The sequence below is a fragment of the Strix uralensis genome, chromosome 1 (assembly GCF_047716275.1).
Source record: "Strix uralensis isolate ZFMK-TIS-50842 chromosome 1, bStrUra1, whole genome shotgun sequence".
Taxonomy (NCBI): domain Eukaryota; kingdom Metazoa; phylum Chordata; class Aves; order Strigiformes; family Strigidae; genus Strix; species Strix uralensis.
Window position 1 is genome coordinate 123135436 of NC_133972.1, and position 106951 is coordinate 123242386.

Consider the following 106951-nt stretch of genomic DNA (forward strand, 5'->3'; position numbering starts at 1 on the left):
AAAAAATTCCAGCAGCATACAATCAGAGTTAGGCTCAACCAGTGAGGATTCTCTTTAAAAAGAGATCATATAAAGCAAGTGACTATTTAAATGCCTTAAACCGAAATAAAAGACTAGAAAGTGCAGATACATTTTAAATATATATACACACAAAAAAGCATCTGTACTTTCTATTCTTGTATTTTATACATATATGTGTGTATATAAAAACATATGTATTTAAAAACTTGGTGGATAGGACCATTTGATTCCAGGTGTAGCTATATAGCAGTAGTGGTAGGTTCTGCTGGTGAAGAGGTTATGGGATGTGCCTAAAAAGAAAACTAGAAAAATGTGATTAACTGTAACACTAAATAACACAAAATCCTCTTAAGTTGAAATCACAGGCCTTGCAGAAAAATAGATGTATCACTAGGCACTGTCCCCATCATACCTGCTTACTTACTTGTTTTGCTTTAGCATTTCACAGGGATATATCCTAAAACTAGCAAAGGCATAAAGCCAAATAGCAATGAAAATCTTTAGTCATTCTCATATATACTAACACATGCTGACAATAAATGTTTACACACCCTAACAGTTCATTTCTTGGAGTGGGTAGTCAAAGAATCCATGCCGAGGTAAGTCTAGTTTCATGAAAATTAGAAAACTGAAGAAAATTAACAGCTGCTGCCAAAAAGATGGAATTCTTGCAGGTATCTTAAAAATTGTTTTAAGACAAGTATTACATGCTCTGAATAAATATTTATTCATCAGAAAAAAGTTTTTGACAAAGTAATGTATGTGGCTGTTTTTAACTTAGAGAGAACCTTTACAAAGTAGAAGTTATGTCCACAAAAAAAAAAGGAGGCACATTTTAACTCATCAAATGTAAAATTTGCTATGAAGTAGACTGTATGAAAAACTTTCTAAAGAGTTAATTATAAATCATATTTTTAAGAACTACCAGATAGAGCAGACTTTACAGTAAGTTGGTAGGTAAATGATCAAACAATAATGGGGACATTTAAAGGTAAAGTGAGAAGAAAAGTTAGGATTTTTGCACTGATGTTCATTATGAAAGTGCCTAAGAACCTTTTGTTGCAGGGCGGGTGGGCGGAGCTGTTGTAAACCCTAAATGACAGAAAAGGTCAGGGAAGTGAGCATCAGCAAGCTGCCAGAACTGGAGCCTGCTCCCATGGATTTGAAAGTGAGAGAAGAAACTGCAACCTCCCTCTCTGTAGCATGGAACTTGTCACTTCAAGCAGCTTTGATGATCAAGGAGTGCAAAGTGACAATTCTGCCATCAGACTTTTAAAAAAGACTCCAAGATCAGTGAACCTGCAGCCTGATGAGTTTTGTGGAGTAGTGGAAATGGTGAGTTAATTGATAGTATAACAAACAAGTTTTTCAGACATATGGATAAGTATAATGTAAAAAGTCAACACTTTTTAAAGGCAAGTTGTTCTGATGGTCTTTAAGACTCTTGAAGGTGTCAAAGCATGATTCATCTGACAGCTCATACTAGAAGTGACCTGTCGTGATATAAAAGGAAAAGCTCTCCTAGATTATGGCTGTTTAAAGGTACATAAACCACCATAGTGGGTGGAAATTATAGTAGAGTTCTGCTAGGACCTGATTCATTCACCCTATTTATAAGTGTTTTGAGAAGGGGTGGAGAACAAAGTAGAAAGTTGGTTAAATTATTCACTGCGCAAGTAGAACTGACATATACAAAATAAGGGGAGACTTTTCAAAGCAGAATTCAATCTGAAAAGGAGGCACAGAAGAAGAGGTGTGATAGATGGCCATAAACTCATGAAGTGTGGAAGCAGTAAAGGGGCAGCAGGTTTAGTTACAAGCATAAAGGAGCTGTTGCTGTCCATGAGGATATTACTACTCCACTAGAGGACAGTAAGGAACTGTTTTTACACTTAAAATGATGTAAGAGATACCCTTTCCTCTTTAGTCAGCCAATTTTTTAAAACTTCAGTTGCTTTTAAAATTTTAGATCTTTTGCCTAGCTGTTTTAATACCATAAAAATTATTTCACTATGGAGAACCAGACTTTATCTTGACAAGTAAGAGGTAAATCTTAAAAATTTAGAAACAAGAATAGAAACAGACTATTATTTCCCTTCTGAAGTAAGAGAAATTTCTAAAGAAATACAGAGATCTGAGCAACTTTTGTGTACTAAAAAAGATGACTGAAATTTATAAATTTTAGAAATTCAGTTGAAGATTTCTATTTGCAGTAATTTCTAATTGCATTTTCTAATTACAGCTTACATTATTGTAAGAGTTTGGTAAAAATATAGGTAAGAGGAAATGGAAAGAGGGAGCCAGTCAAACCCAGCAAGGAAAGTCTGCTAAAAAAATAACTTTAAAGATTGTTACATTTAGAATTAGTATTGGCCATCTTTGCCCTCTTTATGGCATGGCAGCACATTGTGATGATGGGCAGCTGCGTTGTCAGAGCAGTGGACTGTGTTCTTTGAGCTGTTTTTTGAGTGGGGAATTTTAGATAAAAAAACAAGCTGTAGTAGTTTTGTGTCTTTGGAGGAGATTGGGACAATTGACTAAAACCAATGTTTATGAGCTAAGGATTTGTATACTTTCTTACATGAAGCCAATACTCATAAGCTGAGAGAAGGGATGAAATTTCAAGTGTATTCAGGGGTGAGCATCCAACTGGGAATCTTTGACTAGCAGTGCCTGTTGAGTCATACCTCTACCATCTGGCACTCCTGCCAGTTTCCTCTTCTTGTCTGTGACAGTGTCTTCAGATTCAGCTGTGTCCACACACAGCTGCCTCTTCTCATGTTATGAAATAAGGGAAAACAGCATAATTGATGCTAGGATTTGTGCATCTTTCTTAAGAAATATGTAGATATGATACCACATTAGCCATGACTGGGAGAACTTGAAGGCTTGACGTTTGCATAGTAATAACCCCCAAAGACATGGTAATATCTAAAAACTCATCCATTTGACATCAAAAATGACCCCAACTGGAATGGGTTGAAGTGGTTTCTGAAAGTAGCTTTGCTTAACTCAGATCCAAGGTAATGCTCAGGGCTTCTGGACTACTGGAGTACAGGGTATTGGCCCTGTATTCCTAATGATTCTTAGCATATGTTCAAGTTTGTGATGTTCAGACACTGACATGGGCCCAACAATTGTACAGCCTTCAAGTCAGGGGCCTAGTGTCAGTCTCAAAAACAAAGCTGGCATGTTGATGGCTTTAGCACATCCAGAGTGCTATCTGTTCAGTCTGCAAACTGATCTCAGCCTGAGAAGCAAACCTTTGTTCATAAACTGTTCCTTGGGCTGCTTGAAGCGCGGAAGTCAGACAGATTGTTGTTAAAATGTCCACAGGCAAGCTGTGTTTCCTGCACTGCCTGTGAGGCCAACTTGGTCATTAGTTGCTTTTAATTAGTTGTGCTTTTGAACTTCGCCTTTCTCACACAGAAAGGGTGAATGGCTTGTCCCTAATGAAGCAGGAGGAAAACAATGTCTGCCTGCTGATTAATGGAAACTCCTGTCAAACAAACAAAAAAAAAAAAGTAAGAACAAAATTACAGTCAGGGGAAGAGCAGAGGAGAGAGGGGAAGAGAGTGGTGAGATACTAGTTGTTGATACCTCATGAGGTATCAGTGGACTCTTCTTTTTAGAAATAATCAACATTAAAATCAGCCTGGCCTTGTCAGCCCTAATCCTCAAAGAAATTCAGATAAATCAGTTGTGGAGAACGTGGAAGAACAAACTGATGATAACTATCTCTTGCCTGTCTTAGTGCAGAAAGACTGCTCGGTCTGAACAGATTGAATCTTTGCTTTGTTCCTGCACAGAGTGAGCGTAAAATTTCCAGCAGTGTTCTCTGCGTACTGGTGAATGTTTTCCTCAGAATTCCTCGTGCTTATTTAGCCTGCGCTTTGTGTGTAGTCTTGGAGGACAATTTATCTTCCTATATGTCAGTACATGGAAAAATTATATGCTGTAGAGGATATAAACAGTGTTGTCTTTTGTGAATTATTTTACAGGTTACAAAGTGATGGGTCAGCACAGGTTGGGTTGCTGTGTCTTAGAACAAGAATGTGCTATAAAAATATACAATCCATTTTGACCATCAAGTTTGAAATTATGAGTGCTGTAAGTATAGATAAATCTCCCGTGGTGGTTATATTAATATGAGATTTTTCCTGGGTTACAACTGTCTTCTGTCTCCCACTCTTTTTAATCTGCTTCTCCTTGTTAGAGTACTTTCAGGATACACATGTGGCTAGGCATTTGGCATCCTGGGCACAGTGCTTGAGGTGCAAGCATCATCCTAGCAGAGCCACATGCACTCCCAGGTGGCTGGGAGGAGTTATTGCATCATTGTGACAAGAGGCACTGGGAGTCTCCAGTCAAGGACAGTGACGTCTGTCTCCCACGCTTGGCAATGGTGGGAGATAACCCTGCCCAGCAGGAACTTTGAGGAGGACGTTTGGAGACCACTTGCCCTTGGGTGGTTTTTATCTGTGTTCCAGCTGCAGTCATGAACAAGGCTAATCAGAGTCTCATTTATAGCCAAGGCTCCTTTTTTAGCATCTTGTTAGGAAAATTAGTTGGAAATTAAGGTCAACAAGGGAGAAAAGTTTTTCATTACAGACAGGAAAGCTGATTTAAGCTAAAAGCATGTATTTATTGGGAAGGCATCCTGTGTTACCAGATCAGAACAGTAACATTTGGTACATGCTTTCTACACTGATAAGTGGCTACTCTTGGAACTAGCCAATGCGCAAGTTTTAAATACAACTTGGTTACACACATGAGATATTCAGACAGGAAAATATCCCCAGAAATAATGGTAGGAAGAGTCCCATGTCTACCTCTGTTTCAACCATTTCTTCTCTGAAGATACCACTTCTGTGTGGTAATGGCAATATTAATACTACTGTACCAGAATAAATATAACTTTAACCACAATTTGGAAATACAGAAGATCTCACTTTTTTCCCCTTCTTTTTTCTGAGTAGTTTATGTAGAACTTCCTTGATGTTCTTACCTAGGACTGTAAACTTCAGAGTAGAGATCAGTTAGGTCTTTGATTTTTTTTATGTTTGCTATTCACCAACTTTAGTAACTGTTTTGAATTAATTCATTTTTACTTATTTAATACCTGATGTTGTTTCTACTTAGCCAACAGTTTCATGCAGAGAAGGCTTTAAAAAACCCATAGTGTTAAAAAAGACAAGACCTTTATACGCCTGTACTCCAAAGATGGTAGAAATAGTCAGGAGACTATGCTGTGGATCAGACACATGTGAAACAACAAGCAGAAGAGACAAAATTCAGATCCAGTCATCAGCTCAAATTCATGTGGTGCTAAAAGCCACCCAATTCCTTCACAGTCAAAATTACCAACTTCATGGGGTTTTTTTAGAACAGTTTTAAATAAAGTGAGAATAAAATAAGGCTAGATAAGAAAGAAATAACGATTTGGGGCCCTTTGGGAATCTGTTATATGTGCTTTACTTGTGCCCTTGGGTAAATCAGTTGTGGGAAAAGATAAAGAGATTAAACACAGTCTTTGAAATGACATTCCTAATGACTCACCATTTCAGAGAGCTTGGGAATATAAGCTGCAATTTAAAAGAAACATAAAATGAAAAAAAAAAGCTAACATTATCTTGGATAATGCGTATCAGATAATAAGTTGATCTTCTTTTAATATTGAACAGATGTCGTAGAAGAGGCAATTATTTTAATTCAAATTTTCTTTTACTTAAGCCAATTTGCAAAAATACAGGTACTCTATCACACAAGTGTAAGGATGAATATAATTAGAACCAAGACACTAATAGTTGCAAATCAGAAAAGCTGATTTCCTATTTCTATTCCATGGAAACATCCAGTATCTCAAATTGTAGTAGTGTTCCACTTTGGAACAAAAAGCCAAAATTTTCCACAAAATTGCATCGAAAAGAATTGGTTTTGAAATATTAGACCTTTTGAAGTGTTTCGCTCTGTCCTAATGCAATTCAATTTATATAATTTTTGTCAAATTAACAGAAGCAGGCAAGAAACTCAAACTCATCATGACAACCCTCTCTGAAATCACTGTGCTCTTTATATGCATTTCTAAAGTATTTTCCTTGCTGGGTATCGGCTGAATACTTTTCAGTTTGCTAACCTGCCAAATACACTCTATTAATTGCTAATAAATTGTTAAACACCTGGCAAATCATTCAGACAAACCAGTGGGACTTTTGAAGTTTAGTCCTAGTAATTTGACACTTCAGCAATGAAAAAAAAAATATAAAAAGTTATGAGGAATATGTTTTTAGTCATACTTCCATCTGCTTCTCTCTTGCTCTGTAATAGATAAGCACATGAAATCATCGGAAATACGACTGTCTTTTTCTCAAGCCCGTGTTGAAAGAGTTAACTGTTTAAGGGGGGGGGTGGTGTCAAAAAGACCTTTTTATTCCTCAACCTCTGAGTATCGACACAGTATTTTCTTAGTGATTCTTGAAAGGTATTATGCATTACTGAGAAAGGAATTGCGTGTATGTCTCATGTGCTCCATCTTCTGCCTTAGTTAACAGAGAACACTGAGCCAGGAAAGTCTTTGGTTAGTGGTTCTTACTGGTAAGCCACTCCACAACTGCACTCATCAAGACTTTGTTAAGGCTCTTCTCCATGCCAAGAATAAGTAAAGGAGGCTTTTGTGAAAATTTTGCCAGGACGTTAGATGACCAAACACTTCTAACATAGCATTATGGAAACTAAGATTTCATAAGTCATTAAATGTGATCAATACTTTTTCAAAAAGCCAGGTATGTGCTGTGGAGACTCGTGGTCTCCAGGCTGTGGCAGCTGTTTAAAGTTGCTGCATATATGATCTCCTCACAGAAAGAGGTTAATTCACAAAGGCATTTATGTTCCTTAAAGCAAATGTGAACTAGCACTGAAACAAATATTTTAAAAATATATTTCCCTTTGTGATGAAAACTATTTCCAATTCAATATATAAAAAATGGATTTCATGGGCTTTCTCAGAAGAAAACTTCTGCAGAATGTGTTTATCCTAGGACTGAACTGGGAAGGACATGAGAATATGAACACTTAAGGCATTTATTACCAAGAGACCACAAATGGTTATTCCAAATGGGTATGTAAACTTGACATGACCTACTTTAGGCGCTCTCACCCATGCCTCCATAACCCATGGTAGCTCTTTTTACACCAGTCAAAGACACCCACAAGCTGTAGTAAGCACTGAGTCATTCTCCTAGAGGGGACTGCCTTCAACATACAGTTACGAGACTCACAGGAGTCTCCCAAAAACAAACACTTCTTTCTGCCATCTAATTGGCTAGCTAGAGGTAGCACCCTGCTTTAATCTGCTCGACTCTTCCAAGTCCTAGATGTACATACCTTTTTCAGGAACAAAACTGATGCTTGCCTGCCAAGGGCCATCATCACATTCCTTTTGGTAAAATATTTTCCTCAGCAATTTCCCATCTCTCTCACAATTCTGGATTCAGGCTTTCGGTTCAGACTATCTTGAAATGTTTTCAAAAGGGGATCTTCTTTCAAAGGGCAAGAGACTCAAGATGCTCTGAAATGTGATGGGAGTTCAGCAGTTAGAAAGCCAGGTGCTGTAATTCACATCCCATGGCAGAAAGCTTGGTTGTAGGTTGGGGCACGGGCAGAGGGCAACCCACGTGGAGGGAGTTTTGTGTGAAAGTATTCTGTTTCCCCAGAGTTTGAGAAGCATGTTAACAAGGATGGCCAAGACTGTTTTGTCAGATCCTGGCCTATTCTACAGCTACTTTTAAAACTCACCAGTCTGGATTAACCTACTCTGGTGATTTTCCTTGAGCTGTCATACAACTGGTGGCCATTGAATCAAATACTTCAAATTGGCTTACTGTATTTTAAATCTTAGTCGCCTCTTTTTCTGTATTTTTTATCGTTCAGGCAGAGGGTACTGCATCTTTTTTATATATTTATGCTGTATACTAATCAAGAATAAATCATGCGAGTGGAAAAACATTAGGAACAGAGCATAGAAAAATAAAATAAAGTGATTATGTCTGTATCTGCTGTCCCTGCAGACTTTAAGCAGAATATCTGCTGCTCTGCACATCTCTCATTCTTTTGAAAGGTAAAAAAAAGCTACAACATAAAAGACCTGAGATTTCTTGGCCATGGCTGACGCCAAAGGGGAAAATTTTCCAGGGAGGATTTCCGAACTGCCCACTCACTAGCCTATTAATTTTTTAAGGCTTTGGGATAATAGTGACTTATTTATTGCTCAGAAGTGGCCTGCATGTAACTTTATATCAAGGAAGTTTGATGAATTTTCAACAGGTGAAATTCCAGGATTTTCCTGGCCTACTGACAGCCCTTCTGAGCTCTTTTCTCTTTTGCTACTTACATGTGTGCATTTAGGTATTTCGGTTGTATTTGCAGACCGTTCCACTTTCCCATTTTCACTGCTGCAATGCTCTCGAGGGTCGTGATCTCACTGCCAAGCCCACAGTTGTTGCATCGCTAAAGCTCCAGCCCCTACAATCAAATGATTGTATAAATTTCTGCTTTTATTTAAGCAAAGCTTTCAAAATAATCTGAGAGGGCAAAATTTTCTGCATGTCAGACCTAGTGTTGTTATGTGACAAAAGGCTCCCCCGCCTCCTCCCCGAGCACTGTGGAGACAAGATAGCAGCTGGGGAGACCCTAATAACCTCACTGGGGACATGAGTCCCTCCCTGCCCTTTGTGGGGCTGTCCCAGGGGAGCCTCAGCCCCGTGGGCCAGGGGTGACATCCATCAGGGTGAGACAACGGGAGAGGCTTCTCCTGAGCACCTCACAGACTGAGGTGGGGTGGGACATTATGGGATGCAGGGGAACAGCATCTTGGGATTGCACAGATTTATAGGATGTAATGGGGAGGAACCAAAAGTGGTGAAAGGGAGGGATCATGGTAGTTTGGGGACTAACGAGTGTGGGAAAATTAGGGGATAAAAGAGGCCAGTGCATGTCAACAGCAGCTGGTCAGTACACTTGTCTGGCCATGCCCTCCATCATCACTGCCATCTGTCCTGTCTGCTCATTAAACTCCATTTCTAACTTTAATTTCCCTGGGTGGGAAGGTCCCTACTGTTGTTGGCGGGCAAGTGGGATAGGTGGCTTGGGAGCTCGGTATCAAAGCAGAGGTAACCCCAAGCCAGACGTGTGTGTGTCCCTACCTGTGAGACAGCTGGAGGAGTTGTTTATTGGCAGGGTCAGAGGGGGTCCAGGCCGAGCGTGGGGGACGACTGTGGGGTCTGGGGTCCACTGTGAGACCCTTCTGCACATGCGCGTGTGTGTGTGTGCCTGTGCAAAGGGGGATGTGAGCATCCAGGGCCAGCGGCTGGGTAGACTGAATGTCCATGGCAGGTTACTGGAGGGGTCCATAGCCTCTGTGTGTGTGTGTGTACATAAGCACGGGGGTCTGTGTGCCTGCAACTGTAGAGGGGCTGGGGCCCTTGGGGGCTCATGTGCCCCCCAGGTGCCAGCAGCTACTATATAGACTAGATGTAGGAGGACAGCTTGCTGTCCACCTGATGTGTATGTATGTATTTCCCACTGATGGACCTTCATCCTGATCAGACACAGAAGGGGTCAGGACTAAAGCTCTTCGTGCTGCGTTTTCTGGGTTGTGCTGTGTGGCCACATGTATACTGGTTTTGTGTGTGTGTCTATTGGGAATTCTCGCTCAGCCTGGCTACAGGTTGTCCTCGCCTGTTGGGCAGCTGGATCCAGCAACCCCCAGCAAATAAAGCTTCCTGAACATCAAACTGAAGTCCCCATGTCTGAGGCTCTGCTCTGCTGAAAGCAGTGGGAATGAGTAAGTGACCTAAATTCTAATATTAAATGAGGTTTAGACTGTTGGGATTTTTAAATGAAGGATTTCCCTTAAACAGAGAAGTCTTTCAGACATGTGGGGTCTGCCTGTCTCTGCTGGTGGCTGCTCGGGGATCTGTAGGGGCAAGTCATTTCTGACCGCTGCACTGGCACCTCTAACTCAGCCCCTATGCAAAACTAAGAGAAAGAAACTACGGAGGGAGAAACTTTGAGTTGCAACTAGCGCAGGGGCTGCAACTTCTCCCATCGGATTTCACTAGTGCAGGGCAATGCCTCCAGGATGGCCATGCCTGTGCGTTTCATTCTCTCATGCTTCGAGGGATTACACAGCTTTGAGCACAAGATCATCAGCTACATGACCTGGGGCTGCAGGTCCCTCCCACTATCCAGTTACTAGGAATTTTCCAGTAAGTGAGAGCCCATAAGGAGGTGTCAGTGATAAAAGCCAACCTGAGAAGAACCCTCTCAATGTCAGCACTGAGCACACTAATAAATCATTTAGCCCAGCACCTTCTAAATAACAGCCCCAAAGTAGAAATATTTACATAAGTTTCTTCAGCTCATGCACAGATGGTCTCCGACCACTTACGCTGTAAGAGAGCTCTCAGCATGAGCAAGAATGCCCTGAATTTCAGGGTTATGCACAGGGACAGTTTGCGTGCTTAGCTTTGGCTACTAAACAGTGCAGAATAAAGCAGAGAATATTTCCTATGAGTCTGGGAATTCCGACCTGTTTCTAAACAAGCATCTGTTTGCTCTGAGCATCAAAACCATAAACAAGCACAGGAAAAACCTTCTTGCAAAATCAGACCAATGGAAAGCTTCCAAACACTTTAAAGTTCCTGAGATCCTTTAAAATTCCTGAGTCGTGGTATCAAGCGGAAACGTGGCCTCAGCACACACCAGGATGACTGGCTGAGTTGTCTGCGATGCTGCTTGCAACAACTGATCCACTGTCCAGCGGAGTGGAGATGGCAAACTTCACATGTGATGCCTTGTGTCCTCCCACCAGGCAAAAAAAAGACACAGTGGAAGCGGGTCAGCCTTATTCACTTGTCTGCCTTTTGGTCCTAAGTGAGACATTTTCACAATGCATGAGTTGCTAAGTGTGAATAGCTGGTCCACACTCTCACTTTCCCCTGCGAAGTAGCTTTGTTAAGTAACCTTTTTTAAGCCATGCATTGATACAAGACAGTCCTGTCACACTAGATGCACGCACAGCTAGGGCTGTGACATGGTCCTGTGCTGAAGGCATGGTTGCAGCCCTAGGTTGAAAAAAAGGGTAAGAAACAAAAAAATACTTCCTGATTTCTAATGCTTTCCATAAAAGTGGCAATGGGGGGGAAAAAAAAAAAAAAAAAAAAAAAAAGGAAAAAAAAGGAGACAATAAATATGTCAGTCCAGAGAGCTGCTTTGGAGGTGTCCTTGGGGACTAGCTTGGGTTTGCCTGGTGATGTTTGCAAGCCAGGCAGTCAACATCGCTGGGCCTCCTCTTTTTCTCTGTATTGTCATCTCCCATTTGCTTCTGTCCAAGCTGTGCTCCTGCAGGTGCTTCAATAGGCAGAAAGCTCACTCGGTCAGAATCCTGCCTGCAGGATGAGGACAGGCATCCATTCCCATCTGCATCACACCATACTGACATCTGCCACCCACATGCAGCTATGACCATTGCCACCGCAAAGCAGGACCATCTCTGTCTCAGGGAGCTGTACCAGCAGGAGTGTGGAGCACATCTCAACATGATGGTCCCTCAGCAGAGACCACTTTTCAGCCCCCACTGACATTTTCAGCTCCCAGATGGATGCAAGTTAGGATTTAATTCCACCCAACAGCCTCATGATAAGAAAAAGATTAAAACTTTGAGGAACATACTAATTTAAAAGTCATAACACAGGAACAGTAGCTAATGCACCAGCTCCATGAAGTAATGTACAGAAGCATACCCAGCCCAGGACAATATTGTCAGGTGCCAGTACCACTATGTGACTTTCCTTTCAAGTCTTGTGTCCCAATCGGCAGCACTTTGCATGGTTTGGCCTCATCCCTCTTTTTTTCAAGACACCCATCTCCCTGGCTTGTGTCTGTATCCCCAATGTCCTCTTCAAAGCCAGAGCATTTCTACCTCGCATGATCTCTCTTCTCTGGGACTGGGGGAAAGGACAAGACCCATGGTCCCTCATCGCTCCCCATGCTCATACATGCAGTTCCCTCTCCTTGAGTAGGTTCCTTGAGACAGCAGAGCCACCATGAACACATGGTCAGTGGGTCACAGGAGACATGGCAGGGAAGGGAGGAAGGTGCTGTCCAGAGGCAGACAGGCACGTGTAGTTTCCAAGGAGACCAACGAAGGAGAAAGTACACAGGACTCCTGCTACCCCTTCTATGCTGCAGTCTCCTCCATCAGTTAAAGTTGCAGTGCACAGAAAGATTAGGTCAGTGGGAAAATCTGAGTTAACAAAGCGGACATCCCTGCCCTAAACCACTGATTCTTTGTCCCAGAGTTGAACAGCACTGAAAACCTGACAGCATGTGGCAACAAGCATCCCCCATTGTTACAATAAGGGGCCTTAAAGAAGAGAGGAGACATGGAGAAGCAAGCCATTTTGGGTAGTGGTGCAAAAAATGCACACTTTGGTAGAGGAGAGTGGGCTCAGCAAGGCACATGAGAAGAGTGGTTTAACCCGCAGTCTAAAGGAGGCTGAGATGCGATTTCAAATTCAGCTCTCTGGGAGAAGGAAGACTGATCCCACATCTCACCAGTTCCATGCTATGTGGCAAAGAAACTCTAAAGTGACTGAAACATCTGGGTCAAGGCAGATGTGCAGTGTCATCTATGCTTGAGCTGCAAAACCCTCTGTATTATTGGTTTTGTGTGGCAAGATTTTGGTAGCAGGGGGCTACAGGGGTGGCTTCTGTGAGAAGCTGCTAGAAGCTTCCCCCATGTCCGATAGAGCCAATGCCAGCCGGCTCCAAGATGGACCTGCCGCTGGCCAAGGCCGAGCCCATCAGCGACGGCGGAAGCGCCTCTGTGATAACATATTTAAGAAGGGGAAAAAACTGTGCAGAACAATAGCCTGGAGAGAGGACTGAGAATATGTGAGAGGAACAACTCTGCAAATACCAAGGTCAGTGAAGAAGGAAGGGGAGGAGGTGCTCCAGGTGCCAGAGCAGAGATTCCCCTGCAGCCCCTGGTGCAGACCATGGTGGGACAGGCTGTGCCCCTGCACCCATAGAGGTTAACAGTGGAGCAGAATCCACCTGCAGCCCATGGAGGACCCCACGCTAGAGCAGGTGGATGACCAAAGGAGGCTGTGACCCCATGGGAAGTCCACACTGGAGCAGGCTTCTGGCAGGACCTGTGGACCCATGGAGAGAGGAGCCCACGCTGGAACACGTTTGCTGGCAGGACTTGTGACCTCATGGGGGACCCACGCTGGAGCAGCCTGTTCCTGAAGGACTGCACCCTGTGGAAGGGACTCGCGCTGGAGCAGGGGAAGAGTGTGAGGAGTCCTCTCCCTGAGGAGGAAGGAGCGACAGAGACAACAAGTGAACTGACCACAACCCCCATTCCCCGTCCTCCTGTGCTGCTCAGGGGGAGGAGGTAGAGAAAATCAGGAGTGAAGCTGAGCCCAGGAAGAAGGGAGGTGGGATGTTTTAAGATTTAGTTTTTCTTTCTCATTACCCTACTCTGATTTGATTGGTAATAAATTAATTTCCCCAAGTCAAGTCTGTTTTGCCCGTGACGGTAATTGGTGAGTGATCTCTCCCTGTCCTTATCTTGACCCATGAGTTTTTCATTACATTTGCTCTCCCCTGTCCACCTGAGGAGGGGGAGTGATAGAACAGCTTTGGTGGGCATGTGACGTCCAGCCAAGGTCAACTCACCACAGCCTCTGACTGTGCATGACTTAAGGAAAGGAGCAAGGATCTCTCTAGCCCCCACCTAATATTCAGCCTGCTCACTCAGCAAGTAGGCATTTCTGGAGCAGGGATTTCCAAAGCATGTACCAGGGAAACAAACAGTGAAACATGCTGGGCAAAATGAGCAGTCAATACGGTGACCCAGATGCAAAATGGTCTGGCACAATCTGTTCCATGTCAGCTCACCGAGCACTGGTGCGTACTGCATGGACGGTTCTCCTGACCAAGGGCCAGATCCTGACGAAACTCCCCTCTCCCCTGTACTGAAATTTTAAAAGTCAAAGGCAGAGCTTTGAGGCTTGGTCTGTATGTCTAAAAGATAGCCAAGGGAAGAGCAGCACATCTAGTAGGGGCAGAGGTCCACTAAGCCGCAGATGTGACTTAAAGAAAGAGTATAGAAAAAGACACAGGTAAAGTATAGCGAGCCGTTCTTCCCGTGGCACAGCACTCCAGCTTCCCGCAGTTCGGGGATTTCCTACACCAGAGGTTATGTCTGGACCATCGTCTGGACATAGAGCTTACTCACACCCTCTGTGGAGGAGGGAGGCTTGTTCCCGTGTGAAATAAGCAGATATCCCAGTGGAAGTACTAATGAGCCAAAGCACCGTCTCACATATCCCAACACCAAGGGTTGGGAGCATCCTGTCACCCTGCCAAAGGGTCCCAGCTCAGAGCCAGCTGAAGCTCCGAATCAGTAACGCTATCCCTGTGCTGGGCATTAAAGGAAGTATTTCTGTATTTTCCTTTCAGACTCTGTTGAGATTGCCTCTGTGCTGTGGGGCTGCTTTAGCAATGCTTGCTCACAGCAGGCAAAATTCAAATCTTGGGTGATCTTAAGTCCCTCCTAGGTCTTGCTTTAGGTCCCATCTTTGTCAAGCAGAGGGAATGAACTGTACACACAGCAGCAACTTGAAGCCAAGGAGAAGGAGCAGGCCAGAAGAAGTTGATGGTGCCAATGTTGACTTGTGACCTACCTGGAGGTCCCAGTATGATCTTGGGAGGTGCAATGGGGTTCAGCAGTAGGGAAGAGAGGTGCTTTTCTCCCTCTAGACTACACTGCCAGCCCTATGCTTGGGGCACAGCTGCTTTCTGCCGGCTGAGCTACTGTTAAAAGCATATACTGTTTCTGTGAAAAATCCTCAGGGAAAGCAATCTTCTGCCATTACGCTGAGGAGGAGGAGGAGGAGGAGGATGCAATCCCCAAGGAAGCTCTGTGAACAGCTGAAGTCTGTGCACCAGCCTTTACTGGCCAGGTTAGGTCAGGCAGGGGAGGAAGAGGGCTTCCTACGGCTCTTTATCCCCTCGGTTTGACAGGTGCGTGGCTTCAGACAAAGACTTGGATGTATGAAGACTAAGATTTGGTTTTAATCATATCTTTCAGACAATGTAACAAAAAGATGTGAGCATATTAGTTTGAGGTATGAATACCTAATGAAGCAAATACCAACCAAAACTGAAACTGCTGTAATTAATCACTGTGTAACAGAGATTTCAGTTCATCATCACAGTACTTTTTAAAGTAGGGGGTTATCTGCATGTAAATAGTAAGAGTATTTTTTAAAAGGTAATAATCCTAGAACAATTTGATTTGCTCTAGTAACCCATTCTAGAAGTCAAATTTCTATTTATTTATAGACAACCAAAATGAAAATATTATGTCTGTTTTCATGTGGCAGGCTTAGAAAACAAAAAACAGTCACAGGAAAAGCATTTGTGATGGAAAGTTACTGTCCTCTCACTGGGACTGCTCAGTCTGTGAGAAGAGAAGGAAAGGGGAGGGGAGGGCTCTATATATATGTGTGTATATATATATATGTATATTTATTGAGAGAGAGGGAGATAGTGTGTGTGTTTATTTTCATATATATATTTATATATAGAAGTAAGAATCATAATCTCAGGAGAAACCAATATGAATATTTTTAGTTAACATGAGAAGAAATAATACTGTTTCTTAGGCTGGAAGGGAGCAATGTGTGCTCCATGAATGTGCATGTCCTTGCTGAGAGCTGAAGGCCTGGACATGAACAGTTTTGGTGAGGGCACACATGACAGACAAATCAATTCAGGCCCCGGCTCCCACCATGGTAACTCCTAGCACACGTCCCCAGGATGTAAAGGGTGGCTGGGTACAGAGAGTGTGTGTGGGGGCCCAGGTGATCCTCCAGCTTTCCTGTGGGAAGCCTCCAGGGAGGCTGTGGGCTCTATAGGAGCCTTATATGCTGCACTCTGCATTTGTGAAAAGCAATTATAAGGTCAATTACAGTATTTTTTTCTCTTTCCCTGTAGCAAAGAGCATCCCTAAGAGACAGAGTCTCATCCAAACTCCTTCGCTATGCTTCGTCCTCCATTTCCCCAGCTTTGGCTGATCTGACCCCAAACAAACACCAGTTCCGAACCCCTCCCCTCTCCATCTGCCCCGAGGCTCAGCAACTCTGTAAGAAAAGCTGTCATTGCCTTGCATCCCCCCAAAAAAATCAGAATCTAAAAATATCAGCTGGTGCTTTTATAAATAAAAAGGAAGGCCCATCGGATAAAACCCATCAGAGACCTGGCAGATGCTCGGTGCCTGTGTGTGTGCACGCACACCATGCCGCCCGCCCAGACGGACAAGCTGTGGGCAGCGAGGCAAACCTCACGTGCAGAGATGCCGGACAACTTCTGGAAAACAAAACCCTCCACCAACTATTCCAGAAAAAAAAAAAAAAGCCTTGAACAAACCAGCCCCAGGCCATTTCAGCCATCGACAAAGCTAACAAGCTAATCAAACAGAGAAATATCCCAGCAGACCTCAACTGGCTGAACAAACAAACGGAGAAACTCAGGTTCCAAAGAGCAGGGGAGCTGGGTTATGAAACGAGATTTTTGATACAAAAGGAAGCTTACAGCTATCTCTGGTGATTAGACACGGAAGAGAAAGGTCGCTCTGGGTGTCAGACCACACTTCACACACACGGAGGTTATTCAATCAATATTTGTCCTGGAATCACATGCAGCGGAAAAATTTTCAAGTGAATGGTCAGCAGAATTTAATGCTCGTATTCATTCATGTTATGCTCTTGGATGGACATGTGTTTTTAAATCTAGCACAACCTAAGCTTCAGAATCCAGCACGTTTTTAACCAAAATATAGGAAAATCTTGGAATTAAACACTGTATTTGTATATGCCTTTCAATTAAATCTTCAGCAGGATGGGGACCCCACACCTATGATTTCAGAAAGGGATCTGTGGTAGGAGGGGGATTATTTCCATCTCCAGGTGTTGGAGCTAATGGGAAAAATACTTTAGTTAAGGGTCCGGAAACACAACCCATCCACAGAAACCTCCCCAAAGCAGAAGGGAGGGATTTATACCCACCATTGTTGTGTTTCCTGGCCACACCACTGTGCTAGCTTTAGAGGTTTTATTTAGGATCACAGCAGTAACAGCAGGAAGATATAATCCTCTGATGAACAGACAGCTGTTACCCCCTGCCTTCATGAAAATGATGATCTCAGGTTGAGGACACTGTTGCCTTGAATCATCATATTTTTTTTTATCCCCTCGTGAGTTTGCCACAACAGATCATTTGCTTATGTTCATAAGGTCGTGACTCTATTTCCCCACCTAGCAAGAGTTAAAGGAAATTTGACCATGGGGGCTCTAACCATGGACTTCAGAATTTGGCTGCAAATAATGATGATTAAAACACAAAAAAAAACCCAAAACAAAACCAGACAGAACCCAACCCTCTTGCCTAGTGACCTAATGACAAAATACATGCAAGACACAGCACAACATCCAGTGCACTTCACGTTGTGATATATCTGATGGGAGGTATTCCTATAACTATCACAGGGGCAAGATGGTTCTAAGTCCTTAAAATGGTGGGGTTTTGTGACTTAAGTGAGGTATTAGTGCTCTCTAGGATTGTGTAGGGGTCAATTTCAGCTGCACAGAGGATAGCCTGGGACAGAGGAGCCCAATGCAACAGCACAGAGAGTTATAGAACAAAGGTAAACACAGAGGCAGAGTGGCTGCTTCAAGGCAGAAGCTTTGAGGGAGAAGTTTATTTTAATAGTCTAGCTGGAAATTCACTGGAAAAACAGCCCCATCAGCCATGGTCAGGAAGAGTGAGGTCAGAGATTATGTTCCTCTGGCAGTCTGTCCTGCCGAAGCACCCATGCTGCAGCACAAGACAAAGCATTGCCACGTTCCGCATTCGATGCGCTTTCTTCCTTGTGCAGCTAATGCAAAAGAAAAAAGCCTCCAAGTTGGTCACACTGTGTTAAAGATCACTTTGATGGACTTCAAACAGCCTGTTGAAATCATCCACTGCACACACAGGCCCGCGCTGCTTCCAGAGGAGATGCTGCAGGAGGGCAGAGGGATGAGCCCAGAGCACTGCCCAGGTCAGGGACTACATCCACGTCCAGGGGAAAGGCTCTTTGTCCACATGGCAGAGTGGAAAACCAGCAAACCCCACGCTAAGGGGATTTGGCATAGCACCATCCCGGTGCATTCATGGGTAAAATCGGTCCCGCTTCTCTTGCAAACCATTTCTCTTCCACCTGCGCGCCTCCTCCCCTCAGGGCAACGCTGACCCATGCCGCTGTTGTTTGGGGGAACTCCTATTCAAAACAGGTGCTAAACGGGGTTTATCCTGTGAATGCTGAACAGAACGACACGTTTCAGGTGGGGAGTTGCTCTTTCTAGGTCTCACCCACGCAAGACTATTGCATTTACGTTTTGCAACACTTGCAAGGGAATATTCAAATAGGATCAGGAAAAAAAGACTCTCCCAGAACGTGATCTGTCCCTTTCAGAGCTTTGGCCCTCAGTCTGGTGGCACTGAACATTACAGTGTCTTGCCTCACCACGTGCTGACCTCTGGCTCTGAACTGGGGCAAAACTGCACAGATTCAGGCACAATTAGAATGATGTTTCATGGGAGTCACTTAATGCTCTGTAATGTATTTCCTTAAATAGCCACACATTTGGCCTAAAATTACCTGCCTTGATGCCCTTTAAAAATATCCACTTTGGAAACAACTGCATACTGAATTTGAGCATTTGAAGTTCTGGGACAAGTGACCTTACCTGCATTTGTCACCCTCTTACCTTTATGGGCCATCATCCTCCTGCTTCTCTCTGCAGTCCAGGTATGCTTCGTACAGAGCAATAAAAACAACATATCCCTCAGCTTTCTTGTTCTGGTTGGCAAGCAAATACTAAAGGCTCAAGACCAGCAGATGGCTATTCAAACAAATTCATGTCTTATCAAGCCTACAAAGGATTAACACACTTGTGTTTTCACTGTGTGGTTCTCTTGTGAGCTATAAGGGTTGTTCTAAAGACAGAAACTGCAAATGATTGTTCCCAAGGGCACAGTATGCTTCATGATATATTATCAGATATTATATTCAGTCCACTGAAATGCTGATTAGGTATCATAGTTAGTCAGTTTAAAATTCCTGTACCTTCTCAAGAACAAAAATAGGGAGAGGTGGCAACATGTCATTGCTGTTTAGAGCAGTAGGAAACTTAAACTAGGAAATTTCTTAAGATTAGAAAGAGGAATTCCAGCACTAATTGAAGTTCTGCAATTTTTAAACTTTTCTCTATAGGCTGTTCCTCTTCACTTCTTTTGCTCACAAATATGCTTTCTACCCCCAAAAATAAACAATCACTCAGGTGAAACTGTACAGGGAGGTGGGACCCTGTGGCCCCTTGTGAGCTGCTGGGTGGTCCATAACACCAGTACCCCATAAACAGTGCAGGCAGCAGATATCTCCTGAAACAAGTTTCTCAACACCAAGTGTCAATCCTACCATATCACCACCAAGCCCTTTTTTTGGATGTTTTTACCGGTGCCACAAATCTAAAGGTGTCTTAGGCACCTTTGGGATTTCTTCTTAGGGCCATCTCACCATTGTCTGCCCTAAGGACAGGGGAAATGGCACACACAGATGGTCCCTGTGCCTTTAGCATGTTGATGTCTCACCTTGGTCACCCCCTGCACCTCAACTGAGGTACAAGGGGGGTTGTACCGATGTTAGAGCACCAGCAAGGGAAGCCAGGACTATGCCAGCAGAGACAAGACACAGATGAACCAGCACTGAGAAAAGAGCAAGAGAAGATATTTGAGCAATAGTTACAGGAGGGATAAGACCAGGACTGGAAGATACAACTCTGACATCCTTGTTTCATTTATTTCCACTAGAAAATTGGTATTTCTAGACTCATAGTACCAGATGGGACCACACTCGAGGTCTCATTTACATCTGTACCCTTGATGTACAGCACATCTGACTCCACTGAACTGCATATTTCCCCCAATTTAGAAGCTTGCCTTGAAATTCAAGTCCTAGCCTCCCCATAACTTCCAGTATGTTCATTCATTACCTGCTGGCAAAGAACTGCGGGTTAAGTTCTGCCTCCTTCATATCAATTACGGGCATAACAGCTACTTTGCTGGCAATTTTAACAGCTTGGAGTTAAAAATAAAGCACAGATACATTTGATCGGCTTCAGTCCAGGGAATGAACGCTCAAGAATATTGATTCAAAGAAGTATGAAGCTAGCTGAAGCAATCGTTGTGGTTTCTGACCGACTGGTCAGATCAATGTTTTCCTTCCCCAGAATCCCTTATTTTCAAGGCATATTCAGCAGAGCTTTGAAGTTCCAGCGTTTTCTTCTGTAAGTGTTGTTCTCCTGCTGCAAGTCAAAGTTAAGGCAACAGAAACCTCTTACAATATACAACACAAGACCTTGTTTTTCAGAGGAGATATGCATTCAAGGCAAACATTAACATAAAGCCAGATGCTAATATGCTTCCTCACAAAGAATAGTACTTTAATCCAGCAGTAGTCCCATTAAGCCTATGGGATTACTCCTGCAGTACGGTTCTTTTCAAAAGAGGTATGATCATTAGAGTGCAGCTCTGGGAAGTAACACTATGGTTGCAGGGAGGGTGCAAACAAGCTTTACTACTTACTTTACTCATTAGTCCTAACAACAGTGTGAATGTGGCTGATTGCATCTTGCCTCATTGGCACAGTAGAAAAGAACTCTTTCAATTAGTTTTGAAAATCAGCAAATTTAACCAGAATATTGTAGAATACTTGATATTTACAGAATATTTAGTTTCATGCTAAACCCCAAGTTTTTAGACAGGATTCACCTACTCTTGCTATAGAAGCCTCTTGCTTTGAGGCAGCTTGTTCCCATAGGAACACAGTCACACTGGCATCATGGAGACGGCTAAAACATTTCCAAAAAGAGCCGGCAGAATAATTCTGCTATGTATTCCTTCTACTGCTCTAGTTTGAGCATATGTATTATGTCCTATTATATCTAGCTGGAATTACATCCCTGCAGGGCAAAGTGATACATATATATATATATACATACATATATATATATACATGTGCACACACACACATTTATATATATCCATAGAACCAAAATCTTGTTAATTTCTTTTGGTGTGTATTTGAACTATTTCCTTTTTTTTTCCTGAGGGGCTGGCACAAAACCCAGCCACCTCCAAAGACACTGCAGTAAATGAGAACTAAACCATTCATTTTTACTTTGGAAGAAGGAATTACTGGTGTGTCAAACTTCCCAAAGGAGAGACCTGCAGATGCACCAAATATGTACCAACTGCCATGCTAGGAGAGCTGTACCCTCCTGCTACACTGCCATTTCTTTCAGTTTGCTTTCTGGCCCCTAAGTTTTATTTTGTAATAAATTTTAGAATGGATCTGACAGACTCTTTCCAGCTCTTATTTTTTCACAGCTTAATGGATTTAGCCTTTCCTTCAGGCTCAAGGAGGCTTGAATCTTAACCTTTTGATTTTGAATGCTGTCTCTCTTCCCTTACTTTCTTCTACACTTGAATGCTTCATTTATTTAAACAGTCTCATTGATCTCAACACGAAGATTATTACACCAAGGTACTATTCAATTTGAGCAGAGACAGCAGAAGACTTTGGATCTGTCTTGCCAGGGGATCGCCTTTCCATTTATGTAATTTCCATTTGCTGCTTACAAAACTTCCCTGCCAAAACATTCAGAGGAGGAATGTACCCTGTTTAGACCAATTTTTAGCAGCTTTAATTTCTATCAGATTATGTAAAATGTACATGTGGGCAAGTTATGGTTATTCGGGCTGGGGTTGAGCTGCTAGTTTCTCTCCCCTCCCAACATGAAGGCAAGCAGGAGGATTTGGGAAGCGCAGGTAGCAGGCCCACGTTAGCACCACGGTGGCAGCTCAGGACTTCAGGGAGCCGTGAAAGACCTCCGGAGGGCTGTGGTGGGAAGCCCACAACCTGACCCAGCCTGTGATGAGACCCCCCGGCTGGGCACACACCAGCATCGGAGATGTGCAGCCTCTGGCAGCTCAGAGATTTTTGGGGAGCAGGTGCCCACCATACCCCTCTCACCCAGCCCGCACCTGAGGCTGGTCCCATATTCCCTCACCACCAAGGCTGCTGCCATTTCACCTTCCTTCTCAGCAACTCAGTCGCTTGTGCCAGTTTTTCTGGCTGCCCTAGGACAGGGGCAGAGCTGACCTGGATGGGTTTTATTACACTGGAAATTTGCCAGCAGCAAATATTTACCTGGGAGTATTGCTCAGAGGATCCAGGCAGGACCTGTGCCCTGTCCCAGGGGCAAGGAGAAGTGGCTGCAGACCCCTCAGACCCCCGTGCAGGTGGCCCGAGGTAACAGGACACAAGGGTGCAGGCGCAGGTTTTATTTCTCCCCTTTGGTCACCTGCTTTCCACACCAGCCTGCGATGAGCACTACCTGCTGAGGATCTCCCAAAGTTAAAAGGGCTCTGAAACCTCCCCTGAAATTTCGGAGTGAACCAAGTGCGGCGCTCGCAGGATATCACATTGCATGCAGACTGAAAAATGCCATTGAGCTGAACGCTAAACCCTAGCTCCCGCTGCCAGAAAGTTTTCCGTTTGCCTCCTTCATTCCCCTTTGAGTCACATTCCCTGAACGTAATATTTTTAAGAGGAGGAAAAAAAAAATCCTTTGAACTTTTTTTTTCTTTTTCTTGGATATTAAACATTTCCAGTCAAGCTGAACTTGTAGGAGAGTCTCTGAAGTGAAACATTCCACCAGTACGTCCCTCCGGGAACTTCAGATGCTATTTATTTAATGTTTTTACTCATTGAAGACTGTGTCTGAGAAGGTGTCAACAGTGTTTTCACTCTCACTCAGCTCCTCAGTCTGACTGTCCTGTGAACTGGAGGATTTTCCTACCCTCAGCAGCCAGCAAACTGAAGGACTTGCTCACATGAATGTTTCAGAAACCTGCAGCCTGTTTTAAAATTATCCCGAGGTGATTAAAAATTAACAGACGCCATGATGAAGACGGATGTTCTTCCAGGCTTCCCTCTGAAATCTTAACGTCCAGTGATTCTGTACTTGATTCCAAAATGTCTCAAAATGGTAAAGAACAGGATAAATCACAGCTGTCACTTAATGAGAACCTTAAAAAAGCTCTTTTTAGTGACCAGTCATTCTGTTCTACTGCAGTTACAAGTTGCTTTTTATTTACACCGCTGCTTAAGATTTCCAGGCAGACAGGACATTTGCCTATTCTTCGCTTCAATAAAGACTACTTCATTTTGAACCTCATGTCTACGTTAACAATATGATACTGCAAATAAAAAAATAAAAAAAAATTCTGATTTCACTGAAGAAAACCGCAGGGAGACAAGGACAAACAGAGACAGGGGTTGTTTTCTGTACAAGTGCCCACAGTTTTTGTTTTTCAAGGGAGGGAGGAGCTATGTGGCCCTGTTCCCATTTAATCACTCCAGTAGGAGCCAGCAACAGCCACATTCCAGTTGCAGTTCCGACATGGCTACCTTCCTTGTTTTGTCTAGTTATCCCACAAGTTCAGTGAGGCATGGGAGAGCATTTTAGCAGCACCCAGTAAAACAGAGCTCCTGGTTTAGTGTAGGTCTTTAAGGGATCCGACAGCATATAGACTGAACAAACAACAGCAGCAACAAGAAAAAACCTCAAAGCCAGCTTAAGTTGAATGAGGAACTTTAAAAATTCGAGCATGCAAAAAAAAGTGAGGACGAATTCATGTTGGATACGCAAGCCCTCAGCCCCCCGTGTGTATGCATCAGACCCAAGGATGGCATCTTTTCCTCCTGCAGCAACTTCCCTCTCCACATCCGAACAGGCTGCTCCCTCCTCCGCTCCGCTTGCCTGCTCTGCACCCATGGTCTGGCAGCTCTCTCCGTGGTGCCCCTCCATTCCATCTGGGAACAGCCCTCCCAGCACTCCTCTAGGTCTTGGGACTGCATGTGCTCAGCCAGTTCAGCAAATGCAGAAGGCTGAGGTTTGCCCCATGAAGATGTATACTCAGTGGCACTTTTAGCTGATAGGCAGGAATAAGTCCCTAGCTAGCATTTGCAAGCTATGATTCAAAGGCTTAAAATTGGACAGAGGTGGGTGGATTTTGACAGGGAGGGCACCCCCTCCTCCTTCCCCAGCCCCACCTCAGAGACAGAAACCTACCTCCTGAATTCTTGTCTTGGTGTGAGGATGCAGGGGTATTTCGAAGGAAAGGTCACAAGAATTTCTAGCGTGGGCAAAGCGATGTGTTTTCCTTGGTCTTGCCCTTGGAGCTCGCGTAAACATTTTGACCAAAGTTTTCCAAGAAACGTTTGGCCTGAATTGGATCTAGCATGGATCTAGCAATGGAAAATGTTAAGTATTCTTAATAAATGGCTGTTGCCACCTGCCTCACCTAAAGGTATTGTAAGTTGGAGTAATGATACAGATTCCAGTTTTGACTTAATTAGACTGCCCTGATTTCTCCAGGAGACAAACAACTATCAAATTGGCTCTACCGCCCATATGTGCCCTACTAGCTTACTGAAGATTGCAGGAACCTTTCAATGCACACACAAACATGTCGCATGCCGCACCCCTGACATCCAAAATAACTGGCAGGTTGGGTGCCCTGACCATCCACACCTCAGCTGAACTGCAGAAACACCGTTTATCTTTGCTGAGGGCATCTGCTTCTGCACGTCCTGCCCTGCAGTCACACACACTACTCCAACCATGATGTTAGGCAGTCACAAATCTCTCCCACTTTCCCACTGCCCATTTGGTTTTACATTAACTTGGTAACGTTGGCATCTACCCTGGAACGATGCAAGCAAACAAAGTCAGGTTCTTCACAGAGAGGCAAGTGTGGATCTACACCTATTCAAGGAACACTGCTCTTCAAACAAGGTGACACTCACGTTAGTGTCAAGCTTTTACGTTTCAATTAGCAAAGGCGGTCCTCAATGAGTAAAACACTCAGGCTCCTGAAAAATCACCAATGGGAAGCACAAGTACTTAGCATTTCTGAGAATCAGGCTAAATTTACAACAGACTGAAGGTTAGGCCCTGGCACCAAAACAGGCCTTGCTATCCAGATGCAGTGTTAGTCTTTTGTAAAGAATTTGTACTGTCTTTATCCAATTTCCATTCTTAACTATGGCTCTCAGTGAAATGTGTTGAAACTCTCTCTACCTTTTTTTTCTGCCAGACACTCCTTCTAAGCAAAAGGATGATTAAATTCATATTCCAAGTCTTTCTCCAATGTTACAACTGCTTTCCTCTTTTGAAGTGCAATTCTCTTCTGAAAAGGGACTCTGGGAGGGAAAGAAAGAAGTGTTTATAAAGATTGCACATTTCTTGTTTCTCCAAAGTCTTGCACAGCAGGAGTGCTCACAGGCTACAGGAAATCTGCCTGACTGTTGGGATCTGATAGTGATATCCATGATCACCGGTAATAATGATCTCTGTTCTCAACTACAGGAGCGCAGAAGTGTTATCTCCAAACTACACCTTTGGTGAGCTTTGCATAACAGCATTACCTGACTGATCCTGACAGTCAGAAAACAAGCCTGTCAAAATTACAAGAGATAATTGCATTTACTTTTTCTTTCCCTAGTTGCCTTGGTCCTGCAGCTCTAACAAGTATCAGTGACAATAAGAAACTTGGTTTTGTCACTAAAGCAGGCAAACACTGTGCTGAGGCCACTCAAGAACTGGTCTGGTGACTCACGCTGGTGACTCAGGACCGGTTGTTCCTGCAGAGTTAACTCTCGGTATAATAGAAACCTTGCCTCTAATTCAAGTTCCAGGTGAAGTTTTCGATTCACCTGCAAAGATATTTTTAAGCTTGACTTGGCAAGCTGCTCAGAGCCCAGCTTTAGCTCAAGGTCTGTGGCCATTCAGACTGGCTCTTCACGACCTGCTGGCCACACGATCGCATTGCAGCAGGGCTGCCCTCACACTAGTTAAATCCAAGACAACATGAGGCTTCCACACTTGGATTAACTTCCTTCTGAAGGCAGGTACGCAGATGCACCGTTTCAGCAATCTCACTTCTCAGACTGGTAAACTGCGGAGCTTTCATTTTTGTCCAAACTCCCTCTGCCCTCTTCAGTCTCTTTAGAACCAGTCTCTCCACTCACCTCTGTTAATGGGCCCCCCCAGTTCCATGTTGTCTCTGAACACCCACAACTGATGAGTCCCTCTTCCAGCTCTTGGTGCACTGGGTGAAAAAGCCATCATGCTCTACCACTCCTATTACTGCTTGTCATCCAACCACTTACATAAGCCCGTGACCTCTGAAATAAAAACATTTGCTTGCACTTGGGTAGAGCTGGTTGGTTGGAAGAGAACTCGGAGAGGGAAATGATTGAAAAAACAGTCACAGAAGCAAGCTTCCAGAATATGTCTTTTTGGGTTTCCTTTAAACTTTGCTATTTCCTCTAGTCAACCACTGGTTCCCCATCAAAGAAAAAGTTTAAACTGGCAAAGTCAATTTGTTTAACATTTCCACATCTCCTCCAGCAGACAGGACTACTACAGCACATGTAATCATCTATAGTTTTGCTAAGCATGAATCAAAAGGACATAAGTAACTGGAAAAAAATCCATCCACCTTAGGTTGTGCACATTCATTTAAATTTGCTACTGAATGTATAAATAGGTCTAGAGAACCTGGTATTTCTAACATGCCAATTATCTCTGTACTGTGGTACCCCACTCATTATCAAAAATAGCTTCACTTCAGACTGAAAAAGTCATGCTTTTCTGCTTGTATGTGCCTTTCTCAAAAACGGGTTTCTTCTCATGCGCAGTGGAAGGGATGTTTTAACCCACCTTTGATGTGATTTTTGGAAAAGGCAGTCTGTGAACACACACCACCTTCAGAGGCAGCTTGTGCAATGTTAGACCATGGGCATCAGTTTAGGCTCACTAAAGTAGTTAGGCTGGTGAGCACAGACGTGCATTTTGCAAAGGCTGTGCTGGGTGACAAGGGGAACTCAGCTGAATGAGCCAGGCTAGCAGAGACCTACAATTTATCCCGACCCCTCTAATTTTGATGCAAGGAGGTTCGATAAGCTCAACCACTGAAATAAGCATTCTTGAGCTGAGAGACAGTATTGTAAAAATGAGGTGTCAAAATGCATCTGGATGCACGTGTGGAGAATGGGGGCGGGGGGTAACACTTTCCTCTGGACAGCTCTAGAGGAGCTCTAGAGCAGCTCTAGAGCAGAGGTCATGGCTCCATGTGAAATAAGGCTTACAACAGAGAGTGATTTATCCTACCACAAGAGTACTTTGTGAAAGGAGTGCACACTTCTGCACTCATAAAAATCGCCCCAAGTTAGACCAACCTCTGGAACCCCACCTGGCATTTTGGTGGTGGTTCTCTTTTCTAGACCTGTTATCTCATAAGAGGCTGGATTTGGAAAATATGCTTCAGGACTCAGTTGCCATAGCAAGCTTTTGAGCTCCAGAGAAAAATACACACTGTGGCTGCTTCCCCTCAGAAATGCAAGAGGAAAAATATCCCAGTGTATACCTTACTCGGCTGTAATGTGGGAAGCCTGAATTTCATGACCTATCTACCATCTAGTAGTAGTCCTTGGACCAGAAGTCGGCATCTAGTGAACATGCTGACTATCAGGCTACAGAGCTGCGACATTTCTCTGTGGCCCAGGAGCCCTCCTTCAAAAAGTCCTGAATTCTTTTAAAAGCGGTAGTGTCTCTAAAGGAGCACAGAGCTCCTCCACGGGCGCCGAGTACATCGTTGCCCCAACACCAGACATCCCACTGGTTTCCAGTGCAGGGACAGAGTCTCTAGTCAGAAGTGGGCATTGCCTGCCCCATCAAAGGAAGGTGGCGGGCCTGCAATTCTTCGGTCTTCCTCTCCGAAACCAAAGTTTGAAGGACACTTTGCAACCACAGGGGTACAGAGCATCCTCCCAGCAGGTGGGAGATGCCAGTTGGGCTCTTCTCTGGGGAGGTGAATCTAGCACTCAGGCCGACCCACTTCTGTCCAAATGACCCATCCCTGGTGTGCCACAGGGACAGGTACACCAGTGCCCTCTGTTAGGAAAGACAGCATCACTGTACACCCCAAGAGAGCAGTCTGAAATGAGAACGCCCATCTCAAAATAGCACTTACCTCTCTAAGAAGGCGGGATCTGGGAAACATCTCTTTCCTCCATCATTTCCCATCCCCTTGCTCCGTGCCACCTTCTCAGGATGCTGCCCGTACAGTGTCCTTACCATATAAGGAGCACACCCTAGGGACTTGGCCCCTAAAGTTCACGTTTTGACACAGTGTCAGTAAAGGCCAAACTTTCAGAAATCAATCCAAGTCAGAGCTCAATTCTGAAGTCACTGAATGCTCAAAAGGTCAATTTTGAGAGGAACGCAAACCTGGGACCGTAGCTTCCTCCAACAATAGGATCAGGTTCCCCTTTCTGATCAATCTATTTTCTTTTTATCAAATTAGTGAGCTTTTGATAATATTGTAGGGGACATTACAATATTTGTGACAGTTTGGGAAGGCTGGTAAATCATCTATCAACCATAATTGGAATATAATACAAGTCATTGTAATGCTTCATGGAGAAGGCACACACGTTGCTATCTCGCAACAACCATATGTTCTGCTGTTTGTATGTATCTGTTATCCAACCCTTACATAAGCCGTTGATGAAATTATCATCACAGGACAAGAACACTTGTGGCACGGCTGAGTCGATCAAAATAAAGTAATGAAGAAATGAAGGAGCTTTACGCTGAGGTGGGACTGGCTGCTCGCCCTCCCCAGCCGCAGCTGCAGGAGCAGGGAGCGAGCAAGCACTTGCCGTCAGCTGCACCGCAGCTATCCCTTCGGAAAAAAGACGGGAAAAACACAGATTTGGGGCTTGGGCTACATATGAGAGGGCAAACTAAGTCTGGTGCAGGGGAGAGGGAAGGGTTGGGAGGGGGCTGAGGGACAGGCTGGAGAGGGGGTTGCTGTAACGCTTTAGGGAACTCGTGAGATGTTACACGCACACGCCCGCCTTACACGGCACCAGGCCGCCTGTGCGAGCCGGGGCAAGCCAGGCTTGGGGACGCACCGGGGGCAGCCGAGAGCATCCCCGGCGCTGCCCCCCCCACTCCCCGCCTCTCCCCTCCCGCCCGCCGGGGCGCCCGCGTCTGCCCGGGGCACTGGCCCCCACCCGGGAAAAACCGCGGGGCAGCCCCCGCGGCCGCCTGTCACGGCACGGCGGCAGCCCGGGGCCGCTCCAGCAGCCGCGGGCGGGCCGGGCCGAGCCGCAGCCCGCGGGGCCAGTGCTGCCGGTGCCAGGCTCCGAGGGCCATGTGCCGCGTACTACGGGCACAGACTCCACCTTCCCCGGCTCCCGCCCGCCCCCACGCATCCAGGAAGGAAAAAAGAAGAGGAGGAGGAGGAGGAGGAGGAGGAGGAGGAGGGAAGGGGGTGAAAGGGGAAAAAAAAAAAAAAAAAAAGAGAGGTTGAAAGGAGGGAGCTCGCCGAGACCCACCCTTCTCCCTCCTCTCCCTCCTCTCCCTCCTCCTCCTCCTCCTCCTCCTCCTCCTCCGGGCTGCTGGCCGGGCTTTTGTTTTCCTCCAGCTCCCCGTTTCCCACACGTGATTGCCGTGTTATTGCACAGGGCGCTCGGCGGCGCGGCTGCACCTATAAATACGGAGCGGGCGGGCGGCGGGGGCCCGGGGCAGCGCGGTACGGCGCGGCCGGGCGGAGAGCACCCCCGCACCACCCCCATGCACCCCGGCGGGCCGACGGCACCCATGCCCCGCCGCCCGCCCGCCTAAGGGGGAGGCAGCGAGAGGCAGCGCCCGGCTCAGCGGGAGGGAGGGAGGGAAGCAGGGGAGGGGGAGCGGGAGCCGGAGCCGGCCGACAATGGCGGCGGCCGCCACCGCCGCCAGCCCCGGCAGTCCCGCCGCCGGGCCCCTGCCGCCGCCGGAGCCCTGCCCCAGGAAGGGGCCGCCGCCGCCGGGGCCGCCGCAGCCGCCGCCGGCGCGCAGCGACCCCCGCCGCAGGCAGGCCGCGCTCTCCTTCCTCACCAGCATCTCCCTCGACGGGCGGCCCCCGCCGCCGGGCAACGACGGCCCCGCCGCCAGGCCCCGGCAGGCCCCGCCGCCGCCGCCGCCGCCGCGGCTGGGCAGCCCCCCGGCGGCGCCCGCCGAGCCCCCCCGGGCGCAGGAGGAGGAGGAAGAGGAGGAGGAGGAGGACGCCTTCGCCGCGGTGCAGGTGCCGGCCGCCGCCTTCCTGGGCGCCGCGGCGGCAGGCAGCCGCGGCCGCCTCAACTCCTTCACGGCGGGGGTGCTGCCGGCGCCCTTCGGCCGCACCAGCCCCCAGGGCCCCGCCGGCGGCGGCGGAGAGCTGGGGCAGCCCGGCCCCGCCGCCGCCTTCGAGCTGCAGCGGTCCCGGTAAGCCGCGCCGCGGGGACGGCGGGTGCGCGGGATGCGCGGGCGGTGCGGGCGATGCGCGGGCGGTGGGCTTGCCCCTCGGGAAGGGCGGGCGCGGCAGCCGGGCGGCGGCGGGCACCCGTGGCGGGAGGCCCGTTAGCCGCGGGGCGGGAGCTCCGGTGGCGCGGAGCCTCCCTCCGCGGGGCCGGGGGGAGCGGCGGCACCGGCGGGGCTCGGGGGGGGGGGGCGCGCAGGGGCCGGTCTGCAGGGGTACCCGAGCTCCCGGGGGGCAGCAAGCGTTCCCGCCTGGGTGCCTGTGGCTGAAAGTTTCGCTCCTGATGGGAAAGGCAGGCGTAGGGCTGGCTGCACAGCCGCCGCCCCCCGCTGCAGCCCAGCACCCCCCGGAGCGGCTGTCACCCCCAGGTCAGGGCTGGTGGCGGCTTCAGCCCGCCCTGCTGCCTCTGCTGGGCTGGGAGCCGGCCCTCAGCCAAGAGTAAAAGGGAGAGGGCATCTTTTCCACCGATGCCCACGGATTAACGGTGTACGCGCGTGGTGTAAGCAGCGTCTCGCTACCTCCCTAAATAAGCTCTTTATCTGCAAGCACTTCGTGTTCCTCTGGGTTGTTCCTGGCCGCCGGGTGCGCTTTTGCCTTTTAATATGCTCATCTCAAACGAATAACCTCACCTGCTTGAAAGGCTGAGACTTTTGGCTGAGAAGGCGCGATCATGTAAGAATGTGCAAATGCATATAGATTAATTGCTCCACGGGTGTAAAATCATCTTCCTTCACTGCTTCAACAACATACTCGGTTATCAAAGGCAGGGGTTGGGGGGAGGAAGAGCCAGGGAAGAAGCCGGAGGAAATGACTGCTCTCCCCAAGCCCACATGGGTCGCCACTCCCACATTCCCCATTTGCCACACTCCCTTCTTGTTTCTCCCTTGGACAAATAGGTAGACCTTGAGTCACATGTTATTGCAAGGGTTTATAAGCGTAATTGAGCATAGATTGCTGTAGAAAAATCCCTTTCAAAACCAACTCGCTTGGAGAAATTGGAGATATTCCAGGAGAAAGTTGTCTTAGCTGTGTGCCCCACGGTTGGTTGTTTTTTCTTCTTCCATCTGGACTGTATTGGTGGCTTTTTTGAGACACTTTTCAGGTGCTGTGCTAGGGAGCCCCACCTTCCAAAGTAAAATGCCTACTGGTGGGACACTTACCCATCCTCGCCTAGTTATGTGTCTCTCAAAACATTTCCTGCAGCAGTGACCACCCTCTAATTGCACCGTGGATCACCAGCACAGCAATGTGACACACACACACATGCTTGTGCACATCTATGACATGGTTCTGCACACTGCTGCCCTTGCCCTTGTGAGAAGGGGGTGACCCACAGACTGTGATTTGGGAATAGCTTTCCTACTCTTGGAACTTTTTCCTTGTTGGTGACAGTGCGCTTGGCAGTACCCTCTTGGTGTTCAAGAGACTGGATTCTCCTTGGCCGTCCAGTTAGTGAGTTTATTATTCATGCAGGATTCCTATGTTACCTTTCTGGGTTCCTGAGGATCCTCCATGTTTTTCCTTGCTTGCACACTTTGATCCTGTGCTCAGTTCTGGGAAGGATGCTCTGATCTCACCTGTATTGCTTCTTCCTTCAGCCCTTCCTCTTCCCGTCATTGTTTTCCCTTGCCCCTATTTGCAACGCTGAATTTTCCCTTCCACAACTGATGCATTTTTTTGTTGTTGTTGTTGTTACATGAGAACACTGTGGAGTTTAAGGGGAAATGTAATTACTGTTTTTGTTTAAAACCTAGAAATCCAGTGTCGTGCAAGTGCCACTGTGCTGCTAGCGTGCAAACTGGCTGAATGGCTTCATGGCAAGGGAAGTCACCTAATGAAACCTTGTCAAGGTGCTCCTCCAGTCCTATAGCAGCCCTCTTTTGTGCTATGTATTTTCTTGTGGTGTAAGATACAAGGAAAGTGCTGTTTTTCTCATTCTCTTTTGTTTTCTTGAGAGCTAAATTAACTGTGGCGGAGACCTTGCATAACTTCACTGACAAGTGTGAGGTGCTCTATTGTAGCCCTTGCTTACGGCTGGTGCAGGAGAGCTCTGGGTTATGCCCCTGACTTTGCTGACTGTCATGACACTGCACATGTGCAGCCTGGGTCAGACTTTGGCCTGCCTTCAATAGATTTGTGTTTGTTCTGGAAAAGGTATGTATTTTTAAACATCAGGAACGGACAGCTGCAGCCCACAGAGGTTGTACAGTGTTTGCTCCTCATCATCTCAATGAAAAGACGTGGTAGAGGCTCTGGTTGCTGGTTTCACTCTTGGCTGCACAGAAGATAAATCGTAGGCATGCACAGGGCTGGCGTGAGCCCAAGGACAGAGGGTTCGAGCAGACCTTCCGCTGCTCTCAATGGAGAGAAAGGAGCCAAATGGCCAGCACATGGCCAGCCCTTCTCGGCACGACCGAGTGGGAATCACAGCAACTGCTCAGAGGCAGGCATTAGCTCACCTGAAGGAGGATGTGGAGAAGCAGAGAGGGAGAATCAGAGATGTTTTTTGCAGTTCATGTGTGCATCTGCTGTCTCTCCTCCCACCCTTCCACTCTCCTTGCAGCGGGCTTTAAACTGAGTTTGATGCATCGTTTGACAGACTAGTCCTCTGTGCCGAGACACGTGAGTTATGTTGTAATGTGAAACCATTTTCTATTACAGTATCAGGCAAGACAGGCTGCCTTATGTTGTTGTTTTTATTTAGTTTTCAGAAACCATTGTGAACATATAATCAGAGTTTCCTGGCTTTTTTGTTTGTGTTAGCAGTTCGTATAATTGCTTACTAGTTTATATTTAACAAGGTTATCATTAATGTGGTTTGGGTTTGTGCTCAATGTGTATTCACAAGAAACAAATGATACAAAAAAAGAACATGGAGCTTCTAGCTGTTCGGAGGCTAGTGTGTAATTACATGTAAATGGAAAAAAACCCGCTTGTTCAGAAGTCAGCTTCTTGACGCCAAAGGCTCCTGTCTAGTGGAGAAGGAATTTGTCTCAGTTTTGTGGTGAATGGGTGGCTGAGGACACAAGGCTAGTGGGAACTAGGGCCAGGTCCTGCTAGGTTTTCCTTCATGTCAAATTATAATTCATTTTAATAGCTTCATCTTAAATTAGCTCTATGGAACAAGATTTCAGCAACACTGGTGTAAAATTATTTCAGAATCTGGAGGTTAGGTGATGATCCCAGGTACTTGTTTTTATGTATGCCTAGAATTCTTGTTGCCGTAGTTTTCTTTGGGAAGAATATTGCTGTTTCCATACCTGAGATTGCCTTTTCTACATAAGGCCTTTTCCAGTGGGCCGGGTGGTTAGAAACAAGCGCATGTTTTTTTGTGTTGGTGGTTGTTTTGGGTTTTTTTTTGCTAAGGAAACAAGTCAGTGATTGGATTTGGAGTTTAAACATCGCTTACAGTTGCATTTGTCTGTGTCCCTGTGTCAGGCAGATGGGGAGGAGAATTCCTTCTGGGAGCAGCTGGTGCTGGGAAGGAAGCAGAGAGGAATATCTGCTGAGTAATCACTGGGGGAGAGGTCCACTCAAAAAGACATTGAAGTTATTGTGGTCAGAATAGATTTATCTTTAGAATTTATTGACCTACAAGACAAATCTCATTTCCTGAGTAATTCTGAAATTAATTTATGATTAGTAAAGCTTGTGAAGATTCAATTTGTTTCTACCCGTTAGGAAATTCAGAGCTGCGTATGGCCTCGGTATTCATCTTCTGGAAAGATGCAGCGAAGGGTTGATTGCAACTGGAATGGTTGATTTGCCTGGCTTTTGTAGGGCTCACAAAGTGTGATGGGTTGTTAGTGCTGGAGGAGGCCTCCAGGATGTTGCTGAGGAGCTGAATTCCACCATTTAGTTTTGTGGGGGAGGGCTGAGAGGTCAGAGCCCCGTCCTCCGCAGCTATGAGTGGGCGGGCAGTGCAGGCTCAGCCCACCACAGAAGATGCCTCCAAACTGAACACGCTGGAGACAAAAGAAGAGTCTCTCAGAAACATGTGTCTTACAGGCAGAGGCCTGAAAGAGGAGCAAAACAAAGAGCTGGGGGCACTGTCCACCCTGCGGGGTCATCCCAGCATCAGGAGTTTGCTTGTGAGCCGCTGGAAGCACATTGGACCTTTTGTGTGGAATGGAGACTCTGTTATTCACTGAACTTAAAGCCCTTCAGGCAGCCCGAGTTTCAGAATGATGTATGCAAGAATAGCGTGAAAACAGCAATTTAATGGTCTGAGAAGTGAATGGTAAGCACACATGCTGAACTAAGTCTTTTCAGAGGTGTGTGACCTTGTATACCACTGATGGTCGCTGTCTCTAAAGAAGGAGATGCTTATTGACTTCAGCTGTCACTTCAGGAGGCTAAATGGCCTTCCTCTGCCACCCTGAAGAGGGGACATTCAGCAACAGGGTTAAGACTCAGGTAATAAGGGCCATTCCACTGCTTGCACCAGCGTCCTGCTGCATCTCTTGGGGCAGGTCCCTCACAGTCCATTTTCAGCACTACAGGCCTTGTGTAAGGCGGTTGGCCCCCAAGAAGGGACTTGCAGTCCTTATGCACACAGCTTGCAAGTTCCTCCAGGCGTCCTGTGAGGGACACTGAGTGCACCTGTGCACCCATGTTCTTTATCATGAGCGTGCTGATAGGCTGGGTCCTCACAGTCACTCTGAGCTGTGCAGGAGCAGTCGCTGACTGCTGGTGGGCTTTCTGAGCTGTGCACGTGCCAGCCCCACATCACACTGACTAGCATCCATTACCGTTGGTCTCTGCCAGCCTTTTCCCTTCTTCAGGGCACAGGTTTGTGCCTTCCTCTGTTGCTTCCTTTGAAACTTGTGGAAATGTGATCATCTTCCAGATGTTAGTTGAAGTTGACCAGTGGTTCAGAAGTCACTGCAATACAATGATGCACAGACAGATGAACAGCACAGATGCATCAGCCTTGTTTCCTTAATACACAAAGCTTTTAAAAACAAATCCCACAGAAGTTTGCTCTGGCATATTTTAGGCTCTTATTATGCTACTTAGCAAGAAACTCTGGCAGATAAAAAAATGTAATATTCATCAGACAAGGGAAAAACCCTTTGCTGTCAATTCTGAAGAGGAGCTGGGACAGAACATAGCGTTCATGACTATTAGGGAATTAATTAGACACCTTCATAGAGGGACAGATGCTGAGAGGGAGCTGCATCTGCCGAAGCCGGATGGGTGAGAGGGCTCTGCCTGGGTGGGTGCTCGTTAACCCCTATGAGGCAACCTGAGCCAGTAACACATGAATAGTCGTGTTTGTGTTGGCTACCTTTGCTGGCCACCAATTCAAAGCTTTCTAGGTCCAACCCTGCCTTGGGAAGTCCTGTGGTTATACCACACAGGTGCTTAGCTGGTATGTGGTAACCCCTCATTAGCCATCAGGAGAGTGGAAGAGTAAGACATTTCAGCAGGTTTGCTTACGTGTTCGGTGCATTTCCATTACTCGATCTTTCTTTTCACCCTTTTCTTTATCAGCAAAGCTCCTGTGCAGGCAGCCAGACTGGCCCTTTTCCTTGGGAGCCTGCTACACAGCTTTCTGCTGCACAGTACTGTCTTGAAATGATGAGGATTGGTAGCAACCATGTGAGTCACCAGCCCTCCAGACCATCACAAAAACATAATTTGATGGTAGATAGATAGGATAATGACAGATCATAGTTTGATGACAGCTTTTGTATTAGAAGTATGGTTTAATCTGTAATTATTATGACTTGGAGAACTCTTCTGGTGGAGGATATAGCTTAGCTTGGAACAGTTCAAAACAGCTAAAACACAAATATGAGATTTCCAGGTGTACTCTCTGAAAGGAAGAAACACTAACCCTCTAGTAATCCTGTGGCTTCCTTGTTTCAGAGAGGTAAGTACCAAGTCCACAGGCTCTGTAGGGTTGTGAGTGTGATAGGAGGTAAAGACAAGAAGCAGAATCAAATCCTGATTTAAAAAAATTTTTTAAACATTTTTTTCACCCCTGATTTCAGCTGTTCATAGTCTCTCTGGCAGGATCTCCACTGCACGAACATAAAGGCTTATCTTCATAATTTAACCTGAAAATGCAGAAGTTTGGTTTTACATGTTGGGACTTCTGTACACTGAAACTTCAGTAGATACCAACTTATCCCATGATAAATATGGGAAATCAGACTCTATTTGAGCCATGCAAATACCCACAAAATTCATCTCCACATGTATGTTAATACCTCCAAGGATGTAATCAGTCCTTTCTGACAAATGCTGTCTTCTACACCTGTAATTGCTATTGATAGCTGTGGGGCTGCCACCAGATACCAGGCTTAGCTGTGCAGCAGGTGCAGCTTTTTATGAAAAAAGGCAACAGAGCTGGCTTTTTTCTTAACCCAACTATAAAACCCCTTGCCAGTTTGCTGTAAGAAGTATTCCTAGAAAATGGAAATGACATAATTTGGCATATGGAGAGTATCTATCTGCTGGCCTGCAGTTTGCAAATAACACGCTGAGAAATTTCAGGAATGGTATTTGATTTCGTAAGAAGGGCTTAGCAGAAGTTTTATTTGCTGCAGTGGTAGGGTAAAGAGCTTGGCAAATCAGTTAGGAGAAGAAAATTTCACCGGTGGTTGGAGAAAACACGATGTGCCAGTGGGAAACTTTTAGGACTCTCAGGGTTTGCTTTTCAGGCTTCAATATGCAGATTTAGAGTACATATTTAAGGAACTGCAAGGTTCCTTTACAGGGGCTACTGTGTTATACTCATAGCAACTGCTTTCCTGTCATGAATGCTAAATGTATTTTCTGTTCTCATGATGTATTTCAAAGTCAATGCTACTCTTGGCAATTATGTTTCAGAGTTTTTGCCTAAGGAAGGTTTTCTATCGTGGAAAATTTAGAAGTGAATGAAAAATGAAGCAAAGGCTACCTTCCTTTCTAGACTTTTTTTTTTAAAAAGCCTTTCACCCCATATATGAATATAAATGACAAGCACAGTTGTGTTTTCCTCTGTGTTGTTATAGTTTAGGCTAGCAATTCTGTGAAATTGAGGTTTGGGGGGAAAAAAGATTCATTCCCCACAACTGAAATGTGTTTTCCCCTGCTTGTCTTGTATGGCAGAAGAAGGTATGTCCTTTCTGACCCAGGATCCTGCAAAGCCTGAACCGTACATTTACATATGTATAAATTACTCAGTTAAATCAAGCGCTAATGTATAAAGTTATGTTAGTAAGTAAATCTTTGCAATATACTGTATAATATTGTTGGGATTAAAAAATAGAAAGCTAGATAACTTTATAATAATTTTTCAGACAATAACGGATTGCATTTTGGTGCTCCTACAGATAATCATATTACCAAGGTAAATATGATTAGGTTTTCAAAGCTACATGCTGTCAAGGTAAGTCAGACATAGGCACGTCAGTTGATGGACAAAGACATTGAAAAGCATAAATTTTCCTGCAGAGAAAAAAAAATATCCCCTGATTTTGTGTAACAGGAAAAATCTGTAAGTTGCCATTATGTTGGCTTCTTTCTGCACCACATCATGCAGTTGAAACTGAGCTGCATGGAACAAACAGGGATGAAGCTCTTTTCCCTTTCTCTAGGCTTTGGGTAGGATGTTGAGCACCAAGAAGTCAGTAGTGACACTCAGGTTGCAACCTGCTTTCAGGTAACTTTTTTTCAGCCATCCACATTCTGTCTGCTGTGTGTGGCCTCACCCGTGACCGTACAAGACATATCTGCACATATTTTGGGGGGGGATAGAGGGGGAAGAAGTGATACTGAGGGGACAGAGGGACAGAGAAGTGATACTGGGATGCAGTGGTGGTGCCACTGCACCCTCAACAGGTACCACCCACTAGGTGCTGTTGCTGTCCTTGGAGTTGAGATTGTGCCTTCTGCAGCATAGGAAGGCTGGTGGTGGGTCTCCGTCATCTCGCCTCTGTTGGGCCTCATTCCATTTCCCATTTCAGGATGGAGAAAGAGGCACTGCAGGTACGGTGTCAGCAACTCTGGGTAAGGAAGGTGAATGGGGAAACGTGCGGGAGGTTCCAGCATTCCTAGCATCATTTCTGGTGGGTCTGCCATGAGTGGAAAGTGCAGGGAGAGGTCCGAGCCCTCCAACAAGGTTGGATCACACAGAGTTTAATATACCAGAAGGGAAGAGGAGGAGGTGAGAGACCCCAGCTGAGCTGTCTCCCTGTCCACCAGGAGGTGTACATGCTGGCACAGTGGCATGGATTTTAATTTCATCGCAATGAAAGAGTCAACAGTTACCATTGCTTTTTACAGAGATCACTCACAGCACTGGAGCAGCCTGTTCCCCACTGCGTCTGCTAGCAGAGAAGTGGATTATAACCTCAGTGTAGTGGTGTGCCCTTTGAAGGGTGCGAGCAGCACAGCTTTGCCAGCCTACATCAGGGGGAGATTTGCTGAATTTTGGTTTTCTGGGTGCATGGTGCTGGAGGAAGGGAGAGCAGAGCCTCACCACCCCAAGAATCTAGGATGCCTTTGGCATCAGGGAGGACCATTGTGTCACTTGGAGGAAAGTCTAGTTTCATCCAATACCTCCAGCACGTGCAGGGATGGAGAAAGGGGAACCAGGAGATGAATGTCACATAAGGCCCTTTGCCTTCAGGCCTGCTTGGATCACATACATACATTTGTGTGTACACAAATACAGTCCATACCTACAGTTCAAGAAGCTCTGGTTACTCCTTGTTCACACTGGCATGTGCTAGGAACCTGCACTTCCCACCCCACTACACTCAGCCTCTCTGAAGGATGTAACATAAAGCAGAAGCTAGGTGTCAGCTATGGTCTGAAATGTGTCTTGAAAACTTCTTTTTTTTTTTTCCTCACCAACTTTATTCCTTGTGTTTTGTCTGTTATACCCCCCTACAGACAAAGCTTTTATTTTTTTGTTGCTTCTGGACTTGCGTTAGTACCTACAGATCCAAGACAAAAGGAGATTAGTTTTGTCCTTTTTCAGTCAAGGTTGCAGTCAGCTACACACAGGCAAATGCAGGGTGACAGAAGGATTGCCCACGTGTCCGTGGGGTGTGGTGGACTTGCACAGCAGAGAGTGAAGTCCTCGCTAGGTGACAGAGAGCTACATGAAAATGAAGACTCCATCTTGATATGTGGGACATGGGCAGAGTTGAGCAGGCTTGGTAGTTGGCAAGCAGACTTCGTAGTTCACCGAATTTACTGAAGTGAATGATACTGTTTCCGACTGTAAAACATGGAGGTGTTTTTTGAATAATAGAGAGGAAAAACAGCTTTCAGATGCTACAGTGCATAGTACGGTTTAATTGCTTGGGTAGGTGAGTCGCCCAGGTGCTGCAGCAGGTTATGTAAAAAGGCGTGGAGAGCTCGCCGTCTGCTATTAATAGTCTTGGAAGCGTGGTCTTTATAACACAAAGGTGTAATTACATTTTCTAAAATAGAATTCACATAACCTCCTGTTTTCAACCTGCTGTGTATCTTAGGAACCTCCTTAATTTTATGAGGCTGTTTTCTTAATTAAAGCAAAATTGGGTTTGATTTTTAATTGGTGGTGTTTACAGTTTTGTAGAATGCCATCTTTTAGCCTAACCTAATCCAGAAGAAGTGGCAGCTAAGAGGTGGTTGCTTAATAAGGCAGAATTATCTACAGCAGAACACAAAGTGCCACTGTCAAGTCCCTCCATCATGACCTTTGAGATTTGTAAAATCCGTATTTTTCCATGTGCGTGACTCGCCTCAAGATAAAATGCTTTTCTATTTTAGAAGGCACTCCAGGTACTGCAGAACTCACGAGCAGCCTCGCAAATAGCATCTCCGCACATTTGTTTTAAGGAACAGGCTTCATTGTCCAGGTTTTTTTGCTTCTGTTTGTTTTAAAGACATTATTATAAATATTGGTTTCTTGTTTGTTCATTAGTTTCCTTATTGATGTAAGGCTATTCAAGTCAAAGATAGTGCTGGGGTGGAACAGGGAGCAGAGTTTGAGCAAATGCATTTAAAAGTAAAAATGCAAATTGTATTAATTTTGCAGCACCTTTAAATAGGCACTTCCAAGGCAGTGTTTTCTGTTGCTATCCTTCTGTGTGAAGGTTGAATGTATGATGTGAACGGAAACATGTATTTTGACGCGGTGAGTTTGAGCTCACAAGCTTCCCTTCTCCTGGAAGGATGTAGCCTTGCAGCAGGAGCAAGGATTTTTTTTTTATGGTGTGGTACAGATGCTGTGCTCAGTGCTGTACAAAATGCCATTACTCCTCCATGTCCCTTAGGAGCTAAGCCCCAAGCCCACAAACTTTTGTGCAGCAGGGCACGGTGCAAGGGTGTGGGCTCTAACTGGAATTCACTCCTTTGGGGAGGATGGGGTGGGCGCAAAGAGGCTGGAGTGAAAAAGCCCTTATGAACCAGTGAGTGTTTGCAAAGGTTGAGGCATCTGAAAAGGAATGGGCTTTGAACTAATTGCAGGGTTGCTCAGGTACAAATGAGAACAGGATTAGGCCTATATGATTGGACTGGATGATCTTCAAGGTCTTTTCCAACCTAGACAATTCTGTGATTCTATCTTTTCTATTTTAGGTGTGAGGGTAATATTTCCAACCTGTCAAGCGATTCTGTATCTCGGATATCTTACTGGATAAATGAATGCGGTATCAACAGTTGAGGGTAGCACAATCTTTCGTGTAACTGGCAGTTGTTGCAGTTCTGTTTTGTACGATCCCCAGGAATATTTCAACATGGTCTTGTCTGGCTTTTTTGTGTGTGTGTCATTTACATATGTTAGAAGAAATACAGCTTTTGAGAGGCTCTTGACTTTCACATCCACTTTACCAAGATGTGGGGTTATGGTAATGAAGACTTCACTTCTCTAGTGTTTGTTCTGAATTAGATGTCTGTCTTGTGTTATTCTTGCTAAAGAGAGCAGAGCAGTTGAGCAATTCAAGCTGGGATTTCTGAAGGAGCCTCTGAACCATGAATTTTGAGGAACTCTCTGAGCTCTATTGAAAATCTCACTTTGAAAAGACAGCATGTGCTTTTCCTTTATGGGTTTTCACAAATTTTGCCTACCACACTGTCCAGACCTACTCCTATTTGTATACTTGTCCTCCCTGGTGTTTTTTGGGGGAGTGGTTAGAGTTGTTGCAGACTGTAATTGCTGTTCTGCTTTTATTGAAGTTAACAGCACACCTCTGGTTTAATCAGTGGGTCAGAGAGCTTGCTTTGTGCTGTCACATTAATAGAAATGGACAAAAATGCTTTTTATAGAACTTGAAATATGACTTCAGAGGCCACAGCCCTACTAATCCTTTGCATCTTAGGCCATGGAGGGACATGGGCCATAAGGAGCAGCAAATTGAGGTGCAGGTTGTGCTTTTGTAACACAGTGTGATTGTAATTCTCTGATTGCTCTTAAAGCTGTTGTTTCCACAAGCTCAAAAGGAGAGCAAAATTAGAATAAAAAGACATCCCAAAGGCTTGGTCAGCTCCTCACACGATGTGCCTGTGCCATGCTGTGGGGTGATGGCTGCACTCTTTCTTGTTTTGCACAAGCTGTTTAAACATCCAGTGTGCTGAAACAAAGCTAAATAAGAACCACCAGCACTATAAGTTATTTAAACCTGGAGCCTTTGCAAGAGAATTGGGCCTTCTCCATCCAGAATAGCTGTGTCTGTGTCAAGAAGCAGCATGGCCCAGCCAGAGCGGGTTGGTAAAGGCAGAAGCTTGGTGCTGAGGACCAGATGTCCATGCTGTGGATGTTCAGACCAGCTCCGGCCTGGACCTGTGGACTGGACGCCCAGCAGTAGTTGGAGGACAGGCACTGTACTCCTGCAGTGTGTCACCTGGCTTCCCACTGTCGGAGGTGAAACCTTCATGCTCCAGGGTGGCTCCATGCTGCAAAGACAAGCATGTCATCAGCGGGCATGGTCAGGAGACTCGCTTCAAAAGCATGCTTCTGAGCCAAAGTCAAACACGGTGGAGATATGCCTGTAGAGTCTCAGTTCCCTGTTCTGGGACAAAGGGATTCATATCAAGCTAATTTAAATTTCTCACACCCTTCCACTTGGGTTAATACACTTTTTGTTTGACACTGTGAATTCAGATGCCTTTCCCCTAGTCATTTCCAATGGAAATCACTGACTTTCCTCTTTCCACTGGGGGTTTTAAAAAGATTTGGTAGGGAAAACATATTTTTTTTGCTTGTTGAATCAGAGGACTAGACATCTGTTTTCTTTTTACTGGTCAGTTGTGGGTTTTCTAAATCTTCATTTCATAATGTGGTAGATTCTGTGAAAATGGATTTTTTTTTTTATTACAGTTATTCACATTAACAGACATCTTTCTCATCTGTTTAGTGGAAAAGGTGAAACAGGAAAACCGAAATTTCAAAATTCTGTATCACATGTTGATGACAGTTTGTGAGCTTGATCAACACAGAGGTCTAATGTCATACCCAGCACGGTTTTACCCTTGCTCTGTGCTGTTTTTAGACGTGAACATGCAGCAGCTGAGGAAGTAGTGGTTTCTGTTCGTGAGGTCTGGGGAGGAGGGTTCATTTGTTTAATTAAAAGAAAGAAAAAAACACACCCACTTTTATAGAAGTATAGCTAATTTCACTTCCAGTGAAAGCAGTAAGGCAAAATTTTGCCGGTAACTTCTATGTAAGTAGCCTTTGTGTTGTGTCCCACCTGAGATTTGCAAGGGGCAACCACACCAGGGTTTCGCACAGAGGTTGAGGGTTGCTCTCCTCCTCCAGTCCCACCATCTGCAGCTCCTCACATGCACGTTTGTGCTTCTCCCCTTTCCCAGCCAGATGTAGGCAGCATTTGGTGAACACATATACGCATCTATCTGCTCTGACGCATCCAAGCCCTCTCCCCTCTACATTAGACAAGCTCATTATTGTTCAGGTCTGAGGAGGCAAAGGATGACAGAAGGAAAAAAACAATACATGTTTTGTATAATTTGGGGGTTTTTTTTCTGCTGCTGTGGGGGCCATGGCCCTCGTATAGCAGCACTTAGTTCAAACTTCTTCCTCTGCAGAGGTTCACAGGGAGGAGGGAAAATGCTGCGGGTGCTTGGGCAGTCAGAGAGACAGTGGCAGAAGTGCATTTTTTGGTTCCTTTGCTGAATGGATTCTTTGTAAGGTGCTGCTCCTTCTAAAGGAAAAATAATGGCATATAAATCTCCTGTTTTCCAAATAGTGGTTAGCAGATTCTGCCCAAGAGAGGAAATCTTCTCAGTTCTCCTTATCACTCTGTCACAGGTAACTGAATGCTGCTCTGTTAGCACTTGCATTCCCCGTTTTACTCGTTGAACTTGTATAGATGGTTTCCCGCTGTCAGGATCGAGTACTCTGCCGGGAGTGCCACTGGCTGCCCCATGACAGTGCCTGTGGGAGAGCCTGAGCATCGACTGCAAACCCCTGGTCTGCTCCCCTCCCCGCTGCCACCGTCGTCTCCTCCTTACACCTTGCTCTGGAAAGCTTCACCGTGGGCACACAGATTGCTTGACTGTCCCTTTTCTTGCTGACATTGTTCTTGCAGTCTGCAAGGCTGTGTTAGTGCCTGTTGGAGCATGGTGGGATGGCTGGAGCTGTCACTGTGAAGGCTTTAGATGTGCTTGACTTCAAACAATAGCTGTATGTCCACATTATATTTGTCCTTATTAGTACAAGCAAGGATGTTTATTCTGTATTGATAGCTGTCTTTGTTCTTTATGAGGTGCAGGGGTTTTTTCCAGTTGCTAAAACACATTTTTTTCCTGTCTAAAACAGTGGTTCTATTCCCAACCTTAGTTTTTGGTTTTTCTTTTCTTTTAAAAACCTTCAAAGCATGGCATGCTTGTTGTGGTCGGGTGCAGAATTAGTTCAGATATAAAAAAGTAAGGGAAAAAATTGGGAGCCCTAGGGCCTCTTTCTCTATACCGCTTCTGACTAATATGAAAACAGAGAAATTTTTGTATGCAAACAAGTTCAAAAGTATGCTAAACAGTTTGTCTTCATACCTTGTAGTATTGTCATCAGGATACTATTTTCTGTGTATTATTTACTTACACAGATACTACTTTATATATAATTTGAAAGCTTTAAGTTACTAAATACAGGCTACAAAAGTATATGCTTCCTGAGCTCCTACTTAAAGCCAAAAGAAAGAGATGTGTATTTATAGATAATAAAATGTATTATTTGGGGAGGAATATTGTTTCTTTAATTGCCTGTCTGATATCCTCCTTGGAAGATTAAGTATTTTTGGTAGCAGCTTTGTGGTCTATACCCTGTTTGCTTAATATCTGTCATAAAATGATGTAACTTGGGCAGGTAAAACTTGAGCTTGCATTCAACTCGCTGGTCGGGTATTGTAAACGGGAAACTGTTGTATATACATAATCCCTTTAGTCAATACTGTTGTTCAAAATCCTATTTTTTTCTTCCTTTCCCCTCTCACAACAAAGCTCCTAGGTCTGCGGTGAAGTGTTTTGTGACACATTTTTGAATGGTCCTTTTGCCCTGTTTTCAGTTCTTCAATGCAAGAAGCTTTATTAGGAAACAAGAATCCCTTTCTTCTATGTCTGTGTTTTTTTAGCTTGGGGCTGTGATGTTGAATACACAGATACACACACAAGTCAGATGATCTAAGATGTGTGATATTATAAGGTTAGCTGTTTCACATGATAATTTAAAATCTGTATCGGAGTTGTAGGTCTGCATTTAATGTCTATGACATCTAAATACGTCTTAATCCTTTCTGAAAGATAGATTTTTGTGTGTTTTCACACACCCCGAAGGCTGTTCCAAAATAAATCTTCCTTGTGTTGAAAGAGGCGATTTAGTTTGAAACAAGTATTTCTAAATTAGCTTTTGCCATTGAAAAAGAGCTGTAGAAAAATAGAGCCTGCTCCTGCAAACACTTGCAGATACGTTCAGTCTTACTCTCCCAGGTAACTTGCTGCCTTTGGTTTATAAAGTCATTGCCTAACACAGCCAAAATGAGCAGTTTTGTAGTTTCATTTGAGCACGAGCCCCATCAGCCAAAGTTTCTGCAGAAGCACATCATTAGTCGTGCAGTTAGTACCTTCATTAAGAATATTGAAGTGCACGAGTTTTTGCAGGATCAGATCAAATTATTGGTATAAGTAACTTTTATCCAGTTATTAGTCTGGTATATTTTAAAATCTTGCAGAGAGTCAGCTTTCAGTGGTTGCCTTTGAGATGTTTCTGTAAATGAATGTGTGAAGTTAGTTCTTGTAATGATAAAAGCTGAATATAACTTACTGCAACCTGGGAGAATACTGGGCACTAAATCAGTAAAGTCTGTGACAAAAACTGATTCTTTTTTTCCAAAGTGGTGGCAAAATTGGATTTTTTTTCAAGGCATTTCATGCTTTATATTCCTTATATGCTTAGTCTTCTAAGGAGACACAATGAGCTGTTGTCAAAATTTTCTCCAGCTGGTTTTCTGTTTTAAGTTTTTTGTTGTCTGTCTGATGCTGCTTATAGAGCAAAGACTTTTCTGCCTGGACATGCCTCTAGGTGATTGGGGGCAATTAAAGGAATTACTGGCCCCAAAGGAGAGGCTGGCTGAAGCAAATACGCTCACAATTCCAAGATTGTGTTTCACAACCCAAAGTATCACCTTAAACTGAAGTAGCTGCTGGTTTAAGCTAGCATATAGGTCTGACTCTGCTCTTGTATAACCCCACCTTTAGGTTTTTCAGCTTTCAGAAATACATAGCTTTTCAGATTGAATGGAGTAGGAGGGCCAGATGCACTGCATCTGTTTTCAGGGACTGAAACTTCTTCCTTTTCTTTCTGCATATGCAAGTGCCTTCAGCAGAACTCAGTAATCATGTTTGAAAGGTAGCATATGCATGCACATCACACTCCTGGCTTGGGGAAATGGAGGAGCAAACAACAGATACTGTGAGCCACAGCTTAGTGGTTTTTAAGATTTTTAGCAGCTGTTTTTAAGATTTTAGCATGGTTTTTTCATGACAGTTGGAAGCACTAGCAACGTTTCTAAATCACATGATCCAATAAAGGGTTGGTCCCATGTATCTCTACATCTTTGTTGCAGAGGAAATTATTCCAATATCGCCAACTTCAAAGTCTTGCAATGTATGATAGAGGCTTTTTAAAGTTCCTGGACTGTTGGGATGAGGTGGAGATGCTCAGTCTAATTTCTTTGTAGTCTATCTTTTTGACAGAGGTCCTAACTTTCAAGATCAAAAAAAGTTTTAAAAAGATGCAGCCTTAAAGACCTACATACCAGAAGGCAAAAATAAGACTCTTTAAGGATTCACTGAAATTAATAAATTTTTAATATGTTTTAGCTTTGTATTTGTTGTTTAATCGGATAATACAGAGTCACAGGTCTCTCGTGCCTTCTGCATTTGGAGAGTTGGTGATGAATACTGAAGGCACCGTATGCATATGTAGAGTCCTTGAATATATTTTTTTATGGAGATAAGACTCTCCAAAAAATGCTGAATACCACCATGGAAGTGGTAACAACTGTCCCCGTCACAGCATTGCTTTTAGCACCTTCTGAGGCAGATGTGGGTACAGCTCAGATGGGTTGGGGCAGCTCAGGCACCTCGGTACCAAAGTGTTCCCCAGGAGCAGGACTGTCTGGTGAAGTGCCTCTCCACTGACCTTTCCTGTAACAGGAGCCAGGGTAAGGTGTATGAAACTGGAAGACATGCCAACATGCCCCAACGATCAGCAGTGTGGTTCCTGAGTTTTCAGGAGGAGCTGTAGAGAAACGCAAGGGGAACCATGCACCATGCATCCTTCAGACTGTTGAACTTTGTCCTCGCATCCTCTCCTCTCCGGTGGTATTTGTGGGAAGGGTCTGGATACAAGGACTCACTTCTCCCAGAAATCTGTGATACTGAACTCAGTCAGGAGGGACTTCTGATTTTATTTTTTTATTATTACTCTTTTTTTTCCTTCAAGGCAATTGCCTCCTGTTTCAAAAATGCCTTTCACCTGCGAACATGACCTGGTGGCACCCTTGCCTGTCTCAGCAAAACCAGCTGGCTGCTCTGGGGCATGCTAAATCCCCAACAGGTTGTTAACCTGTCGCAAGACAGGGTGTCATCTGCTGGACTGAGATGTTCAAATCCAGCTCGGAGCATTTTCAAAATTACCTGTTTTACATGAATATGAGTTTTGTAATGGTGTTTTATGGTCACACTGGGGGCAGTGCCTGCAAGTATTCATCTCTGGCTTTTGCTGAAACTAGTCCCAACAGCAGCCACTCACTTGGGTTACAGTGGCTGCGGAGCTGGCTGCTGCCCATAATCCTGTCTTTGGGGTATGAAGCCAGCCATGAAGTATCTAATTAAAATACCTGGGTCTGGATGACTTAATGATTTTTGACAATAACAGTTACTGGCAGTAGTAAAAGATCCTTGACAAACAGGAAGTGGCACTGCAAAAGTGTCACAGTGCATAGTGTTGGGATGGGACACACAGCTGCCTCTTGTATTTCTGACCCTTATTTTTAAGAATTTCTCTCCAATTGTTATAGTCTGTGAATTGGAATAACATCATGCCTCCTCCTGAATATTCATGAAACTGGGTAGTGCAGTGACCAGCTCCCCAGTCCCTGTGGAATTTGACAGGTTTAGTGGCTGTAGTAGCTCGGGAGGTTGATATTACTGAGTTTCCTGTCAGTTTGTGATTTTTTTTTTTTTTTTTAAATGTATATATGGTCTGTCAAATCATTTGTCGTGCAACCAGAGGTTAGAATGAGGTCTTCCAGAGATTAAGATAAATATTTTTAAAATTAAAGGCCTGATTCTGTGAAAAGGTGAATGGGTATTTAGTTATGCTCTGAAGTAGTTCATGGGGCTTCAAATGGGAATTAAAAATAAGAAGAGCTTGGAGTGAAGGTCGTCTCTGCACAGGACTCTGCAGCCCAGTGAAAGCTGCTCCTCTGGTGCTCCAGCTCCCCAGCAAACCTGTCAGGGACAGGGTGGGATTATTTGCAGGAGTAAAGGAGAGTAGGGCTTTCTTCCCTGTCTTTTTCCAGGACAGAAGAAAAGAAAACTCGGGTTTTACTGTACGTCTAAAGGGGAGAGCAAAGCTTTCAGAGGAAGTACAAGGTTGGGAAGGGAAAGCAGCTGTTTCCTTCTTCCTCCCACTTTCCTCTTCACTTCCCTGTCCCTCCACCATCGCTGGGAGGATCTCAGAATGCTGCAGAGATTTGGGCTCAAGACTTACTTTGTAGTGAGATGTGGATTGGGAGACTGGTTGGGGGATACGACTTCATGTAATTTTTCTGACGTTCGCATTAAGTACAGAGCTAGAGGCAGCGTTCCTGAGGCCTGCCCTGAAGAGGCAGTCGGTTGGGGTGTCAGCCTCTCTGTTGTCTCAGGAAACTGCCAATTTCATTGACGTGAAAAAGTGTCTCTTGACTGTTCTCGTTTAAGAATAGGATAGATAATTTGGTGTTCTCTGTTTCAGAGAGTCGGTGCTCTGAGTTGCTCAGAAAATTGCCGTCCTTTAGCGTGAAAACATGTGTTTTGGGGGTGTGTGAAGCGACACCGACACTGTTTGCCTGCAAGTGAAACTAAGCAGGTTGTTCAAACGATGGTTAGGTTGGTCTCCTCTCAGTTTTTTTCAAATGCTTGCGGCAAATAACTGGGAGAACTAAATTCAAAGTGGCTCCTCATGAGAGTGTTAGGACAGCTCAGGAAATACATGGTAATAGAGGAGAAATGTGTCATTTTAGTGATGCCTTGGTACAGCATCACACTGTGGCCAGATGGGCAAGAGGAGAGAAACCTTGCCACTCCTGAGTGTTTGGACCACTTTGCAAAATGCTTTGAAATGAATTTTTTTTCCTCTTCTGTCCTCCACTGGCTTGCCTGACAGCAGTGTCAGAATACCTCCTGCTCCTCCTGTGGTTACAGCCTGGAAAGTAGCTGCAGAAAGAGCTTCTATAGAATAAAATTGAGGGGTAATAGAGGATAGAGAACAGCATGGCCATGCTTCTTATGTTATCTGTGATGCCTAACAGTTTCGTCAATAGAAGAGATTTCTTCTCTGCTGTCCTTGTGTTAGTGGGGCACAAACCTACAAGCAAAAAAAATTGGATAAGTGAATATTAATGAAATCGAATGAAATCTGTCATTCATTATCGCCAGAGCAGACTCTTGGAGAATTGGGTTGCATTTTCAGTGGATTTAAATATAATTTTGCTTATGCAATCCTGTTAAACATTGTTGCATTTAGTCACTGAGAAAGTTCATTATATTTGCTATATAAAAATGACGACTTTGGGGGTGGGATTAAAGCTTTAGCGGTGGTTGCTGTCTTTCTTGTGGTCACAGCAGTGAACTGTTAAATGTGGAGAAGAGGGGGGAAGCTGTGGGTAGGCCAGATTTTCCGTCTGCCTGGAAACACAACCTTTAATGCTCTTAAGCCAAACCAGAGGAAACTCCAAGCTTTTTTTCAGGAAGCAAAATTCTTCAGAAAGGTGACATGTTCAAACAGTGGGAAATAGGGTTTTTTTCTGAATCTTTTATATCATATATGCAGATGAATATATATATGTGTGTGTGTATATAATAAGAAAAAAAATAATTTCAAAGTGAAACACTGGCTTCAGGCAAATCAAAATGCTCTGTTCCGTACAAAATCTGAGATTTTTTTGATTTTGCTGAGAATGGTGGCTAAAATGAAAACAGAAGTGTTGTGGGTTTTTGTAACTGAGTCAAAACCCTGCACCTAACGTCTAGCAGTGCCTCTGCCCCCCAATGTTGTAGTCCATGTTCCTGATTGCTGGAGCTGCTTGGCATTTTCAGCCTGAAAATCTTGCCCATAGAACTGTGTCGTGCATTTTTTTGCTGTTGCAAACCTAAGCGTGTCCCTTTGGCCTGCTCGTTTCTGTTAATGAAAGTCTGAGCTTGATGTAGGGGAGAGCAGGTCTGCCTTTGCTCGCAGCGTTGGTGCAGTGGGGTATGGTCCGAGGGGGTTGATGTGCAGACATTGTTCTGCAATGTATTTTATTCACACCAAGCAGTCTTTGCTCTTAACACGTCATTTGCTCACTCAGTTAAAACGATGTCTATAGACCGATAGCTCTAATTTGACACAAGGCACCTGGTGTATCAGTGATTAAAAATAAGAAACATTATGGCTAGTTATTGTACAACTGGCTTGAAACCACTGTATAATGATGGTACATTTCCCATCAGATTAGGTCATGAAGCAGCTTTACTGCAGCTTGGAAAATTAGGATCAAAAATAGTCCTCTGATTAAAACTTGAGCTTTTGAAAGCTCTTCAGAGGAGAAAGATGTGCAAAAGCAGATGTATGGGAGAAATTAAGCAGTCTGGATATGCATGGTTCTTGAATTTAAAGAGAATAATTGATTGAACCACTGTGCTAGCTCATTTCTCACAGCAGCCCTGTCTTAAGAAAATTAAATGAAACATCAGAATGATCTGGGAATAGGTTGCCTAAAATACAGTCCATAATGGGTCAATGTATTAACATAGTGAATTTAGTAGTTTCTGTGGGTATGGAGTTGTTCTGCATGTACCAGTGTCAGCCTGCAGTAGCAGTTGTCTTGGTTTAGATTTATTAATTTCTACTACATTTAAAAAAAATTCATACACTTTATCACGCATTTACCAGCAGTAAAATAATTTCTCTTTAAACAACATTTGCTTTCTGTTATCTTTGGGAATTGGTCTCCTCCTCCTCTGCCCTTTGCTGCAGCAGCTTGATTCCATCAACATCGGGGCATCCTGCAAGTCCCTTACATCTTGCCAGGCAGTTTTTAAACACCAGAAACAAAATTAATGTTTGAACCAATAAAGAAGAATGATTAGGTTCTCGTTTTGTTGCCGTTGTGTTGCTCACTTTTGTTTGCTTCAGGCAGAAAAGATCAACTGTGCTATCGGGTACCTAAAGACTGAATCTAGTCAGTATTGGCCACAGGCCTGTTTGGCTTCTGTATCTGTGGAGCTTGAAGGAGTGCAGCCTAAACCTGTTCCCTGTGACTGTTTTAGATGCCCACTAACTGGCTGAGTTGAAGGTGAGACCTGTAGCTGCAGTGGAGAAGGGCTTGGGGACAGATGGGAACAGCCTCCTGGGATATAGGAACAGCGAGTTTGTTGCTGCGATTTGAAGATTGTTTCAGTCTGATCCTATTGAGGACAGCAGGTCTTTTCCTCCCTCACAAAACCCAGTGAAAGCTCATCACTGTTTTTTTTCATTTGTGTGCTTGTTATCGGGATCGATTCCCGTACTTGGCGGGCTGCAGGAGACCTGCTGGCATGATGCAGAGGGTGGGTAGATGGCTGAAGCAGCACTGTGTCTTTTGGTCACAGCAAAAGCTTATTAGCATAAATGAGGCTGGTTTAAACCAATTATGAAGCCATAGTTTGCAGGAGGTCTGTGTGGGGGCTGACTTTTACTTCCTTTAATCTGTTTTGGTGTCAGGATGTTCTGTAGGTCTCTGGAGGTTAAGTTGTCCATGACGACAGTCCTTCTGCACATCAAGCCTCTAGCTGTGGTCTGTTCTGCATGTAAGGTACCAGAGTGTGATAAATCTTAATGGTGTTCACTTTTTAAAGCCTCATACCCATCTTAGACAAAATTCAGTATAGTGTGGGTTGGCACCTGTTCAACTGATGTCTGTTTACACCTGGCCCAAGCCCATTTTTGTATATTAAAAGTGATGCTGCATTGAAGTAGATGTTGCCTGTTGTCTATGACATGGACATGATTTATGGTACCTATAAAGGTGATCATGGTGAATCCCGTTGCCGCTTGCTCCCTCTGCGGCAGCTCCATTAGCCTGGACACCTACAAGGCATTTGCTCAGTCTTGGAGAGGAATGAGGAGCAGAGAATTACAGGAGAACATAAAATCAACTGATGAGACACACAAGCAGTGTGAAATACGATGTACCCCAAGCTCAAATATGACATACCCCAAGCTAGAAGGTTAGCATGATCCTCATGCCTATGCAGAAAATTGCCATGGGCTCGGCTGGAAAGCAACAGAAATGCTCCCAGCAATGAGCACGGTACCAGCTAGCCAGGGCAGTCAAATTTCCTTGCCTGTTTATCAGTGTTCCCAAGTTGAAAGGCTGATAGAAAGTGCTTCCTGATCAGCATGATAAATGGAATTTTGCATGATAATTATGTTTACAGCAGGACAGATGTACTAATAATACGTCCCCTAAAGACTTCAAATGAGCTATAAAAGAACCAAATCTCTGCTGAAAATGCTGGCAGCAGTAGTATTAATTGTGTAAGTTACAGCTGATAATTGTCTTGTTTCATTTGAATGAGGCAGTCAGCTATTAATGGCTTGTGCTCTGTAGTACCAAAACAGCAGACTGCGCAAAATCTGTCAGTCTGGATAATATAGTTATATATATTAGCAGTGCATCCTAATGGACATACTCTAGTGGCTAGGGAAGGGAAAAAGTGTTACGGTTAATTTCTAATGCTGTTTCATCTTTTATATCAAAATACTTGCTTTTGTGCCTTCAGGAAGAGAACTTATTTTTCTTATCTACAAATTGTTTGATGTAAGACAATGCCTGCAGTAAAAAAACAAACTCTCTTTGTGGTTATTGAGGATTGAAATGGAGAATGAATAATTAGCTGTCTTGTTCCACTTATCTCTTCCACACTGGTGATATGAATGAACATCTTACCCTTTATTTTATGTGCATGAAATATCCCACTGTTCTGTTACAGAGTATGCATAAGTGTGCAAGTGCATGGAGTTATACGTATATATTAGATGTGACCCGAAAACCTGTTAGAGTTAAGTTATCAAGCCTAATTTTTAAAATAACAGTAAAATGAAGTCCAAATCGGTGCTTATACTAGGTATTGTGCTAGGTTTACAGTTAAATAAAGATCTTGTAGGTAACTAACCAAATTTAAAACCCTGCTGGTCCAAACTGAATTACTTTTTGTGACATCCTAATTCATTTGCATTCCCAAAGCGTGTTTCATTTCATCTGCAGTAAGTTGAGCTGCAGATACTATCCCAGAGGAGCGCACTTCTAGCAGTCCTAACCCCCATCCTTGCTCTGGCTGATTAATCTGTAAATCCTTCAAAATTTCTCTCCCATGCTATTACATCAAAGCATCCCCAAGTAAAACATGTGAGCAGAATCCTGAGATGTGTTCCCTTAGCATGAGAAGGACTCTTTGTGCATTTCATTAGGCAATACTTTGGGGTATTTTATGGGGAAACAGGCGGTTGACTTTCTAAAGAGTGCAAGATGTGTTCATTCGTTAGCAAAAGAGAACTGATGGCCTGGAAAAACTGCCTGGAGATGCTCTGTAAAAATTGTCCTTGGTTCCTTGTAACCTTTCATCAACTTAATTCATTGCTAACGAGCTGTAAGTTCATTGCAATTCATTGCAAAGCTTTAAAATTGCCACTGAGTCAAGTGACAAAGTTGTTTTATGTTATCAAGAAAAATCCTCCAATTGATGGAGGACTAAGCAGTAGTGCAACTCTGAAAAAGGTCTTGGGCCCCTTGTCTCTAAAGGGTGTCAGTGGAAGTGCAGCAATTTTGAGAAGAGAAAGGAGGGGAGAGACCAGAAAAAACAGAAAATCTTTGTTAGTTTTCATCTGCATAGATTTTATCGTTATGCCTGCTCACCCTAGGGAAATGGTAATGTGATTGATTTGTTCCAGGCAGATAGGCAAAGCCTTAAATACGAAATATACCCATTTCTGCATTAGCTTAGTGTTTTTTCTTCCTAAAACCAAGTGCATGTATATAAACAAATGAAACACCACCAACAAAAAATACCAAAGAAAAAAAGGGCCTTGGCTAAAGAAGAGATAAATAATTTTTTGCATCTATAGTCATGGCGTTTGCCATTCAAAGGTCTGTTACTCTGCCTAAAGTTGTACTTAGCATAGCTACAGCTGTAATCACAAAACTACTGCCAGACCCTGGAAATCATTCAGACTAGGTCTGGGTATGGCACCTCAGCTTTGAGAGGACCGACTACTGCATCATGCCAGGTGTTTTTCACATCTGGTGCTGTGATTTGCTCCTGTGCTTCCCAGACATTTGGAGACAGGCACCTTGGGCAGCCAGCTTTGCTGGGAAGATTTGGAAATGTTGAGTGGCATCTTACACCCTTCTAAATGCTTTAATAAAGCTTATGGCAATCCTTTTTGACAAGGCAGATGTCTATCATCAAATGTGGGATTGTGGAAGCCATCCCTGCCTCTGCTGAGCCTACGAAGCAGAGGAAGGAGATCTGCTAACAAACTGCCCCTCCTGGGACTTTACTGTCATTTTTAGACTTTTCCCCTGCATCTCCTTAGTGTATAGGCCCCCATCTGAAGTAATGCACAGGGTATATAAACTCACCATAGGCAGCTTAATCTTTGTGTTAACAATTTGTTTGTGACGGGAAGATCTGGGTAACTCAGATCTTCGAGACTTCCTGTAAGGTTAGGGTGTGAACCTGTTCTCAATTTATCATCTCTACCAGAAGATGCATTGCAACTATATTACTAATGATTGCTTTATCTATTTTTTTTCTTATATGCGCTGTAGATTAGATCAGGTCAAGGGCTCAAGAGACATTTGAAGTGGGTCACTGTGACATTAGGGTAGGTCAGCGAACCTCTTCCCTTCATTGCATAATATGAATGCAACATATCTTCTGGGTGTGCTGGGGAGAGACTGAACATGTCAAGAATCATCACTGGAATTATTTGGTACAGCAAACAGTGTGGTTTAAGAGGGCTGCCTGCTCTTGCATCTGCCTGAGCTGCTGCCTCTGGTTCTTCCTGGCACAGCATGGCTGTACGTGGAGATAGTGAACACAGCGCTGACATGGGTGAACCAAGCCGGGAGAGCTCACCAAGTGTGTAGATGTGAAATGTGGGTCTTGTGATGCCTTCTAATAATGCTGGTCTTAAAGCAGCCCTCTAAATTGCACTTTGTTGGCCAGATGTCACTATGACATGTTTTTTTATTGCTCTGATAAGCATAGAATCATAGAATTGCTTGGGCTGGAAGGGACCTTAAAGATCCTCTAGTTCCAACCCCCCTGCCATGGACAGGGACACCTTCCACTAGACCAGGTTGCTCAAAGCCCCGTCCAACCTGGCCTTGAACACTGCCAGGGAGGGGGCATCCACAGCTTCTCTGGGCAACCTGTTCCAGTGCCTCTCCGCCCTCACAGGAAAGAATTTCTTATATCTAATCTAAATTTACCCTCTTTCAGTTTAAAACCATTACCCATTGTCCTATCACAACAGGCACCAGTAAAGAGTCCCTCCCCATCTTTCCTGTAGGCCCCCTTTAAAAGGTACTGGAAGGCCGCTATAAGGTCTCCCCAGAGCCTTCTCTTCTCCAGGCTGAACAACCCCAACTCTCTCAGCCTGTCCTTATAGAGGAGGTGCTCCAGCCCTCTGATCATCTTTGTGGCCTCCTCTGGACCCACTTGAGCAGGTCTGTGTCTTTGTTACGCTGGGGGCCCCAGAGCTGGACGCAGTACTCCAGGTGGGGTCCCACGAAAGCAGAATAGAGGGCAAGAATCACCTCCCTTGACCTGCTGGCCACACTTCTCTTGATGCAGTCCAGAATACGGTTGGCTTTCTGGGCTGTGAGCACACATTGCTGGCTCATAGTCAGTTTTTCATCCACTAATACCCCCAACTCCTTCTCTGCAGGGCTGCTCTTAATCCATTCATAGCCCAGCCTGTATTTGTGCTTGGGATTGCCCCGATGCATGTGCAGGACCTTGCACTTGGCCTTGCTGAACTTCATGAGGTTTGCACGGACCCACCTCTCAAGCCTGGTTGGCATCCCTTCCCTCCAATGTGTCGACCACAACACACAGCTTGGTGTTGTCGGCAAACTTGCTGAGGGTGCGCTTCTCCTTACTAAGTGGGAGACTGCTCGGATTACTAGAATAAGCATTATTTCTGTACATCTGATAACCCAGCACTTTGACAGTATGTGGGGAATATAAGAATATAAAAGGCTATAAATTTGGGTCCCATTCAGGTCTTCACATCCTGCTGCTTCTGGGGTAGCAGAGCAACGTGTGTTCCCTGAGTGAGTGAGTGGGGACAGTGCTCTTGGAAGAGGCTGTTCATGGTAGAGAGGAGGGAGATGCTTTCTGAGCCTGTGGCCTCTGCTGATTGCAGTGTACATTCTTCGGGAAGTATTGGTCCCAGGAAAGGTCAGTTCCGCAGCCTGAAGATGTAGGCTGCATTTGCCAAGTTAATGAAAAGTTCAGTAGGGTCACTGCTGGGTACTCTCTGTTGTGAAAACAGTCAGGAAGGCTTCTTGGCAAGCTTCTCTAAATATTAGACACTACTGTATCACGATACCTTAAGAGAGAGCAAATGATACAGCTACACAACCAAATGTTACCGGTATTATGAGGATCCCCATATTACTTGCTTACTGGGAGAAGGGAGAGTGAGGGTTCCTCACAGAGATGAGATGTCTTAAATGTCACTCTCTAAACCATGATTAGTCTTTGTACATGTACTTGTGATAAGCTGTGCCATCGTGTTTGGTTCATAGCTGGTCTTTCACCCTGTTGATCATACGAACTGAATGTTCTGAATGGAGTAAACTGGTTTCTGAAAACATTTAGGTTTTTAATAGAGATCTGTACCAGGAGAGAGCAACCTCAGGCTGGGAATGTGCCAATTACAATATGCTGTGCTGAGCAAGGGACCTCAACAGAGAGAGAAGAAAATTATCTAATCCTCTGCTACCACCTATCAGCCCAGTGCCTGGTAACAGGAAGATGCTGTGCCCAGTCACAGTGGCAGGGACAGAGGGAAAGAGGAGGTAGTTTGCTTTTCTCAGAGCAATTACGCTGGTTGGCTCCAGAATCTCTCCCTAGTGCGAAGAGCAGGGAAGAACCGAGCTCTCTCTTGCGAGCCCCAGGCCCACAAGCTCACAGGCACTTCTGCTGGACAATAAGGATCTTCCTTTACCCTAATAACTGATCTTGTTGTACTGTTTTTGACACGTGTCTCCGTTATTGCAAATATGTTTTTAAGTATAAGCAAGTGCAATATTTTAGGTAAATACATCTTTTTATACTCAAATGTCTTTGGCATTAAAACTGACTGTGCATGAACTAACTGGCAAAAAGGCATTAATCCCTGTGGATATAATAATATTTAAAATTATGGCAGTGGACTCTTCTGTGTTTCACAGATATCCAAAAGTATACCCACTATTGGATATCTAAGCTGTCCAATATTTCACTTCTCTGAACCATATGAATTGACTTGGGCTTTAGCGATGCATGGCCAGGGAAAGGAGGGCATTGACTTTTGAGTATGTAATAGGAGGGTGGGAAAAGCGCATGAGCCCGAGGGAATTTGTAGCAAACGTGCCCAGAACTAAATCCAAAGTATGCACCATTAAGCACTCTGATTGCCACCACCTGTGCCAGCATTCATCTCCCATGCATGAAATGCCTCATGCTAGCTTTCACTTCTTCAGTTTGGTCTTTGTGTCCTGCTCACTTAGGGGACTTTCTTTTTTCCATCAAAAGAACTTTATCCAGACAATTCACAGCGTCTAGGATATGTCTTTTTAGCAAGGAGATCTATCTGCCTGTTCAGATCTCTTCTAAGCCTAATGTTAAGATGTGGGATTGCAGAATATGTTTTCCCAGGTGTGCATCTGGAGGCAAGACAGGGATATGAGGTTGAGCTGTAGGTAACCTAAGAAATACCACAAATGAAATAGAGGAAGAGAAACAGGAAAAGGCAGCAGTTTTAATTGCAGAGTTATGTATGCAGACTAGAATTAAAGTATTTTTTTCAGATGACTTAGCAGTGCATGTATGTGTTTCCATGTGTTATGGTATCTACTGCATGTAGCCTTGACTTGCAAGTGAGTTTCTTAGTTAATTCCAGAACTTTGGCTGCTCTGAAATACAACCTGATGAGATTTGATACTTCAGAAACTGCTCTTGCAGTGTGGCTTACTCAAGTAATGTCCTCGGTTTAAGTGTTGATTTGTCATTTCTTTTCTTAGGAATAGGTATCCTTCGGATGTGGCTTTTAACGAGCAACGTTAATTGTGGACAGACCTAAATATTCTTTAACAGTGCAGAATTTGTCAGGCAGAAACAACACATGAAGAATCTGTTAGATTAATGTTGATCAGACAAAGGCTATTATGGTGTGGGTTTTACTGTAGAAAGAGGACATAAAAGATGGGAGAAATTGTGTGTTCTTTACAGTCCTATTATATCTGCTTTGGCAAGCGTCCTTGTTTTCATAAGGACACATGATTAATCATGTTGTTTGCTCCTTTGCTAGTTTTGAGTGTTTTTAATTAAGCTGGTGCCCATTGATATCTTACCATGATAGTATGTGTAAGGTTATGAGGTAATGGCTGAAAAATATAGCTGTGGCAATGTTTGGGCATACTCAAAATAAATCACTGTGCACAAGCGTTCTGAAAGCTATCACATTGCTGCAGAGTCAGTAAAGTGAAGACAGTGAATCTGTAAATCATTGGTTACAGATAATAGAGGATGTAGATTTTAGGTGCTTCAGGATCTGAGAGCTCTGCTGTCTTTAAATGTATCTTAACTGAATTGCAGCTGTAGCTCCTCCTCATGGCTTGGGTAGAGCCAACAGTAGGAGGATTGGATGCAGAGGCAGCTGCCTGCAGAGGGAGAATGGTAGGTTTCAAGTAAGATCCATCTTCAGTGAATTGGGAATCCAGCTGAGGAAGGTGAAAATGAAAGGGCCCCCAAAATCAACAACATGTGGTGATTGCTCTTCCATTCTCCCTAGACTCAACCCTGGTTTTTTCCTTCACTAGAGACTTCATATCAATGCCTAATTTTGAATGCATTTCCTCCCAGAATCATGTCTTCTAGCAAGACTAATAATTAATATATCAAGTTGAATTGTGCCATGCTACCCCCCCGCCCCCCCCCCCCAAAACCAGTTCTACCATACCTTCTGGTTTTCTGCATAGATGTGTGTACATACTCACACTATGCAAATGCTTTGTCAGTGAACAGCTTGCTTCTCAGCAATTGCAGTCTAAGTCCTCTGTCTTCACAGTGCTGGTACTCCTGATCTTATATTTGATATAACCAGACCCAGATGATCCCTGTGGGACACTGGGACAGAGCAGCACTAGAATTCTGTGGGCCATTTGAAGGATCATGTGTGTAAAGCTCCATAGTAATTTGTGAACAGAGCATTATGTTGCACTGGCACACTATGAAAGGTCACTATTATCATGTTTATTTCCTTCATTTTCTGACTTCTTCCTTTTTTTGTATTCTGTATTTGACATGAGTGTGATTTACGCACAAAAAATCCTACCTTTGGGATGGCAGTGTAGGTATTTTTTATGCTGAGATGTCACATGCAGACAGGTCAGCAGGCATCAATTTGAGTGCTGTGTATTTCGAAGCTTCTGCCTTGGGTATTGTGGGAGGATGAGGCTTGGAGAAGGAATTGGATGGCAATATAGGTAGGATACTCAGCGCAGGGGGGACATCTGGTTTGGGAGGAGTCTGGCATGGAGGCAGGTTCATGTCATAGCTCTCCCCTCATCCCCTTGTTTTCTGCCCATCTTCCTGCTCACCCTGGAAAGGTTGGTGGAGACCAGGGAAACATTTGGCATGGCATTATTCTCCTAATAATTGCTAGCCTAAGGTCTGAAGGTCTGTCTCCTTGCAATACGTATCCCAAGAGGAGCAGGTTGTTGGGGGTCCTGCTAGCTCAGGATTTCCATGTTGGAGACTTTCCTTCACAGCTCACGGGAGAAGGCTGTTGTCTTAAACCATGTTTGCATCCTGCCTGCCTATAGGTGACAGCTAAATAGAGGTCTCTTGGTATATTCTCTATGTGTTTGGGCTGGTCTGCTGAATTAACAAAATAACCCATTTTCAGCGTTCACCAGATGCTTTTAACTCCTGTTTTGGGCAGCCTTGCCAATACGCTGCACAGCTTGGAAGTCCTAAATGGAGTTTGATGTTCTTTGCAGAGAATGGCTCTGCTGCGTAATTATGATAGCACACAGTTAAATACCGCTTTATATCAGTTTGGGTAACTCTGGAAACTCTGTTTCCCTTAGTAATTTTCAATAGTCTCAGGGTTTGTTTTTCCTGTGTTTGCGTTCCTGTGATATTGGCAAAAGATAGGAAGAAAATGAGCTGGGACATAGGAATCCCAGTAAAAACTTCAGAGGGAGGGCGAGAGGTGACTCATTAGTGGGTCTTTCATCTGGGTTCATGCTGGGTAATGGAGTCAGGGGTCAGGAAGTGAATGGGGATTCGTACACAGATGATGTCTTGTATAATATTTCGGAAGAGTGTATTAATTGATGTCAGCTTAGCCTGGGAGTTTGGTCAGAGGCGTGCAGCTGGCAGGCTGAGGAGTCAAAGTGGCTTTTAGGTTTCCCCAGGGTGACGAAGGGTCTGGGGCTGCTGGGGACAGGGCATTGCCTGCGTCTGGCAGCGCTCTGCTGGCTGCCTGCTCCCCTGGCCCAGGAGGCAGTCAGCAGCTGCGTTTGTTTATACCCAAATCCTAACTCCAAAGGAGTTAGGGAAAAGAGTGGTAAATGTACCTTATTCAAAACTTAGAGTTGCTTGGAAGATATGTTTGTGGCCAGCATGTGCTGAAGGAATTAAAATACTGAACAGTCAGAGTTTGTTGTGGACTATAGACCAGAACTGTGTTTTTATATATATGTATACTTACTTGCAATACATATTACATGTATCTATTTATAATTTTTTTTTCCATTGTATCACCTAGAAGCCTGATCTTAGATCTCATTGAATACTCTCCTTGTTTTCTTTTTACTGTTCAAGCCATTTTAGTGCTGGAGGGAACAGTATGAAGCACAATGGAAAAGCCGCCCTAGGGTTGCTGTTCCCGTAGAGGTAGGATCAAGGTGATGCTCTGCCTGGTTTGACCTATGGGTGTTGCACATCCAGAGCATGTTTTGGTAACTCCCCAGGAAGTGTTTGCAAAGGACTAGGTTGGCTTTTGGGCAAGAGCTCCTCTTTGAGTCCGGAGCTGGCACCTTTCAGAAGGGTGGATGGATGGCAGAGAGAAACCTTCCATTTACACGTCTAGGCAGGCCCCAAGGTATCCTTACAGGTATACTGATCTCATTCCCCTGTGCTGCAAGTTTTATAATAACTTTATTTCCACTTCCCTTGTGTATATATCAAGGGTAGTCTTCCTGCTCATAGGATACAGCTTTTGTGATGAAGGCACAGTGAAAATAAGGAATTCAACATTTTCCAAGTGCCAGGAAGTCTTGTACTTTTCTGATGCTCCCAAGCCACAATATCAGAAACACAGTTGTGACCAGAAGGTAATAGCCCTGCTGTTTCTGCCCCATGGCTCTTCTTCATGAATGTTCATTTTCCCTGGCCACCTGAAGGGAGGAGGTGACCCAGTGGGCATGTGAACTACCAGCAGTCTTCAGCTGCTGAAATGTCTTTGCCCTCCCAAGTTCTCCCATCAGTGTTTAATGCAGTCAGCAGATGTTCAGATTATTATCTCTTGTGCGTCCCATCATCACTGCATCTCCGAAGGGATTCAGTTGTCCCAGACAAAGCAGAGAAGCTTGTCCTGAGGGATGCTTTTGTTCTGGGAGCCAACGGCACCCACACTAATGGCTTCAGCCGTTGTGGCTTTGTAATCTTAACAGAAGAAGGGGGGATCTACACCCACAACTTTCACAAAAATTAGGCATATTTAAAATGCAGCTTTTTATTCCTGGTTTTGTAGCTGTGCTAGAAAGTCATTACACATGGATTTATTTTTCCTTATCTGTTGGATTATCATTGGCTTCCTTCCTTCCTTCCTGGATTAATTTATCCAGTGTTCTGATTGCAGCTCCATTTTTTTATCACCTCCTGTCTATGGGGCTTAAGATTTTGTATGTTTAACATAATTGAGCTGAGTATTTTGCAGCAGTTGACAGTGAAGATAATTTTCCACCGATTGATGAGTTGGTTACAGTGAATCTTTTTGCAGCCTACTCACTTTGACTGTTTGCTGTTTTGGCTACAGACCTGCCTTATTTTATTTGTCCTTGGATTTTATTTGATTTTTTGCAACTGAGCCACATATTAATCTGACTTTGGAGGAGGGAAACAGAGACAACATTTTAGATTTTAAGAAACTTCCACAGAGATTCAGACAGCTGCTCAAAAAGAAATCCAGTATGCAAACAGTGTCATGAATATCGTAGAAAACAGCTGTTTAAATACCAGGGCATCAAATATATCTTTAGTTTCTTTCTTTGGACTGGGCTTGGAATTTGGTTGTAGGGTATTGGTTATTTCTGGGATCATGTAACAATTGCACAGGGAACAGGGAGGAAACAGAAAAAAAATATTTGAGATAGGTGCTTAAGGGAAAGTGGTATTACATGATTTAAAAAAAAATAATCCATAAGTTGCATGAGTCTGTCACTAACAATGTCTTACAGGGACTGATAGTTAGAAGTAGGAGATCATCATCTTTCCAGAGCTAAACTGCTTTCTTCAGTGTGCGTGGGAGTGGGGGGAGACAGGGATGAGTTTGGCGTACCTGGGATGTGGTAGTTAAACTAGGAGGAATTTTTTTAAGGCTTTCCCTGAACTAGGAGAAATTAACATTTTTACTGAAACATCTTTAATTTTGTTATTAAGGGCAATTGTATTTTAGTGTGTGTTAGTTGGCTGACATTTACTCTGAACAAGTTTTAAAGCATTTTATATTGAAAATGCATTGCCTAAAGACTTATCCCAAAGCCGAAATCCTGTATGAGTCACATAGTGCTATTTTGTTTTGATCTGCCTATAGATACTCTTTCTTAACACTGGAAGGATTTTCCCCTAATTATTATTGAAATAGGACATTTTTTTATTATAAAATAGGTACCAACACAGCTTTACATCAGAATGATGGTAGTGTATGATAGAGAACGGTTTGGGTTATTTCAGTGTAAGTGTCTACATATAGCAGCTGTTACAGCACATTAATCAATTTTTGAAAAATAACCCTTTTAGAAGTTGTATAGACAAGCCCTGACTGCTTGCCTGAAGAAAGATGATAAATTAATTTAAATATTAAACACCAGTTGAGGTGATTAATTTTTAATGAAAACAATGAAAAACTGGTTTCGCTTGTATTCCCTGGAACACCCTTTCAAAAGCTTTGCTTTTCCAAAATTGTTTTTTTCCCATGTGTGTGGCACAGGATGTGACTTGGTTCACAGCAGGTAGGTTCATTAGTTGGCATTTCTTGTATAATATCCAGCTGTGGAAAGCTTATAAAATACTGGTATTTAGGTCATCTTAGTTAGGCCTTGAAATAAAGATTTAAGATAAAGTGGAATAACTGCACATATTTCATTGCGGCTGAGCTTCTTCAGTGAAAAGAAAGTGCAATTCCTGGGCAGTAGGAACTGTTTTCATCAGAGTTGCTGCTGGAGATCCGCCCCACTGGTGCTCGTGTGATTGTGCAGGGAGCTGAACCGATTAATGATTTTGGGGAGATGTGGCAGGTTTCAGCTGGGTTGAGTGCTGGACCCGGTATCCTCGTCTCACTGCTACTGATGCCAGCACAAGGAGGGGATTGGGCTGGGGCAGCCCCCATTTATATCACTGCAGGGTTCTGGGTGACGCATGCTTCATTGGGGTGATTTGAGGGAGGGGGTTTTCTGCTTCCTTCCTTCCTGGATTAATTTATCCAGAGTCATGCTTACGTTCGTACTAGTTAAGAGAGCTGAGGTATCAGTGCTCTTATCCCAAGCCTGGGTGAGCAAAGAGCTTCGCCCGCTTCTTTGTGCAGACTCTCTTGCCATGTTAGGTCCTCAAAATACTGCAAAAATCACTACCAGTGAAAGTCAGTGCCAGCCCTTTTGTGCCAAGAGGGGTGGCAGCGATTCCCATCCAGCCTGTGTTGAATTCAGGGTTAGCAAGCACAAGCCAGGAGGCAGCATCCCTGGTGCTGGGTTTAAGAAGTTGTGACCAGCAAGGGAAGCCAGAGGCATCTGAACAGTCAGCAGCATTTGAAACTGCCCTGGAGCTGATGAAATGCAGTTGTGTGTATTTCTGCCAACTGATGCATCTGCCTTAATAACAGATGCAAATGTAGGCTCTTCAAACCCATCTCCACCAAGCCATTGACAATGAAGTTGAGGATGGTGTGTAACTTTGGGCGAGGAGAGACTTGGAGGAGGGTTGCAGTGGCAGCTGGAATATGCATCTGGTGTTGTACAAGTGCCTTTATGGCATCTGCCAGGCATCTAGTGGAAATACTGTGTGACTAGTTTGATAAATTTAATACAAAGAAGGTGGCAAGGTTGTACTGTTGTTTATCTCTCTTTGACTAACAACACGTAAAGTATGCTTTCGGTGTTGTAACACCACAAGATGGGAGGGTGCCATAATTTAAGTGTATTAAGGTAATGACGTATAGATATTAAAAAGCAACAGCTATCATCTGCTACATCAGCAGTGCTGGTAGTTGAAACTTCCAACTTTTGTTTATGGAACAATGTGACTGAAAATGGAGAGGGAGCTCCTCCTGATCTGAGTTTCTCCCTAGGAGAGCATCTCTGTGTCCTCCGACTGTGGATGGAGCCAAGGGAGCACCCATGGGCACAGGAGACCGATGTTTGTTCTCTTCTTCCTTGTGTATGCCAGCAAGTTCAGCACATCCTGAAATGCAGACTTTATTTTTTCTTAGCATTTTGAAGGTGTATCCTATCTTGCACCAGATCTTCTGAATTTCTAGTTTAGACAAAGCCTGAGGGAATTTAGGTTTGCATATTTTCCTAACAGGATTACGCTTCACACTTAGTTGCTCTAAAAATTGTTTGAGAGTTTTTTTCTAAGCACACGAAAAGCCGCACACACATTTAAACTGTCCTGAAATGTGTTGTGTGGAGGTTAGTGACAGAAATCTGGTGTTTGAACTAGTAGTAAACTGAATCACTGAACCTCAGGGTTATTTTGAACTGAAAAACATTTCAGTAATCAGATTTGCAGCACGGCTGCAGGAACAGTTGTAGCAGCACAACTGGAGGGGCTAGCAAATTGCAAGAAGGATTAAAAACTTCTTACACAGGCATCAGAGAAAACAATTTATTGGGATAATACAGCCCAGGAATAAATTAATGAGCACCATTCCCAGCACAGGGGTGCTTATAATGTTGTAAAGGGGAAACTTTACTTGCAGGTCAAGGAACTAAGGCAGGTCAGTGAGAAGGATATTAAGGTAACTGGGGAAAAAATAGTGGTAGTCTATGAGGACTTTTATCATTTCAGTTCACACTCATAAAATCACTGGCAGGACACTGTACACCTTGGCAGTGGCCCCTAGGAGCGATGGGTACCAACACTCCTCATGCTAGCCGGGTGCTGCAGCACAGCGCCTTTGCTCTGCTGGCCGTCGCAGCTGCTTAACACCCACCGATGAAGTCATTTTGATGATTGCCAGCTTAACTTTTCATTATGTGCCTGCAGTTGGGCTGTATCTTATACCTTTTCCTTTTTTTTGTTGTATTTTTGGTGTCTCTTGGAGCACTGGGAGCAGCTTCTCATTTTGTGATGCCCTTGGGTTGTTTGGAGGTTGTGCAGCAGCAATTGCTGCTAAAACCGAGCCTGTACTGGGGCTTCTTCCCAGCCCGCTAGAACAGACGGAAAACTTGAAATGCTAATATTTCCTTACTTCATTTCACTGAAGGTGGAGGAGGGATATGACTCGGCCATAGAAAACTGGTTTAAAACAGGACTAAACTAATCTGTGCTGCTCAGAGGGATGGTCAGAGCTCCCTTTTAAACTGCTGGTGTGTGCCCAGTGCTGCTGGCCACGTCATCTTTCATCTCTCTTCAGTCACTCCTCACAGAAGTGATGAGATGGACATCACTGAGAGTGGCATTTATTTGGTAAAAAGGGCAAGGGGCAAAGAGAAGTGCCTCTTGTGGCAGCGTGAATGACAGGCAGTCTCTGTAGATCTACATCTGCGTTATTTTATCAAAGAACTGTACTTGTAGCATTGCAAACTATACCACAGCAAATGTGGGACTGGTGTTAGGTGGGTGTTAAACCCCTGAAGGAAGGAGAACCTGAAAGCACAAACTGAGGAGGAGCTGATGGGAAGTTTCAACTTCTGTTTTGCTTGTGTGAAGCTTGTATGAAGTAAGTTTGCTTCTGGTTGGGATCAAATTGATTTAGTAGGGTAAGCAGAACACAGCAAAATTGATTAATATCCAAAGGTACGTCTCGGCTAGTGAATGGCAGTTTGTGAGCTTTACTAAATTAACAGCTCTGAGGACTTTCTCGTGCCCTCTAAACCACAGTGATGTGTTGTGTTCTGTTTTCTCTGCAGACGACGGCTGATCTCCCAGCGATCTTCTCTGGAGACTCTGGAGGACATAGAGGAAAATGCCCCACTGCGGAGGTCATTTTATTTACTCTCTCTCTGGTTACGTGTCTGTAAAGCACATACACAGACAGACTTGCTGTCCCTGTGCATGTTGGAAAGTAGCTGGGTGTTCACGTTAAAGCTGTTCTTCATAGTGGGTAAAGTGAAACCTCACGCACCCTGCAAGTTGATAGGTGACATAAATTACACGTTCCCTGGCTTTAGGTTATTAAATAAAAAAATCACTATTTAAATAAAATGTCAGGAAATAGAAAGTCAGATTTGATTAATAGGGTAGTTCAGTTGTCACTAATAGGAGTGACTAGCCTCTAACATAGTACCTTTGAAAAGTAAGTACAAGCTGGTTTAATAAAGTAAGCTTTAGAAGGCTAGTATTTTTAGTATTTTTTATGGATTTTTATCATTTGTTCTCTCAGCACTCACAATCTTATTTTGGTAACCAGTGTTACTGTCTTTCTGTGTTGGCTGGTAGGTTTGTGACTGCTACCTCACTAATAAATCTGCCCCCATCCCTGTTATATCAGCAACTTCAGTGCAGTTTTATTTCTGCATCCAGGAGGCCACAGCTTCTCTGGGGACCACAGTAATTAGTCACTAGTCAATCCTCTGGGGTGATGGAAAATGGAGCAACTGCTTAATAGTTCAGAAACGGGCTGATAAGTAATCTGACCCCAGTGCATGGTACGCTTCCAGGTCAGCTGTTTGGCAAGGCAGCAGCTTAATTTTGAATGTCTCTTTATCTTGGGACCTGTAATTCAGCTGGTTTATATTGATGTTTAGCCTATAGCCTTGTTTATCTACATGCAGATTGCCTGTCTCTCCCCACCTCAAAGCAAAGACTTAATAGCAGAGGCTGTACCAACTGGCCTACTACCAAGGCTTGATTATTTTTACCAAGCTTACTGTTGAATGCTTACCAGCATATTATGAAGCATTCTCGTAAATTATTCAAATGTGTATGGTTTGCAAGGCAGTATTTTTACTTGCTAATTTGCAGAGTTACTGGTAGAACCTCTCTATTGGTGGTATTTTCCCGTGAAGAAGCTAACAAGGCTAATTGCAACCAGAGGATGAGAGAATCCAGAGGATTTTACTAATAGTGGTAGGCAGAAATGGCAAAGTGATGGGGTCCCCCTCTCTGGGGTGTTCTCATGCAGGGTGGTGGCGTTTGAGTACAGCAGTGGGGACTGGCAGTTCTTGGTGACTTGGGACCAGTAGTCTGTGGTTTCAGTCCAACAGAAGGACCTTGCAGGGTTGGGAAGTTGCTGAACTCTGCCTATGCATAGGAGAGGATGGGAAAAATAGGTTAGGGAGGCTCAACACAGAGGGACTGTGCTGGTCCCATGTGCTGGCAGAGGATGCTTGTCCCTTCGCTCCCATGGAGGATGCAGCGGTTGCGGTCCAGCAGCCCTGGCTGTGCAGCGAGCGCAGGAGTTATCTCTGGTGCCTGTGCGCTGTGCTGCAGCTTGCAACACAACAGCACTGAGATGAAACAGAGAAGGCTTTCACATGCACTGTGGTTTCAGCTAATTAAAAAGAGCAAGGATGGAATGGGGGGGGGGGGGGGATATTGCTGTTGCTGTTTGTCTCATCTCTCCTCCCTCTGGCAATTTCTTTCTCTAACTGCAATTTAAAAAGTGCTTTCAGATGTAAAATAGATTTAAGGATTAATGTTTTGAAGAAAGATTCTTTTTTTTTTCCCCTGAGGTAATTTATTTTATTTTCAGTTGTTTTGTATGCTGTCAGGAATGTGAAAAGTAATATTTAGAGTTAAAAGCAAATAGGAATTATCCTTGCAAATGAGAGATTTTAAATCTTTCTAAAATCAAAACAAGAAAGAACTTTCCTCAATAGATCTTTTATCAATAGCTGAGGAGGATACAAAAGTGTGGGTGTCAGTGTGGGCAGGAAAATCCCATAACCAGGTTTTGTTTTAGTGTTTTGTTTTTTTTTTTTCCTCTGAAAGCTTGGGCTAAGCTGTCACGGCAGATTACAGGAAGTTCTATTTTGCTGAGGTTTTTTTATGATGTGGTTTTTTGCATGAAGGGAGGGGTGGTGGTGCCTTTTCTTATTATTATTTTAAATATTTTTTTGTATTTGAGCTGTCGCATTTCCAGACTTATTGTCTTTATTGTTCTTGCTGATTCCTAACACAGGGTGACTTGAATCATTTGTCTTGTCTTTCCTTCCTGCCTTTGTGTAGACTTCTTGGCCGTACAGCAGGGAACGGAGTACTTTTTTTCTTTCCCCCCCTCCACCCCAACTGATTTATTTTTCAGATGTCGGACACTCTCAGGATCACCCAGACCAAAGAACTTTAAGAAGGTTCATTTTATCAAGAACATGCGGCAACACGATACCAGAAACGGCAGGTACTGTACATCAAAGGCTGCTTCTGCAAAGACCATCCATGGGGCGCAGGGAGAGGGCAGGGTCAGAATCCCTGTGCAAGAGCACAGTGTGCCATTGCTGCTTAACTGAATCTATAGTAATGGGCTTTAAAATAGTCCACGAAGGTGCAGGCTGCAGTGCATGTTCCTTCCTCAGGTGAAGTATGGGTCAATGGAAGTGCTAGCCCATGGATTTTTAAGACCTTTGTTCTCCATTATACAAATAACTTGTGTAAAAGGAATATCAGTCAGAGTAAACTAGGCATAATCTGGTTGCATTTCTTTGAGGGTGGTGCCATGTGCTAAGTGTGAGAGGGGCACATGGCTGAACCTGCTGGGAACAAGTTTAGCAATGGCTGAATGACATCTCAACATCTATTAGTGGGTGTAAGGGTAGGCGTCAAGATACCTGGGCTGTCAGGGCTGCCTGTGGCAGGAGACTTACCAGACAAGTAACTCAAGAAAACAGCTTCAGGGAAAGGTATTAAGATTATCCTCAGTCTTACAAGATTATAAACGTGACAGATCCCAATCACACTGTTGTGTCCTCCTGGATGCAAAGCGCTGGTTGGTAAATGCACAGTTGGGGATGGTTCTGGCAAGGTGAGGAGTGGGATCCTTGTTGTCAGGGCAGACGCAGGCAGAGGGGCTCCCAGGGGATGTGTGAGGGGTGCAGCTGTGGCCACAGCACACCCTGAGCTGGGGCATGCACTGCCCGGATTGCAGCCATAGGCACCAGTGGGACCTATACAGCAGCAGTCGGCAGGGACTTCCCTTACTGCACAGACACGGTGCCTGTCATAGTGTTCCCATCAGCAGAATAGGTTCTTTACTGCAGTATCATCCAGCTCAGAAATGAAACTAGCTCCTCCCTGCTTACAAAAAAGACACCTGCCCTCTCTGGTTTTTCCCCAAGACAATTTCCCCACGTGCCTCATGATTTTATTCTTGTCCTTCTAAACTTGAATAGGTTTTTAATAGACTACCTGAACAGCTTGCATATAGACTAAACCATCCCACTGAGAGTTGACCCTTGCACATACCTGTTCTTATACAACTGCCGTGGGCGAGAACCACGTACGTTCCTGTGGACCAGTTTGTGCACATAGCCTGTGGTTTCCATCAAACATGGAACCAGGTCAGTAGAAATTCTGACATTACATTGAACCATTGCCCTCTCCCTGGAAGTGTTCAAGGCCAGGTTGGACGGGGCTTTGAGCAACCTGATCTAGGGGAAGGTGTCCCTGCCCATGGCAGGGGAGTTGGAACTAGATGATCTTTAAGGTCGCTTCCAACCCAAACCATTCTTTGATTCTATGAACTTCAGGTTTTATGAATAGAATTTTGGTAGGTGTTACTTGGCTTGAACAAAATTTTCCTCACATTCATTCTCACATGTACAATTAAATTAAGTGAAAGGTAGTAATCAACATAAACATTGCAGAAGGTGGCTCTGAGAGACAATGGCTTTTCAGAAACAGCTTTTGCAGCAAACAGACGCATGCAGAACTGTTGACTTAACTATTGTTTGACTAGCAGCTGATTATTGTCTTTACAACAAATACATGTGGAATCAAACACTGAAAATCAGCCCTCTAATTTTAGTCTGTTTTCTACATAAATATATGTACATTCTGGGAATTTCTTATAGCTAAAAAGACTTATTCATAAAGTATTATGCAAATTCTACAGAGAACGAGTAATTTCTGAGATGCATATATAAAATACATCCATAAACTTGATAGAAATATTACCTGTGGAAAAAATGAATAAATATTTGATTCATGAACTCTTCATCTCCTGGAAAAAAAGTATTTCTAGGATATATCCTAGCATTTTGTCTTAGTTCATATATCAGTCATTACATCTGATAATATAACTGAATGTTTTTCTTGCTAAGAAAACAGTGAGTGAGCTTCTGCTACTCAGCTGGCTTCTTATCTTTATCAGCAGACACAGTTTTTCAGAATATTTCCATAATCATAATAAAGATCCCTTTATCTAGAACACAGATACAATAAGAATAAAATACACAGTTTTGAAAATGCTTTTTGTCCTATGGACAAAGAGCCACAGCAATATTAGCTAAAAATAAAATGCAAAGTCAACATTTTGTGTCACCCCGAAGGCTAGCTAAGTCTAGCAGTAAGTAGTCTGAGTGCATACCCTGTTTTTCTGAGGAGTTTGGATGCTATTGCAGTCACTGAACTTAACAGACGTTCTGGATGAAAAGGACTTCTGGAAATTCAGGTGGATCTGCTTGATGTGTTCATCCTAAAATCAACAGAGTTTCTGAGTACCTTAAAGACCTCTAAAGCTGGTGTCCTCCCTGGTTCCCTGTGACATGGAGGAGCACAGGTAGTGCAATGGATAGAAAACCCTCCTGGGGCTCCCTCCCATGCCCAGGATGTCGTCCCAGGTGGCTCACGCATGGTCATGCAAGACACAGGTGCTGAGCCAGGCTGGAGTGGTGCTCTCTGAGCTCTCTCTGAAACCCCTGACCCTTCTTTCATGGCATGACAGCCTTTCACTTAACTTGAGGAACCCAGCTTTGAAAACGAAATCTACACAGAATGTATTTTTGAGTGGTGACTTTCATAGCTGGGCTTTAAAATAGCTAGTGCTTTCAGTAATTGTTTCACTGGCATGTGACCATGAGTGTCACAGCAAAGAAAACTGCAGTGTGGATGATAGCTCAGGGCTCCTTTCTCTGGTCCCTGCCCTTGTTTGTGGCTCTCAACCTGTAAAGTGACAAGTCCTTGTCCTGCGGCACTGAGAGCTCTTCCCCTCAGTCCTGGGGATGGCATGTACTGAGCGACCATGCTCTGGATCCAGCCATTGGCAGTCCAGCAGCAAGGCAGGACTGGCTGTGGTTGAAAAATAAAGAGTTCAGCTATTTAGCACAGAGAAAAACCACCTATACACAGACCACAGCTTATCAGCTAGCCCTTGTAAAGCTTCCTGTTGATGGTTCTGTGCACTGGTTAAACCGGTTTCTTTGGATTTGTCAGACCTGACTTATTAAAGAAGCTGGAAAATTAGGTTTGCTAGACTGTATTATCAAAGCAGTGTTGTAAAATAGCACAAAATAAATTTGCCCATTAAAAGACAAAGACAGGTCAACCCTAACGTACAAATTAGTATGGGTAGACACCAGCATGTGGTTTCACCCACTTTACTCAGCAGGTTTATTGGTCGTATCTTCCATAAATTGTGAAGCAGGTTTCCTATCTAGCAGAAACAGGGCACTGAAACAGCAACCTGAGCCAGCTGAACAAACAATTCATGGTTAGAATGGGACAAGAACATTTCTAAAGTCGTCCTCTATAGCAGATATAAAAGCAGTAAAACAATGCTCCTCTCCTACCCCCATGGCATTGCTTTCTTAATTTTTTTGTTAGTATACAGATCTAAGCCAAGGCTAAACACCACGCACAGGCTATGAAAGGGTCTCTTTTGCTGCCCTTCTGATTGTGGATATGCACACACATGCACTCTAAGAGGTTGACTATTTGCAGTGTCCTCACAGTTCATAATTACTCTCAGCCACCTTCCAGTAGTCCCAACTTGAACGTGGGAGACTCCAAAATGATGTCTGCTACCCAGACAGCATCCATGGTTTGTGTATTCACCTATGCGTTCAGGGCAGCAAAGCCCTGGTAGTCAAACATCATCAATCAAGTATGAGAAAAGGAGCTACAGTATTCTGCATGTATATAGTACATATGATGTATAGCACATTGCCTGATCTCAGCCTTTTAGTGCAACACAATCAAACCTAGACAGACACTAAAAAAACCAGACATTTTTCTTCAAGTCAAATGAATTACCGATTCTGTTGAGAGCCTTGTGCTCAGAAAATTTTTGAGGTTTCATAGCATATACCTCATTGAGGAAATTGGAAGATTAGCTTTTACAGTCTCAGACAGTTGCACATTGTCAGAGCTCTCTTGCAAAATAATGGTTGCTCTGAACCATAGTAATTAATACAACTTCTTGGTGAAATGTGAGAATTAGAGAGTGAAAACCTTTTAATGAAGTAATTTTAAACATGTCTTGGTGGCACAGGGGCAATCAGGGCATGTAAACCCACTCTGACTCAAGCTGCTTCTGATGCTGGAGATGGCTCATTCAGAGTGGCACAGGATCATAGACACCCTTGTTGAAGAGTTGAAATACAGGAAAATGCTTTTCTCCCATAAACAAGAATTCAATTTTCTTGAACAGTAACCAGCTTTCACCACACCTTTTTCTCCAAAGCATACTTGTGACAAGTTTTTGGACTTTCTGCTCCAGCAAACCATTGCAGGCCCTCAGATTTTTTTTTTGTTTGTTTTCCATGCGTATCATCAGACCTCGAAATAAAATGCAGTTTTATCCTCTCCATGATGAGCTTCTGACCACTGCCTTCCCTGCTTCTCTTCCAGTCCAGCTCCTAAGGCTATTTTGCACCAGCCTCCTCCAGCAGCTCTGCAGATGTGGCTTTGTGGCATCCTGGCAGTGGAGGCCACGGGCTCCTCTCCCGCGCTACGTAGGAGATCTTTATGTAAAGAGGGTCCCCTGGATTATGGAAAGAGAGGCAATATTTAGGTCCCAAGGGAAAGAAATCTGAAAAAAATCTAGAGGCTGATCTGGTACTTTTTATTTCCTTTCTGGTCTGATTCATTCTGATACACGCAGCCAGTTCTCTGTGGTAACTTCCTACTGTTGTCTCTGCTGTGGACATGGAAGCACCAGATTGTTTTTCTTTAAGAGCTGGTGTTTTGTTTAGGAGGTGTAGGGCATTGGTGAAAGATCTGTATTTCCAGAAGCAACCAGAGGGAGTGGGGGGAATATGCTTAGTGGGTACTGTGGTTTTCCAAATTCAGAGATGCTTTCTGATGTCAGCCTCAAAATCTGTGCCAAGTTTCATACATCAGCAAACAAGGCTTCCAGTGAACAAGCAAGCTGTTGTGAGCAGCAACCATTCAGCAATAAGCAGTGGCAAGCACAAAATTAATCATATGCCAGGTTTTGTTGCTTGTGGATTGCCTTTCTCAAATGGGAGAAATGATTCCCCCCCTGCTCTATAATTTACTGCTGCACCACAAGACCATCTTACAGGATCTGAGATATTTACCATAGGTAAGAGGTGTTAGAGCGTTCAGACAGACAATGAAATCATACTTCATCTGCTGCGGGAGAACTTTCTAATGCTGTATGCATGTTTATTATTAGAAACCGTCCTTTATTAAAGGGTAAATACCACTTTGCTTTTAAACATACTTTTAAGGAAGAAAATAGGATTGCTAAAAGAGAACAATCCAGGAGAAGGAAAATTGATCATTCTGCATTTTTCGAAGCATTACATGCAGCAGCTCTCTTGGGGATCTAAACCTTTTCCAAGAAGAATGACTAAGCTGGTCCCTTAAAGGAAACAGTGTTTTACTAACAGTGTAACTGGTATGAGACTTATAGGTGCATATGGTGGTTTTCGGACAGTAAAGAACAAAATAGCTTACTAGGGCTTGTTGTCCCGCTTTGACCAGTGTAGGACAATGGATGAAAAATTGGGGTGAAATCCTCACATACAGATCTGTGGCACACAATGTCAGAAAAATCAGTGTTGGAGAGCAAAGCAAGCAAGTGCAATAGCCCTGACAACCAGCTTAGCAGTAGGTCCTAGCATTTGGATCACAAGGGGAGATTTTTGGAAAGGTGGAACATCAGTAAATTCTAACACTAAACAGATTAGAAGATGGCACAAATTGCCGTCACCATGTCTTAAAGGAATTTGAGGGGATGCAGACTGTTGGCCAACTTTAGAGGGAAGAAGGGTCTTTTTAGTGGACATTGTACAATTGTCAGTGTCCTGAACATAATAAGGAAAGAGGGTATATTTATAAACAATCGGTTATTTATTGGCATTTTATATCTTACATCTTGATCAAGCTTCTCTTGACTTCTTGCCAATCTGCATCTCCCAAAACTATAAGAACATAGCTATAGGCAGTCCACGCAGTTTTATGGAAAGTGGATCTTGACCTCAAGGAGGTTTTGATGTTGCTTAACGATGCATCAGAGCTTGATAACTAAAGGTTTGGCTGTAAAACAGATAGGTTACTCTAAGGTATTTGATTTAATGCCACACAGGGACTTTGCAGGTGATGCAGAGATTTGGAGACTCATTAAAAAATACAAGGCGGTTGCTGTAAGTGTCCTGGTTTCTGAGATAAGCTCTGTGCAGGCAGATAATGTATGCTTTCACGTAGCCAAATCTTGAGCTACCTGCCTATAAGGAATGAAGGCAAGTCATGCTCACAGGAGGGATTCAGCCCTGATAGTTAATGACTGAGATAGATGTGGGGCTGGAGGAGAAGGGGTGAGAAGCTGTGGGATCAGTCATGCTTGAGTGTCAATGCAACATCATATCTGGGAGGGCTGATGTGATTACTGAGCACAGAGTCTGGCAGGTCGTCAGGGCTAGACACTGATCTTAAAGGTAAGACTGAAGGATAGGATATTTATATCTGCTATCTGTGCAACTGCTGAGGCCAGTGATACTGCTCAGAGACCAAGAAGGGTGATGGGGTAAAACTGGAGAAGACTCAAGGAGGAACCTGGAGAACAGTGATCTGAAAGCTTGTGATAATAGCAAACTTTGACTTCATCCATGGATCAAACTGTTTCAGGAACAGGAAGCTGAAAATCGAGGGAGTCCTTTGGTTTAGCAGAGAAAGGTCTTGACCAGCAGCTGGAAATTCTTGTCCGATAAGTGTGGACTCCACAGAGTTGTGGTGTGTTTCACCTGGGTTGGTGCTGGATTTGTCTGTTTAGCTTCAGCCATAGTGGTGAGTTGTCAGAACAGCTCCTTGTCTCTCTGGGTGGACTCCTTTCACTAGGGCTCCTTTCACTAGAAAAACATCTGTCCTGGATTTCAAGGTAGTCTGCCTAGAAAGCCTGTAGAGGGAATGGGACTCCACTACTCATTTGCTGTGTAATGTATGGCACCAGCACTTCTGTAAAGACTCAGTAGCACAATACCCTACCTGTGCAATAAAAAAGAGGAGGGAGAAATCATTCATGATGGAAGTTTTATGACTACGAATTCCTCAATGGTTACATCTGTTGCTTTGCTTATTGTGGTGGGATTTTAAAATTTTAGTCTTTGATTTCTTTTATTTTCTTTTATATTTTAGAATAGTCCTTATCAGCAGCAGAAGATCCTTCTGTAGCATATTTTCAGTGCTGCCATATCGAGACTGTACCCAAGTCGGGTATGTATATTTATACATGTACTACATAGTCTTTCTGGGCCTGCATGTAGACCTGATAATGGACAACAGCATGATGGAGGCTAATGCTTTTACATACCTGCTCTGAGAGAGATAAATGCACTTAGATGTATTTGCCTTGTGGAACATTACCAGGTTAAAACTACAGCTCTCAGTCCCCAGTTTATTTATATGTGTTGTGGTATCTTTGATTATTAAACTGGAGAAAACTACCCCCTTGAATCAATGTTCTTGAAAAATGCACTGGTTTTATTGTTTTTTCTGACTTCATTCATCTTTGACAAAACAAGTACTCTAGACAGCATAGCTTTTATTTTATAAGCAGTCAGCTTTCTCCTTCTCCGATGCAAACATGGTGCTACTGTATCTAGATTTCCAGAACTATAGAGAAATATGTCATTGAATCATATCATCAAATAACCTTTTTATTGTATATTTAGCCATTGGCCAGATCATTCAGTGAAAACAGATTATTTTGGCAATAAACCGTACAGGTTCTTAGCTGGTGTAAGCAATGTCCGTGGAGCTGCCTTGCATCCCTCGACATGCTGAGAGACTAGACCTCTGATAGAAAAGTTAATATTCAGATTGAAGCAGTTCTCCAAAGACTGAGAAAGCTTTTTGCTCGTCCACTGAAACTTCAGAAGTGGGAGAAACTGGATTTGGCTAGGAGACGTTGTTTGGCAGGCTCTGGGGCACAGCTTGCTGGGTGCCTTCAGAGGTGCAGCGCAAAGCTGGGAAGGGCAGCGCTGGTATGCGGCAGCTCTGTCCCCCCTGGGGTAGAGGAGTAAAGCGTGGCCACCGTGGCTGCTCGCTGAAGAGCTGAGAGTTGCCGGTAGTTGGGGTCAGCTCAGCGCCTGCAGGGTACAAAATCTGCAGGAATATTCAGCTGATACACTGAGGTGGGTTTGAAAGACCCACAAATCATCCAGAGTCAAATTTATCCAGTGCATAAAGGATGAATTTGTCTCATATTTTTCAGCCATCTATTTAATTCTGGAGAATGTTTTGCCATAAGCTGCTTGTCCATCAGTAATTCAAAACAAAAGGAGATTATTTTTAATGCACAAAAGAAAGGAGGCACCTTTGTAGGAGAGTTGACTTGCTCTCCTGTCTCTTACAGTAAATTTTTTCCCTTAATTAAACTGGGATGACACATCGGACAAATTCTTGACAGACTGGCAGCTTTGTTCGTTCTTCCTGGGTACACTGTCATTCATTTATGGTCATTGCCCTGTGGAAATTGCCTCTTTAGTGAAAACTGAATGTATTTTGAAATGCTGATGACTGGTTATACCTTCTAAATTACAGCAGTAACGAGCCCAGCTGCAAACCTAAATATTATTTCAGCATGTAATGTCTTGTACCATGCTTGCGCAGCAAGAACAGCATAGGATGAAAGGTAGCAAGTGCCAATACTAAACAATCTGTCCCTGTTCCCTTTGCTAAAAAGACAAGATTAAAAAAAAAATGCCCTCTGTCTTTCTTCCAGAGCATCAGAGGAAGAGAGAAACAATTCAGTGGCACCTCCTTCCAGGAACAGCTGGTGCAAAGAACAGATGAGGCAGTATAGCATAAACTGTAGCCACTCTGTTCAGGCTGCACAGTGCTTGCTTACTTAGTTGCACATTTTGGATGTGGTACCAGCAGGGAGAGACACTGGTACCCTTCTGAAGTACTGTAGTCACAGCATCGTTTAGCTTTGCTTTCTCTGAATCTCTGGATTGCTGATGTCTGTCCCTGGGCAAGATGTCCTAACTGGTTTATGTTCTGCAAACATTACTGAATAGTTTATGAAAAGAAACAAATGGTTGCAGGGAACCATGAGCACATCTGCAAGTAGACTGGAATAAGCCCTGGCAGGGGCAGGAGAGCAGGATGGACACACATGCAGGGGAGACTGTTCCATGTGGGAGGAGCACATGGTGGAGCTGGTGCTGCTTCTCCACCTCTGTTCCAACTCGCGGGCGCTGCGGCCAGCAAGGAAATCTCCAGGCACAGCTGTGTTTTGGGGAGGCTGCCAGCCCCCGTTATATTGTAGGCAACACTGAAGAGCTCTACTGTGTCGATGCTGGCAGCTAAACCGCACTAACAGATCAATTTTAAAAACCTATCTGAAAGGCAGTTCCTGCAGTCACAGCTAAACTCTGTGTACTGGGCAAGGGTCGATGGGGCAGCATCACCCCTTACCAGCGAGGTGCAAGCAGTGTACTCCAGGCTGTGGCCCTTGCTTGCCCACCCTCCTTGCTAAGGTCAAGCTAGAATAGCAAGAACCCTCCCCAGACCCCCAAACTGTAAGTGGTTGTACAAATACAAATGGAGGTCTGGGGGATGCAGGGAGGAGACCGTGGAAGTACCTTAGAGGCTGGAGTTCGAGCTGTCCCCTGAAATATGTTTCCCAAATCCCTTTCCCCAGCATCCAGGCAGCTGCCAGCTCACTGGAGTGTGGCTGGCAGCAGGCTTTTGAAGGGAAACATTGTAATGAATGGTGGGTTTTTCTACCTGCAGTTTCAGAAGGGCGATCTGGTGGTCCTTGCTAGGGCTGAGAAGGAAGGACACCATGTGCTGGGGGAATTATTTTCTCTAGTTTTCTCTGTTGCGCTGAAGATAAACAAAAAGTACAAAGCAGAGTGACATGGTGAGGAGAAAAGAAGTCATGAACAGAAGTAATTACTAGAATTTTCTGCCCTCAAAATTTTGTCAGTACCTTGTGTCTGATGGAAGCCTAATGCTTTAGCTTATAGTGCTTTTGTGCAAGGGAAAAATGGGAGAATTAAAACTAAATTGACATAGGTTTTGAGATGTGTTATGTCCTGTTGGAGTCAATGAGAGGCAGGTACTTTTCTGGATCTGGGCCATAAATTCTCCTCTCTAGGTCTGGCTGCCTTAAGATTGCCTACATCTTTGGTGGTGGCATGAAGACAAGCACAGCTTCACCTGTTTCCATGGCCCACAGTAATGGGCAGGACCAGAGCTTGCTTTTGTTCCCCCAACTAGACCCGCAGAGCAGCTGTGAGAGCAGACATAGCCAGGTGAAAGCAATGTAAGGAAGGCTGTACTGCAAGTCAGGAGCTGAAAGAGGCATTGAGCATTTTGCCTGCTGTCTTTCCTTGGCCCCCAGCATCCTGTGGTGTAACAACCCAAAGTCATCAGACCCCTACGCAGGGTTTAGTGGTGGCTGAGGGCAGTGATGAGAGGGTTGCCCTGTACTGAGACCACTCTTAACAGTGTTATTTGCCCTGTTATTAAATTAACAGACACACACACAAACTCCTGTCACCGTTACCGGTTGATCTGCAGAGGCAGGTACAACCTACAGGATCCAGCAACACTGATAATGTTGTCTGAATGCTTGGCTTTGATTATGTTTTTATGAAATACTAAGTCATTGTGTGATGCATGGGTTAGAGGTGAGGCAGTTGAAGTGCTAGTGGTGGTACTGCAGGATCAGTTGGGCAGTTGCTACTCTTTTTTTCAATGTATCAGAAATCTTCATGGCTAAAGGGTATTCATGATAGAATTTTTCTGCTGAATAAAATCTTGCTCACCTGTGAAGCATGCATTGAACCTTTTTTACCATTGTGGAGAGATACCTGTGCTTTATAAAAATTGTTTATCCTCTCCTTTCTCACCATTCACTGATGTTACACTATGGATCATGTTGACACCCCAGTATTCTTTAATAATGCTTACAAATTTGAAGTATCATATGTAATGTTATGCTAACACTATTCTGCAAGTTCCTCTTTCTTATTTAAATATAATACTCCAAAAGATGGAAGAGCTACTTTGTGAAGCATGTTGAAACTGGATTTCTGGCTCAGCATCCACTTTATATCTTTCTTGCAGTAGATGAGAATTAATACCCATCTAGTTCTGCAGATGGACAGAAGATGGGAGGTAATGATGGTTATCAGAGGTGCACCTTGTGCAACCCCTGAGCTGCTGTGGTGCACGCCTCCTTTGCCAAAGGTTGTCACGGTGGAAGCTCACAGCAAGTGGAGTTGAGCCTTGGTGCTGTTCCTCTTCCAGGACAGGGGGAGATGCCTCCGGTCACTAGCAAATAGCTGCCCCACCACACATGCACTCAGCACATGCACGTACACATGCACGCTGACCTGCTCTAGGCCCTCAGAGGGGATTCGTGCCATGGCAAACTAATGAGTGGAGCTGTTTGCAGATGGATTAAACAAGACTTGAAGGAATTATTCATTTGGAGATGGGCTTCAGCTGGTTTAAGGTGAATTGCATTTTCAGCCCTTTGAGACAGGAGCTGGGGGTCAGACACAGCGGATAGTCGCCTTTTAGCCATTAGGCAGGTCATGCTCCAGGTGCTAGGGTCACTGCACATGTTCCCAAAGAGGAACTGTTATGGCCAGGCTCTCCCTTGCAGCCAGCACAGGGAATGTGCCAGCAGGTTTCTGCCCACCCAACTCCCTGGCACGATCTGTGCAAGGGCACTCTGCAGACCCTCAGTGGGACCCCAGCCAGGATGGAGAAGGACCAGGTTCAGCTCTGCCTCCAGGTGGCTACCCTGGAAAAGGCAGATTTCATGGGCAGGGGAAGAAGGGAACCCATTCTCCATTGCTTGCCTGCTCTTGGAGCTTTTCTAGGCACCACTTCTCCTTCAGCTTCCAAGGAGATGGTACACCTCTGGCAGTCCTCATGGATGGTGTCAGAGTCGCTCCATGTGGCCTGCAGGACACAGTGACTGCTTGCAGCCAACTCTGAGAAATCCAGTTCTCATTAGTATTTTAAGGTCCCTAAGCAGTTTCAAAAAAGGCGATGGCAATGTATGTCTGTCACTGTTAGAGGTGTTATAAAGGAGGAAGAAGGTATCGTATTGTCTTTCCCCTGGGAAAAGAAGTAGTGAAGTTAGTTGAGTTTACAGTTCTGTTGTGTTTTTTTTCATTTGGCACTCATTATGGTTCATCATTTAAAAATATGTTTTTGAAAAGGGACCTTTTAATCTTGTTTTTATTAACGGTAAAAAACATTCATAGATTGAAATCATACCTATTCTGATAATATTTTATTTTGTGATGTTGTAAGAACCTTTTAAGAACTTCCAAGTTCCTGTGAAGTCCTGCCCAGAAGATGAATCTAGAGGACCTGTAAGAGGAGGAGAGCTGGTGGTGTCATGCAGATGCAGCACTGCAGCGGGCTAGTCTTACATTCAGCTCTCAGCTGCTGGGCTTACAGTGACTGACTGCCAGTGGGGTGGGAGGTGAAGAGCTACAGGACAGAAAATCCAGAGCATCAGATAGTGCATGTCCTTATAAAAGCAGCCAGTTCACCTTTTCTTTTATTCTTCATGGCATTGAATTCATTAAGTGGTTAGAAGCTTACCTGCAGCAGGCATAGATGCTGAATATTGCTGTCTTGACAAGAATATAGGTATTCATCTGACTAAACTTGCCTCCAGTTAAGGGAAATAATGCAATATGAGTAATGGAATGGATTGAAGCCCAGGAAATGGACAGTTCTTCTGAAGGAAAGCAGCAAATCATTAGATAAAAAGAATTTGTGTCCATCAGAAATGCTGCAAACCAGCTTCATGTAGTTTCTAAAGACAAATCACTGCTGAATTTAACTTTGAATTTAACTAAGTGCTGGCCAGAACACTAATGAGTTCAGTGAAGCTGAGAGCAAGAGGTTTTCAATACCATCACTCCAAATAACATGTAGCCACAACAATCAATGAGTCATTAGGCTAGGCATTCCCGATGGCCTTTGTTACCTAAACTCTGAAGTCTTTGTTCGTCTTCAGTATTTAAACTGAGTAAGAAAGTCGTATGCAAAATGAGGCAAAAAGAAGCACATTTAGGTGAGGTTGACTTGCATGCAACACCTGCTGTCAGTTATTTGGCAGGTCAGGTAACAGACATTGCAGTGAGTATGGAAAACGGGAATATTTACAGGAGAAATGAGAGCATCTAAATTGCTACAAGGATAGGAGCAGTAAGCACACAGCAAAGTGGGATACTCTGTTACATCCTTCAGATTTGTTACCAAGTTCCTTGCTGTTCTTCCCCAAAAGGTTTTTGTATGCCAGGCAATTTTGATAAAGTCATCAATCTTGAGTACTTTTCCTGAGCATTTACCATTCTGGAGGCCTGGGGAGAAGGATAACTATCTGTTTTTAGCCAGTAATAGGGAAACTGAAGTATCTCTGCTTTTCTTTATCATTGCCCATTTTCCTGCTTCTCTTAAATTGAACAAAAACCTAAAACCAAGTGCATATTAGCTTTACAGAAAGACACATAAATCCGGGGGTTTTTTTCCCACAACAGGACATTTCAAAACTAATCATCTCATGCATGAATTTTACAGACTACCGTTGCTCATTTTTGTAAATTGCCCCATTTCCTTAGATTGAAATTAAGCACTGAATCTCCAAAAGCTAATAGGTTTAAATTTTGAACTTTTACTCTGTTGGGCGAAACATCAGGACAAGAACTGACGTGCTGACACCTGAATATGTTTGGAGAGAGAAAAAGGATATTGGTCCATTAAAGCCATCTTTCCAGGAGTTTTTTCACCTCCTGTCCCTGTAAATTGCCACTGGAGTTGTTGTTTTAGCAACACTAATGGCAATTAGGATCTGAAATCTCTCGATCAATTAAAGCAGGCAGTATCAGGCAGCGGGAGATCTGCTGCTGGATTGGCTGGCAGCATGTCTTTTCCCAAGCTGTCATTGTCCCTATATACAGAGATGATAAGTAGAAATGATTTACAGTGACGGATAAGAACAGTGTCTTTTCTTGATGTGTCATGAACCACCTTTGCCTTTAGAATAAATCTTAAGAGTCAGGAATCACTAAGCCTAAAATATACTCACAAAAGGCTTACATCTCTAAATAACAATTATCAGATTCCTTTTTGCAATAAGCAGAAGGGTTTTTCATCTATCTAGAAATCTATTTAATATTTAATGGACTTCTAAATTATTCACAGGTTAAAGTGTTCAACTGTTGCTGTCATTTAAAGAGCAAGTGCCCAGCAGGAGTCTTGCATGGGGCTTTGTAGATCACGTCAAAGCATAATGTTTGATTCATTAAAGAAATGTTACACTTCCAAAGGTAATACCATCCAATTTATATTCTGTTAATCCTGGCCTGACTAAGACATGGTGAGATTTCCTGTTTTGATTCTTGCCTACCTGCTCAGTAAAACTTTTCACTGTCCCACAGCAAATTTGAGATCCCAAATCATCTGGTACTGTTACAAGAAAATCTGCAAACTCTTGTTAGGTGGAGAAACTTTTGTTTTTTCTGCAGTCCTGGATAACTAAAACAATATGCTTCATTTTGAGTGTAGTTTATAACACTGCTCAGCTTTCTGGAAATGGTATGCATAAATAGAATATGTAGAGCTGGACACTGATGTAAATCAGGGTAACTCTCCAAACTTTGTCAGAAACTGGGATCTGGTTTTTTTGCCTCCTAAGGAAATGTCATCCCTGCTCTTCTCATTTCCTCAAGCTTTCCCTGCTCAAGTAAAGTGAAGGTAGTGAAATTAAGTTCCCATGATTTATTTTTGCTTTTCGGTGTCTGCTCAAATCCCTTGAAAACTTTAATAAAAAGCACTTCTGGAAAATAAAACAGGAAAGTTTTCTATGAAGGAGGTTTTCTTCACTTAAAAGCCTCTTTGGCAAGGACCATCTTTCCTACTCTGCATTTTGTAAGCACCTTTTACTACTGGGTATTGGTTTGTGCAGTTCCTCAGTCACATCAGTAATCTAAATAACTTGAACATAGTGAAAGCTGCTTTTTTTTTTTTTTTGTATAAGTGCCTATCCTCCATATATTCCTGCCCCATGGGGCCCATTGACTGTGATGCCATGTGAGGGCATGTGTCCTGAAGAACTTGGTGGCAGTGGTTGGCAGCACAGGTGCTGTGGCTGTATCCAAACAGCCATCCTGACTGTTCCCCAGGCACAACTCACCCATTTGGAGAGGGCAAAGCCTAGGTCTTTCCTCAGTGCTCTTGGGATTTTGGGAGTGTGGGAAGGAAGCAGCTGTGCTGGGGCTCCCCCAGCAGCAGGGTGGCAGCCCTTGGACTTGCTCTCCCAGCAAGAGCTTTGTTGAGGCATTTATGAACTTTTTGTCTGTAATAGGAGGGAGGGAAAAAAATCAAGGCTTGTCTTACAAAAAGTTGACTAGCTTGCTGTTGATTGTAGCAATAGGGAAAAGGATAAAGTCAGGTCACCTAGGAACTTCTTATTAGGTGTTCACCAAGATCTTTTACCAGTGAGAGGAAGATATGCATAAGCTAGGATGAGCCTTTCCATTTATATGCTGATAAGAAACTGCACATTGTTTAGTACTGATTTTCCTCAAGAGAGGGAGTTTAATTTTCTGGTTTATGGACAGGTTTCTCACCAAACAGTAATATTTTTTACTCTGATCTACAATACAAGCAATCATATACTATCTAGAAAGTAGTAGATGTAGAGGAGGGGAAGACCCTAAGCAGCCCTTGCAAAACACCTAGGATGAGGGGGAATGGCCGCAGTGTTGTTCACAGGGTCCTGAAGGTAGAGTCTTCTTTAGAAACATCAGAAAGATGGGAAAATGGAGGCATTAATGTCCCTTGATCTTCAACTAAAGTCCAGGAATCGTTCCCATTTGTGCTCACACACACCAGCTGACCCTGCTCCCAGAGCACTGATTTCAGTCCTCAGAGCTGCTACTTTTTTTTTAAAGCTGCTGTGCTGATTCTTCAAAGGGTGCCAGATTTTCATTTGATCAATTACAGAGTTATCTATCCTTGGCTGTTAATTGCATGGGGAAGTTTCTCCGTGACTTGTTTTCAAAGTCGTAATGGCATTATTTCCTACTATATGTCTGTAAGGTTTTGAGTGGAAGGAAACTAAACTGTTTTATGTGAATTATGTGAAATAATATTATTTCACGTAATTCAGATATTTGTGTTCGGTTTTGGGTTTGGGGGCTTCCTCAGGTTGTGTGTTTGCTTCGTAGATAAGACCTGCTGAAATGGTTACTATTTGGCATTTATCTCTATGAGAAATAGTTCCTTTAAGCACATTCTATGCAAGAGTGGAGCGGCTAATCCCATGCCTCTGACAGAGTTATTTTTACATAATTATTTGTCCAGCCCCTCAGTAACATGATATCAGGAAACAAGAATGATAATGTGACACTGTGCTAAGTGAACTCCAGTCAAGAAACTGAGGGGACTTTGTTGGGATTAGAAACTTGATATAGTCTTTTCCTTTGTCACAGAAGTATGTTTTCCAGCAGATAGACGTGTTGGATTTTTCCAGCAGTAAAGTACATGATTTATTTGGGACTCACCAACTGCCATGTTTCAGAGAAATAGAATGAATGACAGGTTGGAAAGGGAAGGAAACAGTGTGTGCAGAAACACAGTAGGAAATCTCCCAGAGCTGCAGTTGGGAAGTGAAGAGCCTGCAGGGCTTCTCCCTGCGTCAGTGTCAGCATCTCTCCCACACAGATTTTTAAGCACATACTTGGACCTCAGCGGAAATCAGCCAGGAAAATATTGCGAGATAAGTACTCTGGAGTTGTATACAGCTGTCATTTGCGGAGCACAAATTTGCTCATAGTCTTTTTTACCTTCGGTCACATTTTGATTGTGAGGCTAAAGCATGGAGTACGTACTGGTTGTCTCAGGCATCTCATTTACCTCCAAGTATAAGGTGCCGAGTGGGTCAGTCCTTCTAAAGTAGATCTCCCAAGTTGCCATCCTTAGACAGTGGAGAGCTGGGTTTCTCCTGACGGCCTCCAGCAGGAGGGTCACTGGACTTTGGACACTGTCCTGCACTTGGAGGAGCTGGAATCCCTCCCAGAGGCTTTCAGGGGCAATTACCTCTGTCTGATGGCATAGGGGGATTTGGGTATGTACTCTGGGAGCACCCATCTGCTGGATACGGGGCGATTGAGTGTTCAGGCAAAGAGTATATGACTTCCAGTTCCTTCCCAGTGCCAGCTTCTGTCAGAGGCACCCAATGATGGGCAACCTTGCCCTGCACCATAGGTGGGGTATGAGGTGCAACCTGGAACAAGGTGAGGGTTTTCTCTGTAATGTATTTTAGACAACACAAGTGCTGCCTGCAGGAAAAGTTGACTGGTCTGTGCTTTGCCTTGGCATGTTTGGCTTAATGCTGCTACCTTATTTCAGCATTGGGTGGTGGAAGATGAACAAGGCGTGTGTATTAAGAGCTGTTTCTGCTCTGGTTTCTGTTTCCCAGGGATATGAAGCTGGATGGTGGACGCCAGTGCCATTCTACTGGAGTGTGTCTGAAAGAGATAATTGGTCTTGAAGGTGTGGAGCTCGGAGCAGATGGGAAGGTGGGGATGCTTCAGTTCCTACTCCCTTAGTTTTTACGTAATAAGGGAAAAAATGGCTTAACTAATAACAAGCACAAATATAAACAAATTATAACAGGCAGTGTAACACAGTAGTTGAAGCACAGTATGTGTAAATAAGCTTAGTAGAAATTCAGGAGGAAAGCCCAAGATGTCAATGCAAACAACTCTGTCTCCTTGAAAAAATTTGCCTCTGGCAACTTCTGAGCCTGTAAAGCATTACTGGATTGAGCAGCCTTCCCCTAGCTCTAGCAGGAGGTATCACTGCGGAGTATATTGTCAGGGGCTTGAAAATAATTTCTGGTGAGAGTTGTAAGCTGTAATTCTGTTCGCTCTCAATTTTATTTAATATATTTTGCCTAACAGTATATTTTTCTAAAGAGCAGGAATTCATTAGTAGAAATATGATGAGTATTTCAAAATCCAAGAGTACATTCACTTGAATAGAATAAGTAATTACAAATCTTTAGAGGAAGTGATCTGTTTTAAATGAATACATAGAGGAGAGACAATTTTAATCACAAATGAAAACATTTTTGCTGAAAGCCTGATTTACTTTTTACCATTCAGTTTACCCAGTCTGCTGTCATATATGGATTTAAAGACCCTAAGTCAATGCTGCTACACATGGTGTGCTCACCTAACCAGGTGTCAGGCCAGACCACAGGCTGTAAATTCCTGAGGACAGTCTGTCTGCTTATAAATAAATGAAAGCTCACATGTTTTGTTTGATACCTGTTCTGACCTCCTCATAAACCAGTCTAGAGTCTGAGACTTGGGTTTTTTTTCAATATAATGTTATTTTTGGAAAATAAACCTACAAGAAGCAAGGCATAGCTTATTCCTGGCCAAGAGTACAAGCAGAGAATCAGTATGCTCTAAAAATAATTTTGTCACAAGATTTTCATTCACACTTAGTCCATGTTGGGCGGTAGTAAATGATCTTCCACAACATTGCTATAAACTGGAACTCACAACACCAGTAAGACTGCCAGACAAAATCCTAAAGGAGAAAAATACCAGAGAAAGTGCTTAAGTTTAGCAGTGTTCAAGTGATTTGCCTCTGGTAGCTCTGTGCTGAGGGACCCCTATAGATGATGCTGTTTCAGTAAAGAAGCAGCTGAAATCTGCTACAGAGAAGGCCCACTGAAAAAAACCCAACCAAACTGACATATTTTTAAATCTGCCCCTTGAGGAGGATTTTGGAAATCCAGTGTATTAGAGCTTGTGTGTATGTGTTTGTGGTTTTGTTTTGTTGAAGAACTAATGCCTTTGCAAAAGCTTTTTTTGCATGGATAATCTGACTGCACTGAAGCAAATGTAGGTGACTAGTGTTTGTTCATCTGTGCCTAACTATTAAATCCAGAAAATCCTCTGCTAATTTGGCTTCCCTTGCTTCCAATTGGGATGTACCAAAGGCATCCTGCTGCGGCCAAGCTGGGCTGGGAGTAACTGTCTGTCCATTCTGACCTTCTTTTTAGACGGTTTCTTATACACAGTTCCTATTTCCCACCAATGCTCTGGGAACTCGGAGAAACACAATAGACTCCACCTCATCCTTCTCCCAGTTTCGCAATGCAAGCCATCGTAGCCTTTCTTTGGCAAGAGCTAACAGCACCCAGGGGAGCATTGATGCAGGTAACTTCTCAAGAAGCTTGTTTTAATATCCTCAGGTGCCCTGGTGATAGGAAGTTATTGTGAAGGACGGATATATGTCATGTTTTAGCCCCCTTTTCTACTTAAATTAAGCAAAATATAGTCTCATATTGCGGGTGAAACACAGCTCATTCCCTGTTTGTTTAGCAAAGTTGGCTTATGGTTGATGGGAGGTTAAGTAAACAAGACTGCTGGTCATATTGACAGCCCCTGATGGCACTTGACATGCCTCCCTCTGTCACTGGCATTGTTTGTTCCTCCTGCATCAGGCTCATCGTTAACCTTCTTTTGCTATGGAAAATTTACAGTGGCAACATGGTAGTCATAAGCTGAAGGTGTAAATCATACTTGTGACCTTTATTAGGCTGGAGAAGGGCTATGTTTACAAAATGAGGCACAAAATATAAGCCAAAGCACTTTATGGTTAAGATATTTTGGCATGGTAAATGAAACAAATCAAAACATCTGCATAAACAGATGAAAACTTGTTGCCGAGAATAAAAGTCATTGTGGAGCTTTATATAATTTTCTAAGCCCTAAATTCATATTTGCCAGGTAATTCATAAGCTGTAGGCCCTCTGTATCTTTGCAAATTGTGTTAGTATTGAAATGCTTAGAGTTTTCAAGATTTAGAGAAATCTTTCAACTTTTCAAAAATCTTGCATGAAGATCATCTTGTGCGTTATCTGTGAACTTGTTTGCCACTTCTGATAAGTCCAGAGATTTCTTGGTGTAATGAATTCCTTTCTTCTATTTACCAATGTTTTATAGGTAGCGACCTGGGAGACTTTGTTGAATATGACCCAAATCTTTTAGATGATCCCCAATGGCCATGTGGCAAACATAAGCGGGTTTTAATATTTCCTTCATATATGGTAAGTGATATGTAAAATTAGGTGTAGCACAGATAAATTTTGGTAACAGTATTTTGAAGATTGAGGTTACATTTGGCTGTATTTTAAGAAGATTATTATTATTTTTAATCTACCAATAACAGCTGTTTGGAATGCTTTGTTCTACATGACAGTTACTTACCAGGACATGTAAAAACAAACTCGTGGAGGTATTACAAAAGTAAATGCTTTTATTACCACTGTATTTCATAAATGCTTTACATGAAAGGCCTGTTCAAACAATGTGCTCATTCTCTTGTGTTCAGAGGAAAATTTATACATCCTCTAATTGGCATCTGTTACAAAATAGGAGGGATGCCCATTAGGGTTTTTCTGAAGTCAGAAGCTGCATTGTGTTTTGATGCTTATCGTTGACTCCTCGAAAAAGCACTTTGGTGTCTACCTTTGTTTCCCAGGTATTTATTTCACCATGGGGTAGTCCTTCCTTTAATTTCAGCAATTATGAGCAGATCCTGTATATTTTTCACTATATTCAAACCCATAACTATACAGACACATAACTGTTTCTTGATCTGTGCTCTAACTCAGTGTTTTCTGTGGTGACAGACTTCTATAGCCTTTTTTCAGTTGCACCAGGTCTGTAGACTATTTTGGCAGGACTGTTGCAAGGTGCAGTGCTGTTGTATGCATGTGAGCATGTATTTGTCTGAATTATACATCTGAAGTAGTAGTAGGCAGCAGGGAAAACCTTCTTTTTTTTCTGAAGTGGTGACCTAGTACTCTTATCTATATACAAATAGGATAGAATTTGAAACACTGAGGTCTGGCATGTTGTCCATGTCCTCACTTAACTTGGAACAGCAGATACTATTTAAGAAACTGCTAATGTATGTAAAGTTACAGGTTCTCTTCTGCCCCCCACCCTGATCTTTATTTGATAATAGGGGTCTTGGGCGCTCCTTCTTCAAAACAAATGGATTTTAAGTGTTTCATGTAGCTTGAAGCTTATCTCCTTGCTGGCAGGAGTTTTCTGCCTGTTGCACAGAGAGGCTTAATAGGGCTCTGAGGCTGTGTTTGTGCTAAATTTTCAAATGGGAAGTCCAGTATGTCCTCTGATTACTTTCAGCCAATTTTACTTTTAGGGTTGGCAAGTTATTTTTTGGCTGCCAACCCACAAAGTGTCAACATTTTATGGCAGCTACGTCTGGGTGGAAAAATATTTGTTAGGTTTTGATCTGGTTATTGTCATGGACAGGGAACTGTCTTCCCTTAAAGATAAAGACGATGTTAACCAGCATCCAAAGTGAATATAGCTTTAGCAATCGTGGTTGTGTTTCTAACCTTCCTCAGGCTGCAAATGTGTGCCAGGCAATCTGAGTCCTCTACAGTCAGCTGAGGTCTTTGATTGCTTTTCAACTTGGTGTTGAGATGGTTGAGTGAGTCAAAGTAGGGCAGCCAGAATAGCGTCCAGCAGGGGAGGTCTCTGCCCAGGAGTGGGTGTTTGATGCCCTTCTTTCCATATGCTGGTTAACCACAGCATTTTGAGGTCTGTATTTGTACTTTTATTGCAAAAAGGAGCTGACTGAGGATTTCCACTGTGTTGACCTTGGCTGATTGCCAGGTGCCCACCAAAGCTGCTCTATCACTCCCCCTCCTCAGCTGGACAGGGGAGGGAGAATGCATCGAATGACTCGTGGGTCAGGATAAGGATAGGGAGATCATTCGCCAGTTACTGTCATTGGCATAACAGTCTCAACTTGGGAAAAGTAACTTAATTTATGGCCTATCAAATCAGAGTAGGGTAATGAGAAATAAAACAAATCTTGAAACACCTTCGCCCCACCCCTCCCTTCTTCCTAGGCTCGACTTTACTAGCAATTCCTCTACCTCCTCTCCCCGAGCGGTGCAGGGGGAGAGGGAGTGGGGGTTGCAGTCAGTTCATCACGTTGTTTCTGCCACTGCTCCCTCCTCAGGGGGAGGACTCCTCACATTATTTCCCTGCTCCAGTGTGGGTCCCCCATGAGGTCACAAGTCCTGCCAGCAAAAGTGCTCCAGCGCGGGCTCCTCTCTCCATGGGGCCACAGGTCCTGCCAGGAACCTGCTCCAGTGTGGGCTTCCCATGGGGTCACAGCCTCCTTTGGGCACATCCACCTGCTCTGGCGTGGGGTCCTCCACGGGCTGCAGGTGGATTCTGCTCCACCATTAACCTCCATGGGTGCAGGGGCACAGCCTGTCCCACCATGGTCTGCACCAGGTGCTGCAGGGGAATCTCTGCTTTGGCACCTGGAGCACCTCCTCCCTGTCCCCCTTCACTGACCTTGGTGTCTGCAGAGTTGTTCCTCTCACATATTCTCAGTCCTCTCTCCAGGCTATTGTTCCACACAGGTTTTTTTCCCCTTCTTAAATATGTTATCACAGAGGCGCTTCCGCCGTTGCTGATGCGCTCGGCCTTGGCCAGCGGCAGGTCCATCTTGGAGCCGGCTGGCATTGGCTCTGTCGGACGTGGGGGAAGCTTCTAGCAGCTTCTCACAGAAGCCACCCCTGTAGCCCCCTGCTACCAAAACCTTGCCCCACAAACCCAGTACACACTGTGACAGAGGTATGACTAGATACTTTGAAAAATGGACTTCAAGGGCAATTGTTAAAATTGGTGTCATTGTTTGTCTGGACTATATCTGCATTGCCAGGGGTCTCCCTGCTTTTTCATTTTCTCTAGGGGTTAATTACTGCTGTGTCTGGAAAAATGTCTTATTTGACATTTTGGGGTTTTTTGCCTGAATTTGCCTTCCAGGCGTCACTTCTTCAGCACTGCCCGAGGGTCTGTAACACTCCTGTCTCCCCCTCTGAAGGCAGGCACCAGTCTAAGAACGGGCTGAAGGGCATTAAGTGCTGTGTTTCTTTTGTTGGTGGGAATCACAGGCACGCGCCAAGAGCTCTCTTGTTCAAGGATTTTGCTTGCCCCTGGTGGAAGCAGCATAGCTGTGATGCCATGCGGGAGCTACACAGCTCTGCAAGAAGCCGAAGAGTGGGTGTTTTTTCTTTAGTGCTCAGCTGAGAGATTTCACAAGGGGCTGGTGCTCCCTTCAGCTGAGAGAAGGGAGAAAAGGTAGTGCCAGAGTGTCCTGGGAGCTTACAGGTTAAACAGGATTTTGCAGCTTGTGCTGTGGATAAGGAGGGCTTGTGCATTGCGCTGGTGAATATACGGCCATATTGGCTATGTAGGAGACTTTACTCACATCCACATTAGACTTTCCTGACTCAGCTGGTGTTCCCCCTCCCTGCAGTTCATATCAGTGTGAAAAGGAGCGTAATAGGCTGTAATTTCAAGTCATTTTCTTCCCCAAATATAAAAATCGGCGTATGCTGCAATTAAAGTAAATTGCAGTCTGAGGCCAGCAAGAAACCTGTGTTTTTTTCCTGACCACATGCACAGCCATCGCGGTAGTGACAGACCTCTGCCAAATGACCACAGAGCCGTAGAGCTCTTGTACACAGAGTGAAACCAGTCTCTGGTCCTGAGCAGAATATAGCTGTAATTACTGCCTCTCGTAAGTGCCGGAGCAGCTGAGAGCAGCTCTGATGTCAGCACCAAACATTTTGTTGTGTGTGGAGAGCTGCAGTTTGTAATTAAAGTTTTGTTACTTGGCCAGTGTTTAACGTTAATGCTTGGCAGCTGCAAGCTTGTAGACATTCCCCCTGCCCTCCTTACAGATGTCAGAGCAATTAATGGTGGAGGAAGGTGTGCAAGAGGTGTGTAAACACGTGGCGGTTATGGATAAGCGAAGCTGGATGCTGGGCTGCGATGCTGACTGTGGGGTAGAGCTACATGCACTGAGATTACTTCTGGGAGCCTGGCTCATGCTTTGCAGGCCAGGATTTCTTTACTGGTAAAACTTTGTTGAGGTCTGTGTGAATGCTGCATGAGGAAACACTGCAGGTTGATCCCAAGGCATAAGACAGACAAAATGTGTGGTCTGGATTGGATTTTACTCTGAAATACATGCAGTTAGCACTCAACAGGCGGTTCCCTCCATTTTTGTGGAGCCTGAGTTTATCATCACTGACATTGACTTTATGGTCTTGTAATTTTACAGAGCTGAATTAGTCCTGACTAGCAGAGGATTTTTAACTGCAAGTGCTCAGCTGTTTTCAAGGAGTAACTGAGCTTCCTCCTTGAAAATAGCTGTGAGGAAGGAGAAGTGCTTTCAGTTTGGTCTTTTTTTTGCCATGAAGTTCCTGGCTTGAAAGAGTATACACTTCCCTGTTGCATTTCTAAAAGTAGTACCCACGAACAGCCTGTCAGGGGACAATTTTGAAAAAGCAGCTTCAGTACTTTCCTGACACAAACTTTATGGCTTCTATTAATTATATTAGTCATATTTAAATTCTGGTCTACCCTGGAGAAATAATATTTTGCTTTGTGTTGTCTTTGTAGGAGAGTCTACTCTCTCTGCTGCAATATAAACAGTAAGAAGTAGAAAAACTTCATGCTGGGGGGTGGGGGGAGGAGGGAAACATCATGTCATGGTTAACAGATGTCTTCCTGGCTGATAATGCTAAAACAGGAATTCTTGCGGATTCTTAAATCTCTCTAGAATAGGAACTTTATCTACCAGACAAAGCAGTAATTTCTTTGCTAGAGTCTCATGTCGACCAGTGTACATCCAGACTCGTCGGTATCTCCCTGGCCTCCCTGCATTCTTACCAGCAGAAACAAACTCCTTCCATGCAGAAAGTGAAAACTCACTCTGCAACAGGCATGAGGCTGACCCTGCAGTGCTGCTTTTGTTGGTAACACAGAAACACAGGAGCGTGTTAACTGGCTGCTGTATGCTGCCAAAACTTGCAGCAAAAGAAGAAAAGCCCAGATCGGTAGCATCTTAACTTTGAGTGACCCTTCTGTAATAACATCCCTGCAATATCCATCTATCCATGCCCAAGGGATACACTTGGAAATTGGTTTGGGTACTTAACTACAATTTCAGTAGATTGGTTTAATTATGTAAAAACAAATTGACATCTCTACACCACTAATATAAAAGCATGTTGCAAAAGTCTGCAGCAGGCTGACCGTCAGCCTGCATTTGCCAGGTACTGCACTAGTGTTGAGCACAGCCAGGCTGCATTATTAAATATTAGTTCTCCAGTGTGATTATAAAATTAGAACTGCTTGCTGGCCTGGCCATTGAGTCTAACAAAAGCCCTGCATGATGATATAGCACATTCAGTCTCTCACTTCCCTGTTCTGTCTTTCACAAAGAGCATCAAGGTCAGGAGTACTCCCCTACAGCCAGCGTCCTTCAGTGCTGTCACCCTATTCTTCAAGCCGCTTCCGTGGTTGTAAATTAAGCATCTCCAGAGTGCTTTTTTATCAGCTGCTGACCTTGTATCCAAAAGTCTCAGGGAACAGAGGATCACAGTGGTGGTATATATTCGTATTTAAACCCTGTGCTCTATGCATTTGATGCTTTATTTGGCTGAGACTCCAATAAGCAACAATTTTGTAACAATGTCACGCTGTATTAATTGAGAATGATTCCAATAGGTTAACTGTACAAAATAAACTGGCATCCTTCCACGTACTTTAATTCAAAGAGGCAGTTTTGAAATGATTTGCTTTGTGAAATTAGAAATCTTACGGTTTAAGATCCTTGAATGTTAATAACTTTCTAACAACAGAAACATCTTTTAGACTTCCTTGTCTTTTTTGTTTTTTAATTATAAATAAGGTATCACTCCTGTTTTCCATCACCGTTTTAAGCCTCTCTGCTATCAGAATTTCCCATATACAAGCGTCTTCAGCCATAAGTATATGAACTAGGTTATTGACAGTTTATAGCTACATAGCTGGTCACCTATGGCGTGCATTAAGGTAGGCAGGCAGTGCAGTCATTGACTTCTTTTCATTTGTTATGTGGTTGAGAACTTATTATTGACCTACCGAAAGTCTGTTAAAGGTATCAGTCTTCTGTCTGCTTTCTGTGAAGTAGATTTATCAGGGGTACACAGTTACGAAGCAGGAGAGAGCCTATCATATATCTTTCATTTTGTTTACCTATTTTATTCTGATTTTATCTTAAGCGGGAGACAGAGGCATCCAAGGCTAGATCATCTTTTACTGGTAGCGTGCCAAAGTAGGATTTATTTTCAACAATATTTCATCTTGCCAGTCTTCCCAACCATTTCAGGCATCCTCCCTCCTCCCATATTTATGAAACTATATATACAGCTTTCCTATGAGAAAGCAGCTGCTTGAAAACACTTGTGAATAACACACAAGCTAACCTCCAAGTTCAAAACTGCCAGCCATGCAAAAAGTGTGCAGAGTACAGACTTCGTCTGAAGCATTCATCATGTTGTCCAGGCATCTGTCAGCTACCATGTATCAAGGCTTTCATTTGTCTTGTGTAACTCCCATCACCAAACTAAAATATACATACACAGATTTGTATACAGAGAATGTGAACAGAGCTCACAAAGGAGTGTTGCTGAATACTGAAGTGAAATGTGTTTTGTGCAAATAAGCTGTGAGAAACAAGACAGACATTTCTGGATGACAGAAGTTACAAACATTTGAGATTAGAGTATGAGAGAGACAGTTTGGTAGTTCTCAGTTCCTTGCTCGTGTCTGACAGCCCTGGGAGTGTAGAGTGCCTGCCTGGTAGGGTATAACATTATGTATAAGAAAGCATGTTTGGACAGAAAAACGCTGTGCTCCTTTTAGGGAAATATTTGCAAACTCTTCATAAAATTTGGGGCATTGGTGTTGAACAGTGCTTATACACAGGCAGTACCAGAATTGTTCCAGCCAGACAAAAATCCATGATGTTTACAGTCATGTCTTCTCCTCAACATTGCAGCTTTGTCTGGGGCTCACGGGTAGCTCAAGCTCAATGAAATGGCCTGAAACAGAGAAGTGTAAATGCTGAGCAGAGATCAGGCAGTGAAGGATGACATTAGGTCAGGGCCCTCCCATGTCAGATCCCAGATGGTCCTTGTGGGTCACTGGGCCACCCTAGAGGTTTCCTCTGCTCCATCCCTCGTGGGCAGGGGCATCAACGGGGGGTTGCTGCTCAATGCTGAGTCGTTCACGGGGTGCAGGAGGTGCCCTGGACAGGAGTGGGGTCAGGGACTGGATTTCTATGTAGTCTCATGAGTGTTGTGCCTGAGCCACGGCGTGACAGTGAGAAGGGTGCTCGGGTGCCTGGTCAGAAACAGAATGGCTAACTGATTCAGTCACTCAAGACACTGATTCAGCATTGCTTTTAAATTACAAGTCAACAGATTTTTTTTTTTTTTTTGCTGCCTGCCTCTCTGGTGCAGGTCCCACATGCACGCATTTCTGTAGGCAAACAGCATCCCACTGCTCAGACAAAACTGGGCTTCTGTAGCAGCTACCAAAAAAAAATCAAGGAAAAAAAAAAAAAAGAGTTGCACAATTCCTTTTCTTGAGAATAAGGGCAGTTAACTGAGCTCTCCAGCATGGCACTGACAAGATGAGACAGCTGCCTTAGACCCAGTGTGTTCAAACATGCTGCCGTTATCCTGTTACATGAATCAAAACCAGCACACACCAGCTTTCATCTGGATTTCATTATTGTGATTTATATCATAGAGACTGTTGTCTCACAGGAAGCAGCAGTATTTGGAGTTGGGGGGGAGATTCTTATCAACAGGACAAAATTGACAAATCTCTGTGTTTAAAAATAGCCGCACCTCTTTACCATTTTCGGTTTTAAGCCGTCTGCTTATTCTCAAGTCTCTGAGTGCTTTGCTTTAACTAAAATTTTAAGAAGAAATTTTTTCTCCTTCTAAAGAGAATTTAGCTGAATTCTGACAAATGTCCCACGGGCTGGCATCCCAGGTAAAACAGACAGTGTGTGCAGAGCTGCAGAGCGGCTGCGGAGAAGGGTGTGCCCCGGGGGGCTGCTGCTGCTGCGGGGCAGAGCCCAGGGCTCGCTCTCCCTTGGGGCAGTCACCCCTGGTGCTGGGGTCACGCTGGCACCTACTTGTTAGAGGTGAAAGCAACTGAAACTTGCTGTCTGGCATAATTTCTGTGCAGCTTTTCAGCTGAGTCCAGGGGGTGGACAGGCCCTTTCCTTGGTTGCTGTGCCCTTTCTGCTGCCAAGTGGTTTCTGTCATCCACATGAGGTTTGTGCGTGATTGCATCCTCATCTGTGCAAGGGAAGATGATTACCTGGAGAGAGCCAAATGCAAGTCTGCCAGAAAAACCCATGATCACTTTGAGGGAGATAATTAAGATAAAACTAAGGAGCTCTGTGGTAATGGAGAGCAAACAATGGGCAGTTAGGTTTGCAGTGAAGCATGAAATAAGGTGTCATGTAGCTTTGCACAGTAACACTGAGCTCACTCTTTCTAGGATTGCTCAAGACAACCAGAAAATGCTGGTAGTAACTAAAATCATCTTTGGATTCAACAGGTAACCTTTACGTGCTCAGTGTCTCTTGACTCTGTAAATAAGAGCTGCATGGACCAATGTTTCTGTACGTTGAGTAGCAGATGGCACTGGTCTAAATTATGTTATGTGGCTTGTTTCAATAGTCCTCTTAGAGCAGTACTAAGAGGAACCCTCTTAATAACACATTAAACTCCCAGCGCATCTGTGTGTCAGAAGCACCCAACTTGCTGATGATCCTCTGGCAACAAAACCAAGGACTAGGCAGGCAGGCAGCAACGTCCCAGGGAAAGAAAGGAGAGGAATAATTGGTGAGATCTTCATTCTTCTGCCTCGGGGGGCTGAGCCCTGCCAGGTGAGATGAAGCACATGAGAAGCTGTCTGCGGTGAAGAGCCATGGCCACACAGGTGCATGCGTACATCCTTCCAACCTCAGCAAGATTAAAACCACGCAGACCCACACATTCAGTTGAAGCCTTCCCCTCCCGCCCCAGGTAGGGCAAGGTTTCCTCTCCCTATCTTCTCCTCTCTTCCTTTTATTCAGGCATGATAGCATGTTACCTGCCCCAGTGTCATGACAGCATATGTATTTTTAACCTCAGTGGCACTGCAGAGTCTGCCCAGACCTGCGCTCAAGCTCATCCATATGCATGCAGGGTAGCAAGGGTGGCAGAAGAGGGTTGATGTGGCTTTCTCCTTTTTGATGATTTTTATAACTGGCAGCTTTCCTTAGTAGGACTGAATTTCCTTAATAAATTATCCCCTTTATTGAGGAAAATTCGGACTAGTGCTCAACATGTTATTGTGTTGGAGGGGGCTCACAAGCGTTTATACTTAGGACGGCAGGCAACTGTTGTGCGTGATGTGCCCAGCAGAATTGCCTGCCAAGACATAATGGGGTGCAGTTTATCTGCACAGGTAATGCTTCTCACACTGAAAATCAGATAGCAGAATGGCCCACGTTTTAAAACGTGTGTATGACCGTAAGAACACACCATGGCAAGAAGTTGGTTTTTTCCTCTATTACAGTATGTTTGTGTCAAATACTGTTGTGCGCTATTCAGGGGAAACACATGCTCTGCTTTCTTTCAAATTCATATAATTATCCATTATTTCAGTACCATATCTCCTAAATAAAGTGTGAAAAGTTAGGTTTGTTTTGCTCCCCTTCATGCTCATTTCGGATCCAGACAAGAACGTGATCGGATAACAAGAGTTGTCCAATTGCTCTCTAAAGCCATTACGCTCTCTCCTCCTCATACTATTTTAATTCTTGAAAAAAACCTGCAAGCATATGCAGTCAGTCTTTTTGGCTGATTTAGATTCTCATGAGGATATGGTGCAGCAAGGCTCCATCGTCTGTAAAGGCATAACATGTGACAGGTGTTTTGCGTGCCTCTTTCCACCTCTTGTTGTTTAGCATTAACAGCTCTTTGCCATGATGTAGGTCAATCATAAACAGAAATTAGAAGGGAGAAATTATTTTGCTGGAAGGAGAGTGCACTGCACTGCAGACTGCTGCTCTCCCACTGCCCACGCTTGAAGCTGGCCGGGAGCTGGATGCCTGGGAACCAGATTGTCCCCTGGCTGCCCAGGCTGGGGCTCTTCTCTGCTTCTGTCCAAGGGGTAGAACAGCCAAAGCCTGGAAGAGAATTGGCACATCCCCAAAATGGAGGTTGGTTTGTTGTCCAGACGATAGATTTTGTCCAGGTGAGTGGCAACAGAGGATTTGGGCGAAATACTACCTGAACAAAGACTGAGGGAATGAGAGAAGTGCTGCGCACCCGTAGATGCAGGCACTGGCATTGCAGTACTGGCTGGGAGGGCCCTCTGCTACTTGGGGAAATTCTTTGGGTTGTGACAAAAAGCAATAGAAATCTCATTGTAAAGGAAATAGACGGTACACTATGAATGTTGTCTTAACTCAGTATTTCTGTCTACTTATGACTGCATTATTATCTTGCACTCTATTGCATTACCTGCCATGTAGGCTAATTGCCTGTTTTATCACAAATGTATGCTATGGCACTCGAGAATTTGTATCAGTGGTTCCTTTGAAGAATCACTTTGAGAGAAACTTGCAATATTTCTCAGAATGGCATGGAGATGTGCACACAAAATCTGGTCATCAAATCAGTTATTGTGATGATTTATTTTGGTTTAACAAGACTTCTCAGCTAGGTTTTATCCACCCACATTTCGCTTAAACTCACTCTGAGTGATACTTGGAGGATCCTAATAAGGTATTTGTTGTTCAGGGCTTCTGCTGAACCATCTTCTTGGATTTCAGGTCACTTGTTCAGACAAAGCAGTCACAAACAAATTGTTGCCTTAATTCAGACTGAATTTTCCCCTCGACTGAAAGCATTGAGACTGACTGCACTTATTTGGTATTCCTTGCTTTTGGGAATTGAGAGATCTTGCTTGTTACAAACTAAAAGAGAAATTCTTTCTTGACCATGTGTTACAGACCACAGTCATAGACTACGTGAAGCCATCAGATCTCAAGAAGGACATGAATGAGACCTTTAAGGAGAAGTTCCCTCACATCAAGTTAACCCTCAGTAAAATAAGAAGGTACGCTGCAAAGCTTGCTAAGGCTGCAACATGATGCAGCTGTCTCACGTTTCAGTGCAATTGCTGTTGTACATGGTGGGAAGCACAGCACTGATTGATCTTCCAGGAGCAGTGGCCATCAGAGGTGCAGAATAAGTCAGATGATTGCTTTGATTAGTGGACTGAGTAAACAAGATAGGGGAATGTACAAACAAGTACCGGTCAGGTGTCAGACGCGGCATCTAATGGGATGAGAATGTGAGCTGGGCATGCACTATGCTAAAAGATCCAGAAAAATAACACAAAAAACTCTCCAAGCTCATGGCACTTAATTTAAAAAGAGACTGAGGAAAGAGAAAGGCTCACTTTTGTGCCTTGTCCAGAAAGCATGGCCAGAAGCAAAACAAGTGTTCAGCTTCACAGCAAAGTTGTAGTATTTCATCACTGTTTCCAGTGTAGCAGGCTAGACATATTGCTTCAGTGAAGTAACGATAATTTCATTTGACCAAAGTGGCCAGAAGGACACTGAGCCGTGTTGCTCTGTAACCAGGTAATACTGCAGTACATGGGAAGACTGTCAGTTTAGATTTGACCAACCATAACCAGCAGCAAAGCTGCGTATAGAGCACAAGCAATCAAGCTGTTGTTACTAAAGAAATTGTATGCAGCTTAAGACCTCTGATGAAATATTGTTGCTCAAAATGTCAGAGCTTTTCAGTTGCTTTTATAATTAGACATAACTATTTATTGGGGGCAGTGAGGGGGAAGGCTGAGGTCAAAATGTGCCATTAAATGTGTCCCCAAAACTGAGCATAAAGATATCTGCCCAGTAAATGACATTTTCCTTTTCTCCTCTATTTGACTAAACAGAAATCTCTGAAAGGGTGACTCTTAGGGTGAAATGAGAAATGCTTTAAAACGCAGTTCACAGCATACTTGTCTGGTCTCTTTACTCAGCTTGAAGAGAGAAATGCGCAAGCTTGCTCAAGAAGAATGTGGTTTTGAAGAGCCCACAGTGGCCATGGCCTTTGTCTACTTTGAGAAGCTCGCTCTCAAGGGGAAGCTGAACAAGCAGAATAGGAAGCTTTGTGCTGGAGCCTGTGTTCTTTTAGCAGCCAAAATTGGCAGTGACCTCAGAAAACACGAAGTCAAGCATCTTATAGATGTACGTATCCATAGGTTTCCAGTGTTTCTTCTACATGAAGTGCCAGTGTGTGGTCTATGTAAGCCTGCTTGTCAGTGGTCACACTCTCTAGGTTTCTAGCTGTACAGCCAGCTAAATACCTTTTTTTGTTATACATTTATGTGATCAATGTCACTGCAGAGGCGTGGGAAGCTCATTTGGTGTGATTGAAGACCCTGGTGTCAGATACTGTGAGGTCTGAGGGGTGTCTGACCACCATTCTGTCAATACAAGTCAGAAGTTAACCCTCAGGAAATTAATTTTGCTTTTAATTATGCTGTCAGTGTCAATAAGGACTCTCCTTTGGGAGGTAAATGCAGATACTAATTTCAGAGGGAGTCTAATAGACTACCAACTTGTTATTTCTTTCATCAATTTAAGGTTTTGGGCAAGAAAACCTAAAGAAGTGTTCCCATTAGAACACCTCCCCCCAACTGTTTTTTTGTAGAGTAAGGTGTTCAGTCTTCCACCTACTCCATATGAAAGAGTTAACAGAGGGGAGTGTTATTCCATAATCCTTTGCAAGCACCAAGATACCAATCTGATTTAATGCTACAGAAAGTTAGGCAGGTAACTGGGTGCTAGGCTACAGCCAACTTGCTCAGTTCAAGAGACATGGAAACTTTGTTGGGGGGCAGGCCTGGACTCATGCTCTACTCCCACAGTCACAGAGCTGGGTCAACAGTTTGTTAGAAAGCCCTCTGAATAACCAGAAAAAAAATCAACCCAGTGGGAGTTGGAAGATCTGGCCTCTCTTGCTATCCTGAAACATTGGTCCATCCTAAAGACACATTGAGCTTTTCAGTAGACCCAGTGGTCAGAGAAGTAGGAAGTCAGGGAGATCATAAGAGGATGGGGGCGGGGGAGAAGTATCCCCGAACAGCTGGATGCCTACTTGTAGCATCCAATTCAGTGAAAACAGCAGAACAGATGGGAGGTTTAGAATGTTACAGCAGAAAGCCAACTATGAAACCCATCTCATTCCCCATGAGGATAGTAGTTTCTATTACTAACTCTTCTTTCGGTCCTTGCCAGATGACACCTTCTGCTTCTGAGGTATTAAGATCAAATGTATCTATTTGTAGCAGAAATAATTTCCCCAATAGGGTGTCGTAACCCAGTCTAATGGTGAAAGGAAAATCAGTGATTTCAAGCAGTGCAGGAAGTTTGTGGGCAGTTATGAGACGCGTGTCTTCCATTATACAAGTGATTTTGATGTTTGCATGAAGTCAGGAGTTTCCTCTTTCTGCAGTGGTAATCACTGATAGTTAGAAGACATATCTGCTGGAGATGGAATGAGTGAAATGGCAAACATGTCAGAAATAGCATGGCTGTCAACTTGCTTCTTTCCCACATTGCTGAGCTTTGTAAGTTCACCTTCACAGAAAGGAATCGATACATCCAGTTCATCCTGTTCTCATTTTCTAAACCTAGAGCCATGCAAGTCCAGCAGGGCAGAGGTTTGATGACAACAGCACACATGTTCTGAATAATGTCATCGGTAAGAGAGCACTAGAAAGTCAAATCCTCATTCACAAAGACTTTTTTTTTTTTTTTTTGCTCGGCTTTCATTGCAGAAACTGGAAGAGAAGTTCCGGCTGAACAGGCGAGAGCTGATTGCCTTCGAGTTCCCGGTGCTGGTGGCCTTGGAGTTTGCTCTCCACCTTCCCGAGCACGAAGTGATGCCGCACTACAGACGCTTGGTGCAGAACTCCTAGCGCTGGCTGCCCTGTGGGGAAGGGGCTCCTGACTGTTCCCGCTTGGCTCTCCTGAGCCACAGTTACTACTGGAAATGCAAAATCAGACTCCTAACACTTCACTCTCTCCCCAAAACAGTTTTTCAAGCAACATATAGGAAACACTGCATCGACTTAAGACTCTCAGCTTTGACAAATTTATGTATTACTTTCTCAAAGCAGGTGAAGACTGAGCTGTTGGTAAATGGTTAACGTGCTGAAACTGGGTGGCAACTGCCCCTATCTGTGGGGACTACAGCTATAAAAGTAGGCAAAATTTGAAGGGCAGCCTCCATGACCACCCCTCTCCATCACACAAACCCTGGAAGCCCACGTGAGTGCATTCTCATAGCGCTTTTTCTACAGACCTGCTGCAACTTCCAAGAGGACTACTTAACGTGAAAAAGCTTTTAAAGAAGATATCTTCACTGTGTCAAAAAGAATGTGCCAATCTATTTTTGTATCAGCAATTGAAAGTGCACTTTTTCGTGTGGGGTGTTTGTGTGTGTATCCGTGTGTGTGTGCGTGTGCAACACCGAACTGATCTCAGTCCAGGTGGTTGGCTTAGCTGTTTCCGAGTGTATCAGTTACCAATGGCAAAGATCAAGGTGACCTTACGTGTTTACTTCTTGAAAAACATAACTACTGGAAAAATGGTAAATGGGATCATTTTTGGACACTTGTTTTTTTTATTCTCTGATCTTTCCAACATTGTACCTTTGAAAGGATTACACTACTACTACTACGAGAGAAGGATCAGCAACTGACCTTGAGTTTTCAGTCATGTTTGTGATGAAAGCATTAGTATGAGATTGCCGTGTCATGTTTTTTAAAAATATCTTGTGTTAAGCCACATGCATATTTTTAACCTTCGCACTTTTCCCACTGTGGAGATGGTTAGACTTGCACTCTGTAGTGTTGTATTTCTGTGCTCTATGTTAGAGTGCGTAATAAGCACATTTATTGTGCTGTATCTTAAAACAGTGTTTTATTAAAAAAAAAAAAGAGTAGGGCTCAGCAGTATAACAGGTGTCTTAAGGCTCCAACAGTAGGGGCATCAGCTATCATTAAAGTTTTTGGTTTTTAACTAGAATTGACTGTGGAAAACCTAAAATCAGTGCCCATTGAAGTTAAAGGTCCAGTTCCTTTAGACATTTCAGTACTGGAGTTTTACAGTAAAACTTCTTGCAGCTTCCCTGGTTCTGACTGGACACCCAGAAAGCTGGAGGGTTTCATCCAAGCTCCCCAATGCTACATACACACTAAGCTAGCGCCATGCTTATGGACATCGTTCAGTTGTTGTTATCCTGTGAGATTACACCCCTGTCCAATCTTCTCCTGTGCTGGTTCACTTAACAAGCCTTGCCCTTGACATGCCCCACACAGATCTGGTGAAGTCAAATACTTACAGTTATGGTATTTATTAAAAAAAAGATATCTCAAGCATGAGATTTTAGCTGAAGCCTTACCTCTCTAAGGTTGGGAGTGCTTGCTCAGAGTATGGAAAGGGCTTGTGAGCAGAGCGTAGAGAAGTGGGACATACCAGAGGATGTAAACACAGTAGTGCTTACTTTCTTCCGCTCTTACTTTAATCAGTTTTATTATTTCCTTCAGTTAGGCCAGGAAACATCCAGTTTCGTTATCAGCTTTGACTCCTTTAAATTCTAGTATGAAAAATGCCTGCATATGATTGCTCTATAGGATCTGGAAAGCTTACACATGTCAGGACAAATGGGAATTTGATGCTGTTTCTCTCCCTCCATTTTAAGGGGGAAGGTGACTGCTAGCTTACAGTTATTATTAATACTTATCTAATTATTGATATAGATACATTCCAACAGGATTGGGGAGGAGGGGGTAAAGAGAGAAGTGTGCCCTTCCCTCCCCAGTGCAACGCCCCATGCTGCTGCAACCCACACATCACTCGGCCAGCTGCGGAGCGATGGGAGGGGGACCCTCGCCGGCACTCCTGCTCCCTCCTCCTCCCGGCCCCCACGCAGCCAAGAAACAGAGGAGCCAAGAGCCTGGAGCATGCCTAACGCCTACAGCTGCCCTGCCGGTTTATTCAGCCCAAAAAAGTGGTGTAGTGTTGACCTACAAGCCAAAAGGGTCTGCGGGTCTGTTAGGAGGGTTTCCATCCTTGGCTGCATCCCTTTCCGCTGAAACCATGTATATACATTCAAGATTTGCTTCTGATTGCAAAGATCTGTTTCTAATAGCGACCACTCAAGGCTAAGCAGAAGCTTTACCTTTCCATAAAGGCTTCTACCTTTTGCTTTTGAGTCTAATTTTTTTTTTTTTTATGTTGCTTTATAGTATTGCAGGGAAAAAGCAAATTGTGATTGCAAGATGCAGACTAAAGAATGACAGTCTTACAGTAGTCTTTAGAGACGCTATTGAATCATGCTGTCACATCTTTTGTCTTCTTTGCTGCTACCCAACCCTGATCTACAGTTTACACAGATTTCTGGGATGAAATCTGATTGCTGGAGACTTTCTGCTTTTCATTGTTGTTGTTTTGGGGGTGGGAAAGGGTTTCAGAGTGATGTTCAGTTACAGTTTGAATGTGGAATAAACACTTAAGATGGTGATGATGTTGCACTGTTCACTTAGGAACGTATATAAAGCCATATGATGCTAGATCTCAGAGCACAAAGCTTGGTCAGTACAATTATGGTTAGGACAAGAGGCAGGATTTGCTCCCCTTTTTTCCCCAACCCTGGGAAAATTCAGGCTGAAGTGATAGAGGAAATCTGTACCAAACAAAAACCATGTTTATTTTTTTCTTGGTCTTACATGGTAATGAGTGTTGATTTACAAATGATTTTAGGTTCAACTTTAAATAGTTTGGGAAAATAATCCATTCCATATCACTTGTTCTGTTTTGAAATTATACCCCGTACACTCTACCATGCAGAGTTTATTCCTTTTCTAAAAAAATAAAAGTTTAAAAAAAAATTGAAAAACCCAGACTCTTTTCCACCAGTGACAGTATGTAAAATTATTTTGTTCTCTTGTCTGTATGTGTCAAATGGTTTTGGTTTTGTCTGCCTCTGGGACATAAAGGTGCTTATTAATAAGGGTGGGATTGCCTGAGGGCCCTTGCCATGTCCTGGCATTTGTCTCCCTGCAGAGCCCTCACTTCCAGGATCTTTCCTTCAGCCAAGCTCTTAATCATCTTCTTCCCAGACCATTGTTTTGGGTTTGTTGTGTTTTTTTAAAGCCCTTCTTTTTGGCACCAGCTCCTCTTCCTGGAGCTGCCAAGCCCTGGTTCTCTCAGTCCAAACCATCGGTGTGCAGAAGGATGAGGCACAAGCAGGCTCCTCAGCATTGCTTGTGTCTCACAACCCCTTGTTCACTAGAGAGTTTGGGATACGCCACTCCACTTTGGTTTAGTCCAGGTGGTAGTAAAATTTACAACTGGCCCCTGTACCAGTTGTAGTTCACAAGCAGCTGCGTCCATCTGGGAGGTTGAAAGTTCAGTTTTGGACATTCACGTGTGC

General features: G+C 43.9%; 1 protein-coding gene and 1 long non-coding RNA gene across 3 annotated transcripts; one reads left to right on the forward strand and one right to left on the reverse strand.

Annotated features, from left to right (window-relative positions):
- Window positions 1-17815: 17815 nt before the first annotated feature.
- On the reverse strand, window positions 17816-27022 carry LOC141947874 (uncharacterized). Its single transcript, XR_012630289.1, has 3 exons — window positions 25344-27022; window positions 19786-19899; window positions 17816-18453 (listed from the first exon to the last, which is right to left on the reverse strand). It is a non-coding gene; the product is annotated as an uncharacterized LOC141947874 (long non-coding RNA).
- Window positions 27023-30048: 3026 nt separating this feature from the next.
- CABLES1 (Cdk5 and Abl enzyme substrate 1) lies at window positions 30049-106414 on the forward strand. Of its 2 annotated transcripts, none has more exons than XM_074879496.1 (10): window positions 30049-30578; window positions 66972-67043; window positions 69308-69400; window positions 76597-76674; window positions 86930-87029; window positions 88529-88685; window positions 89475-89578; window positions 100444-100550; window positions 101487-101694; window positions 103290-106414. In XM_074879496.1, exons 1-10 carry the CDS (start codon window positions 30049-30051, stop codon window positions 103428-103430), a joined length of 1590 nt encoding a protein of 529 aa, XP_074735597.1. In that variant the 3' UTR covers window positions 103431-106414. The 2 variants fall into 2 exon arrangements, with proteins under 2 accessions (XP_074735597.1, XP_074735608.1); XM_074879507.1 differs by lacking the exon at window positions 30049-30578 and adding an exon at window positions 32993-33234.
- Window positions 106415-106951: the final 537 nt, after the last annotated feature.

What these genes read in the sequence shown, in the direction of transcription:
- CABLES1 (XM_074879496.1), top strand. Translation starts at nt 30,049, where the DNA reads ATGGCGGCGGCCGCCACCGCCGCCAGCCCCGGCAGTCCCGCCGCCGGG. An exon ending in GAAAATGCCCCACTGCGGAG is followed by an intron (nt 67,044 to 69,307) that starts GTCATTTTATTT and finishes TTTATTTTTCAG; the next exon opens with ATGTCGGACACTCTCAGGAT. An exon ending in AGCTCGGAGCAGATGGGAAG is followed by an intron (nt 87,030 to 88,528) that starts GTGGGGATGCTT and finishes CCTTCTTTTTAG; the next exon opens with ACGGTTTCTTATACACAGTT.